Here is a 121,896-nt window from a genome sequence, read left to right on the forward strand (position 1 = left end):
AGTTCTTTGCAGTTCCCTACAATTTCCCATTCTGACAAAAAACCTTTGCCGATAGCACTCAATCTCTAAGCTCATGGCAGCTCTAGGTGTCAATAGCTGTTGAAAATCCCTCTATTCTTGCAGTGTCACTTGCTGTTTAGTTGACCTCAATTGAGTTGAGTCCAAGTCCATGTTATTAATCATTTGACTTTATTTGGATTGGAATTTTGACCCTTTATTAACTACATTTTATATTATTCAATTGAAGCTTTTTTTTTTTCCAAAATTTTTGAACACCTTTTGTGTTTTTTTTTTTTTTACATTTGGTCCCTTACAACACAGACGTCGCCAAAAAAAGGATAATTTTATCTCAACCAGGCCCACATCAGAAATTATAGATCAGTATTCTGAACTAGAAGAATTCCATGCTGAATGTAGAAGGATACCTAATGATCTTCAAAACGCAGTGTCTTTAAAAACCTTCCAGATTTTACCTATACGGGTCCATTTTTTTTTAGCATTTAACACTTTAGAGTTTAGACACAACCTTTTTCAACAAGTACGTACTTTCTATTTTCGCCCCGCTCACTCTGTGGCTTCAAGACTTGTGCCCCTTTGGAAGCACAAGGGGGCGCCATTAGACTTTGTTCCACAAATTACTCAGCCATGAAGTAGTATGCTACTTATAATAACAGAATAGATTTAGAGGATGCTGGAACACAGTGCGTAGATGTCTCCTACTTTCTGCTGACTCAGTAAGTGCAAACCTCCAAACTTCACGTGGCCTTTATATTAGCTCAAGAACACTGTGTAGAAAGCTTCACAGAATGGGTTTCCTTGACTGAACGGCTGCAACCAAGTGTTGCATCATCCAGTGCAATGCAAGCGTTGGATCATATTCTGTAAATTAAGTTGCCACTCCACTTCACATGGAGTGATGAATCATGCCTCTCTGGGAATCCAAAGCAGGAGTCTAGTTTGGCAGTTGTCTGACTTCATTGTGTCAAGTGTAAAATTTGGTGAAGAGGGGATTATAGTGTGCAGCTGTGTTCCAGTGAAAGGGGCTCCTAATGCTGTAGCATACTAAAACATTTGTTGTATCTGCAGACTAGTGTGGTGCTGGTTTGATTTCCGCTCTGTCTTCCTCTCCAGAATTCACCTTGCACAGATGCCTTCTTCTATCATCCCTAAAAGAAGGGAGTACCATCTTTTATGGGTGATATAAAAGATGGTACTGCCTTGTTTCAGTGCGACTCTACACAAAACAAGGTGACAGAGACAAGGAGTAATATGTTTGGTATGGAGCAACCTGAATGGCTTGGAATACAGACCTCGACCTGACAGAACATCTTTGGTACAAATTAGAGAAGACAAATCAATATTGGCATTCTAATCCAAAATCATTGTCTGACCTCACATATTACCTTCAGAATAGTTAACATTTTCTTATATTAATTCTCTTAAAGTTGTAGAAAGCCTTCTCGGAGGAGTTAAATTTGTGAGAGCTTCTAAGGATTGGCTGACATATAAAACACCAATGGATTAAGAACAGGATGCCATTTGTTTGAAGGTGGATTACGAAATGCCTTCAGCAACACAACGTATCTAAAGAGAGAAAATAGCTGGTCAAGTGCTCCTCTACTAATTCTTTAGCTTATTCTCTTCAGGACTCTTTCAGGATCACTCCAAGACCTTACCACAGGCCAAAACAAAATTGTTGGCAAAATATTACTTTAAATCTAGATCTGTCAGGGGTCTGAACAACAAAACTTATCAAATCTTTATTTAATAATTCAAGATATCCTAATCCGGCAAGACTATGCAGTATGTCTGATGAAAATGTCTCAGAGACAATCTGTCAGTCATTATGAGAGAAGAAGGCCTGTCTGGGTTTTTAATTCCTCCCCAGTCTCTCACGCTACATGACATGAAACACAAAGAGGAACCTGTTAGGAAAGTGAGAGCCTTACATGACACCCTAAACCGTGTCTTCTTTTCATGTGTTAACCTTTTCCACACTGCGAGCTCACCTGATGGAGCACATGACTGTTTCATCACCTCAGTGACTCACCGCTCAAATATTCCCCCTCTCTGCACCGGTTTCAGGCAGCTAGCTTCTGGCACCCAGATCTTGTAAGACAATAAATGACTTCTCAAAAAATATTTATGGAACAACTACTTGCACACTCTCATCACAGGTCAAACAGCAGTGTTACCTGATTGGGCTGCTGCTATTATTGCCATTATTTTGAACACATCAGACATTAGACAGACAGAAAGCATAACAAGGTGACATAAATATGTTCCTATCTCATCTTTTCAAAACTACTTTGCACATGAAACTGGCACAGTATGTCACTGAACTCAGACCAGTGTTGCATTAATGGTTTCTTGACTGTATGCTTTTAAAACTAAGAACATGAGGAAATAAAGCACATTTAGTTTAGCATAGATTCTTGTCACATGTCTGAAGTCTGTGTTGCTGGTGATGTATCCCTGATTAGTTAAACACATATATGTATACTGGGATGGAGGGTGTAGGGAGTGCTACTGGGTGAGAACAGAGTACATTACATTCTCTGTAAAACTTCAACATTTTTCTTCAGCAGTGGAGTCTTACACAGAAGTCATTGTGGGTGAGTGTATTACTCATTTCATTGGAAACACTGTAACTCTCTAAAGCTTTCTGTGTGTGCTTCCTGGCTCTTAGCCACTTATTGATTATTTGTTTTACTCTTCTGTGAGGTTTATGGTTAAATAAAGTCCATTCCACTGCCTTATTTTGACTCATAGCCACAACCATTGCCCTTGGCATGTTATACAATATTTAAACTTTTTTGTGAAGGGCTCTTTGCTTTTGCTAATCATACCACTGTGTATAGTTTGATGATGAGAAACTTTTCAGTTAATATCAAACCGGCTGAAATTGATTTATGCATAGCAGTACATAGATACTGACGGATTTCAGGTGGCTTCTTGGGTTTCTAAGTTAAGTTGCACATAATTTTATTCATGTGTTTAATACTTGTTCCCTGTCGCATTCTGTTTTTACTCGTAACTTTGTTTATGGAATAACTTGTTTTCATTTCATTTTAGGTTGATGACGTCTTGGTTAAATTTTATCAATGAGCTAACTAGAAATATTTAAACTGAGAAAAACATTGACACATCTACACATTTTACCCGCAATTTTATGTGATATAGATAATACCGTAGTGTTGTGATATTGTTGTGTTTTTCTCCACGAGCCATTCAAACCAGAAAATGTGGTAGAATTATGCTGACTTGAGGTTTGGTATAAAGATGCTAATAGAAAGGAAGTTTAACCACCAGGTTTGTGCTTGGAAATTTTTTTTTAACCAAGATAATATTTATGTTTTTCTAAACACTATGAAAAGAACTTCTGCAGTTATAAGCAGATTCTGGGAATTCTCTGAAGTACTGTAAATGAGGTCAATGATGACACGAGCCACGCAAAACAGAGGACACACCTCATTGTATTAAGTTTCACATATTTATGGATAACTATTGAGAGATGCTCCACTGCACCACTGAAGTCTGCATTTAGCAGCTTAGCAGATCTGTCTGTCACTGATAACACAAGAATGTTGTGGCCTAAAAGGTCAGACATGCTTTAGTTTGTATAAAACATATTTTCCATTTCATCTTTGAGGAGCATCATAAGTCAGCTGTGATGATGTAAGAAATGGTGCCAAGCGCCAAGGCTACGCTTTCAGATGTTGCTTAATAAAATGTTTGTGATTGAGGCTCTGCCTTTTTTCCTGATCTGTTATTTTCTCTTTGGGGTGAAAAGCTTTCAACTTTGTCTTGTATTTGTTTTTAATATTTGATGTCAGGCTCTTCAAACATGCGGCAGCTGCCTTGAACAACCTGAACCTGGTCCGTCAGGATTGAGGATTATATCAGCTCAGTCTGGCTGTGGGGCATCAGCGGCTGCGCCCTCTGGCCTAGCTGGCGGGGTTTTCATGTAAGCAGAAAAGTTTAACTTCACAGGGCTCTCCACAGGTTCACCTGTGTAACCTTGGGAACAATGGTGTAATTCCGAACTGACCCTGTCAGTGCCAGTGCCGGTCACATGGGAATCTGTTTGGGTGCTGTGATCAGATGATTCAGCAATATTTTCTCTCTCAGTGCCATCTCCACGGATTCCCACAAAGTTCTGACAAATTCTAAATTCATCAGTAATTCTACTGTAATTATCAAATGCATCAGAATTTAAATTAAATAAAAAAAAACAACCCAAAGAACTGTTAAATTCACTTAAGTAAAAAAAAAGAGAGAGGTAAATACATGTTACATAAAACCTGCAGAGCTACAGAAAATAAAATGTCTAAAACCTAAATAAAGAATTTATTCTTTAGGAACTATGTGATCAAAATGTAATTCAAATGAATTCCACATTTACAGATCTATCCTCATCCCACATAACTCAATCCTTCAAAATGTTGCCTCATTTCTGCATGTGGCCCACACTAAGCCATTCACAGACCGGCTTATTCAACTAGGGGTGTGGCATCACTGGAGCACTATAAATAATGCATGTGAAGAATCTTTTTCTCAGAACATGGACAAACCCATTCCACAGTGGTGGAGCACTTATAAATCAACCCTAGCCAGCAGACTCACCATGCTCACATCACACACTCCTGCTCTGCTCGCCTCTTACACCTTGCTGCTCCTGTTGGTCCCCACCTCAGGGGTACTCCAGCCTGACGCTGCGCGCCAAGGCTTGCTTGAGACCAGCAACGTCGATGACCGGGGGCCTCTAATCCTGGAGGCGGTGAAGAAGGGGATCCTTGGCTCTCTGGGTTTGGACAAAGAGCCAAAGCCTGCCATGAAGGCCTCACAGAGGGAGCTGAGGAAGATGTTCAAGCTCTACAGGGAAAAAATCAGCGAGATGAGGAGAAACTCCAGCCAGTCAGTGAGGGAGACCTGGCAGTCCAACACGTCCACTGTGCTCTTTCCAGGTATACACAAGACATTACAAATAAACTTTAACCTAACTCAGTCATAGTCATGCTTACAGGACTGATGTCAAAGGTGCTTGAGAGCAGCTTGAGCTAAATTAGAAAAGAAGTAGATGATTAATGGGTTTAGAAAAACTACAACGTCATTCAAGTAAAGCTGATTGTTTAAAGGTATGGGTTTTTGTCTCTAAGGTCAATGTTGGAGTTGGTCATTGCAGATTTCTGGATAAATAGAAAAATTTTGGTACTAACAAATATCTATGAAAGAAAGCAGACACATTCCTCCAAGCTTTTAAAAATCATGAGCATGAAAGGTTAACACGTTTCAACTGATGTCACTGATGTCTTTGAGTTTAATTTTAGAAATGTTTATGTTTTCTCTGTCAGAATGCCACCATTTTGTCATCTCATTAAACCCTTCTTCTGTTTTTGCCTTTTAGCCGAGCCGTTGCATGTTCTACGGAAGGATGATCAGCGACACATTGTTTGGTATCGAGCTGTTTTCCAAAAGAACCCAAAAATTCACTCTGAACTGACAATGGCACAAGCACAACTGAAAGTATCCGGTTCTGGCTTAGGTAACAATCCCAAAACTAGAAGATACATCAAAGTTAAAATTAATGGGATGAAGCCAAGAAACTCTGCTGCATGGACCTACAATGACAGCAATTCAATGATCCCAAGGGTGACCCTGGACATCAGCTCTGAGGCAAGCAGAGGGATGTGGATAGATGATCAAGTACTGGTCGTAGATGTAGGGATGGCTCCACTTAGCAGGAAAGCCTCTAAATTAAAGCCGACTGTGACTCTGGAACTGGGCCTAAAGGACTCTGTCCCCTCTCGGGGCGGAAGGTGGCGCCGCTCAAACAAGGAAGACCACTGTGATGAGCGAGGGTGGTGCTGCCGGAAGTCTGTGACCGTGTCCTTCAAAGATATCGGATGGACGGACTGGGTGGTGGCCCCAACCGAGTACACCATGCATTTCTGTGACGGCACCTGCCCCCACAACTACAAGCCGGCCAGCATGCACACACAGGTGAAGTCCCGCCTGCACCAGATCACCAAGGGAGAGATGCCCCGGCCCTGCTGCGTCCCGGCAGCGTACGAGCCCATGGTGCTGATGCACTACGACAGCAGGGGGAAGCTGAAGCTGACTCTGTTCAACGACTTCATCGTCACTAAATGTCACTGTGCCTGAGCAGAACATGCAACAGACTGTTTCAACGCCTTTAGACTCCATCCATCCACCCATCCATCCATCCATCCATTCACCCATCCATCCATAGATGCTCCTCCAGGGATTATGGCATTAAATTAAACAAGAAGAATATCTTGTGTGACGTAGGTTAGTTATTAAAAAGGTGGATTTCATAAATTAAATACTTGACTTGATTAAAAGTGCATTTATTCACTATAAATGGAAAAAAATCCCAGGTATTTATTTAATGTTTGTTTATTTATTATTTGTTTTATTATATCACTGTTGTGCTCCGTTACACCAGATGCATTGAGCTGCATTGTTTTATAGGACTTTGATATTCTGAGTGTTGTCTTATGCATTTCTATAATTGAAAATTAATAAAACTTCAATTTAAAAAAACATAACTGTTTTTCTTGAATTTATCACTGTGCAAATCTGATAGATTAAAACAAAAATCAACGTCCTGACATGTTTTGGGAAGAAAACAATAAACCTTTTCAGATTAGTAAAGTCAGGGAGGGGCTGGGAGTTTCCGACCAGATAAGGTCTTACTCACTCAGATGGCCTTGAAAGCGTTGCTAAGCATCGCCTTGATTCATTAATTTAAAAGAAAGCTGCCGGGCAATTTAGTCCAAACTGGCATATCAGGAGACAAACCTTTACAATATTTTTATGGCATATTATCAAATCTTCCTTTGGTCATTTCCTTTCCGTGCTGCCTAGGTAATGTTTGGCAACAACTGAAATCCCCACCAGAAATCTCAAAGGCACAATTCAAGGCCAGAGCTGTGTTACCGGAGAACAAAGATGAATGCAATAAAGAGGGCACCTTGATATGAGCCAGTCGCAGTAGCAGAAAGAAAAAGAAAAGTTTACAGTGTAATAACCCTACCTCTTTTAATGAGTAGTACAGGTGAGGGTCACCGACCTGCGACTGTTTTGATGAAGTCATTGCACTGAAGGATAAGTCTACCTAATAACCTTGAACAACTAAATAAACAGATAATCACGAGCAGGCACTAAATATATCAGACCTCAGTTTAATTTGCTCCTCTACCCAGTCATATACAGCTTTCTATTCTGTTGCCTTCTGTTGGAACGATAACTTCTTAGCATCCACACATTTTGGAAGAACAAAAAGATCTGCACCATCAGATCCTGAACTGCTTGGGTTGGTTATATCACCCAAATTACTCAAGTGGGTCAGGTCAGCAGTCTTTATCATGGTCGCCATAGTTAGGGTTCATTTCAGTCGTAGTCTCAACTTAAATCAGCGGGGTCAAAATTATTTTCATGTTGGGTCACATCAGGATGATGAATGTCCTCAAAGGGTAGGCTATAGCCGAATGTATAGCTAAAACTAATTACTAATAAAATCCTAGCCCTGTTCTCACGGTGATTACAGTAGTACTGCATTCAATTGAATTTAGAAATCAGAAATGTGTTAAGTTCCAGTTAAACTTAGAAAATTCTGTGCTCAATGTTGTTAGTAGGACAGATTCAGCCCCACCATTTTTAGCATAGTCTGATTTAAAGTCTTAAAAACGGTCAGAACAACAGCAAAAAGGTATGTAATAATTTAGAAACACCAGCTGACCTAATACAGGAACAGTACATTTCATCTTATTTTAGTGAGGATAAAAGGTTACATGTCACAACGTGCATGTAAGTAGCAGGTCTGATGCACACATTTTTTCTGCATATGAAGACGCAAAGCGAAAGCAAAAACAGAAACTCTCAGAGTCTGTTCTGTATTTTTATGTGCCTTACTGGTCAGTTCTTCTTTTTATTTATTTTTCATTAATTAAGCATTGTTGCATCTTATTTATTCAGAACTTCCTCTATATGCAGCATGAAAAGTCATCAGGCTCCTCCTGCTTCCTGGTATGACTGAAACTGAAATAGCACAAAGTAAAATTAAAACAGTAAAAATTCTCTTGCCCAGAGTTTCTGAAATTCTTTTTTAACACCATCTGAGTAAATGTTAAGGTTTCCAGGTGCCATTATGTTGATAGAGAGTAACACAGAGTTTGACTTCATCTATTGCTCCTACAATAAGCATCATGTTTATTTTGCATGACGCTAAATAAACTCCCTGTTATTAACTTTTAACTTTTCATTAACATTGAAAGCCCGTGTTAGTTGTGGCAGATGGATAGTTGCACTGAGCCAGGTTCTGGTTCTGCTGGAGGTTTCTTCCTGTTAAAGGGGACTTTTTTCTCTCCACTGTCACTACATGCACACTTGGTATGGGGGATTGCTGTAAAGTCAACAACACAATGCAAGCAATTGTCTGCTGTTGGGTCATGTTTGTCCAGGAGGAGTGAATCCTGCAGGTCAATAACTGGATGCAATCTGCTGGGTTTAATTAGACAAAAAATGTTCATACTACTTTGAATAAAGAATTGAGCTTGATGCACTGATTGATTGGAGTGTACAAGATCTGTCCCTGGTGAAGCTTGTGTCATTGCGTCTGACGTAAGATATGAACATGTAAGATATGGCATTGAACTTAATTGTTTCAAGTAACATCAAAGTGAAAAGTTCCTTTAGGTTAAAGACTTGTAACTTTTACGTTAATTCAACACAAAAGAGTAAGTTGCCATCACTAAACCCCCCAAAAAAGTGAGATTAATGTAAATAAGTCCATAAAATGAACTACACCCCAAACTTTACACTTTATAGAATGTAGGAAATAGGCAGAATATAAATCTAAAGGGATTAAGGCACAACTAAGTACAATGATAGTAATTTATTGGTTGATGCTACAAATGTAAGAGCATATAAGTTGCATTATAACTTTGTTTATTCTTTTATTACACTACGGCCAGTAAAGTCAAACCAAACCAACAGATCTATCCTAAATAAATCAACAACTAAGAATAGACAGATCCAAAGTAAAAGATACAGTTTGGGGTTGAGCACAATAGAACAAGAAAGCAGGTAATCAAACACATAGAAAAACCAAAATGACCCTGAATCCTGACACACATACCTCAAAATGATAATTATTGTTGTTTTAAAATATGCTTTAATGGGTGAGTTCACTCTAAGCACGTCTGCAAACAACATGGAGAGAAGAAAAATACACAAAAAATGCTGCCATGAAGTTAGAGCATTCGGAAGACCAACCATAAAATATATGTCAACACAAATAAAAGAATTTCAGAGTAAAGTACAGGCATCACTTGTTATCCTGCCCTCAGCTCTCTGAAGGTTAAATGAGGTGTAACATCAGTCATTATATCCACACACATTATGTTTAAGTTTCATCAGACCTCAGGATGTCAAGGTCTGCAAACTGCAATCTGGTGATTTTTGCTGCTTGTAGAGTAACAGCAAACAACCATGCACGCACACTCACAAGTAGGGAGAATTTAGAGACACCAATTTACCTGACAGTCATGTTTTTGAACTGTGGGAAACATGCAAACTCCATGTAGAAAGACCCTGGGCTGGGAATCATACCTAGGACCTTCTTGCTGCAAAGCAACAGTGCTATCAGCTGCTACACTGTGCAGCCCCCAGTTTGTACATTTCACACCAAATTATATTTATGTCTGAGACAGAGAATGTATGAAATGATATGATGGTTGGACATTTCTATGCTGTTTGCATTTGCCTTTAATTGTTTTTAATTGAATGAGGCACATTCAGAATGCACTAAAACAAATGTGTAAATTTCTTACATGAAATCAAATCAAGTTGGCCAAACTTACTTTATTACTTAAGATAAACAAGTAATATATTTACTGAGATAAACTGGATTCGATTACATGTAACACATTAACACACTTTTTTTCTTTTTAATTTGGAGCTCCATTCTTTTTCTTCAGTTTGGGCATGTGGTAAATAAAGATAACACTTTATTTTAAGGGGTGTGCATAAGACTGACATGACACTGCCATAAGCATGTCATATCAACAGTCATAAACATGAAGGAGTCTTCATGAATGTTTACAACTGTTGTCATAAAGTATCATTCGGTAAATAAAAGTCCATTAAAAGTGTAAACTTTGCATTATTCGGTTAATAATGACCCTTTTACACATAGTTCTATTAAAATTTGTATTAAAAGTCCATTAAAAGTATCAACTTTGCATTAAAGTGTCATTATTTACCAAATGACACTTCATTACAACAGTCATAAATATTCATAAAGACTCCATGCTTATGACAGTCAGTTTTATGCACAACCCTTCAAATAAAGTGTTACCACAATGAATCAGACTTGTGGAGAGCCACAATTTCTTTCTTGACATCTTGATAGACCATTCCTTTAATGCAGTGTATGTAAACTTCTGGTTCCTACTGCAACTATCAATTACATGTGGCAACAAAATGTATGGAAAGACCTCATAGACAAATTGTGGTTCACAAACTTTTCTATTTACAATCAGTCAACAAACGCAGCAACATAAGTACCCCATAATGCTGTATATATATAGTATTTCTTACACTGTCTTTGAAGCTCTTTCTGATTAGAATCTCAGTGTTTAAGACTATAGTGAAAAGAAATTCATCCATTCATTCATAAACGTCTCCAAATATGCAGCGCTTGACACAGAAGTCTTCCCTTCAGGAATCAGGCATGAGGTAGACGTCTTCATCGTGGGGCTCAGGCGGTTTGGGGTTAAACTCCTGGTCATTGCTGTATATTCCATCATCTATCTCTTCACACTGAATGTACACATCCTCTTCACTCTGAGCAGGTAACCTTTGGAGAAACAGAGTTGAACTAATGACAAAACGCGCAAGCACCATTACATCACAAACTGAGTGGATTTTCCTGTCTGTCATTTTAGGAAAAAACTCCAGGACTGACCAACCAGCTGCCACGGCTAAATAACTGAGAAGAGTTATCTTTGAAATGCATCAATCTAGGAGCAGATACTTGTGGGAAGGTAGGTAGTTTTCTGCATGTATTGCATAAAGATTGTGCAATCCAAAGTAAAGAAATAAACCCCAGGCCCCCACCTTCAAGCACATGCACACAGCCTCACACACATGCATACACGCCCACACACACACCCAGGCACAACCCCACATGCATACACTCACCCCCACGAGTGCACACACACTCATAGAGCATTACTTTATCTGCTTTCGTTCTGCTGGGAGTCTAGTCTGACAGTTTCAAAAGTCACACAATTGATTCACACGCACACTTCTCAGTATCTTTCAGTATGCACAACATAGTCTACCTGCTCGGTTCTGCAGCAGGCCTGTTGAACGGAGCCTTCTTATTTCCCAGGTTTTCATAGATTGGAGACTGAGGCTGGGGCTGGAGCTGTTCTCTGGTCATACTGGTGTACTGGTTATCATCACTTTGTGGGCTTTCAGCAGAAATCTCCTTCTCCTGGTCTCTTCTCTGTACGGACCCCAGCACAGTTCTGATTTTACTCCAGTATATGAACGCAAGCACTCCGATCACAATGGTAAGGAAGATAACGAAGAGTGAGAGGCCCACAGCTACACCTGTGGAGGAACTGGGATGCAAACAGGCATCAGTGCAGTTCTCCTGGAGCCGGGTTCTGTTCAATTCCATGATCTGGAATAATAAAAGTAACCACATGGTATTACATTGACAATAACTGCTATTTTTAAACAATTTCTTGCAAGAGCTAAAGGATGTTTAAATCTGATAGCTTTTTGGATGATGTCCAGATGCAGAAATTTGAAAGCAAGTTTGGTATAGAAAAAATATTTGGTCTTTTAAGTCCCTGTTGTTAAAAAAATGAGAAAGAAAAAAGTTCCATAATTCTGAGATGAATTTGAACGATCAGACTTTGCTTTCATTGATATGCAACATTTTCCTCAATTTACCTTTCCATGTAGATTGAGTTACTAGACCATTACTGAATAAATGTAAACATAACCAAAGAAAGCCTTAGTTTTAGGGTTCAGAAGACTTGTAAGAGTCACAACTTCCATGGAAACGTGAAAAACAAATCAGAATTTACAAATTTTATGTTAATCACTGAGAAAACCTATTTGCCCGTTGAAGATTTATTCTAATTTCCCTTTGTGTCACACTTAAATGTTTTAGATAAACAAACAAAGTTATACATCAGATATGACGACCACTATACTTACAAAAAGCTGGTTCCAGAAGATGATATTATTTATTAGGGCAAAAATTATCATCATTATTATTATTAATTAGTTATTCAAACAAAATTGATACCATGTGGAAAATATAATTGCCTATCATTATTACATCACAGATTAACTATAAAACAACATATTTTTGGTTCAAATCAGGTGTTTTGAACCAAAACTCCTGATTATCGCCCGTTCCATTAAACCAAGAACAGCCCGTAAACAGAACTTGTTTGATAACATTGAAGTGGGTTAAAAAATCCTAAAGCAGCGCATCATACCCTGGTTTAAACAAATTCAAAAACAACCAGGAGACAGAGTCTCTGATGTCTCTGAGTCTGGAAAGGGTTACAAAGCTATTCCTAAGGCTTTGGGACTCTAAAGGACCAAGGTGTGAATCATTATCCACACATGAAGGAAACATAGAACAGTGGAGAACCTTCCCAGGCAAAATTACTCCAAGAGTGAATCAACTCATCCATGAAGTCTAAAACATCTAAAGCACTGCAGGCCTCTCCTACCTCTGTTAAAGTTATGATTGGATAATAAGAAAGAGACTGGGCCAAAAATGTATCTAACACCCAAAAACACTGCTGACTGTAAAGAACACAAAAACCTTCCTCTCATCTACCAACAGACATCTCGATGACTACATGAAAAGGCAATTTTTATGAAGATGTGGGACATATGATGTAAAACTACCACAGTGTTTCCAAAGAGTATAAAAATGACTATAGTCAAACATGGTGGTTGTACCACAATGCATTTTATAGACCTAAACAACTTGTCACAATCGATGGAGACGTGAAGTCTGCTCATAAGCAAAAAAACAACAACAAAAAACCAGGAAAAAAGTCATGAAGGAAAGGCATTTTTGTGTGACATTAAACAGGCTTAAAAACCTTCCACTGTGGCTGAATTACAATTATGCAAAGAAAATTGGACCAAAGTTCTTCAACAGAGATGGAAAAGATTCATTGCTAGTTATCACTAATAATACCTGATTGCAGTTGTCTCTGTAGTTACTTTATCACACAACACCAAATTGGTTTGGATCATTTTTAGACTTATTTTATCTTTGTCTGATGTTAACATTTGTTTGACTGAAATATTTAAATGTGACAAAAAGGCTGCTATGGGCTGCACAGTGGCGCAGTTGGTAGCACTGTTCCCTTGCAGCAAGAAGGTCCTGGGTTCAATTCCCAGCCCGGGGTCTTTCTGCATGGAGTTTGCATGTTTTCCCTGCATGCGTGGGTTCTCTCCGGGTACTCCGGCTTCCTCCCACAGTCTAAAAACATAACTGTCAGGTTAATTGGTCTCTCTAAATTCTCCCTAGGTGTGAGTGTGCGTGTGCCTGGTTGGTTGTTCTGTCTGTCTCTGTGTTGCCAGGGTGTACCCCGCCTCTCGCTCAAAACCTTTGCTGGAGATAGGATCCAGCACCCCTCCTGACCCCACTAGGGACATGGGTGTAAAGAAAATGGATGGATGGATGGATGGAAAAAGGATGCTAATAGAAAAATAAATATGATTCACAACACTGTAAGTGTTTCTACATCTGGAGGAAGTTACTCTGAAAAAAGAGCAACAGAAACCCAGACTTCTGATAAATGTTAAAAGAGCATTCTAATATCTCATATCTTATTTTTTTCAAGTATACCTATGAAATGAAATAAATTAAATCTTTCTTCCAAAGAAATCTAAAATATCTTCTGTTAGATAAGTTTCAGTCTCTTGTTTGCCAAATAAAACCCCACAAAGTACAACTTTTCTTTCCAAGCAATGAAAATATGTCAGATAAGTGAAACACGTATCTGGCAAGCTTTAGATCATGAAAAAACTCTGACCTTAGAGGGACAAGTTCCAGCTTCACAGGTCGAGGTCCGTGTAGTAAGTGAAACTAGACTTTGAGCTTTTTTTTCTAAAAGACCTCAAAGTTGCGACATTAAAGTTCCCTTTTACTGAAATCATGGAAGTGGGTGAAACAGCTAAAACCAGATTTCCTGTTAAGGCTCCAGCTGAAAATAGACAGTTGCTGACAGGTGGTAAGTTTTTATTAGCAAACTGTGAATCAGATGATGAGTGAAATATTGGAAATTTTAGCCTTAATTAGCTTATGTGGCATTTCTTTTCTTATTTTGTTCTAATTTTTTTTAGAAACAGCAGTGTCATCTTTAAAAGTTCATCAAACATTTACTCTATCTACTATTTCAGTGTATCCAGATCCAGATGCTGGTTTCACCCAGTTTTAGGGTCACCTAAACATAAACACAAATGCCTGAGTTCACAGAAAGTGATTTCCAAAGTAACCAAACATAAGCATAACTGTGATCAGCGAATGGCTGAACACGACCTTTGCTTCACTCTCTGTGTTCCCTCATGCAGCATATTGAAATGCCCCCACACTTCACTGGCCACAAGTTCCTTTAAGAGTAAAAAAAGAAGAATGTGACAATTAGCAAATCAGTGAGGTCTTTCCTGTCAGTTATACTATTTTGTATTTTGGTCAGTGCTGGCTGAATCAAAGCATGGAGAGTGGTAAAATTTATTAAACAGTTGCCGTTCTGTTGAAAATGCTCTAACTATAATAATTTGCTGCAGATGTTAAAGACAGGGAACAATTTCTAATGACCGGACTGCTTGAGTTTGCATTAATAGCCAAAATAGGTCAAAATTGTCTCTTATTTTCTCTCAAGAAAAACGGCACAATTCCAAAGTAAAATTATGATTTGATTTTTCTTTTTTAATTGACATGTTAAACTCTGTGATCAAACTATAAGCAAAACAAACCCCAGATTGCCATTCCAAAAAACACAATCATCAGTAGTCACAGTTAAAGTGTGGAAACACTGGAGAATAAACAGAACCGAGGCAGCGCAACAACAGCTGGTGAGTTCACAAGGATCTTTGTCTCCCCCTGCAGTCAGCGTCAGAGCATTTCATCATAATGTGGGAGAGATACAGCAGCTCTCCACATTGACACTTTTCTTGTGGAAAAATATCTGAGAATGTATGTGGTCTCCAAAGACTCCATGACATAACATGATTTAGTTTGATAATGTAACCCAGGCTTTCCCTCTTTAACCCAGCAGCTGGTGGAAGACACCCATTATGCACTGCTTTACAATAATAATGCCACAACATGTACATATATGTTATTTTTCTGCAAAGAACAACTGATGAAGACATGTTTTTGTAGAAGATTTAAATTTATAGGGAATTTCCAGATAAGGTTCCTCCATGTATGGTGGCTCGGAAAGTGACAAGCTGCGCAGCAGAGCAGCAAACACATCCTGGGTTGAAAATGTCAGTCACAGCGTTTTTGCAAAAAATATTTTTGCATATTATTATTATTATTATTATTATTAGTTCATATATTCTCTACTGCTCTGCAGAGGTTCTCTCCATGTTCTTCGGCTTGTTCCTACAGTGCAGAAACATGTACGCTGGGCTAAAGACCACTCTAAATTATCCTTGTGTGCAAGTGTGTGTGTGTGTGTGTGTGCATTTGGGCTGTGCAATATCAGGTAAAGTAAGAATGTTGACAATGTTGCAATAATACTATAGCTTGCCAAAAAATGTTTTACTGAGTACTTTTGCTTTGCGATATTTGCAAACATATATACCATATAGTGAGTAATTAATCCTGCTAAGTGATGATAAAAAAAATTTAATCATTATTTTCATTGTGACAACAGTGATTTGTTACAAATGTTGCATCTGCCTGCATGGATGTTTTGGAAAGCCACCAACTTGGAAGCATGGTTTGTTACAACATTTACTGCAGTTCAAACAGTTCTTTGCAACATTGATTTTGTGTAGACATTGCAAGAAATGTTACATTTGGGAAATATTGTGAAGCCCTTATGTGAATGTTTGCATTTCCGGTGTGTTTCTGTGCTGAACTGGCATAACTGGATGTATGAATGCCTTAAATGTGACTGTATTATACTGTGGTATTTATTGCCGTTCATGATCTACCCGGTGTCAGTAGGGTAGCCCAGATCCTCAGCACTATGCCACCACCCTGACAGGTGTTTGAGCTGTCTGTGCTGCTGGTCCAGACATGGTGCTCTACTTTGGTCTCGTCTGACCTATAAATATTACCCCAAACGTCCAGTGGTTTCATCAGATGTAACATCAACTCTTCCATTGTCTTTGCCTGCTTGATGACTGCAGGTTTGAGTTTGGCCTTGTGCCTATCACCACTGCACTGAGACAGAGACAGGGAAGAGTCTTATTGAGAAGACTTAACGGGGCAGTGTCTGTTATGTGTTTTACAACCACATAGTGCCATTTCATAGCACAGCACATGTTACCTTCAGTTGTTATAGAAATGCTAAATATATGAAACATGACTTGAAAGAAATGTAACTTTGCAACTGGACCGCTGTCTCTTTAAAACCTCCTGCTCTTTCTGAAACTCCGCCTTCAGGAAATCATCCCAACGTGGCTCCTCTATTAGCCTTTTAAAAATCTTTTAAGTAGCTCCTATACTGAGCTCAGCTGACATGCAGTTCTACCTGGTGTTTGCTAATTGCTGCTGGCTAGTCTGAAGGAGAAGAGTGGGGTAGTTCTGGGGCAGGGATGCTCTGTGAGGCAGAAGCTTGGAAATTGCAGCTCTGAGGATTGTGTACAGCGTTCACTGCTGTCTTTCAATCACACTTCTGTTTTTCTGTCATTCTGTTGCATATTTGCTAAGTTGTTGGAGACCATTGTGCTCTTCATAATCCATTTAGGGTTTTAGCTTCTAACAGATGGCCTCTGATTTCATTCTAATATGTTGGTATGCAGAGCAGTTCTGGGACCACTCAAAGACTGCAAGATTTCGAACAGTTTGGATGTAAAATGCACCTGATTTATTTCCCCTTTTTGTGCCGTAGCATTTTCTTATCTTTCCCTCTTAGTCTTTAACTGGACCTCACTAGCATGCTCGGTTGTAACTATTTACCCCTTGAGGCTCGTTCATTGATGTAGCATTAGGAACACATACCCCTTCCTTGTTCCACCTCCTCTGAAATTGCTTCTATTGCTGTGTTACCATGGTAACTTTACAACCAAAGTGCACTCTTCTTATTGGCAGGTGAAACAGCTCCACTTTGCTTTTAGTGGCTGAAAAATACAACAATTAATTATAGGTTGTGAGGCAACAAAACACAAGCCAGAGGTGTTTTCTGTTTACTAATAGTCCAATAAAGCAGGGAGGATTTTTGAACACAACTTTCATAAAAAAAAAACAAAAAACAATAATAATAAAAAATACTCAGAGCCTTGTAAATATAGTAATTACGACCTATACATTTATATCCCATAAACTGATGAGTTGGGAAATTGCTGAGTACAGGAGAAAATCCTCCACCAATAATGATAATAATAATAATAATAATAATAATAATAATGGCAGCAGAACATCCAAAATGACCACATCAGGATTCCTGTCTGAAGTTTTTCCGCAGTCCAGATGTGCAGTGCGCCTCCACAACACCCCCGCGCAGCAACGTGAACACGCAGAGCCTCTGCAAGGAAAGATTTGTCAAGTCAGCCAGAACCAGAGAGGAAACCAGGCAGCCACAGCAGTCACAATAAAGGCCCTTCCTTTAGATTGATTTATTTAATAAACTTGTTAGTAATTAACCAAAAATATCTACCATTGTCTGTGTAAAGCAGGTCTATGTGGGGACCATGGTGGTTACGGAGGGAGGAGTTTCAGTGTCCCTGGGCAGACACTTCACCCGCCTTGCCTCGCCTTGCCTTGAATTGTCTTGCCTTGCTTGTCAGTCTGTTCCACGGTAGCTGTGGCTGCAGCTACAGTCCAGTAGCTTGTCAATGGGAGAGTGACTGAAAGTAGTGTGAAGCGCTTTGGGATCCTTTTGACTAGATAAAGTACTCTGCAAGAACTGCAGCTAAAATATTATAGTATTTTAATTATTTTTACACCATTCTAAACAATAGAATCCAAGAAATGGTACACCATGTATGTAGTACATTTTTCCATTAGATCATGTCAAAGTGTATACAACACTTTTTCAACACATTACAATAGACTGTACAATCCTATAGTAGTGATGTTATAGGATATAATTACATAGTATCATTTTTCATTATATCCTCTCAGTGTGCACAATATTTTTTTTTACTAATCTCGCCTCTGTGCCCTGTAGCCACAGGGTAGCCACAACTGCCTTGTGACTACAACTGAGTAGTAGCCACAGGGCAGCTGTGGCTACTATCCAGTAGCTTGCAGTGACGTGCGGTGAGGTTCATAGCTGGTGAGGCACTGACGTCATCAGAATCAGATTTGCAAATAGATGCATAGATTGACAGCAGTTTACAGGTTATGTTTCACTTCTGCATCCTTACACATACAAACTGTAGCTCACAAAACACACATTTCCTTAAAAAACAAAACAAAATAAATGTTATTACTGTCTTACCTTTACTTATAAATGAAGTCCATGCGTCGCTCCTTCTGCACAAAAACATCCGTCACTTTGCGATAGAAGTCCTCCTTATCTTCCTTCAGTTTTAAAAGTCTCTCTGTCTCAATGGAGATTACTGCCAGAGAAGAAAGCCTTCCTTGAATGTAGTCATCCATGTCGAAAGTCGGGATAAGCGAGAGGAAAAAAATCAATATCTCTATTGCTTCCCGAATCGTTTAGCCTAGCTCGCTGTCACTTACTCGGCAGTTGAGGAGTGAACAAGACGAACGTCTGGGATCTTGAGCGCCCCCTGCCATGAGGCAAGAGAACTGCCTGCCTCACCTCGAACCTGTTCTCTGCCGTTTATAATCGCTCATTACACGAAACACGTTACACAAACACAGTTGGTGACAAAAAGCACTGTACATTATATACATAAGCTAAATTATTGGAAATAAGTTCACATATTAAATTTGTTTAAACCATTTTATTGACGCCGTACAGCAACATGCTCTCTCCGCTTAGCAGCCAGCGCAGAGCCAGGGGTTGCGCAATCCAAGGTGAGGCAGAGCTCGCTGCTGCCTCACCGGCATCGCTTCCAAGCATTTCAATGGGAAAATAAGAAAATTCAGCGATTTTTAACAAATAAAAATCGAAATTGGTGAAGCTACATGAAAAATAAATATTTTTTAGTACAAACCACCGGATGAATATAACGATTTAAATTACTTTATGATTATATATTTTCTTTCTTTCCATGATGGCTGGTGAGGCACTGCCTCACCTGCCTCCCCTGACCGCACGTCACTGGTAGCTTGCTACCACCAGCGTGTGGGTGTGTGTGTGAATGGATGAATGACTGTAGTGTGAAGCGCTTTGGACTTGTCTTCTGGAAGTCTTCTGGACTTGATAAGGTGCTATACAAGTATAAAACAATTTACCATTTAATCTATAGTAAACAATGCTATCACAGTAATGGTGTAGTATATCATAATTACTACATATAGTATATTTTTTCATTATATCATCTCAAAGTGTGTCCAACTACTTTGCACTATACTGTGCTATGCTATATAATAGTAATGTCATAGCAAAGTGACATAATTTTCCATTATATCATCCCAGTGTGTGCAATGATTTCAGTATGGTATACCATACTGTACCATGCTGTACTATATACTTTACTATACCATACTATACTACACTATATCATACTATGCAATACAATACCATACTATACCATACTATACTTTACTATACCATACTATACCATGGTATACTATACCATACTGTGCCATGCAATACCATAAAATACTGCACTATGCTACTCTATACTGCACTATACTATACTACACTATGCTATACAAAACTAGATTAAACTGTGCTACGCTATACTATTCTGTATCACACCACGCTATGTTATACACTGCCTGGCCAAAAAAAAGTTGCCACCAAAAAATGGTCACACTCTCTAATATTGTATTTGATTACAGCCCGCATTCGTTGTGGCATTGTTTCAATAAGCTTCTGCAGTGTCACAAGATTTATTTCCATCCAGTGTTGCGAGAGAGTCTGACCACTGCGCAAAGCCTTCTCCAGCACATCCCAAAGATTCTCAATGGGGTTAAGGTCTGGACTCTGTGGTGGCCAAGATGTCTCATGCTCCCTGAACCACTCTTTCACAATGTGAGCCCGATGAATCCTGGCATTGTCATCTTGGAATATGCCCGTTCCATTTGGGAAGACAAAATCCATTGATGGAATAACCTGGTCATTCAGTATATTCAGGTAGTCAGCTGACCTCATTCTTTGGGCACACAATGTTGCTGAACCTAGACCTGACCAACTGCAGCAACCCCAGATCATAGCACTGCCCCCACAGGCTTGTACAGTAGGCACTAGGCATGATGGGTGCATCACTTCACCAGCCTCTCTTCTTACCCTGATGCGCCCATCACTCTGGAACAGGGTAAATCTGGACTCATCAGACCACATGACCCTCTTCCATTCCTCCAGAGTCCAATCTTTATGCTCCCTAGCAAACTGAAGCCTTTTTTTCTGGTTAGCCTTACTGATTAGAGGTTTTCTTACGGCTACACAGCTGTTCAATCCCAACCGCATTGTGCGTGTGGAAATGCTTTTGCATTCACAATTAAACATACTCCTGAGTTCTGCTGTTGTTTTTCTTCGATTTGATTTGACCAAACGTTTAAATAATCGCCGATCACGATCATTCAGGATTTTTTTCCGACCACATTTCTTCCTGGAAGACGATGGTTCCTCACCATCCTTCCAGTTTTTAATGATGCGTTGGACAGTTCTTAACCCAATTCTAGTAGTTTCTGCAATCTCCTTAGATGTTTTCTCTGCTTGATGCATGCCAATGATTTGACCCTTCTTAAACAGACTAACATCTTTTCCACGACCACAGGATGTGTCTTTTGCCATGGTTGTTTAAGAAATGAGGAGTTACTCATTGCATCAGCTGGGGTTAAATAACTTGTTGCCAGCTGAAAGATAATCGTCTATGCAGTACTTATCCAATAGGAGGCTTGTACCTATTTGCTTAGTTAAATCCAGGTGGCGACTTTTTTTTGGCCAGGCAGTGTACTATACTATGCTATAGACTTAGACTTAGACTAGACTTAGACTGACTTTATTGTCATTTTGCATGCACGGGGTGTAAACAGAACAAAATTTCGTTCCTTACGGCTCAGGACAATGTTTTGAGGTCCCAATGTTGTGAGGTTACTCCAGAATAAAATAAAATACAGTATAAAATATGAATATAAATATGAATATAAAATATAAAGTGCAGGACTGACAGTAAAATGAAAGTTACTTAGCTATGTACATGTGTAAGGTATGAAGTGGAGACCAGTTTTTGAGTGCAGTCCAGTTAAGAGTTCAGCAGTCTGATGGCAAGTGGGAAAAAGCTGTTTCGGAACCTGGTGGACCTGCACCGGATGCTGCGGAGCCTCTTTCCAGAGGGCAGCAAGGAGAACAGTCCATGGTGGGGGTGTGAGGGGTCACTGATGATGTTTCGGCCTCGGGACACGCAGCGCTGGGATGAAATGTCCTGAATGGAGGGAAGGGGGGCCCCGTTGATCCTCTCTGCTGTCCGCACCACTCTCCTCACGTTCTTCCAGTCGGAGGCGCTGCAGCCTCCACACCACACAGAGAGGCAGCTGGTCTGAATGCTCTCTATGGTGCTTCTGTAGAACGTCTTGAGGATGGGCGGGGGCAGGTGTGCTCTTCTCATCCTCCGCAGGAAATACAAGCGTTTCTGTGCCCTCTTGACCAGAGACGTGTTGTTCCCAGTCCAGGTGAGGTCGTTTGTGTTGTGCACCCCCAGGAATTTGGTGCTGCTGACCACCTCCCCAGCCGAGCTGTTGATGAGCAGTGGAGCGTGGCTGGGCCGGTTCTTCCTGAAGTCGACGATCATCTCCTTCTTCTTGTCAATGTTCAGGATCAGGCTGTTGTCTCTGCACCAGTCCACCAGCTGCTCCACCTCCTCTCTGTAGTCCAGGTCGTTGTCGTCTCTGATGAGGCCCACCACCATTGTGTCGTCCGCGAACTTCACGATGTGGTTGGTGGCGAACCTGGGGACGCAGTCGTGTGTCATCAGAGTGAACAGCAGAGGGCTCAGGATGCAGCCCTGAGGGGAGCCTGTGTTGAGGGTGAAGACATCGGAGGTGTGTTGTCCGATCCGGACTGACTGAGGTCTGTCGGTGAGGAAGTCTAGCAGCCAGTTGCGCAGGGGGGTGCTGAAGCCCAGGTGTCCCAGTTTTTCTGCCAGATGCTGTGGGATGATTGTGTTGAACGCTGAGCTGAAGTCCAGGAACAACATCCGCACATGAGTGTTCTTCTCCTCCAGGTGAGCCAGGCTCAGGTGTAGGGCGGAGGAGATAGCGTCCTCAGTGGAGCGGTTTCGGCGGTAGGCAAACTGGAACTGGTCGAATGTGGGGGGGAGTCTGGAGACGATGTGTTCTTTTACCAGCCTTTCAAAGCACTTCATCATGATGGGAGTCAGTGCCACAGGCCGGTAATCGTTGAAAGAGGTGACTTGAGGTTTCTTTGGCACCGGAATGATGGAGGCAGTTTTGAGACAGGCTGGCACTGTGGCTTGGTCCAGCGAGGTGTTAAAAATGTCTGTTAGGACACCAGCCAGCTGACCTGCGCATTCCCTGAACACCCGCCCAGGTATGTTGTCGGGGCCTGGGGCCTTCCGTGGGTTGACTCTTTTCAGAGTCTTCAACACATCGGCTGTGTCCAGGCAGAGTGCCTGGACACAGCGCTTTGCTAACCGATAGCACGGTTCAAGTTGGCTCTCACTGTCCTCAGTGCCTCCTTGTCGCCAGACTATACCATACTATACTATACTACACTATACCATGCTATGCTATGCTATACTATACTATACTATACTATACTATACTATACTATACCAGGCTATACTAAACTATACCGTATCATGCAACACCCATACTAGACTAGACTATGCCATACTACACAACACTGTGTCATTCAATACTATACTATGCCTTGTTATGCTATACTATACTATACCATACTATATTGTGCTTTGCTGCACTATACTATCCTAAACTATTCTATGCTGTACTACTACTATATTGACACTGCAGCCAAGTTTATTGGAGCAGGAGCGGCCACAGTTGGAGTTGCTGGATCTGGTACTAGAATTGGGACTGTGTTTGGTAGTCTCATTATTGGCTATGCCGGGAACCCATCTCTGAAGCAGCAGTTGTTCTGCTATGTTGCTTCAGTATAATAGAATGCTGCACTGTACTATACCACTGCACTGCACTATATATTATGTTATGCTATACTATATTATGCTATACTATACAATACTATACTATATCACGCCACACAACACCACACTACGCTATGCTATACTGTGCTTTACTATGCTACGCTATGTTATACCACACTATGCTATGCAATACTATACCAAGCTATACTAGACTGTACCATATTATACTATGTCAAACTATACCAGGCTAGACTATGCAATACTATACTACGCTGTGCCATACTATACTATACTATACTATACTATACTATACTATACTATACCATACCATATTACACTATGCTGCACTATACTGTAACAAACTATGCTATGCTATACTATACTATGTTGTGCTGTGCTACACTATACTATACTGTGCTATGCTATACTATACTATGTTATACTCTGCTGTACTATGCAGTGCTGTGCCATACACTGTTCAATAATGTACTATATTGTGCTATACTATACTACAGCATAATATATTATGACAGTATACTATAGTATGCTATGCTAAACTATTAAATACTATACTATGATATGATGTGCAATACTATAATATATGTTATGCTTTATACTATATTATGCTACACTACAATATACTATAGTATGCTAGTATGTTATATGCACTAAATTTTGTTATCTCTTCTAATATAAATTGACACACGGAAGTTTTTGTACTTCCACACTACGCTATACTATACCAAACTAAGTATGTCGGCATACTTAGCAGCTATGCCAACATGTATTGTGTTGTAGTCTAATTTATTTTACTTTACAATATTCTACTAAATAATATTATATACCTCAATCGTATTATCATTTAGTGTAATTGTGTACCTCATCAAACGGAATGTATAGATACTATGCCGTTGTATTATGTACAGCACATGTTATTATCTGTAAATATAAGGTAGTTTAGAACAGTGTAGTTCAGTATAGCTTAATCGAACTGAATAATGGTATTCTGTATCATTAATCGTTGTGTTCAAGTATACTATTTCATTAATATACTACAGTGTACCTGCATAGTGTAATTTCATAGTAAATTACAATATATGCTACACTGTAATTCTACACTATGGCACTACGTACGTTCTCAATATATTAAATGACTCCAATGATATTGGAGAAAGGGGGGTGGGGGAAAGTACAATAAAATAAGGCTGTGTTTGATTATTTTTTGGTTCGCTTAAAATCCCTGACCGGAAGCTGGACGTCAGCACTCCGTGTAACTTGACCACTGTAGAGAAAACGGAGCAGAAGAGCGAAACATGGCGACTTCGAACAATCCGCGGAAATTTAGCGAGAAAATCGCTTTACATAATCAGAAGCAGGCAGAGGAGACAGCAGCATTTGAAGAAGTGATGAAGGACCTGAGCATAACGCGGGCAGCCAGGGTGAGGACATCGCTTTCTGGCCTTTCTCCTTCCTCTGTCCGGTTTGTTTGTAGCGAGCTGTCAGATGTGGGTTGCAGAGCGCGGCGGCAGGCAGGCAGGCAGGCAGCAGGCAGGCAGGCAGGTAGGCAGCACACAGCCTGGCCAGCAATGGTAAACAATAACAAACGACATTCACTGCCAGCTGGAGCCCTGCTCTCCCTCAGCTCACTGCAGACGGAGCAGGCAGCAGATATCCGTCATGCAGGGATAATATGGACTGTACGGTCTCTAATATGAAAACAGTTATTGTAATATTTAGCTTTGCGGGAGTGCAAAGCGGAGGGGCGTGCATGCCTGTTTGACAGCGCGCGCCCAGGCGCTGCCGTGTCCTCCCCTCCTCGTATAGTGCTTTCTGAGGCTCTGATACATACGAACCAGAACCTACATGCACATGTTTGCTGAAGTCAATGATTTGCATTTATTTCCATCGCTTGCATGGGTGCCAGTGACACGGGCTGTGCACGTGCATGAACGCGGCTTAGGGAACTAGTCCCAGGCCCCTGTACACCGATGCATGAGTGGCATGTATGTCAAATATAAAAGCCGTGAGATTACGTGAAATTTAAGCCACACAGCACAAATCCAACGGAGAAAAGCTGGGCTACAGCTGCTGAGTGGAAGCTGGGTCCTGATTGCTGTTATAGTGGAAATGTCATGAGACTGCAGCCAGCCAGGTCAGGTTAAAGACCAGAGGAGACGCTGCTCATTACTACGTCTGTTAACAGGTGGATATTTTTCTATTTTATTGCTGGAGATAGAATGGCGTGTTAACAGAAATTTGATTTGATACGTTTAGCAATTAGATTTCATCCCAGGAGCAGTCCAAGGTTATGTGTGGCCCTAAGGAGAAATTAATTTGGGGGCCGACTTTCAGCAGATCTACTTACAAACAGAGTATGGATAAAAATGTGATTGTTGCTCAGTTGATATATGACACACTGTTAGCATAGCGTTCAATTTGTCAAACTTTATCTTAGTGTGTAAACAAACTAAGCATTTGTAGATCACTCTTAATCATAGTTTTTATCCATAAAAATAAATTATTTAGATGAGGAGTGATTTGCTTCTTTCAAATGGAAGACATGTTTTCCATGTAACAGAAAACAAAATGGACAGCTGCAAATGTTAAAGTAGGGCAAACATTTTGGTCTGTATTTAATTCAGCTCAAACAAATGTTCCCTTTGGTCTGTGCCATACAGACCTGCGGGCTCCTATTGAGGGTTTCTCACTTTGATTTTCCCTGTCATGTTATGGTTTTAGACTACATTTACATGAGACTGCCATCTGGAAGCTGCTGGTCTTTCCAGATGTGGATTGGGGAAAAGTTTCACCTTCAGGCGGAACTGCCTTAACACCTTGAATCCTCTGTAGTTGTCATGCCAGACCACTACATGGCACTGTGATTTTAGCATGTCACCACAATGCACATATGTTTTTGACCTGCAGCTGTGATTGCTGGAAATGTAGAAATGAGCTGCTGGATTGCAACAAAAAGGTTACAGTTTCACTGAAAATCGTCTTTATATAGACAGGGCCTTAAAGGGACAGTATTATGTATTTATCAGCCATGTTATAGCACAATCTAGTAACTATGTTAACTTCGGTTGTCATAAAAATGCTATATATGTAAAACATGACTTAAGAGAAATTTGACTTCATAACCTTGAAATTAGGCCTCTGTCTCTTTAAAAACTCCTGCTCTTTCTGAAACTCCACCTTCAGGAAGTCATCACAACATGGCTCCTCTGTTAACCCTTTACAATATTTTAATGAGCTCAGCAAATGCTCAGTCCCACCAGTTGTTTGCTAATTGCTGCTGGTTAGTCTGGAGTTGAGTGGGAGAGTCCTGGGGCAGGGCTGCTATGTAAGGAAAAAGCTCTGAAGCCCGGTGGGCTGACACACATTTATGGGCTAGCCTGGGGCTGTCATAATTTAATAAAAAAAAGGTTTTTGTAAGTAGTTTTTGTTTACATCGATGGACCATTGGTGAATTTTCTTGAAGGACATTGGGCCAATCCGATGAAATCTCTCAGCACTTCTGCCCGACCCTCCCGTCCCTTTTGACCAAAGTTATTAGATTAAATTTGAGCTGGCCGGACTTGGAGAAAAGTGCGCGGCACCACAAAAACAGAAAAAGCACAGACGAGATGTAGAAAAGCTGTAAGAAAAATGGTTTATTAAAAAAACAAGTTTATTAAAAAAGGTCTGCAAATGGATGCAGCAAAATGCGCAAAAATAACCCTGATGTTTGCTATTGCCACCACAAGCTGTACTGCAGCTTCAGGGGCACAGCCAGAGAAACAGGCAGAATTAGCAATTCAGGGGAACTTGTCATCAAAGGAGGATGAAGAGAGGGACCCAGGTCAGATCAGCTGCTGTAATCAAAATGTTATTATGCAGTCAGAAAAACATTGGAATAAACATATATTTCATGAAACAGTAAAACGACATCTCTAGCAGAGTTTCTTTCACATCCACTTTCACTTTAAGATGGCAACTGTGATCATCTCTCCCATCATGGGTCCAGTCCTGACCACCTATACATGTTCAAATACAGTGAAACTAACCCTGGGATCAGATGCTTATAAAAGTCCACTTGTGCTGCAGCTCTAGTAATTGTTCTTATTAGATTTTCTACCCTGCCAACAGTGAGCAATGGGTTTCTATGAGCTGTAAGTTAAAGGCATGTCCCTTCCCGTTCTGAGAGAAAGGAAAGAGACAGCTCTGCAGACAGAGCTGCAGGTGTACATTTTGCAACTGTACATCTAACCATCAACAGACTTGGAATGAAGGTATGGATGGAAGTACCTCTCAAAAGTATTCACACCCCTAGAACCTTTTCACTGCATGTCCTGTGACAACCAAAAATTCCATTGTACTTTGTAGGGATTTTATGTGACAGGCAATGCACTTGTAACCAACATAAATCAATATGTGGTAGAACCATCTGCAAGTCTTTTGGATACGTCTCTACCACCTTTGAACACCTGGAGGCTGAACTTTTGTTGGATAAATTGTATTTTTAGTATTATCAAATATTTGTTGTATTATGTAGCCTTGTAGTTACATTTAGATAATGTTTCTGTGTGTTCATTAATTCTGATTTCTTCCTAATCCCTCCTTGGAAGAGGGAGGTGACAGATATTCTCAGCAGGACTCCCTGTTTAATGGAAGTGTTAGTTGTTCCAAGCTGAGTTTTACAACCCTGGAGGAAACTCTGCTTTGTTCTTTGTGATACAAAGCCGTTGCTTTGAAGCTATACAACGTGTCCCATTCGACGCTGTGCTTGGAGGCTTTGAAGCTATACAACGTGTCCCATTCGACGCCGTGTCTGGAGCAGGAAGGATTTAGATTGTAGATAACATGTGTTTAGTTAGTGATTGTTATTTAGCACTGCAACTAAAATGCTTTGACCCCACCCTTTCAGAGTTGCAGTGCTCTCTGTGATAGGGTTCCTAAAATCAATAAAACAGAGGAGCGGGAGATGTGTTTTTCAGAGCGGTAGGAGATTTGTAACTGAAAGCACATCTCTGTCCGTTCTCCTCGCGAGAAACAAAGAATCTAACTCTCTTGTCTTTCCTGTGTTTGTTTAAAATTGTCTCTAATAGGTATTTAGACCTGACAACTTTAACCGAGCTTAATAGCTTAATGCTAAACGGCTAACTTTAGTTCTCAACAATACAAGTAAAATACAGCAAACGACTATAATACTCAACGGGACAAAGCACAACTACAGCTCTTAGACATTTACGAAACCAAACTAAATCAACAACAATATTACTTACATTCAATGGACGCACACAATAGAAAGAGGTTATGAACGGAGTCAGCCTTGAGAACCGTAACACTCTACTCAGATCCATAAACAAGCTGTAACAAAATTGAACATGAAGCCACCCAGTGGCAGAAATAAAATACTGCACCTAAAATACCTAAAGAAAGAAGAAAACCTAAACTAGAGGGCTGAAAACAAATAATTAACAGTCTTTTGTACAACCCCAGATAATGAGTAGTCTAAGAAGCTACTTTCAAAAATTGATTATTATTTTCTTCTCAACAACTACAGGCTTTATTTTATCTCTTTACCCTCTAAAACTTTTTATGCTGCATTAAACAACTGGGGTCACAAAATATTAAAAATAGTCTCAAACATGGTGTTTCTTCTTACACTCAATGGCTACATGCTTAACCCGTTTAATCCCACCAGCAACAATTGTTGCCAGACATTTTCTCTAACTTCTGGAAGCTCTAAAATAATTGTTTTGACTTTTGGCAGCTAATTTAAGTTTTAAAATAAAATAATAGTGTGTCTACTCAAAGCAGTATCAATTTCATGTATTTAGTGTGAAAGGTCACATGACCAGACCTCTTTACTTCCCGCCTGTGACCCTGGAGGTAAATGTCTGTTGCAAACTTGTACAAAAGGAAGTCAGTAAAATATTTAAATAAATAAAATATTTTGAACATATGTTCTTTCAAGTGTCTTCTACTGATATATAAAAAATTGTATCCCTTCATTCATCTTGTGATCATAAGAGTGAATGTAAGCATGGCAATAATTATTGCCGCTAGCATAATACATAGCGTAATTCAGTATATATGAGTCCATAGCTTTGCTGTTTATTCTGTCTTGCTGTTCCCACACAGCTTAAAACTATCAGATATTTTAGATCTTCTAGACCTGAAGGAACCTCAAAATGATGTCTTCTACATCACTGTCGTTCCCACAGCTGAACCCCTCCCCTATTTCACCCCCGAAACGGCCACAAAGTGTACTCTGTGCACTGAATGACCAATACAAGACTATGCCATGTCTGAAGCTACTTTAGGACAGAGCCAAGGTGTAGTTCTTGGTCTGGTAGAATAGGGAGAATTTCCTCCCAGATGCACATTTCCTCATACTAACATTTTCATCTGACTTTGCCTCATTGATGAAATAACTAAATGAGGTCAAAGGTCACTCGGCACATTGAGACAATGACATCTGCTGGATGTGGCATTGAATCTTTATGTATCTAAAATATTTCTGAACACTCTTGTAGCCATTCTTTGTCATAATAGGTTATGCATGTCATGAGTTTTCATATCTTTATATATGTGTAAATGGGCCATATTTGTGTAATATAGAGTATGCAGTTTCCCACCGGCAACAATTGTTGCCAAGTATAAACATAACCAACATCAAAAATTAATAATTCATAAATATCATGTGTTAGGGAGGTCCAAGGATTGAAATGCATGCACTTATTTTGCAGGAAAAAATTTGAGATTAAATGGGTTAATTATCCAACATTTATTGCATTCAAGATCTTCATATATGGCGTGAAGTGATTCTGTATTCAATAATAAGTGCAGAAAATACTAAGCTGGCAAATCTGGCCTTTGTGGAAAAGTGGCAAGATTACTAAATCCTTGAAAGAAAGCCATACGAAGTTAGCCACAAGCCTGTAGGGGACACAGCAAACTTGTGGAAAGAGGGAGGCGCTCCGGGCAAATGAAATTAAAACTGAACTTTATGCTCCACATGCAAAACGCTGTTCAGTTACTTCACTATTCTCCCCATATAACATGTATGTTATGTAGTTCTTCAGATGCAAAGCTGGATGGAGCTAAAGGTTGGATGGAGGGAGCTAGTGGCTGCAGCAGACTTTAGATGTGGCTGGATGTTCACCTTCAAGCGTGACAGCGAACCTTAGCATACAGCCAGAGATACAATACAATTTAGATCAGAGATATTTATGTATTAGTATGAAGACATTACACTCAGACTTAAGTAGAGTACCGGTGGCAGCTCTTAATAACTCCTGGTCACAAGCTCTGACTGAGTCAATACTAGTTCAAAAAGAGTTAGGGCTTTAATTAGTTGCAGCTGTTATTTGTGTTACCATTTGCAATTGAAATGCGTTATTTCTCTTGTATGTTTATCGTGTGACACTATTATTTGCAGGGTTTATTATTACTATTTATGTATAATTATTATTTACATTCTCATAGTCAGACATTAATACATTTATTCATTTGTGGAAATTAGGTTTATTGTGAAAGGGTTTACAGACAAATTCTCATAATTTGTATTTGTTTATCTTTATAGGAAACCACACACACACACACACGCCACACACACACAAGTGCCCTTATATGTATGGCTGAACCTCCCGAGCTAATTAAAACTAAGTAAAGCTCAATTCTGGACTTGGACATTCTCTTCTTTCACTAACTCACCTGAACATATATATCAGCTGTTCTAACCCGACACCCTGGAGTGATTGTTTATCCACAACTGAACCAGCTTCAGTCTTCATTACAATTTTGGTCCTTCGAGCCGGATTAAGCAACCACTACAGTCAATATGTCAAGGCCACATGAGAGACATTGGAGAGATGTAAACCGCCCACAAAGATCGAAGCATATACCATCATATCTCCAGAATTATGAGGTCAGCTATACACCAAGGCACCACATTACTGAGGAGGAGCAGCCATCTTCATCTGAAATGCTCAGATATCTTCAAAGCATGAGAGAGGAAAGCGACCAACTACGCAGAGAGGTCCAGCATCTTACAATCCAACAATCTCCTGGACAGGCATCAAAACCTCAGTCACAGTCCAAGCGTAGAGAAGAGGACACATCTACTACACCAGCACCTACTAGCAAGCCGACGCCATATAGTGGCCACACAGGCCCACGTCAGGCAGTAAGTGCCCCCTCGGTGATTAATGATGTTCCTCCAACTCCACAAAGCCACCGACGTGACCCCATTGAGGACCTGGATTGCTGTCTGCAGGAAGTGGGATTACTCAGCAAAGATGACATTTCTCCTGTAACATCTCGAAGCTCATCTCCCTTCTCCCAAGCCAAGCCTATGGATTTCAATACTGATGATCGCATGGAACCAGAGTCGTCACATCAAAGAGAGTGTAAATCACACCGTAAAGCTTGTGATAAATCATGTGATAGCAAAAGGCCACATTTTAAAGCAGCATCCAACTCTGATGTCAAGTATTATCCCAACTATGAGGATGATTACGACCGCTATAATGAGCCCTATCACCATGATGACAGATCTCACCACTATTATAGTGTCTCTCCATTCAAGTCAAGTCACCCAGACCACGGTGACGAATATGGCCCAATGAGGCCCAACCGACCAAGTAGTCCAAGTGCTCGCCATGATAGCCGCTACTATGGAGCAGAGAGGAGACAATCTTCTGATTACAGGGATCACCATGATGATTACCATGCAACACTTTATGAATGTGACAGAGAGAGAAGTCGGGGAGGCAGATACTCATCTGACCACCAACATTCCCCCCATCCAGATCCTTCCTTTGGTAAATCCTCAGCGCTAGAGTATTACCATGGTCCCAAACCGACTATCCCTTACTTCAAGTCCGAGGACCCTCGTGAGTTTGCCAGATTGAAACTAGCCCTCGACAACTTACTCCCATATGACGCTCCAGAGCATTTTAAGTTTCAAATACTGACAGATCATCTCAAATGTGAAGAGGCGCTACTTATAGCCGACTCATACAGTAACAGTCCACTCCCATTTACGGACACCATAAGAGCGCTCACTGAGATGTATGGTCAACCGCAGCAGCTGGCGCTGAAGAGGATTTCTGATTTAATGGATGGACCTAATATCAGACCTGGGGACATTAAAGCATTTAAGTCTTTTGCCCTTCAAGTTCGAGCCTTAGTAGGAATGCTGCAGCAACTTGGAAGCCAAGGATGGACAGAACTGAGATGTGCATCACATGTCTCTCGTCTCCTAGTGAAGTTGCCACATGACCTAAGAGCACACTTTCATAGATTTGTGAACCCTGTTCATACTCCAGTTCCAACCTTGCTTGATCTGGCCGACTGGCTTGAGTATGAAGTACGAGTTCAAGTTAGTGGTGATCAATACAGCAGTACCTCCAATAGAGAGACACAAGCTCCACCCAAGAGCCGACGTCCTGACTACAAGTCACAAAGATCTACAGCGATTCTACTTGGCAGTCAGTCTCCTCAGTCAAAGATGAAATCAGATAGGACTTCAGCTGTGAGAGAGATCTCTCAGGACAAACCAAAGAAATACTGTCCCTTCTGCGATACAGAGCTTCATTATTTGAACCAGTGCAGCAACTTCAAAATCCTGTCAGTAGAGCAGAGGACAGAGTGGATTAAAGCAAACAGACGATGCTGGCGCTGCGGTCGGGAACATCAGGCTGCCAGGTGCAATCTCAAAGCCAAGTGCAAACAATGTGAAAGGAAGCATTTGGATATCCTGCACGAGGTTAACACCAGCCAAATAAGCACAGCACCTGTCGAACCTCAACCACCTCAGCCGACCACATGCCTAGTGAGTTCTGTTTCAGAGACACTGTACGTTGATCGGCCAGTTAGAAGCAACCAAGTGTTACTCAAGTTGTGTCGTGTCATACTCCAGAGCGGTCCAAAGGTACTAGAGACCTACGCAATACTGGATGATGGATCAGAGCGCACAATACTCCTATATGATGCTGCTCTTAGCCTGGGCCTTCAAGGGAAGCCTGAAGATCTCACACTTCGTACCGTCCGGCAAGAAGTCTGCACCATCAACGGTGCCACTGTCTCCTTCTCAGTTGCTCCAGCTTCACAGCCTAGTAAGTCATACCAGGTCAACAAAGCTTTCACGGCCAAACAGCTAAACTTAGCCTGCCATACCTACCCAGTTGAAGTTCTGCAGGAAAAGTATCGCCATCTCAGAGACATTCCGCTGCCATCCATTAAAGGTGCCCAGCCATTGCTGCTGATAGGGTCAGATTACCCACATCTAGTTACACCAGTGGAACCAGTACGTCTCGGTCCACCAGGTGGACCTGCAGCAGTTCGTACGAGGTTAGGATGGACTTTACAAGACCCCACAAGTCTGTTATGCCATCAACTGTCTCCACAACAGTGCCTCTTCACTAAGTGCAATCCACCGGAAGCAGAGCTTCTAAGTCATGTGGAAAAGTTGTGGCTGCTAGATACGCTGCCATACAGGAGTGAACGGTTGACTACCAGGTCAAGAGAAGATTTGGAGGCAGTCCGCATACTGGAAGATAAGACCAAAAGAGTAATGGTCGATGGTGTGAACAGGTATGCGACACCATTGTTATGGAAACGGGACTTCCCACCACTCCTTTCACCTAAAGAAGCTGTCTTACCACAGCTGCGTGGGACAGAGAAACGGCTAGTAAAAGACCCGGAAAAAGCCACCATTTACTCTAGAGAAATCCACAAGCTCATTGATGCTGGTTACGTCAAAGCCATAACCCCAACTAAGGCAAAGGAGAGCAACTATTCATGGTTCATTCCACACCACATTGTTCAACACAATGGGAAGTACAGAATAGTCTTCAATTGCTCTTTCATCTTTAATGAGCAGAGCATCAATGATCACCTTCTTCCTGGGCCCACACTTGGAGCCAGTCTTCTGGGAGTCCTCCTTAGGTTCCGAGAGCACCCCGTGGCTATCAGCAGTGATGTGAAGGGAATGTTTCATCAGGTACGCCTGTTGGATGAGGATAAACCCTTCCTTCGTTTCCTGTGGAGAGATGTTAAAGTGGACCAGGAACCTACCATCTATGAGTGGCAAGTGCTCCCTTTCGGTACAACGTGCAGTCCATGTTGCGCCGTCTTTGCATTACAAAGTCATGTCCAAAAACACACAGCACCAGAGGAGGATGCCCGCCAATCAGTAGAACGTTGTTTCTATGTTGATAACTGTCTGCAGAGTCTTCAGTCAGAGAACCAGGCCAAGCAGCTGGTGAATCGACTGCACACAGTACTCATGGAAGGTGGATTTGAGCTCAGAGAATGGGCCAGCAATGTTCCTGCTGTCATCAAACACCTACCCAAAGAATTAAGGTCAGAGAGCAGCACACTTTGGTTCACACAACAAACAGCTAACCCTCAAGAACGTACACTTGGACTGTTGTGGCAGTGTAAGTCAGACACACTCTGCTATAAGCAGCACAACCGTGACTGTCTTGAACCAACTATGCGCAACATCTATCGTCTTCTTGCCCAACAATACGATCCTCTGGGATACATTATTCCATATACGACCAGAGCTAAGATCATTGTACAGCGACTTTGGGACAAGAAGAGAGGTTGGGATGATCCCAATCTCCCTGAAGATCTGCTCCAAGCTTGGAAGTCATGGGAGGAAGAGCTTCCCCAGTTGTCCCAGATCACTTTACCCAGATGCTACACTGACCACAACACAGATCGTAGTACCATCAGTCAGACCATCCATGTGTTTTGTGACGCATCTGAACGTGCTTATGGATCAGTGGCGTACCTGCGTAGTGATAACGGGGATGGAAAGATACAAGTTGCATTCTTAGCTGCCAGATCCAGAGTTGCCCCAAAGAAGCAACTATCGATACCTCGACTCGAGTTATGTGGTGCTCTAACTGGAGCACAGTTAGCTTCAGTGCTGCTGAAAGAACTCACCATCAAGATCCAAAAAGTGGTATACTGGACTGATTCCACCACCGTACTCAACTGGCTCAAATCCAATTCCTGCAGATATAAAGTGTTTGTAGGTACAAGGGTTGCAGAGATACAGGAATTATCAGATATCAAATCCTGGCATTACATTGATTCTGCCTCCAACCCAGCAGATGATATCACCAGAGGGAAAACATTAGCCCAACTGACTGAAAAAAGTCGTTGGACTCATGGACCATCCTTCCTCCTGCAGGCATCTGATCAGTGGCCTGAATCACCAACTGACCACTTTATCGAGGAAACAGAGGAGTTGAGGAGCCCAGTATTCTGTGGTCTAACTAGCTCACCCCAACCGACTCTTCCTGACATGCAGCAGTTTAACACCTTTCAAGAGCTACTAGAAGCAACTGCAAGAGTACTCGATGGGGCGGCCAGTGACAAGTCTCCCACTGCTGATGACTATCACAAGGCTGAGTTAGCCCTTTTCAGACAGGCTCAGATAGAGAACTTCCCAGAAGAAATGACGTTACTCAAATCGGGAAAAGCTCTTCCATCTACCAGTAGAGTGCTCACACTCGCCCCTGAATATGATCAGACCTCAGGTCTAATCCGTGTTGGAGGTAGGCTCCGCCGATGTGAAAGCCTAGGTCCGGATGTGCTCCATCCCATTCTACTGTCGTCCTCTCACCCTGTCTCCAAACTCCTGATCCAACATTATGACAAACAGCTGAACCACCCTGGAGCAGAGCGTGTTTTTGCTGAGCTGCGACGAAAATACTGGCTACTTAGAGGGAGAGAAGCCATCAGGAAGCACCAGCATAACTGTGTGGACTGCAGGAAATGGCGAGGCAGCCCTCAAGTCCCAAGGATGGCAGATCTTCCACCCTCCAGTTTGAGGCTTTTCAAACCGCCTTTCTCTTCCACAGGGGTGGACTGCTTTGGTCCGATGATGGTAAAGGTGGGACGACGCAACGAAAAGAGGTGGGGAATCCTGTATAAGTGTCTTACCACCCGAGCTGTCCATCTAGACATCCTCCCACATATGGACACAGATTCCTTCCTAATGTCACTCAGACGTTTTATATCTCGAAGAGGAAAGCCCCATGAGATCCTTTCAGACCAGGGAACTAATTTCAAAGGAGGAGATAAAGAACTTCAAGAAGCCTTCGGTGCCCTGGAACAAGCAGTGAAGGACCAACTTGCTGCTCAACAGATTCGCTTCCGCTTTAATCCCCCTAATGCTCCGCATTTTGGTGGGTCTTGGGAGCGAGAGATTAGATCAGTAAAGAACGCCCTCCGGATTGTTCTTGGAGTTCAGTCAGTGCCAGAGGAGGTGTTGAGAACAGTCCTTATTGAAATAGAGGGTATTCTCAACTCCAGGCCATTGGGCTATGTTTCATCTGATCTGGCCGATCCAGATCCAATCACACCCAACTGCTTGTTGATGGGGTGGCCGGACTCCTCCCTTCCACAAGTGGTCTATCCCGAGTCTGAACTTTTAAGTCGAAAAAGGTGGCGACATTCTCAGGGGTTAACAGATCACTTCAGGAAGCATTACATCCGCCACTTTCTTCCAACATTACAAGCCAGACAGAAATGGCAAACAGAAAAGGATGACATCACTCTAGGCACTATAGTGCTTATTGTTGACCAGCAGACACCAAGAGCCCTCTGGCAAGTAGGAACAGTGACAAGCGTCACACCTGGAGCAGATGGACGCGTGAGGACAGTTGTGGTTCAAGTCAAAGGCAGGACCTTCACTCGGCCAGTTGTTCGCCTCATAAAGCTGCCAGCTCTACCTCCAGATGATTAAGACACCTAGTGGTCAAATTTGAGTATCAAATTTGGGGGCGGCTGTACAAAAGACTGTTAATTATTTGTTTTCAGCCCTCTAGTTTAGGTTTTCTTCTTTCTTTAGGTATTTTAGGTGCAGTATTTTATTTCTGCCACTGGGTGGCTTCATGTTCAATTTTGTTACAGCTTGTTTATGGATCTGAGTAGAGTGTTACGGTTCTCAAGGCTGACTCCGTTCATAACCTCTTTCTATTGTGTGCGTCCATTGAATGTAAGTAATATTGTTGTTGATTTAGTTTGGTTTCGTAAATGTCTAAGAGCTGTAGTTGTGCTTTGTCCCGTTGAGTATTATAGTCGTTTGCTGTATTTTACTTGTATTGTTGAGAACTAAAGTTAGCCGTTTAGCATTAAGCTATTAAGCTCGGTTAATTAGTTGCAGCTGTTATTTGTGTTACCATTTGCAATTGAAATGCGTTATTTCTCTTGTATGTTTATCGTGTGACACTATTATTTGCAGGGTTTATTATTACTATTTATGTATAATTATTATTTACATTCTCATAGTCAGACATTAATACATTTATTCATTTGTGGAAATTAGGTTTATTGTGAAAGGGTTTACAGACAAATTCTCATAATTTGTATTTGTTTATCTTTATAGGAAACCACACACACACACACACGCCACACACACACAAGTGCCCTTATATGTATGGCTGAACCTCCCGAGCTAATTAAAACTAAGTAAAGCTCAATTCTGGACTTGGACATTCTCTTCTTTCACTAACTCACCTGAACATATATATCAGCTGTTCTAACCCGACACCCTGGAGTGATTGTTTATCCACAACTGAACCAGCTTCAGTCTTCATTACAGGGGTCTTTCTTTGCTGTGATCCCCAAGCAGAAAGACTTTACCAGTTTTTATTTAGTAGTAATAATCAATTTTATTTATAATGCCCTTTTTAAACAAGACATTGCCCAAAAACCTGCAGCTGGAAAAGGAGTTTTCAGAGACTGGAAACATGTTTTCTCTGTCAGAGAAGCTTTCTGAGTCTGAGCTGTTTGCTGCAGCTGCAATTGCAATGGAAGATGTCTCTATATAGTATGAGGAGATTAATACAAAAGCACTATAAGGGTTCAATATTTTCTTCTCAACAATACGTTTTTATTTAAAAAATAAGTTGTTTCTAACCAGTATTGACCGTTTTAGGAATAAAGTCTTTACTCTGGGGTACTTTATACAAAATCACATGAATGCGATGGATGTGTATGATGACTTTCTTACTGACCTGATGTTCTGTTTGCAGCTCCAGCTGCAGGACACAAAGTATTTGCAGATGGGATCGAGCCGTGGGCAGTACTACGGAGGGTCTTTGCCAAATGTGAATCAGGTTGGAAGCTGCACTGCTGATGTGTCTTTTCAGGTGAGACCTTACCAATATAGCTTCTCTTTTCAGCAGTTGGGTGAATTTGGGGCTCAAATGAATTTGTTCAGTTTGCCGGTCAAAATTAAATTACAAACATTGCCTCACAGACAATAACGTCCTCGCCTTTTATTTGCCACAGTCGGCCAGATGTAATAATTTAAAGAACGAGGTAATTCCCAACCCAACCATTGATGTACCTGGAGAATATGGAACAGAAAAGTACCACCTGTCCTCCGTCATCTGCCGTGGTTCTGACCAAACCCAGGGTTATATGTACATAATCCATGGACAGCAAATACTGAAGGCTGTTGATGAACATGTCTTCACTGCAGACAGCCGCTGCAGTGAAGACATATTCAGAAGGGGCTTCATTTACCTTTATGACAAGGAAAGGAAGAAGACAAAGACCGGGTAAAAAGATTTAATGCGACGGTTTCTCCTCTCGAAAGCAATTAAGGTACTTTCGGAGAGGAGCTAGAAATTTCTAATTTGGTTGAGGAAAATATCACTGATAAGAAAATAACCGAGCATTTTGAGGCTGGGGACGTTTCAGTAACTGGGACAGAACATGTGTTGATGAGTTCAGTTACTTAAACCTTCATGACAAGAGACACAAAATCTTCTGGGATCAAAGGGTAAAAAGATTAGACAAGTTTCCTGTTTGCAGGTTTCTCTCCGGGCGCTCCGGCTTCCTGCCACAGTCTGAAATCATGACTGTTTGGTTAATTGGCCTCTAAATTCTCCTTAGATGTTAATAAAACATTTATTTTTTTGAAGAAAACGGTTGGACAATGGCTCAGTTGGGAGCACTGTTGCCTTGCAGCAACAAAGACCTGGGTTTGTATCCCCTCTCTCATAACCCACTTTCCTGTCTACTACTATTAAATAAAGGCCACTAAACAAATAAAAGTATTTTTGTCATTTAATTACAAAATGTCAGAAATACATTTTGTAATTACATTTCATAAATAAAATAGCAAAAAGAAATTTGCAAGTTTCTCTCCGGGCGCTCCAGCTTCCTGCCACAGTTTAAAATCATGACTGTAAACAAATTATATATATTTATATATATATATATATATATATATATATATATATATATATATATACTGTATATATATACATTTTGGAGGGAGGAGAAATCGTCAGATAACGCGTCTGCATTTGGTGTTCCCGCTGAAGGCTTTTTTTTTTTTTTTTTTGCCCCGATTTTCCCTTTACGACAATCCTACAACGTCTTGCAGTGTGTGGTGTGTTACGTGGTGGTGTGTTGAATATGCCCGATCTAAAATCAGGCATATTTAACATTGTTTTGGCCCTTTTATCGCAGCCTGTGGGGTTTTCCCTGACTGGGAGCGAGGACGCAGCCTGTTGAATGTGACAGGTAGCCAATCAGAAAGCGCAGTGACGTAAGAACGGAGGGGAATCCTAAACAGTCATCAGTTATCAAACGCCTTTTCTTTTTGTCACATCTTTTAAAATGAGTCCAGCTTCTACATTATCATCCCTGTTTGATTATTCTAAATTCACGTATGGTATGTTGGGGGTTTTACTGGTTTTTCTTCTGGAACCGTGATGTTCGTGAGTGGAATCGGTTCATGTGTGGTGTGTTGCTCCTGCCGTGTGGCTGGACACACTAACCGATCGAACCTGTTGGACTTTTATTGGCTCTGTGGTCACAGAGGTTTGGAAAATCAGCCAACAATCCTTAAATCGTGTGAACCAGACCTAAAACTCACAAGCTCCACTTTTCTCATCTTGTCTCCACCACTGTCCTAACGCTCTCTGACTCTGGTCGCTATGGTAACGTTTACATATCCCTCCAAAATAAGATAGAGATACACCACAAAAAATTAATATTTTACTTTCATGAAAATTTTAACGACTAATGGGAGCCCTGAGCTTGTTTCTCTGCAACGAGACAGTTGCGTCTGGGAGTGATGAGAGACAATGACACCCGAAGTGTTGCTTATGTACAGGGTTCTTGGTCTCTACCTGGCAAAGCAGTTTGAAGGCTTCATTGCCTCATTAGCCAGCCGGTCACCTTTTCAAGCAGGGCTTGGAATGTGGGAATCACCTACTGGGATAAATCCATTCTCCTGTCTCTTCTCTGGGCCTTTTCCCCTTTGCAAAGAAACTTTCCAAGGACATTTGATCTGTTTCTTACTCATTTTGCTGCTTGTGGGCTCAATGTTGGCGCGCAAGAACCGAGAGAATCTGGTTAAAAGATTTTCACAATAACAGATCCTCCAGACTCAAATAATACATAAAACGGAAATATTTAATTATTTCTTGTGCAGCCCGGTACCAATTGGTCCACTGACCGGTACCGGTTCACGGCCCGGGGTTGGGTACCACTGGACTAAAAGATGGAGGTTAGAGGTTGTCAAAATCTCTTCCATCATTTTAGTTCAATGTGCAGAAGTTCTGGTTCTGGTTTTCCTGGATGTAATCCTCATTTATCCTGGTCATGACAAGCCAGGGGTGTCAAACTCCAGTCCTCAAGGGCTGCTGTCCTGCAGTTTTTAGATGTGCCATAGATACAAAACACTAGAATGAAATGGCTTAATTAACTCCTTCTTGTGTGGATAAGTTCTCCAGAGTCTTGCTAATGACCTAATTATTCTATTCAGGTGTGGTGCAGCAGTGGCCCTCCAGGACTGGGTTTGACACCTGTGCTCTAAGCTGTCTGTAAACAAAGAGAGGTTTTGTGTAGAATAAGCATGACTGTACCAAGTTACACTATAGAACCTCTCCCAGCAGGAAAACTGGGATTTTTGAACTGAGTTCACCCTTGTGTGATCAGTCCTTTCTCAGTGGAGATAAGGACACAGCTTTGTGGAAATGAGGTTAACAAAACACACTAGGAATCAATTTTAGTAGATTTAGAGATGAAATTGCTTTTTGCTAGCATTTGTATTTATGTGCATGTAGGAAAAAACAATCATACTACAACATTCTGAACAGTTTTGAAATGCACTTTATACACAATCATCATGGGTATGAATGTCATGTCAAATTTGTATTTTCGTTCATTTTTTGAATGGTTCCTTCAGGATGCAAAAATCATACATACAGTTGTAAATGAGTAGAAGTCTTTTGGTAAAGTGCAGCTGAATGATTGTCTATGCCTTTAAGACAGGTCAAGGTCTTTCACTTTGTTGTCAATGATCTGGGCTGACTACAGCTAGTATCTGGAACTAGAATTCATTTGACTGTACCATCTGGTCAAACTGCCACGTCTGTATGTGAACCTATTGTTTGATTGGTCAGAATTTAATCATGACCTACACAGCAGTGGTAAGGATTTCACTGGAGCTCAACTCGGTGTGACTTGTGGATCTTGAATGGGGTGTGTGAGAACAAACGTCTCGCAAACTTGTGACCTCGTATTGACTGTTCGACTTCGACCGCTGGACCCTCTAGACTGGCCAACACGTAGATCAATTGGAAAATCCAGAGAACTTAATGAAGACCTAATATGGACAGCTGTAGATTTGATAAAGTTGGGAGAGTCTTTTGAAGCCTTTTCCGAATAGTTGTAGACTATCAGTTCACACAGCTGGATGCTAGTATTAGGCCATGTGTCACCACTTTAACGAGGTCTAGAAGAAGGGCAAAACTGTCTGACTCAAATAAGAGCAAATTTATTAGTGATTGCTATGTGGAACAATGCAGCAATCACCAACTCTCAAGCCTGTTATGAACTGGAATCTTCTGCAATACTGGTGTCACCGTCCACAGCGAAGAGAAGTTTACGTCCCATGGACTGGGAAGGTGTTGATCAAGAAAGTCCCTTCTTCAGAACTGATACCTTTAAACTTGACTGACATGGAGAAGCCAAACACCTTCAAGAGAATGTTTTTTGGTCAGATAAGACATAAGCTCATGTCATAAGATATGAAAGTGCTGAGGTGACTTAACCTGCTGCTGTTTTACCTCTGAGTGACTCTGAACTATACAGACAGAAAAAAAGAGGCAAAGTTTTTTGATGTCACACACCTCTGCTATGTTTTACTCTTATGGTGATGTCCAACACATATTTTATACATCCCAGCCAGGTTCGTCTCCTTTAGTTTTTGCTTAGCCGGCTTCATTCATGAAAGCTCACATTTTTGGGGGGACATTCTGGACTCCATTGGAGACTTCTGGACAGCTAGCAGCACTTTACAGAGAGACAAAAGGGAAAGTGTCGCTTTAAATTTCAGAACAGTGTGCCGACTGTCAAAAAAGATAGTGGTAGCAACATGCTGTGAGATTGTTTCACTGCCACTACTGATGCTCTGGGCAAAATGAATGCAATAATCAAATCAATATCTTAAAGTTGAAAAGTTATTATCAAAAGGGGTTCCTGTGAGCCAATAATATCCAACACATATTACAGCTGATATGGAAACACAATGAAATAAGCTAAAATTTTGGCCCCACATACTCGGGGATATTGTGTTTATTCTGTGAGCTACATGGACTCCACGCACTGTCCACAGACGGCTGAGATTTCATGGTTAAGTGTACTGTTAGCATACATATCTTGGGACAAATTCTTTCATTTCCTGCAACTTGATAAGGGAAAAGATATTAGCAAGTTTGATGAGCTAGTGTCGTGATGTGAGCACTGTTTCCTGTGGAGCAGTTTACAGTGCGACACTCAGTCAAGTGACTGAGTATGCATAAAAGCCCCTAAAAACTTTCCTTTGTGTGGATGTTTACGATGGACAGTCGCTCTAAGTCTGCCTACAATGATAAGCACTATCCCCGGGGGGTTGAAGCACGCCCAAGTATGTAGGGCCTTCAGTTTGTGGAGAGACCTTTTCATAGCCATGCTCTGAAACATATTGGAAGCTTCTAGATGATTCTTAAGAAAAAGCAACAAAAAAAACAAATTGGCTCTACAAATTTTGCAAGTTGCAACTTGCTAAGAGAATTGCACCATATATTCAAGAGACTTCCTCCTAGTCTCTGTCGAGGTCTGTGTGCGACCCGCACTCTGGTGACCACGTTCAGTGTGTGTGCAGACAGTTACAAAAATACTCCCACTCACAAAGTGGCACCAAACACACACCAGTTAAAGAAAATATTACCAGTGACAATAAATTCTGCTTTTTTCCCTCCCATTGTGGATAATTTCTCTCTCAGGGAAAGATACAAAACCTGGTGGGAAATCCCTTTGTTCCTACTCTTCAGTTCGTCTCTTCCTCTTCTATCCTTGAGGGGACATTGGATTGTATTATCGGTTTAGTGACAACTTTGTGGAACAACTGAGTGGAACATGATGGTTCAGCTGGGTTAAAATAGCTGGAATAGTAGCAGGATTTTGTCAACAAGGTTCAAGTGGCTAGCATATAGATATGGAGACACATGTCAAGTTCTTTTCTTGGGATTTGTGTACATGTTATGTTCCTTCATTCTGGATTATAACAAATTAACTTTAAAATCAAACTTTTGCAAATCATAGTAGTCTTTTCATTAAATACTTACAGCTGCATGTTGTATAACAAATTCAAATCAGTCATTTAAAGCCTCAAATTAACATGATGTTCATGGCCATACTAAATGAACGTACACTTCTCATTAAAGCTGTAAGCTTGAAGAAAAACAGCAGACTAAATGAATGAAATAAAGAAGCAATCAAAGCTGCCAAGGTGATAGAAAAATTGGTTTGGGGAACTTTTAACACAGAACAGGATAATCGAATGCCTCTCTCTTTAGGAACGAAGGAAAAAACATGTCTTCTTCTCACCCTAATTTCTCAGGAAAAAAATTGCTCAATCAACATAAAAAAATTTTCTGTGGTAAATCTTTGAGTACATTTTTCTGTTTATTAGGATTAAACAAGTTAAAATAATAACTAGTACCGGTATTCTACTGATGCACCAAAACCTTTTGTTTTACGTTTTTTTAGGTTTAATTTGAATACTTCACTTTTGTGAAGTATTCAAAAATACTTCACAAAAGTATTAAATACTTTAATTTGAATACTTCACTTTTGTGAAGTATTCAAATTAAACTTCACTTTTGAAGTTTAACTTTGAATTTTTTAAGTTTAATTCCAGTGTTTATTTGTCATTTTGCCATGAGTCCCATTATTTGTTCTACAGCCGTTTTGTACTCAGATGCTTTCTTTATTTTCTGCTGGCAAAGGTGGGGAACATGGGCCAAACAAAGCCTACTTTAGCTAAAGCTGACTTCGAAGTTTAAGGAAAGATTTCCTTTATTTACACAGTAACTACTTACTTAATACACATAAATCTCTTTGGTGGGAAGGACAATTTTTTTCACAGTGAGTGATTCTGTTGTTTTGTTCATTAATATCTTTTCATCATCTCTCAGAATTCAGGTCTTGACACTAATAGATCTACGCGACACCACGGATTGGTGGACAGAGTCTACCGAGACCGGAACCGCATTACATCGCCCAATCGGAAACCGCTCTCTATAGACAAACATGGACGCCAGATATCCTTTACAGCTGTGTCAGTGCTGGAAGACTGGACGTTACAGTCAACATGTTCAGTAATCCCTTAACAGATGGAAATCTTAATAGATATGGTTGTAAAACATATTATGGTAATGCATTTTCAGTAATTTCCCTATTCGGGGAACAATCAAGTACAATTATTTTATGTTATTTTCTATTAATGGATATAAGAATCTTCTGCTTAGACAGTAAGATCACAGATGAACCAACAACTAGTGTTCTGTTGGTGCTTTAGGTCCATAATCACTGTACTGTAGAAATATTCACTCTAAGTTTTACCAGTTCAGTTTATATTTTGTCCTTTACCACCTTCAACTGAGAGAAGCTCAGTTTCAGTGGTAGCAACTGCATAGTGGCATTTTTTAACTAGTGTTAAAAAACACCAAATACTAAAAAAGAAATAGCCCTTATGTTAGTAGTTACAAGCTTGTAAATAAATAAGCAATGAGAATACTTGGTAAGTGCAATAATAATCGCAGACTCGGCACCAAAACCCTAAAAGACAGAAAAAGTCCATTTCAGGCACGATGGTATTTCCTGCTGTAGCATGCAGAAAGATCAATCTGCCCACATTCGTGCATAGAATATGAAACAGTATATAATTTAATGATTTATGACAGTAACTCGTGATTAGTCGTAAAGTTAGAACTATGCGTTATCATTAGGGTCAGGAGGAGAAAGAATTTATGAACTGGTGAATAACCCCCTAATGAAGTGCCACCCTGAGTAGAAAGCCATATTTCACCTTAAATACTGACACTGGGTTAACTGGCAACAAACAAGTGTGCCCAAAAGGTTAATCAGTACTGCTTTTATGTTAGACATCTAGACGAAATGATACTGTCTGTCCTGGCCTGGTGGACGGACATAAGCAATGATCCTAGAGGAGAGCTGCTGCTATCTGTCAGTTTACAAAGCCAAAGCAACATCAGCTCAGGAAGTAAGTACTTCACTCTGCACAGAACAAGCTTTTATTTTTACCTGTTCAAAGAGAGTGAGCAGTTTCCGGCGGCGTGCTTGTCTCAGCAAGTTGGCTCATGTCACACTAGGCAATAATCAGAGAAACTGCAAAATGAAAACCCTAAGAGCTTCATCTAACATGGCAATGTCGAGGCTCAGTTCAGACTAAGTCCAGTAAAAGCAACGGACAAAATCCAGAAAAATCCAGTAAAAAATCCAGTAAAATCAAGTATTATTAAAGACAAAGTTATCATTCCCCTGGGAGTTTTTGGTTTAAAATCATTTTTTAAGTTGAACTACATGTTTTTACTGACTAAAAGTAGTTTGGTCTAGCCAGAGTTTTGAGTTTAAATTGGTCCAAAAATCAAAAAGCTAGTCAACAAATATGAGAAGGGTTTGATTTCTATAATGCTTATAAAGATTGTTCCATTGGTAATTGATAACGGTACAAATGCTTTTCAACATGCCCTCTTTTGAAAGCTGTAATGGGAACATTTTTATTATTGATTCTACTTTTACGTCGTTTTTATCTCCTGAAAGAATGTCCAAAACATATTTACGGACTTGCTTATGTATGGTTTGGATCAATAATGTGACGTGCGTCAATGGGTGCTGTTTCTTATATGATACATAATTAGAATCAAGGCGGAAGAATGAGAAATAAAACAGGAATACTAAAAATAATAAATCCATATCTTGAATTGTGATTGGAGGCCAAACAAAACCATTCAGAGGGCCACAAATGGCCCCGGACCACACTTTTTACATCTACGTTTGCATCAATTACCTGTGCTGGATAGGCCAATTTTGTATCATTGTTGGGGGCCATATTTGGGGGCCACACAAAATCAGTCCAAGAGCTACAGATGGCCCCCACGCCACACTATGGTGGTTCTTTGTGGTATGTTGTTTTTCTGTGAACCGAATGAACAAATAGTAAAAAATTATGATCACATTCTTTCTTTTTCTATCCTGATAGCATTTGAAAGTGGGTGTACCTCCCATTTAAGGTTTATATTTTTTATAAATAGTTACAGTGTGTTGAGGAAGAAGTCTTGCAATTCGATGAACAAATCAGTAAACTGTAGGCAGATATCCATTTTTATTTTGTCTTGCATTTAACAAAAAAAGTCATAAAACTACATGGGATGATGATTTCTTGACCTGAAGCGTCACATTGACAGCTGTCCGTACGGCTCAGTGTACCTGTCGCCGCCTCCTGACACCAGCTGGAGAAGGTAAGAGCATTTGTTCAGTCTAACTCCGTGGCTCGGACACTTCCTCACACAGCCACACATGTAGCCTTCCACATGCTCTTACATCTCATGAAACAGTTCAATAAGGTTAATGTAGAACTGAGAGCATATAATCACACCTCCATACTGACTGTGAAAAACAACTGATTAGTCCTGCCTTAGTGTATTACCGCTGCATTTCAAAACTACTGGATATGCTTAAAATGTCCATCATAAAATGGTATTGTTGCTACATCGTTCACAAAAAGGTTAAAAGAAATTAAGCATCTTTAAAAACCGTAACTAATGCAGGTGGTGTTTGACTGTTTAATTAGAAACCCTTCCATACCAATTTTTGTGTCAAGTGTGTGGGTGAGAGCAGTGCTGATGCTCCATGACTTTAACAACATTTCGACCTTGGAGGACAGTGTGGTAGTTGTGGGTGTGTGCCTGCATTTCAAGGCTCAATTTGTTAGAACGGCGCATGTTTTAACATTCTTGTCATCAATATGCCCGAGCAGCAAAAGCGCTGTGAAGGCCTATTGTAATCATACTGTTTCTCATTATTATGATTCAGTCAAATGACTTGGCTTTATGGGGGCTTTATCATATTCAAAGAGTCACCAAACTTCACGGAAAATTGTCCAAATTTTTGGATTTCGGGGCCTCCTCCCAGTAGGACGTGCCCGGAACACCTCACCAGGGAGGCGTCCAGGAGGCATCCTGACCAGATGCCCGAGCCACCTCAACTGGCTCCTCTCGATGTGAAGGAGGATCTACTCTGAGTCCCTCCCAGATGACTGAGCTTCTCACCCTATCTCTAAGGGAGAGCCCAGCCACTCTACGGAGAAAACCCATTTCGGCCGCTTGTATCCGCGATCTTGTTCTTTCAGTCATGACCCAAAGCTCATGACCATAGATGAGGGTGGGAACGTAGATCGACCGGTAAATCGAGAGCTTCGCTTTTTGGCTCAGCTCTCTCTTCACCACGACGGACCGGTACAGCGCCCGCTTGACGGCAAACGCTGCGCCAATCCGCCTGTCGATCTCTCGCTCCCTTCTTCCCCCATTTGTGAACAAGATCCCGAGATACTTGAACTCCTCCACTTGGGGCAGGACACCCCCCCTGACCCGGAGAAGGCACTCTACCCTTTTCCGGCTCAAGACCTTGGCCTCGGATTTGGAGGCACTGATCCCCATCCCGGCCACTTCACACTCGGCTGCGAACCGCTCCAGCGAGAGCTGCAGATCACGACCCAATGAAGCCAAAAGGACCACATCGTCTGCAAAAAGCAGAGATGAGATCCTAAGGCCACCTAATCGGCTCCCCTCACCACCTTGGCTGCACCTAGAAATTCTGTCCATGAAAGTGATGAACAGAATCGGTGACAAAGGGCAGCCCTGGCGGAGTCCAACTCTCACCGGAAACGAGCCTGACTTACTGCCGGCAATGCGGGCCAGACTCTGACACCCGTCATACAGGGACCTGACAGCCCGTATCAAAGGGCCCGGTACCCCATACTCCCAGAGAACCCCCCACAGGGCTCCCCGAGGGACATGGTCGAACGCCTCCAAGTCCACAAAACACATGTAGACTGGTTGGGCGAACTCCCATGCACCCTCCAGGACCCTGCCGAGGGTGTAGAGCTGGTCCAGTGTTCCACGACCAGGACGAAAACCACACTGCTCTTCCTGAATCCGAGGTTCGACTATCCGGCGGACCCTCCTCTCTAGGGAGGCTTAAGAGTGTGACCCCTCTATAATTAGAGCACACCCTCCGGTCCCCCTTTTTGAACAGGGGGACCACCACCCCAGTCTGCCAATCCAGGGGAACTGCCCCCGATGTCCATGCAATATTGCAGAGTCGCGTCAGCCAAAACAACCCTACAACATCCAGAGCCTTAAGGAACTCCGGGCGGATCTCATCCACCCCCGGAGCCTTGACACCGAGGAACTTCTCAACCACCTCGGCGACCTCGTCCCCAGAGATTGGAGAGCCCAACCCAGAGTCCCCAGGCTCAGCTTCATCAATGGAAGGCATGTTGGTGGGATTGAGGAGGTCTTCGAAGTACTCTGTCCACTGGCCCACAATGTCCCGAGTAGAGGTCAGCAGCACACCATTCCCACTATAAACAGTGTTGGTGCTGTACTGCTTCCCCCCCCCGAGACGCCGGATGGTGGACCAGAATCCCCTCGAAGCCGTACAGAAGTCTTTCTCCATGGCCTCTCCAAACTCCTCCCATGCCAGAGTTTTTGCCTCAGCAACCACCCGAGCCGCATGCCGCTTCGCCTGCCGGTACCTATCAGCTGCTTCTGGAGTCCCACAGGCCAAAAAGGCCCAGTAGGACTCCTTCTTCAGCCTGACGGCATCCCTCACCAAAGGTGTCCACCAACGGGTTCGAGGGTTGCCGCCGCGACAGGCACCGACAACCTTGCGACCACAGCTCCGATCGGCCGCTTCGACAATAGAGGCACAGAACATGGTCCACTCAGACTCCATGTCCCCCGCCTCCCCCGGGACTTGTTCGAAGTTTTGCCGGAGATGGGAGTTAAAGCTCCGCCTCACAGGGGATTCCGCCAGACGTTCCCAGCAGTCCCTCACAACACCTTTGGGCCGGCCAGGCCTGACCGGCTTCCTCCCCCACCACCGGAGCCAACTCACCACCAGGTAGTGGTCAGTGGACAGCTCCGCACCTCTCTTCACCCGAGTGTCCAAGACATACGGCCGCAGATCCAATGAAACAATGACAAAGTCGATCATCGAACTGCGGCCTAGGGTGTCCTGGTGCCAAGTGCACGTATGGACACCCTTATGCTTGAACATGGTGTTTGTTATGGACAATCCATGACGAGCACAGAAGTCCAACAACAGAACACCGCTCGAGTTCAGATCGGGGGGGCCGTTCCTCCCAACCACGCCCCTCCAGGTCTCACTGTCATTGCCCACGTGAGCGTTGAAGTCCCCCAGCAGAACAAGGGAGTCCCCAGGAGGAGCACTCTCCAGTACCCCCTCTAAGGACTCCAAAAAGGGTGGGTTATCTGAACTGTCGTTCGGCCCGTAAGCACAAACTACAGTCAGGACCCGTCCCCCCACCTGTAGGCGGAGGGAAGCTACCCTCTCGTTCACCAGAGTAAACCCCAATTACAGGCGCCGAGATGGGGAGCAACAAGTATGCCCACTCCTGCCCGACGCCTCTCACCTTGGGCAACTCCAGAGTGGAAGTATGTCCAGCCCCTCTCAAGGAGGCTGGTTCCAGAACCAGAGCCATGCGTCGAGGTGAGACCGACTATTTCTAGCTGGAACCTCTCAACCTCACACACTAGCTCCGGCTCCTTCCCCACCAGAGAGGTGACATTCCACGTCCCAAGAGCCAGCTTCTGCAACCGAGGATCGGACCGCCAGGGTCCCCTCCCTCTGCCGCCACCCATCACACAATCCACCCGACCCCTTTGGCCCCTCTCACGGGTGGTGGGCCCATGGGAGGGGGGACCCATGTTTCCTCTTCGGGCTGAGCCCGGCCGGGCTCCATGGGTAAAAGCCCGGCCACCGGGCGCTCGCCATCGTGCCCCCCCTCCAGGCCTGGCTCCAGAGTTGGGCCCCGGTGACCCGCATCCGGGCGAGGGAACGCCAATGTTTTTTCTCATCATTGGCGTCTTCGTGTTAATTACGCCATTTGATATATCAAAAATAAATTTGCTTAATTGAGTTTGAAAAACTTGTTTTTAAATTAAAATTTGGCATCATGGGCTGCTGTGGTGGCATAGGGGCAAAGCATGACCCACGTATACTGGCCTTAGTCCTTGTGGCGATAGTCTCATTACTCTCTTTCCTGTCGACCTACCTTCTTATAAAGGCCACTAGAGCCACCAAAACCTTTTAAAAAAATTGGCATCACAAAAGTCACATGATCAATGAGTTAATGTTGACTGTGGTGCAAACCACAAAAAAGACGATGGCAGGAAGTAGTTTAAGGATGATGGTGCTGCATGTTTCTTAATGACCTAATGTATACAATCTTATTCACATGTGATTTTACTTATTTAAAAGAAATACATCCAGTATGGCCTGGTGTTTGTTTGTTTTTTACATCAGTGGAATATTGACCAACTTTTGCACACATTTGTAACAGAAATGCAACTACTTACTCCATACTACTACATAAATCAACATTTTGAGGCTTGATAATAAATATTTCAAACTTTTGCTGTGTTTTTCAGTAGCACCCAAGTTATGCATGAAGCCTGCAGAAGCATATTTCAGTCAAATCTAGTGTCTGCCTGACGTGTCTGCCGCTTGCAGACACGGCAGGTTGGGGCAGAGGGTTCTTACTTCTATCTTCTTCTCTCACCCACTTTTCCTCATGCAGGACAACTTTTACCTTTGAAAACTAAACTTTGTTCTTTCAAAGAGTAAACAAGCACAACATTATGGATGACATATTCACATGCTAATTTGCTTGTTATCTGGATCAGTGGTTCTCAAATGGGGGTACGTGTACCCCTGGGGGTACGTGGAGGTACTGCAGGGGGTACGTGAAGCTTTTCAAAATATCTTTAAAAAATCAGTAGGCTCCTCATAATAAGTCTTGGGAAAAATTATTTTGTAAAAAGTTCGATAAAATATAAATGTGTGTTCATGCACTGAATTTTATATTCAGTATTTAGTTTCAATATCCTTTAAAATAAAACGGTTTGACTGGTTTTATACCTTCCTGGTGGTCACCGTCTTCTGTTTTTCTTTTTTGTTTAACCATGCAATGTTTGCAATATGGATGTATTTGTCAGGTTCACTGATATAAGTTGTTTGGCTTTAATAAATCAGACAGTGATTTTACAGCACTGTACCTCTTTTTAATTCCAAAAATGTTTTGCCCGTGTCAGGGGGTACTTGACTAAAAATATATTTTTAAGGGGGTACATCACTGAAAAAAGTTTGAGAACCACTGATCTAGATTATTTCCTACATTTCACTGTATGCATTGTTTCCTGCAGGACAAATTCAGACTCAGCCCTGCATCAGAGCACTCTGACTCCTGCACAACACGCCTCCTTCACTGGAGGCTCTCAGGAACTTCAGCCAAAACGAGGTACAGGACATGGCAACACTAATCATACTTTTCTTTTGAGTTACCATGGGTAAAGGAACGTTTCGGTGTCCTAAACTGGTTTAAGTTGCTGTATGTAGCGCAAGTTGTTTGCTAGCTCTGCCTTTAATCAATTAGTTTGTGCTCCTAATGAGGCGTGTGCGTATGATCTGAAGTGGACGGCTGTTTTTTTTGTGATCTTGTTTCCCTGTGTGCTGTGTTGCTACTTTCTCTTGATGGTTCAGTCGAGTGCCCTCCAGTGCATGATGAAAGGGGCTGTATGTTGCTTTGAAGGCGTAGAAGGAAAATTGATTGGTGGGAACATGTGGCTAATGGCTTTTTTTTCATTTAGAAGCTTGGGATGAAACTGTATTCATTATCTTTTGTGATTATAACACATTCTGCTTCAGCTGTACTTTTGTTTACTTTTATTTTATGTCAGTGTCATGGAAGAAATTACTTTAACAAGAGTCTAGATGAGAAGAAATAAGAAATTTATTAAAACCTTGCAAGGTGAGAAAAGAAATACAGAGTCAAAGGAGTCTGTCAAGTCTGCTCTGACCAACAGTGTATCTGGCTTCCTTTTATAGGTTCTGGTGAGAGAAGAGAGACTTGATTGGGCTATAAGTGTGAATCCCCGATTGTGATGTACCAGGGATTCTGTGGAGCCCAACACAGATGGCCTTGCCATTTGTTAATTGTTAAGGATAGGGGATTGTTCTTTCATGCTAAAGAGGGCACATAAGTTCTACGTTGGGGAAGTAACAGATAGCCTCCAGGATGAAGGAGCTCTCCCCTGCTGTTATATGGTACTGCAGAGGTCTATCTGAGAGCAGATTGACCAATATCATGATAAGACTATGCAGATAACCTAAAGCAGAAGAGGGATGAAGAGCACCTTGTAAAATTTTCCATTACAGTCAGTGAGCTTTTCTTTTTTATCTAAATATAAGTGCATCACAATTAGCATGAGCTGATGTGCTCTAGCTCATTATGAGATGAAATAGAATTGATGTCTGTGCAGCAAAGAGACTGAAAGGACTGTTTTCTGTCTCCATCGGTCCAGTTCTCCTCCTCACTGTTCCAGGGTCTGGAGTCCTTAAGCAAGAGGTTGATGAAGACGGACAGAAGCAGAGCTGGGACTGTAAAAAGGTAGAGACTGGATGTGAGGATTTTTCAGATCTTTGTGGGATCCACTCACTACCTTTGCTGTCATTTTCTGTCCCTTCAGAATGTGTCGCAGAATGAACCCTGTCAAGTTCCTGGCATCCAGTGAGTATTTTTCTGCTTTTATAAAAAGAAAGGAGAAAAAATATATGGGGGATTGTTGCAGACGTTCTGTGTGTTGGACCATGTGTATACCAGCCAATCTCAGTGTGTGAACGGTTGGGAGTTGATACATTCGACTCCTGGAAACAATAGAGACTTACAGACCATACCCTTTTAAAATTATAGCTTCAGTGCCGTCACTGGGACAAACGAACAAAAGGTGATATATTTCACAGAAAAAGGAAAATGGAAGGTTAACTCAGATAAAATGCATGTGTTAACGCATTAACGTTAGTAGCTCTACTTCACACACATGTGGTAAACAAATATATTAAAAATACATTTCTATTTGAATTAAACCCATCTGACTTCAATTAAAACACATTTTATCAGCTTAACAGCCAGAAAGCCAATGAGCCAAAAGATGAGTGCGGTCCAGTCCAGCGTTCTTGGATTCACAGCATTGTCTGTTTCCTGCAGCATATTCCCGACCCCAGAGCAGCAGATGGCTACGTCTCTGAAACCAGGGGCCCACAACAGTGGCGGCTCTCTTCCTGACCTGACCAACATCCAGTTTCCTCCCCCTCTGCCCACCCCGCTGGACTCAGACGACACAGCAACCGTCTCGTTCGGCTCTGCCGGCAGCACTCAGACTCCAGGTATTCCTCACATGGAGCCATGGACTCATTCAAAACTTATTGCTGAGTTCTAATTCCTGATAATCTCAAACATATCTCTACAGGGCTTTTCATTTCAAACTTCTGTTAGTGCCAGTTTCATGTGCTTTTAAGAAGACTTCCCTTGTGCTGTTTTTTGTACTGGGTAGGAGGGGACACTTCTCAGCCAACAGTAACCATGGAAATGGAGCCTGGCCAGGAGAACATGGTTCCTCTCATCCTGAATGCAGGAGACTCACACCAGCAGCAGAACCTGCACCTCTCACAAACGTCTCCAGAACTCCCTCTATCCCAGGTATTCTCTGCTCCAACAAGGAACTGGGACAGAGAAATTCTTATTTTACTTTATTTTACAAGCATGGAGAAATCATCAAAGAAAAAGAGACTAAATCTACAAAAGAATCTGCAGGTTAAACCTGTCAGTGGTGGCATGAATAAAGCTATTTGCAGTTCATGTCGTTGGAAGCTTTCAATTGGACATGGACGGGAGAACAATTTATCTCAGCTGTTTAAATCAAGTTAATGATAAATAAAATACTTTTCAGCTTGCTATTTCATTAGTGTTAAATTCTATTTGCATAGTGATGTCTCCTTGAAGTTGCAGTTTGGGTTTAAAAGCAACATCCTTCTGTTTACTCAGGCATCACCAACTCACCAAGTGTAAGAAAAAAAACATTGTGTTGATTCCATCTTTTAATTGTTAAAAGTAAAGCAAAGTAACAGAAACAAAATTAAATCTTGTTTAGATGGATGTGGCTCAAATGTTGGAGATATTGGAAATGTTATGCAAAGACATCGCAGATGATGCCTCATGTATTTTGGAGGTACTGAGTTGGCAAGCCAACATCTCATGTTCCAAATGACAATCTTGTCATGTGAAGCAGTTTGCGTGGCAAAGTATAAATAAATAATAATAGCTTGTTGATAAATGGGTCTGTAACATTTCAGTGCGGTTCCAGTTAAAGTTTTGTTTAAAACTTACAGAAAATATCATCTGATGCTTCATGAATTCAGCTCTGTTTTCAAAAAGGTAAAATGTTCTGACTTTTGTTTCAGTTGCTCTCCGGTGAAATATCTGGTGATATCTTAGCCCAGCCCAGCATAGGTTAAATCAGCGGTCTCCAACCTTTTTAGTCGCACAGACCGGTCAGCCCTTCGCAATTTTGCTGCAGACCGGGGGGGTCTTCATTCTGCTGCAAGTTGGCTCAATTTTGACGCGCAAGACGTAACCGGTGAAATCTGGTTTAGGATTTTCAAAATAAAAGATCTGGAAGTAGTTCAATATTTCTTGCGCGGCCCGGTACCAATTGGTCCGCGGCCCGGTGGTTGGGGACCACTGGGTTAAATGACTCAGACACAGACCTGAAGCTGCAGCAGTGTCTATTTCATTAACAACATTGTCATGTTAAAGAGTTAAAAATGGCTAATTAGTTAAAACAAATCCAGATTTGTTACCCAGTAGACTCACACTATAGGCCTCTTCAAAGAATCTGTAGTGCTAGTGGACTTCATTCACAGTATTTTTTCAAGATGTGTGCGGAAAGAAAAGGGGCCAAGACAAACATCAGATGTCCTGAGGTTGGGAATTCAATCCTGGATGCATCCAGAAAATTGCATTTCTGTTAGCGTTTTAATATTTCAAGGGTCCATTAATGTCACCTCTGATTGTGTTTTTTTTGTGTGTCTATGTGTGTGTTCTCCCCAGACGGCCATCAGTGCTATGAATCTTGAACAACAGTTGTCTCAGTATTCTTTCATCAATCAGCAGTCAATACCCCAGACACACCAGAACCAGCAAGTGAGTTTCTGTCCAACGTCAGCTGTTATGCAAATTGTTCAACAGTTAACCTGATCCCACATTACACTCCCGATTAACATTCTGAGAGCAGGAAAAAAGTATTAGCATTTCTTGCTGCTGCATCATAACCAAATGCTTTAAATTGCCAAAAGAAGAAACAAGAGTAAACAACAAAAAATGCTGTTGAAAACTCTTTGATCAAAGGTTTAAGACCACAGATATCCTGCTCTGAGCCACGTCGGGCTCTGAGCAGATGGAAAATGACTTGGCTTTTTCCTCCTATAGCTCACAGGTTCTTTGAAATTACGGTCTTAAAATGTCCAACCTTATCAGTGATGGAGTGTGGTAAGAGGTTTTGTTTGTGCAGCTCAGCAGTCCTGCAAAAATCAAAGACAGGAAGGCTTTTTGCTTTTCTCCTCAGAGGAATATGACGGAGAATTATATGAAAGCAAGATTTATGCACAGATTTGGACTTCTGGAGAAAATCTCCTAAACCTTTGATCATCTGCTGAAGTGCATCCTTGAGTTCAAGTGCAATTTCTAATTTGTCTTCTCTGTTTGTTTTGTCTCTTGCTCATGTTTCTTTTTTTCCGTTATAAAATTCTGATACTACTCTACTACCTATGAGTCATTTTCTCCCCAGTCTTATCATTTTGATCAGGAGTGCATTTTTTATTTTATATATTTAGATGCTAGCGTAGTGGAAAGAAATCCCCTTTGGAATTTGCTAAGTCACATGACCATTCTTTCATATTTTGAACTTAACATAAAGTGAAAATGTCAGGATCTGTGTTTTTCTGTGTATTTATTTTGAGTTTTCTGTGTCTGAGTGTTGTCCTGTCTCCCTTTGATTGTTCCCAGGTGTGTCTCGTTCCCTGATTACCTCTTGTGTATTTAGTGTCACCTGTGTCTCTGCGTCTCGGTCGGGTCCTTGTCGTCTGATGTTATTCTCAGTCCGTCGTCTGTCCATGCGTTTAGCCTGTCGCTGCCTGAGTTGAGCCCAGGTCTTCCGCTCAGCAGTGCTGCCTGGCTTTTGGACATTTTGTACCGTTTATTTTTTATTAAATATCATTATCATCACTGCAACCTGGTTCCACCGCGTCTGCCTCACCACTACACCCGCACTTCATGACAGAAAATCCAGAAGCAATAAGTGTGATTCATTACTTTTCATCTTGCAGCAGAGCAGCAATAATCTGAAGTTATTGATCTTAATGCAACCTTATTAGTTACTGACATCATCGTAGAGAAATTCTCGCCACCCTTCTTCACAATGCTGTTTCACTTTCATTGACATTTGATGACTTTAGGTTCTGTACTTGTCTCTTTGTACCTGGTATCACAACATTTTACTCAGTTTGAGGTCTGGACTTTGACTCAGGCTTTGTAATATCTCAGTATTATAAGAGTAAGCACAATTGATTGTTGACACAGTAACGGCAAATAAAATTACAAATCATCGATCTTCCATCATTATTTAACAGAAAAGGAGCATCACAAAATATTTCTGGTGGTGTAACAAGACTATTTTTAAATTTATACGTGTCACAGACTGTTTCTCTATGGAATTAATGAAGATGTTTTACTCTAGGTTTAGTTTACTAGCTTATTTTGGATGGAGTTAAGCCCAAACAGATATCATTTATTGCTCAGTATTAGTGCCAAAATTAAGACTATTTCACACCTAGCTGTGGCTACTTCCTTGTTGTAGGAGGCTATATTCATTCTGAAGATGGCTACTGATCTCATTAATGACTGTCTAGTGCTGGTAACTGAAAAGCCGACGATGGCTAATGAGAAGAAGATTACTTAGTTGCGTTAGCTTTGCAGAGGCTAGTGACTAGCATGCCGAGGTGGGTCACCCACTGGAGTGCCTGCTTCCTCTGTTGTCCATTAGCAGAGATAATCTAGTTTCTGCCTTGAAAGGGCTAGCATTAGTCTTGAATAGACTAACAGCTAGCATGCTTAGGTTGGTCACACACAACTTGTACTTTTCTTTTTTGAAGAAAACGTTATCAAGGAAAACGGTTGACCTACAATATCTGTAAGCAACATATAATAGATTTATTGACATGTTCTTTTGTAACACATTAAGCATAAACATGCTGTATAATACGGAACTGAAGTTGACTTTCGATTGAGTCTTCTGATTATAGTATAGTAAATGGCAAATGGGCGATTCCCATTTACTACCTTGAACATCTTTAATTTGCTCTTGTAAAACTTCGATACTTAGATTCTTCAAGCATGGACTATATTTTTCTGCACTGAAAGCAGTATATCTAAAATTTAGTTTGTGATTTATGAAACCTTTACTGATGCCAGCATATCATTAATCATATCAGCAGATGTCTTCAAGGAAGAAGCCACCTGCTGACTATTGTGAACCACTGGGTTCACAATAGTCCTAATTTTGGCACTAATAATGCAGCATAATCACAAACTGTTTAGGTTAAGATTTGTCAAATGGAAGACACAATGTGTAAAAAAAAACAGGAAATACAGTTGCCTTGATCTACATGACACACCAAAGCCTGTCTTCTACCTTTAAAGAGGATTCTTCTCTCTGTAGTTGTATTATGAGACAATCTTATTTATTGTGATTCCACTGCTTCCTCTCCAGCAGACAAGTCTAGTCCAGCTGCCATCTTCTGTGAACTCCTGCTCTACGTCAGACAACCAGACATCTGCACAAACTAACATGACCATCGACATGAATGCGGTGAGCAGTGCACAGCCCATATGGCTTAACAGTATCTGTTTTGTTAGTGGAAACAAGGAATCCGTACTTTGGCTGGTTCCTGTACTTTCTCGGGAGTTAAGTCGGATGGTATGACTGGGTAGATTTCTGTCCCTGTGTGTCCGTGGTAAGCAGTTTTAAGTTTTTAGGGGTTTTAAGTGTAACTTGGTGCAAACCTATTCTCCTTATTTAAAATTCAATTAAAATCTACATGGTATTATGCTCATCTACAAAATTATTCAGCTGCCTGTTAGCATATTTAGTTTTGCCGTTGTATGAACGCTGAAGTTTGAAGGTGCATGAAAAAGTGGTTTACATCCAGTTTGTCCAGGGAATGAACGGAAAAAAAGGAATACATAAAACTTGAGGCTCAGAAATGTTGACTTTGAAGATCTACAGCAGCGGCCCTGCCAGACAATCTAAAATCTTTATCTGTTTATAAAGCTGCTTTTTAACAACTTCAACAACTCTATTACATTTAAAGTAGCAGGACAATAGGTCATTCATGTTTTGCTGTCTCTCTCTGAGCATGTTTGTGGACAACATTATGGGATAGCATATTCAGGTTTGCCTTCAGATTTTTCTTTATATTCTTTAATGGGGCTGCATACAGCCCTGAATGTACACAGTAAAATCAACGTTTTTGATTTGTTTTTGGAACAGTACTAAAAAGAGGCAAAATTATGCAGCTCAAAAGACAACAGATGGTCAGTCTGATCCCTTGTGCCTTGGTTTTATTTCTAGCAGTTTTTCTTGTTTTAAATCATTTCCTGCTGTTCTTCCTGTTTCTTCCTGCCAGCTTTGTTATGCAGTGAAGAGATGTGCAGTATTTCTTTTTTATTCCATTACCGTGTTTTGCAAAAAGGCAGCAACACACCTCTATGTATTTTATTGCGATACACCAACACAAAGTAATGCACAAAGGAGAAGTGCCAGCAGTATGGTTTTATATGTTTTCACACATTAATATCTAGATGGTAAATTGACATAGACATTATCATTCTTTTCTAGTCTCTCTGAACACTGAGAGCTGTGATTCCAGGAGCCACACTCACATTTCTACATCAGAGTATGCAGTGTTTAGAGGTTCATTTACAGCCTTTATGTGTTTTAACAGCTTTGTAAACTTTTGTTCGTTCTTTGCAAAATAGTTAAAGCTCAATCAAACTGAATGAAGAGTGTCTGTGAACATCAGTTGTGGAGTCTGTTAGGCCTGGATTTTGACTGGGCCATTCTAACTCATGAACACGCTTCAATATAAACCCACTCCATTATAGGTGTGAGTTTAGTCTTAGTCAGATTTTCTTCCAGGATTTTCTGGTGTTTATATCAATCTACCTTCCCTCCTGAAGAAATCATCCCTTCAGCATAATGCTGCCTCCACCATGGTTTCATTGATACCTTGTTCACTGTGATCCTCCCATGTAGAGCCCCCTCCAATAAAAATGGTCTCTTCTGACCAGAGAACCCTCTTCAACATGTTTGTTGTCTCCTACAAGGCCTCCAGCAAACTGCAAACTAGACTTCTCATGGCCTTCTTTTCAAAATGACTTTTTTCCTGGCATTCTTTCATAAAGACAAGATTTCTGAATTGCAGGACTCGTAGTTGTCATGTCAACAGGTTCTCCCGTCTAAAGCTGTGAGTCTCTGTTGTTCCTGCTTCTCTGATTAACTCTGTCTCTGTCCAGCCTATCAGTTTAGACCCTCTGGTCTAAACTGATAGGCTTATCAGTTTAGATAATCAGCTGGTGCTCCAGACCCGCAAGTGGCTCTTTGGGTCGTCCACAACAGCTCTTTATAAATTTGTCTAAAATAGTGAAGAACCAACTAATGTTTTTAAATATACTGTAGATATAATAACAAATCCCGGTTTCATCACATTCTCATGGAATAATTTCATTGGATTTTCACAACACAGTAACACTAAAACTGCCAGTAATATTTATCTTGTCTTTAGCTTGGAAATTTATGCATAATTAATAATTTTCTACAGATCAGCATCCTATAAAAAATGCATCCGTTCTTTTTCTTCCTTTTTTTTAAGCCTAAAAATACAAATAAAATGTTGGTTCTTTAACAGTGACAATACATTTCCCGCAGTAGAGATTTATCAAAAATTATAAGTTGTCTTCTGTCAAAATGTTATGCAACAGTAGCATCTCTAAATGAGTTTTGGAGCCAATGGATCTCACTGGGTTTTTATGGGCATTAAAGTAAAAGGAACAAAACAAAAGTACGTACATGCCACACTTTCCAAAGACTAATTTGTAGTGTAGAAACAATCAGGAAATCATAGCTTTGTGTTATTTTCCTCCATTTCATAATTACAAGGTCATTTGTGTTGATCCAGCGTGTAAAGTCCCAATAAAATACATTAACGTTTGTGGTTGTAACATGAGAAAACTTGGTTTAAGAGTAAATGTTGACGTATGAGAGGAACGGAACTGCACATGATTGGAGAAGGTGCTCCTGTCTGAATAACAGATGTATCCTCTCGTGTCAGGCTGCCTCCCTGCAGTACCGCCACAGGGTCGGGTCTTCAGCCAATCAGTCTCCAACCTCTCCCGTCTCCAATCAAGGCTTCTCACCCGGAGGCTCACCTCAAGTAAGGGCGTGTGAGCCGACAAGCCCAGGGCTCGCTCTGTGTTGACATCACCGTCTGTTCCATCGTGGTTCTGTGGTTGTTTTTGGCGCTTGGGGCTGCTGCCCAGCTCATCCCCCACCCCACATCTCCTCCTCCCTCAGAACTCGTTTCTGTTGGTACTGCAGATCTGGGCAACATATTTTCATTTCTATCCGGTCACACATAGTCAAAGTGCCCCTCTCTAACTCAAAGCTTGTCACATTTCAATGCATATCTATCCCTGCTTCTCATGAGTATATATGCAAATTTGTCACATCAGATTCCATATCCCGTGCAGAACTCCACCGAAGTTGAAGAGTCTCCTGATGTCATGGAGACCTTCACAGATGACTTGTTTTTACAGTGTAAATGCAGGAAATTCCTTCCCTCTTTTCTCAATCTGCACTATACCGTGAATTTTCACCCTTGGAAAAGATGAAGAAAGGCAAATCCTTTTCAAACTCTTTAGTATATCTTGCCCAGATTTAGCCTGCAGTGTTGTGAAGCCCTCCGTGTCCTCGTTGTGTAGTGTTATAGCTGTTTTCTGATGTGAGTCCACTCTCTGCACCTTTTGTGGTGCTTGCATTGCAACTCAATTTGTTGCTGCAGCCTGAAGTTGTTCTTGTTTGTCGGATGCTTGTCTGTTGTGGCTCTGCAACACAACAAAGTATGAATGAGCTGGGAGGTGGCTTTATTTGTCACACACTTCCTCAGTTTCTCTTTCCTTGTCACTCTTAATTCACAAGGCAAATTGACACTTGAATGCACAATATATTGAATCCATACGATAGCCATATCATTGCTTGTTGAAAGCTTGTGGAAAAAAGTAGTGGCTCACAGTCTGGGAATTACTGCAAACCTTTCAGTCAATTCCAATTTTTTCCAGTCGTAAGAATTGGGAGCTCGTCCCGGATTGTTACGACTGGCTCAAGGTCATAACAAAAACAGGAGATCATGCAGTGGTTAAAGTGCATAAAACGGAATATTTAATTAACAAAAATAACAATGGATCGGGGATGTAAGTATCAGTGGTGTAATGCAAATGCTGTGGTGTGGTGTGTGAGAGCATATGGAAGTGTTGAAGCGCAAAAACAAAGACAAACTCAAATGTGCAAAAAGGAGGGGAGCTGAGGCCTGGCACCAAAACACCACAAGCGTCAAATGGCAGAATGGACGCTGAAGGCGACCAAGAAGGCGGAGACAGCCAGGTTTAAACACAACCCAAGCGCTGTAACGCTTGGGTTGTGTTTAAGGGAGGAGAGGAGGCGGCAGATTCGTCAGGACGGTCAAAAACTCACAACCACACTGGTACTGGGAATTCCACAGTGTTGTCCTTTAATAAATACGCTCTTCACCAACCTTACAAAGCCCGGTTGAACGACTGCTATATTATCGGACATGAAAATTGAGCAGCGTCCAAACAACCCGTAACATTACTAAAAAGTTAGGGAGCTAACATGTCCGTCTAGCACGTTTCTCCCATGCTCTCTACAGAGAAGCCGTGGCGCATACTTCTGACATCATTAGCAATACTAGAGTATCTTAAGGAGACACTACACAATTACGGCTGTTACAGCGCCTGACTACGGCCAAATATGGTAATAGGCAATCAGAAAGGTTCGGCTGAGGAGACCGTGTGTGTGAATACGGCCCAGCCTCACCCAGACTCTACCTCCAGCGGCCCCCGAGTAAATTGAGTTTGAGACCCCTGCCATAGAATCCTTTTTTTTTCCTACACCTCTACTACTTTAAACTTTGCCTTGTAATCAGGGCCTTTAAATTAGCCAGGGGTATGTATAATTTTGGCATCAACTTGGGGTTTAAATGCACAAAAATAAATGAAAAAAAAAAACAATTGGTTGATTAGCACCAATCTGAGACTGGAGCATCTGAATTAACAACAAGGGAAGATGGAAAAAAACAGAACCCAAATCTTAATGTGTTGCTTCATGTTGAGCCAAACACACCCAAGCTGAACTCTGAAGAGGTTTATGAGTCACAGTTGAAAAAAAGGCCAGAAGACCTCAGGACAAAGAGCTCTGCAACTGCAATATAAATTAAAATTTGTTTGGACTGTATTAAAGCTGGGCTTTGTATACTTGAGATGAAAAAGAGATACAGAAACAACAGTGGCGAGGGACATGGGTGAGGTGAATTGCTCAGTGTGTGTGTGCATGTGTGTGGGTGTGTGTGTGTGTGTGTGTGTTAGTCCCGCTGAGTTTGTGCTGCAGGGGCTGAGCTATAATCCTGAGGTCATCCACTGCTGCCTAACAGTGGGCACCGCTGTCCTGCTCTGTCCTGTAGGAACATGTGCAGCACTCAGCCATGATGTGCTTTCAGACCAGCATGACTGAAGAGATGATCCAATTACTGAGGAGCTGATGTTCAAAACAGGGAGGCTATGCTGCTGAGTCTGTGAGGACATTCAAAAGAAAATTTCTGAGTGAACTGTCTTGAGTAGAGTGAGGGAGGAAAGCATAGAGTCATAAAGGGGACAACATTTTCAGTCATTCCCTTTATTCTGTGGGTTTTACGTCACCAGTGGGTTCGTGTTAATTAAAACATCAAGGCCAAAAAACAACAGGAGGAGAAAATGCCATAGGAATCTCCTCCCCTTTATCACAGCGAACTAAAGTTTCTTTTTGTCAAACAGTATTTCATCCACAGACCTCTACAAGAGAATATGGCATCTAGTATTAATTGATTGATTTCTGATGATTTTGTTGATACAGGCAGTTAATTTAATTAATCAGTTATGTATTTTATGTTTATTTCAGTTACCGTACAATCTGAAATGTTCTAGAGCAAGAGATCCAGGCTGAAAAGACTCTGGGTTGATTTCACTTTAACTGTGTGTCTGTGCATGGACCAGTTTATTATGGCATTGTCACAGCATAGCCATTAGCAAACATACCAGACTTAAGCTGGACAATATACAGTAGTTAGGCAAGAATTTCAAATTCCCAAAGTTTAGCTAAAATCTGCTGTTACCTGATTCCATGTTGATCATACTATCTTCATCAAACTGCTGTCATAGAACAAAATGTATTTATCCACATGTTTTGTGAACAATGGGTGTTTTTCTTTATTTTAAAACCTGAAAATAGAAATAAAATGGCAGTGCTTTAAAAATTAAAGCAAAATTTCCTGTAACAGATATTTATTTTTAAAAATTAGGTTATTTTTTTTTCAGAAGGTCATGGAACATTTGAGTTGTTTAACAGGACAGAGGGCAAAAAATGGCTCTGAGGACTGTAAAGGTTGTCTGTAGATGATGGTGATCCCACAGAATGGTTGTCGACCGTCATTAAAATGTTGGCTCACCACTAAATCTACTACCACTCAAGGTGTCCTTGGATGGTTTCACATCACTGATGTTGTTATAGAAGTGCAGCTTTTTGTCTGGAAGGTTCCTTTTTACTTTGAAAATATGTCCATTTCTGCGTTACTTTAGCATTTGTTGTAAAACGCAAAATCATTTTTATTTTTACAATCTTTTATGAACTCAAGAGAGGCTGAGATTGGTGACATTGATGTTGATGGTTGGATTTATTTTTTTAATTCTGCATCAGACATATGGTAAAAAAAAATATTTGGGGTTATATTTATTTTTGATAAGTTATTGTTTTTTCATTTTTTGAGTTAATTTGTGTATCTGTCTTGTTTTATTTATGTCACTTGGAGGGAGGGGGAAATTTTGCAATATAAAATTGTATAAATAAATAAATCTACTTGAAGCTAAAAATGCCAAATAGAGTTACAGAATACTTCTAACAGATGGATTGAAAACAAAAAGTAACTTCAAAAAGGCTGATATTTATTTTAATACATGAATGAAGTGGTTTGTGATGGTGTTTGACAAACATATACAACTTAATGAAGATAAGTATTTTGCATTATTGTAAGGCAGGGGTGTCCAAACTTTTTGTCAAGTAGGCCAAAACAGTTGAGTCAAAAAGGGTCACCAAAAAAAAAGTTAAAATAAATGAAAACAAAAATAACAAACAAAAAAATATTTTTTTTACTTATTCTACAATAAACTATTCTGCAATATTAAACGATTAACAGGATGTGTAAATAGAGGGTACCCGAGGCACACTTTGGAGACCCCTGTTGTGAGGTGACCTGAAACATTCGTATTGCTGTATTTTTTTCCATCCACCGTATTTCCACTGCTCCCTCCTCATTGTCACTCAGGAGTTTGGAAAGAAATAACAATCAGATCTTGTTTTTCTGCTGCAGCACAACTCCATCCTGGGCAGTGTGTTTGCTGACTTCTACGACCAGCAACTGCCGTCCATTCAGGCCAGCACTCTGTCACAACAGGTCCATGCTGTGTGTGTGCGTGCACTTGTGTGTGTTTTCACAAAAAGAATACACGCAGGTTGGAATGGAAAATGTTTTCTGTGATTTCCAGTTGGAGCAGTTCAACATGATGGAGACCCCCATCAGCTCTGACAGCCTGTACAGCCAGACCTCCACCCTCAACTACTCCCAGGCTCTTATGATGGGTTTGACCAGCCACTGCAACCTTCAGGACTCCCAGCAGCTGGGCTACAGTAGCCATGGCAACATCCCCAACATCATTCTGACAGGTGCCTCTTCAACATTTTGTCTAGACTTGCTCATGCAGAAATCTTCAGTTTCGTCTGAAACTGCAGAGTTCTGTCTGTGAGCCTCATGTTGTTACACTGTCTGAGTCCAGTCTGCACACCTGATCACTTCCCTAAACTTAAGTCAGGCCTTTCTGCTTGACTTAACATCAATACAGTGCTTGTGATTGATTTTGGATTAATCAATTAATAGCTGGACAGCAAAAGGAGCCTAATAGCAGATTTTTTTACAGTAATTTGAACAAAGTGAAGCTAAAATTTTAACATTTAAGGAGCTCTGGGTAGAGCAGATTTACAGACAAAGAGTTTTAGGTTTGGTTAGGTCAGGGGACTTTATTTACCCAAAGGTGGATTTGGTCTGGAGTGGTTGAAATCATACATATTCATACACACACACACACACACACCTACACACACACACACACACACACACACTGTAAAAAGTAAGAACACATCACATAACCTTTGACGGATAAAATGATCAAGGCTTCACGAGTCATATTCGAAGCAAAGTAAGACCCAGAAGAAGAGAGTATGTAATTGATATAAGTATTGTGTTGAAATAAGAATATTAGCATAAAACTGAGAGCATCGATGGAGCAGTGGGAACAAAGCTGTTTTTAAAGCGCCTTGTCCAACATTTAGGGACTAAAAACCTCTGACTGGAGGAAAGAAGCTGAAAGTTCCTGTTAAGGGGATGGAAAACAAAGAGGCTCTCTGCTGTAGCCAGCTAATATACAGGAATGCTCAGTTTCAGTTTAGACAGCAGCTTAACAAACTGCTGGTTGGAACTCTAGTTCTCTGCAAAATATATTTATTTTTGGTACAGTTTTGGCTTCATTATTCTGACTGGAGGGTTCTTTCAGCAAAAGACCTTTTTTAATGTCTGTATAATATTAATACTAGATTAGTTGATAATGCATCATAATTGAGATTAAGCCAGGGCGCTGTTTTGTCTTCCTTCACTTCATTTTTATTATATTTAGCTCTGGAAATTTTCCTTAGTGCACCAAAGACTTAATTAAAACCAATATTCACTGTGTTTTTTGTTTTTTTTACCGATCTAATATCCTGTTTTGCTTCAGTGAGTGGAGAGTCTCCTCCGAGCCTCCCCAAGGACCTGACCAGCTCACTGTCCACAGACATCGGCTTCGACATGGACTCCCAGTTCCCACTGGATGATTTAAAAATTGACCCTCTGACTCTGGATGGCCTGCACATGCTGAATGACCCAGACATGATCCTCGCCGACCCCGCCACAGAGGACGCATTTCGCCTCGACCGCCTCTAGTTCTTGTTCTTCGTCACTCACCGTAACTGAACCGGCCCGTCCAGCGTTTCTGCCTGAGCAGAACAAGCAATTCCACTCAATCGAACCCCTGACAAAACGAAAAAAATCCTATTTGGGAAATTGCATGGAGACATTCCTGAAGACTGCTTCTAGCTTCTGGCATAAAGTACGGGATGAATCTATTAGATGGCTCAGTCTCTACATTCACCATTCGGATCGCTTTTCAACACCAGGCTAACTGTTTGAGCAATCCGGCAGCAGAGACAGCCTGGTGACTAGCTACAGTTAAACAATCAGCATATTCCAGTCCAGCTGCCTGAGTATTTTATATTTTGATGATTTAGAGAAAATCCAGAAAAGGTAGACTCCTCTCAGACTCCTCTAGCTTGGGTTTGGGATTTCATCTTGATGGTTTGTGATATATGCCCCAAGAGGCGCTGAGTCATCACTTTATTTTTAGGCTATTTCTGAAAATAGATTTTATCAAAGGGAATAGGAGTCATCGTTTATGCATGAAATCATAAATCACTGTGGATACTTGTTTTGCCTTAAAAGCTTGACGTTTTGGTTTTCATTGCAAAAAGAACAAAAAAAAAAGCTAAGAAGTCATTTTTACAGAGTTGCAAAGTTGCTTGGCCTGCATAATTTACAGTTGTGTTGTCACTACTAACTCATAAGTCAGAACCTAACTGCGGATCCGCTCGGTCTTGGTGAAGAGAACGATGTTTACAGGCTTACAGGCTTATACCCTTACTTGTACAGAATGTGGTTGGATTTTTGCGTAATGATATCTATGCAAAACTACGGTGACTGGGAGGACTGGAATGTGGGAACTAGTTGAAGGCAGAGTCGGGGGTTCCTCTGGAACGCACGTGGATGTCTTTCAACAAACATTTTTCTTTCATTTTAAGGTCAAATATGGAATAAAATAGAGTAAGCATGGCAGTTGCTGGAGATTCCTGGATTTCTCCCAAAGACGGGACCTCAGTGGGTGAAACCTTTTTTTCCAGTCAGCCGAACTGCCAAACAGCACTGTTGATGCAATGAGAATGTACTTAGTTTACATCTGTGTGGTTGTGATGCTGTCATTTTGTTATCCTCATTCCCTTCTTTTCTATTTTTTTGCTACATGTAGAGCCAAACACCTTCCGCCTGTTACTTTAAGCACACCTCTGAGTTTGGTTGTTTTCCTGCCATGTTTGTCGTTTTTGTCTTTAATTCATCTTTCTGCTGTTAAGGTTTGTCTTGATGTTGTCTTTTAGGTGGGTGGTTTCTCTTCACTTTGTTCACAGATATGTTCCATATCTCATTTTTTGCACTTTATGCTTTCATTCGAAAACACAGATTCAAGTGTTTCTATATAGAGCACCCCATCCTGTGACTGTTAAGTGAACTGGACCTGTTTGATCTGTCTTTGTTCAAACTTGCCTTCTTGTACAGACAAAGAAGAAAAAAAGAGGAAAAACCCAAAAAGCTAAATTAAAATTATTTTTGAAAAACAGAATTATCAGGATAGTTTATACAAATGTGTTTTTTTCTGAACTAGGTTGTATTTTAGGATTCCTGTGTTTAAGCATTTGGTCACTGCAGCAGATTCTTTTGCTACTGTCAGAGGGTCTGGGATATAGAAAATAATAATCACACAGAAGATATGGAAATAAATATGTATCGTAAATACAACTAGGGATGCACAATATTTTATTATGTCGTCTCTAGGTCTGGCTTAAGCAAGAGATGCACCAATCAGTGTGTTCTGACTGGATACCAATCTCTGTTTTTGTGAAGCTTTGAGCTGCCTAAAGGATTTGAACCGTTTCTCATTTGTATTCAGGATCTATGGAGTACAGTATAATGCCATTATAGCTCCAATATCTGGACTGGTCAATTTCAGAGTTGGGAAATTGAGGTTGGAGTAACATTACTTAAACTTATTTTCAATCTGCAAAAGTGAAAACTAGCGACGTAAGTAAGAGTAATGCGGTATTTGGTAGAAAGTCCACTGAAGTACTGACAGTAACTGATCATCATCTGACTTAATGTATAAAAATGACGTCATCAGAAAATATTAAGGAATGTGCAAAACCAGGTATTTTAACAACTAGAGAGAAAAAAAATCAAAATAAATATCATCACAAAATAACCAATTCAAGCAGTAAAATCAATTAAAAATAAATGTTCTACATATAAGACTTATGAAACTTATGAAATATATCCAGAAATGTTACTCAGGCAAAAGTAGTGATATTTTATGATAGTATTATTCAAGTAAGAGTAAAGATTAAACTCCTAAAATTACTTTTATTTTTCCTCCTGGATGTTATTTGAGAAAATGGGACTAGCTAGCTTAAAACAGCTCTCTAGTTGATATTCAGGGTTCTACTGTCAAGATTTGCTATGCTAACATAATGTAACAAAATTAAAAATGTTAATCTTTCATTTCCTCCTTCTTGTGGTTGGTCTCTTCATGTTTTCAGCTCTCTGTGTAATGATAACTCTCACATTTGATAAGGGAGCATGTACCAAATTAACCTGCACAACGTCCAGATTCCACAAAAAAATTTGAAATATTTTTAATCTTCACTTTAGAGTCAGGGTTAAGACGTTTATACAAGCTAAATATTTTCTATGGTTTTAAGCTTTAAAATGTAATTTTCCAACACTTCTTTGTGCATCTCTAGTTTAAATCTACATCTTGACAATAGCTGAGGCTGCTTTTGACCATTTCAGAATAATTTGGTATATTAAAATAGGAAGTCTATAGGTTTGGTCTAAAATGTTGAAGTGCTAAGCTGAAAATGAAGCTCAATGTAGGTATCCAGGATCTGAGCCAGAAAATCAGTCCAGGTGAAATTTGTATGAGAATAAAAACATGCTCTTTTCTTGGTCACTATGTTGGATCACCTTTAACCAATGAAAAAAAAAAGTGCAGCTGCAATGATTCCTACTTAAATATGTTTTAAAGACTATTTTACTTCTCCTGTCACAGTCTGAAACAGAAACGTTGGTCTTTTATTTTCCTATTAAATGCATGAAACTTCAGACATGATTTCTCCTTTTGTTGGTGATTGTTTCCTCTGAATGTTGGAAAATATTTAATTCAAATATTTAAAGGTTTTTTTGTTTTTGTTTCTGTTTGCTAAAGATATGTTGTCATGTTATACTTGTGTCATGTGTGTTTAAGTGACGCCTAAAAATGTACAGTGATGAGCCTTTTATGCACATGTGGAAGCTATTGTTTTGGCACTGTGTTTAATCTGCAATATATAGTACGTGCTTATTTTCTGTGCAACACCTGCAGAATTTTATTATGTCAAAGTACCTGTAGGATAGTTGTGTATATTGCTGTACTGTAGGAACAATGTTTTTGTGCTTACTGTGAGATGATGTCAGAATGGGAAAATGCACTGAGAAATACTGCTGGATCTCTCTGCTGGATCTCCAGACTCTAAAGTGAGCCTGATGTTTTGCTGGCTCTGTTTTTTTTTTTTCTTTCACGTTTTCCGTTAAATTCCTTTAGCTAATGTGTTGTCTGTGTTTGTTACTTATCTGTACATCGGTGTTCAGGTATCCATTGGTGAAGCACCAGTGTTTACAGAGACAATGGTTTACAACAGGGCAACGTTTGTTTGCCAAAGCCTTCATCATAGTTTCCGCCCTGTATCTGGACTAATGAGCAACTGCACTATAGATTAGGAAAATGGTTCAGTTCCTTCGCTTCAATGCTGGGAGGATAATCTTTGTATTGGTGAAAAAATATAGATTTACTTCCGTGAGGTTAGTGATTAGAAGTTTCCTTTATGTTTCATCCTCATGCGTTTCATGACCACAAAGTACTGTTGTTTAGTTGAAATTTCCCATTCCTCTGTTCTTGCTATAAGCAAGTGCCATAACAAAGATTTCTAACACGTTTGCATCTGGGTAAATTTGAATATCATTGAAAAATTTATTTGTTTCAATAATTCAATTCAAAAAGCGAAACCTGTTCATGCTGCAGCTTTGGCTTTGCACAGGGAGATATTTCAAGCATTTATTTCTGTTCCTTTTATTCATTTCAAGGAGCAGTATTATGTAAAATTGACTTTTATGAGCTTTACTTCATGTTATAATGTTATTTTATAATCAAAAACATACCTGGAGTGTCGCCTTCATTCTTTCATGTATATTTGAGAAATTTTTTCATCTCCACAGTAACCATTCAGCTGTGCAAAACACCTAGGTGGACTTAGCCCCGCCTTTGAGGCACAGCTCCTCCTCTGAGCTGCAGTTTCTAAGCTTTCGCCTCACAGAGAAGCCGCCCCTGCGGCTCCCCTACTCAGCTCCTTCAGACTAGCCAGCAGCAGTTAGCAAACACCTGGTGGAACTGTGCATCTGCATTATTATGAGCTACTTCTCAGAGCAATGTTGGTAAAAACTTTGTTAAAGGGTTAATAGAGGAGCCATGTTGTAATGACTTCCTGATTGCAAGTTTCAGAAAAAGCAAGATTTTCTTAAAGAGACAGAGGCCCAATTTCAAGGCGTTTAATTATGAAGCAAAATTTACTTATATATAGCATTTTTATGACAACTGAAGGTAAAATAGTTTCTTGATCATATTATAAAATGACTCTGACAGCCACATATATTTAATAATATATAGTATCTATAATTACATATACAGTATTTTACATAAAACCAACAAAAAGAGATTTTAATACAGAAATTCACTTCTTTATCTCCAGCTGCAGATCACACTATGTGAATCTACACCAAACTCTTGGATGGACATTGCATCACAATTCTCTCAAGGCTGTGGTTATCCGTGTTCTGATCGCTCACCATTGTTTTCCACTAAACCTTTCACTAAAATTCAGACTGTGAACATCCAGCTTCTTTAGCAGAGAAATGGAATTTTGGGTTTCGATTTGCTGTAAGGCAGGGTCATCATCATGAACAGAAGTAAATGCTTGACATAGATCAGTGGGAGTGGTCTGAGTTTTACTTTTTGAATTAAATTATTAAGAGAAATATGTAAATTAATTACATTTTTAATTATATTCTCATGTATTGAGATGCACAAATACGTACTTAAAAATGATATTGTAGTAAACCTGCATGAACTTTAGTTCTGTTTCTTTTTTATTTAGATTTAAATCAACATTTTAACCAAAGTTCAAAACAGCCATAAGCTAGAGAGTATGGTAACATTCTGGCCGTCAAATGGTCGATTTTTGGGGGGTTTGAAAAATAGCACATAAACATTTCAGTTTTTGCATGAAGGTAATTTCAGGGTATGTCAACATGTTATATTTTATTTTGAATTCATTTTTCAATGTTAAAAAAAATGGTAGTGAAACAATATCTCATGAAAAAAAGTTTATCTTATTTAGATAGATTTACATTATAGTTAAAGATATAATAGGAAATACCAGAAACTGATGCTTTGAAAGGTGAAAGGGAGTCATACTTATGTTTGGTCACTCAGTGTGTAACTTGCAGTGACTGAATCCTTAATGTGCATTTAGAGGACAGCCCAATGCTGGTTTAAGCCTCATACAATGGCAGCTAAAGTCTTATATATACAGATATATATAGATATAGTGTTTTATTTTGGAGCACGGTGTTACTTTCCCAAACACTAAAATGCATTTTACTGCCGTAAAGAGATGCACTGTGCTCCAGTGGTGTTCTCACTTCAACAGCAAACGTTATGCTCATATAATATGCAAAATCTAGCATTCTGCAACACCGCTTGGCGAGTTGTTACTTTTCTCCAGCTGACCCTTTAAGAATGATTTGTTCACAGCTTTTCCCTAAAATTGTGTCTTTTCTATCTTAACTGTTAAATTGGACCAAAATAATGAAAGTTAGCTGTAAATGTGAGCTGTACTGAAGACGAAAAACACTTCTATACAAACAGGACGTGATTTTTGTGTGATGGCTTCTGTCTTCGTATCTATTTTATTTTTTGTAAATTTAATATAAATAAATATATCTGACAATACATCTTGGTCGTCTGTGCAGTGTCGTTTCAGATCAGAGAAATCACTTTCAGGTGCATCACTTACATGATTAAAACATGATTAAACTAATCAGCTCTTTGGGACAAAACAGTTGAAACTGTGATTCAACTGTGATTTTGGATTAGAAGAGCCCTCAAAAGAATTTGAAATCCACAACTTACACTATTAAACAACTCTGTGTCCAAGCACAACTCATGCTGAAAAAAACTAATCAATATAAATCAGAAAGAAAATGTGATCCCAGATTTTTTTTTCTAGGACTGTAAATAGTCTAAGGATTAGTTTTTAAATCAAAATAGCTTCTTTAGAGAAAAAAGTGGGATGCACCCCAACTGTTTATTGTAATATGTCATCAGGATTAGAAATAAATTTATGCTAATTTTAGAATCAACCCTAACTAAGTAGTTGAAAAAGTTTTTGGTGGTGATTTCCCCTGCTTGGATTTTAAATAATTAAATAATAGACAGTTATCACAATATTTTTAATGTACATGAAATAAAACTAAAAAAAATTCTCTAAAACTTAATCTAAACCTATATATGTTTTCATAACACACAGGACACAGTATTCTGTGCAGTAACAAATGAAAAGCAGTGCTCTCCTTCAGCAACAAATTGAAGTTTAAAAACTCCAGGTCTCCATCTGCTGGTAGAAAGCTGTCAAGCATCGAGCTTTCATAGATAATTATTCCTTTGACGCCATAAGACGTTTATTTTATTCGTCACCACAGTATATGAACTGGTCAAATCAAACCAGACCATTTGAAAGACTGATAAGTGGGTCTTTAAGACTGCAAAACCCTTGATTTGTTCCTCTTTTGTGTATTTTGCTTCCAATACTTTTCTGGTATCACTAAAGGGAGTTTGAACAACATTTCTTCATATTTTCTGAAGTTATGAAGGTACGGCAATAGTTCGCATTGGGCATTGGTTGCTTTGTCACTCAACTATAGTTCAGTTGTTAAACCTGGCTATCTTGAATAGGTTTAATTTGTGAAATCATACAACTTATATAGACATTGCTAAATCATTTAATGATCATTATGCTAAAAAAAAAAAAAAAGCATAACTGAAGATTTAGCTGATTTTACGTCCAAGATTCCCATATTGGATGTTGAGCTCATGACTGGGAAGAACTGTTTGTCTTTTCCAACTGGAATTTCTAAATGAAGGAACCATTTGATATTAATTCAGCTTAAAAGTTGGAAATCTCTGAGAAAAAAATCGAAAGCAAGATTTAATCTTTCAATAATGCTATACAAGTTGATATGATTTTTAAAAAAATATTTTCTTTGGTTTATGGCATAAACCATCAAAATAACAAAACTCAGTCTTTTTATTTTTACAGTCTTTTTTTAAATGTGTTGAATATGGTGGTACTGGAAAACACAGAAGTATTAGTATGCAGCCAATATGTGGGTCACATATGAATTTTGCTCAATTTGTCTTGGACTCACATTGGGTTTCTTGTATGGGATATGATTAGGTTGACTAAATAAAAACCATATCAGTAATGTCATTTGGCTGCAGGTCTTAGGCAGATTGATTATGTATATATATAAAAGCTCTTAATATTATCTAATACATCTAAAACTCATAAATGTTTCAATTTCACTAAAAGTTGTTTTCACATCCCCAACTCCAGCGTTTTTAAAAGTTTAAAACCATATGGTCAGACAGATTCTAAGAAGAGAACATCCATCCATTTTCTGTTCACCTAATGGGGTCGGTATGCTGGTGCCTATCTCCAGCTACGTTCCGGGCGAGAGGCGGGGTTAGGGAGAATTTAGAGAGAGAGAGACCAATTAACCTGACAGTCATGTTTTTGGTTCTCTCCTGTGGGAGTACCCGGAGAGAACCCACGCATGCACAGGGAGAACATGCAAACTCCATGCAGAAAGACCCCAGCCAGGAATCGAACCCAGAACCTTCTTGCTGCAAGGCAACAGTGCTACAAACTGCGCCACTGTGCAGCCCTCTAAGAAGAGCAGTAAAAGCAAATGAGTTGAGTAAGCAGAGTTTGCCAACAACTGTTGGTGTCATCCATGACTTGTTACTGTACATTTTAACTTGTGCCATTTAACTGTTTTACATGAAAAATAGTCCTCATACAACAATATACTTTGGTCAGAGGCTTCTTCAGATTTGATGAAAGAATGACCACTACAGGGGATCCTTTCTGCTAGTGTGAACAGTGACTATTTGAAAGATACTTAGATGAGTTACGACAACATTTAATTTCCCTCTGGGATAATTAAAATATTTTTTCATTGATTTGAATTGAATTTCAAGCCCATTTTACAACTTATTTCATACCCATGTGGACCCAAAAAATAAAAGCTGGATAGTAGTGGGTCTTCAGTCATAGAAATTGCTACAAATTATAACACTATGACAGGTTAGTAATGATAATGTCTCAAAAGACAGTCACACTTAGTTTTTGAAATCTATTTGAACTGTTAGGAAAAGGTAGACATTTATACTTTCTAATTCAGTTTAGCACTTTTGCTTAATTAAGTAGTAAATCTCGTAGCAACTACAATATATTAAAAGCTAATCTCATTTATACTGAATATTGTAGATTATGTTTTAGTTTATTATTCATTTTATAGGGGCTCAATCACTGCTGATGGCTCTGTGGACGTTTACTTGACTACGTAAACACGTCACGGCGCAGACTTCGTATCCCAGCATGCAGCAGGAGGCCGTTGAGAGATCCAGCAGCTGGTAGTTGGAAGAGCGCCGAAGCAGGCAGGAGGCAACGGCCAGCAGAGCCTACACATTTCCTCCTCCATGTGAGATAAACTGAGCCGTTTACCTCGCAGGCTACAGAAAATATGCTGTTCGGGCGCCTGATGTGTTCCAGAAGCGAATTTTGAGTCTTCATAGTCATCCGGCTTTCATTTTGGAGGATTCCTCCCTCCATCCTCCGGATCGCAGCGAACAGGCAATGACAACGGTCTCAGCAACCCCGCAGCAGATGAAGGACCGGCTGCTGCAGGCCATTGACAGTCAGAGCAATGTGAGGAATGCTAAAGCTAACCTTAGCTTGTTTATCTAGATTGTGGCTAACGCGACATAGCAGTTTACATCGTAGACGAATGATTTGTTTTTAAAAGAAAAGGCTCGGCAGTGTAGCCGATACCGACGTATCGAGTGTTTCAGACACAGGGCGACACAGGGGCGTCTGAGTTGACAGCTAGCTTTCAAGCTAATTTAGCTGCAGCGCTCCCTTGATTAGACATCTCCAGTTACATACCGTTAGCATGCTAACTCTTAGCCTAGCCTTAATGCCACAGCAGCTTTAGAACATACAGCGATATGAAGCAATACAATCGACTAATTGTATCAATATGTGCCAATTTCACCCAAACGTTAGTTAGAAGTTATGCTATATATCCGGTACATCGTTTAAGCTGTCAATTCTTCACTAAAGGAGGTCGAAACTAAAAACTAGCTCAAAATGCTAAAGCCTGGTTTTAGGAAATAGTCGGGTCCTTCCTTCTCAACTAAGTTGAATGCTAGCCATAGCCTTTTCCCCTAATATAGGTTTGTCCACCAACGCTGTTTGACGTTAGTGAATACATATTAAATTATTTTAACGGTTATTAATATGTTCCTCCTGTAATGGCTCAAATATTATACTTTATTGTAGTATTATGGAGGTTTTGAAAAACGTCAGGATTTGGAGCTGTCACTTAGCCATACTTGCTTTGCAACGTCGTTCTGTCTCTGAAGCATACAGTTTAGCTCATTTTGCCTCAGTCTAGCTGGTGCAGATACACACGACTCTAAGAGATTTAGGTTTGTCCAAACATTGAGGGCTTTTTACTATTGACATTCTTACATTACTGGGCCTAGTATTGGGATTAATAATACTGTTGACTCCGTCTTCTCCAAGTGTTACAGCTTTTATTTAGCGGCACAACATTTTCTTAGAGATACATTAAAAAGACATTTGTTGCTAATTATTGATATCTGTAAACCTGACTTGATATTAATAAAAAAGAAGACCATTCATAACTATTTCTTAGCTTTTCTGCAGTGAGCTGTCACTTATTTCTACTTGGAGCAGAGGTGGACAAATGATTTTGGAGTTCACATTTTGATTGTCTTCATCAACTTACACTGACATGATTAGTAATGTATTATTAATAACTGTAAACATCTGAAATAAAGTGAATATGTTCAGGTTTTCCCTCAACTTTGAGATATCTGAAAGACATTGAATATGTCGGATTTCCAAATCCGACATATTCAATAACAAACAAGGCTGAGAAGAAAAAAATAAAACAGAGCAGCCATACATTATAATTCAGAGCTCAAGGCGCTTAGTTGCTAATTTGACTAAATTTCCCCTCAGGTGTGTATGAATTGGCATCTTTGTACCCGTAAATCTCATGTAAAAACAAGTGGGAAGGAGCAAAATGTGGGAAAGTGGGAACCAGCGGACATGTAAAAAAATCTTTTTTTTCTCTTTTTAAATTATTTTTTAAAAGCCTTTGCGCTTAATGTGACTGAATCACTTAAAGTGTGGAAGTTGCCTGAAAGTGCTAGCTAGTGCTTAGTTTTACGTTTGGTACGTTTACCGATCTGAAAAGTATTCGATTTTTGAGTCGAAAGTTAAGTTGGGGCTGATCACACTGAAAGTGGACAGATACCTGTTACAGCCCATTTTGTGTCCCATCTTGATCTTTTATCTGTTAATTTTATTTCCTCCTTTTTCCCTTCATTTTAATTAAATGCACTGTTAAATGTTCTCAATGCAGATACGCGATATGGCGGTTGTATTGGAAGTAATTGCTTGTCTTGAGAAGTATCCAATTACCAAAGAAGCTCTTGAGGTAAGACTTCATATTTTATCAACAAGCTATTCATGTAGTCACATCGCAGTTTAATGTATGTGGTTTTGTGTTTTGCAGGAAACTCGACTTGGAAAGTTAATCAACGATGTGAGGAAGAAAGCCAGTAATGAAGACCTTGCAAAACGAGCCAAGAAACTGTTAAGAAACTGGCAAAAACTGATTGAACCCGGGCCGACTGGGCCTGCCAGCGTCCCCGGATCCACCAACGGCAGTTCTCACCCCTGCCGGACGGAGTCCTCTCCGGCAGACCTTTCTGTCTCTGGGAAAGGCGTCCCTGAGGTGAAAACCAGAAACGATGTCCACAACACGTACTCGCCGAAAGCTGAGAAATCAAGCAGCCGTAAGCGGCGGGCAGAACAGAGAGACAGTGGGGTGTACTTGCCTGAGAAAATCTCTAGGATGTCATCGTACGACAATTCAGTTTCACCGCCCACCAATGGAATCGCAGGCAGCCCAGAGACCCTACTTGACCAGGAGGTCGTCACGTCTCCTGATAGATCCCGGATAGACAATCTTGAAAATGACAAAGTTAACAGGATTCCAATAAATGCTGTCAAGCCTCGGCCCAGCTCTCCTGGAGCGGCGAAACCACTTAGTACTTCCTCTCTGATAAAAGTTGCTGTGATGCAGCAACAGGCTCGATTGGACGAAGGAGGAGGAGGAGGTTACCAAGCCAGAAGTCCCCGCAGCGTCACTTCCAGTCCGAGGAGTGCTAAGCAAGACTCTGTATCTAAGCGCTCTTCAGCATTCGCAGCTAAAGGAACGCCAATCCCAAGCCCATCTTCCAGAGACTCTCCCTTGCCTTTTTCTCACTCTGTGTCCTCCCCAGGACCAATGTCTTATGCAGATAAGGTGACGCATTCTTTTCACAGGTCTTCAGTGCCGCCGGCTGCTTCATCAGATATTCCGTCTCATTGCCCAACCCAAGACTTTTCTGCAGCGCTGGAATCCCCGTCGGTCTCCCCCTCCCCACTTCTTCCTCAGCTGAACTCTGACCCACACAGATCAACGTTCGAGGGAACCACAGCCGTGTCCGACGATGCGGACGGGACAGCGGTACAGAACTCTGAACATAAAAGGAGAAAGTACAGGCCAAGAGACTTCTCTGTGAACTTGGACGGTCAGAAAGTAGAGGACTCAACGAAGCCTGTGAGATTAAAAGAACGCAGAATAACGTTTGACCCGGTCACAGGCCAGATCAAACCCTTGGTGCATAAAGAACCTTCTCAATCAGAGGACGTCCCCACTCCAGACCCCGCAGAGTCCCGGCAGAGAGCCCAGAGCGTTGTCCCACAGTCCACTGCCACCACCTCGGCCCCCGGCCCTAGTCCGGCCACCGGTGCCGGCCCAAACCCCTTCCACCAGACCAACTGGAAGGAACTGTCTCGGAACGAAATCATCCAGTCCTACTTGAACCTTCAGAGCAACGTGCTCACCTCCTCAGGGGTCCAGGCCCCCAGCGCACACTTTTTCATGTCTGAGTATCTGAAAAGGGAAGAGCAGGAGAGCAAGGAGTCGAGGACGAGCCACGTCTTACAGACGGATCGCCTGACAGGGGACTTACCAGGCGTAAGTCGAGACATCACAGAGGACGACTTGGACAGGATACACAAACAGAACTGGCCCGGTGTGAATGGTTGCTACGACACCAAGGGCGCCTGGTATGATTGGACAGAGTGCATATCACTGGACCCTCATAGGGATGAAAGCAAATTGAACATCCTGCCATACGTTTGCCTAGACTGAGAGCGTTTGGGAAGGCTGCTGTTTCTTTTCCACTCCTTTTTTCGTCTCGCCACAGAGACCAGATAGTTTGATCTTTATTTTATTGTTTTTAAATTTTGGTTTTGTTTGTCCACTGTGAGTTTGGTGAGAACCAGACCTACTAAACCCCCCTCCCCAAGACTCATTCTGTGAAAATCACTTGAGACTTTGGTATTAAAAAGCATAATAATTGAAAGAAAAGTTAAGTTTGTAATATCAAGGGCTGTTTCTGTTTTGTTTTTTTTAAACTGAAAGAGACAAGGTCTGTATTGCAGAGTGCTGCTGCTATAACAATGAAGGGAGGAAAGAGAGGGCAGCATTATTTCTCCCAACCTGAAATGTCACTTCTGTTGGTGTGTCAGTCGTCGGTAATGTTTTTCAGGCTGAAATAATGCTCCTGCTTTGGTTTTCTCTCTCCTCGTTCCTGATGGAGGATTTGCAGGATCCGGGGTTTGAACGAGGATGGGAAGGTTTGGGTTTGGTCCAAACCAAGATGCTGGTAGAGTTCATTTAGCACAGTCAGCGCTGAACGTGTCCAGAATATCCAAATACTGGAACATATTTAGCAGTTACAAAAGGCTTTATGTGAAATATAGAAAGTAAATTATAAATTTCTTATGTATACATCTATTTATTTTTGACCATTTCATTTATGGGATGTTCTAAACACCTTTTCAAAAAAAAAAAAAAAAATCTAGATTTTTTTTTTTTCGGTTTAAATTACAATGTTGTCATCATGAATCTCACCAACTTTTTTTCTTTTTTTTCTGTATTTGAGATTGGCTAAATATTTTGGTTAGTGACATTCCAAATCAACTATCCAGCAACTTTAACTCTTTCTGTCTTGTAAGAGTCCGTTCAGTGTCAGGGCACACATTTCAAATGGTTCCAAAAGTGCTGATTACTCATTTGAAACAGGTCAATGGGGGGGGCAAAACCAATCTGGAAGGATGTGTTCAAATGCTCAAACCCATTTACTTACCTCTGAAGACATTTGCCTTCTGAAGTTCTGTCTCATTATTTGAGTGAACCAACCCAGGTGAAGGTATAGGTCCCCATGTGACGTTCCTAAAGGTCACCTAGATATCTGCAGGTAGGATTCCTTTTGCATTCAAGTCAGTGGAAAAGGCATCAGGATCAAACATTCTTGGAATTTTTCATCCGATGAGCAGCAGTATTTGATTTGAGTCCATCTTAAAAGCACCACTCACTCCCTCACTCACATGATTTCAATCAAGATCAGCCTCTGTGTTGCCTCTCTGTTCATTCATTCATTCTTTAGTTTTTTGTTTTTTTTTTCTCTTCCCTACCAATGTGCCTTGGTAAAATGGTAAATCTGGATTTGCTTCCGCATTAAACATGCCTGTCGGTACTTTAATGCGCCAGAATTCAAAGTCCCATGATTGAAGCCCCCCCCCCCATGGTACGTGCAGTGATTTCTGTTACTTTTGTACACAGTGATCTGGGGAAAGATGAAGCTTTCACCAAGCTGCAGGCGATGGTTAAAAAAAACAACAAAAAACTGCACAACACAGCTGGCAATAAGGACAAATGCTACCACAGGTTAAGAATATGTTTCTGAAGTTCTGGCTGGGGCGTCTTTATTTGTTCAGTGTTTAACATCTCTAAATTGTTTGAAAAATAAATGATCTAAATTCTCAATTTCCTTACCTGGTTTGTGACTCTTTTCCAGGGCGGGTCTGGGTCATGGAGCTTAATGTTAGAGTGACACGTTTAAAAGTCTAGTTTTCAAGTGGATTGGTGACCATAGGTTTTGAGAGTGAAAATTTGTTTCTTAAACCTTTTCAGTGCTGTTGGATCTTTTTTTTTTCTTTGTCATGTTGCTATGGTAACTGAACTTTAATATTAAACCTTTAAAGAAGGACCAGGGTTTTACTGAGAAATCACACAAATAAAAACTGTTTACAGGTTCTCAATGTGATTAAAGTATGGGGAGTTTCTTAACAATGGATCCAAAATGTCAATGCCTTCAGGCCTACCAGTTTGTATTTGAATTTTAAAAAGAGAAGCTTGTATTCATTACACAATGATCTGTTTCAGGTGTTTATTATGGTGATCTGTTGCAGCTAATAGAATTGAAAAACTAATAAAACTGTACTGGTGAGTTTATGCAGTAAATATTTTAAGTTAGTATTTTTATATGAATGATTGTCAGTGCAGTGGTCAGCCTGTGGATCTGAGGCCCAGCAGGTTTCTGTCAGCTGGTGTTTTTCTCCAGCCTCTGTTCTCTGGAGAACTGTGTGTCGCGGATATACTGCTTGCCATTATCCCTATTGCTTTAGAACCTTTTTCTAAGATGTTTTCCTTCCACTCAACCTTCAATTGATATTTTTACATGTGGCACTTTATATGTGCCACAAGCTATGTAAATAGCTTTTTCAGCAATAGCCACAAATATATATATATTTGACTTGGTCTAATATAGTTTTTTTGGGATTTTTTAAAGTTATAGTTATAAGTCATAATAATATTAAAAAGAAATGTGAAATATTTCACTGTGTAATGAATATGAGTTCTGAATAATTGAAGTAATTTCAAGGCTGCTCAGCGGTGCACTTATTAGCACTGGTGCCTTTTAGCAAGAAGGTCCTGGGTTCAAATCCTGAACCTGGGTCTTTATTGAGTCTGCATGTTCTTGTGCATGTGTGGGTTCTCTTTTGGTTCTCTCTGGGTACTCTGACTCCATTCCAAAGTCCAAGAACACGACTGCTAGGTTAATTGATCACTCTAACTTGTCCTGTGTTGCCCTGGCGACCTGTGATATTCTAATGAACTCAGATGAACCTCATCATTTCTTCCTTCTGGTAATTTTAGTTTTGAATATCAGTCGTAAACAGAATTAGATCTGGAGCCCAGGTGGACCCTGCAGTCTTTTTATCTGAACTCTGCGTTCAATTAGGGACCAACAATGACTTCTCTGAAAAGATGTGAACCCAGCTGAGACACAAGAACCAACAACTTATAAATCTTCTAACATGTTTATTAAATGCTTTTCAATCATTTACAAAATACTGGTGTAAACATAAAAATGATCTCATTTGATTGTCTGCAAACAAGAAACGAGATGAAAACAATTCAGGAAGTGAACTGTGTTTGAATTATTAAATGCTCCTTAGCTGCTTAGTTCACTTTTGCCTTTGGCCCGCTGTGCTTATCAGCCCAAATACCAGAGCAGATCCCTGTGTAAGATTATTAAAATGGCACATTTAGCAACCAAGTCAATTTTCATACATTTTTAAGAACTTTACCACTAATTCTGCAAAGCTACATTTCTGTTAGAACCCAGAGTGCAGAGGTTGTTCTTTTGTCATGCATTATTATGGACATCTACCCAGTATGTCCAGAAGGGTGTGCAAAAAGTCCAGTTTGTGTCAAAAATATGTTATGTAAGCGGTTATTGCTCAGTGCAATATGAATTTAGTTGGAAGAACTAATCTGAAAGGTCACACAATGTATCAAGACCCCAGATGTAATATTTTTTAAAAATCCTAAACAGCCATTAAAAATGAGCTCTGTGTCTGACCTTTTTATGACCACTGCTTGCCCTTTGAGACTCAGTTTGGTTGCTTAATCATGTCACACATTTAAACTCTTTATATACTATCTGGATGTGTAATGATTCTCCCTTCCTGTGACAGAGTCAACTCTGAGCACACCTGGATGACATCATCAGGAACACAGCTGTGGCCTGATCATGACCACACAGACACAGAGAATCTCCACCTGCTGTGAGGTCAGAAACCAGACCAGATGCCGTCGCAGCAGACACAGTCTGTGAGAGGTGCAAGTTGTTTATTATTATTATTATTATCTGAGTTTACAAGTGAGTAAAGTCCTCTGAAATTAAGTTTGAGATTACTCCCTGATAAAGCTATGTGCTATTATCTTTTGTTGGGGTCAGTCTAAGATCATCCATCTTTTCCACGGAGTGAAGAAGAAGCTGTGATGTGATTTATATTTGTTATATTCATCTAGTTTAAATTTACATGTTTTTATTCCCAGATTAAGAAACTGGTAAGTCTGAAAAATGTAAATACTAACAGCACATCAGCACTTTTGACCTCAAAAGTGCTGATGTGTTTACGGACATCAGTATCCTGGTAAGCCATCTGAAGCTAGACGTGATGAACCCTTCGGCATTACGTCATGCCAGCAGCTTGCTATCTTCACTGCTTTAAAAAAACTTTTTTTCCCCTGTGACTCAGAAAAGTGCGACAATCCGTCTCGTCCGCTGCACGTCTGGTATGCAGGGTGGGTCCTATGGATCACTCCCCCATTCAGGAATTTGGGAAGTTTCCTTCCATATAAGGACTTTTCGATATAAATCGCGACTAGAGGAAGAGAAGGGGGAGGTGGAGCCAAGGATCGATTAACAAAGTTAAACCAAAGAGTACACAAAGCAGCAAGAGAAATCCTTTCTTAATATTTGTGTGGAAACTTTTCCAACGACCCCTTGATACTTCCCACAGAAACATGTCTTAAGCTAATCTCGGGATTTGTCAACCAACTCTGACCTTCGCAGTGGAAATTACGACTCTCTTGGGTATTTTTAAAAATGTATTTTCTCTTTAGGAAGGTGGAAAATCCACGTGCACCATGACTAGTAGAGTTACGTCTAATGCTAAAGTCAAACGTTGCTAGCAAATTGACAGGTGTGGTTGTTATGGAAAAGGTTTACGCCATCTTATTAAAATAGATTAAAAACCCTACTTACTATCTCACTCATATGTCTCTCCTTAAATAATATTATTTATCATATAAGTTTCGAAGCACCCTTATTATTCCACAGGTACTACATACATGCATACGTACATAAAAGCCCTTGAACTTTTTCGTATTTTGTCACATAACAACCACAAGCATAAATATATTTCATTGGAGCTTCTTGTGAAAGACCAACGCAAAGTGGTATACAATTCTGATGAAGAAAAAAAAATCATACATGATTCAAAACATTTTTTACAAATGTTTCCTGACTACAAGACAGGAATCTTGCTTAAACAGCCTTATCAAATTATATAATCTAGTGCTCATGACGTATTTAATGTAAATGATAGCTTTCTATAAAAGGAAGAAATAACCAACTTTGTTCAGGCTCCACCCAATAAAAATCCACCTCCATGCGGTGGTTCAAATTGCCCCGGTAAACCACACGCAGAAGCAGGCGGACTGAGAGCAGGGAACTATCTCTATATTTCTCTTTGACTGTTAAACCGTGGGAGCGCTCTAATTGGCGGCCGTAAAACGAGAGGAAGTAGTTTGTTCTCTTCAGGGTCTCATTGGCAGAGACAGTCGAAGATAATTAAGTGCATTTTTGTGTTCAGACGTCGGTGTGCTCCTTTTAATTTATTTGAGAAAAGAAGTGACAACAGTTTAACAATGGCTTCCTTCAACAAAGGCCCTGCCTATGGGTTATCTGCAGAGGTGAAAAATAAGGTAAGTGCGTTGTGTGTAATAATTGAAAACTAACTCGTAACAAAACGTGTAAATAACTTCCGTTATTTACACGTGTAGTTTTCATGGAACGCGAGTCGCGAAGTCACCTGGCTTCCATTTTGCCACCCGCGGTCAGGTTTAAAGGTGGAGGTGAAAAGGAGACAAAAGCCTGGCTTAAAAGTTAATTTTGTCTTTTTCACTTCTTGTCGTCAAGAAACTAAACTTTTTAAACAACTTGAAATAATTTGTAGCATTAAGATATTGAAGTTAAATTTCCTTGTTTCTCGTGTTTACGAAAGTAAGTCTTAAAACCCATGGGCGTTGCCCATCGTGACAACCAAGTTTTGTCGTTGTGGCAAAAAGTTATCCCGCTTCCAACACTTTTTCCCCCGCGTGCAGCCAGCCGCCCTGCATTGTGATCCGCATTAGCAGATAATGTAATTCACCTATTAGTCCCTGTTATGAGTGTCCGTCATAACCCTATGTAAAGTCTGTCTCTTTTTCTGAGGTTGTTTCTTACTGCTCCCCTCCATTCAGTGCGTTTCCGCACTGTTGGTCGTCATTTAACTTCTTTGCGGTTATATTTCTAACCCCTGACTCCCTCTGTAAAAAAAAGGTCCCGGTGTTTGTGAAACGCTTAACAAAATGAACCCACTAATGTGTAACTTCAGCGGCCTTCATGAGGGAAGCACCTTGTTTATACAAGGCAGCCTGCATACCTCTTCATCAGGAAGTCTGAATTTGGCTTCACTTCGGCGAAGTTCTGTTTTTGACTGCTTTTAAGGAATCCGGACCATCAGATCCGGACTCTGGACGATCAGACTTGGGCGGGATTATTTTTTTGCACTAGAGACAAAGGCCATTATCAGTGCAATTTTTTTGACATGATGGTCCTGCTTTAAAACTGTAGTTGTTTCAAATCTGGGTTGAATTAATCAAGTAAGCTTGGTATCATCTGAAAACCTATCACACTATATTTCTCTTGTTTTGGTTTGAATACCTGTACTCTTATTAAATGTTACCTATCTAATCCAACCAGAATAATTCTTATGGGAATCCTACATTTATTAACAATATGCCAAGCATAATATAAAATGTATGTTAAATTGCTTTAAATAAAAGTGTGGGTGATGGTCAACATAGATGACACTAGCAGAAAATCCCCCCCAACACCATGAGGCCAACCCGGTACCAACTTCATGGAGGTTATCCTAGGAATGCATTGTTGTACACTAAGTATACTCTCTAGAGTAGGGGAGGGTGACATGGACATAGAATTTTATTGCAATATTTAGTGGTACTTTTGTAATAATGGTAAAAATTATTAAAACAATTTTTTGGTAGCTGTATGGTTGTGACTGCATGACACAGCATATAGCACCACAAACTACTCTTGGAAAAAAAAATTCTCATTTGAAAAAAATCTTCTGCAGGACACTTGAAGAAGTGTTTTCTATCATTAAGCTGCACAAAGTTCAAATTCTTTTAAAGGTAATTTTTTCCCCTTCCCGAACTGCAAATGATGACCTGTAACTCTGGTTGTTGGTTCTGAGGACTGATCTGATACAAAGTGGTTTAGATTGTGACAACACTATTGAAATTTAAGAAGATTGAAACAAAGTAAAGTAATCTAGTCTCTACTTGGTGATGTTTTTAGATTTGAACTATAAATTAAAAATCTAATTCTTCTCATCTTAATTCCATAGAAGCAGTCAGTGTGAATTCATTCAGTCAGATGCCGACTTCAGTGTCGCTATCAGCTGATGCTGGAGATTTGGTATGCTTTTCATCATGCAAGGCAGTACGCCATGATGAATTTAACACATGATGTGTAATTATTTCATCCCTGGTTGTCCACATCTTTTGTTTTAATGACTGAACCAGGCCGTATAAGTTGCACTTCTTGTTGTGAAGACCTTTCAGTTTTTTGGTTTTTCCTGTCTCTTTCCGAAGACTATAACATACCTCCACATCCCTCACATATTTTTTTCCATCTGCATTCTTTGGATGTGGCCTTGTTTGGGAGAAGGGGTCAAAGCCCCCCTCCCTATCCTTCCCTCTTGTCTTCAGCAGAAACTATGTGGATTTCCCTCTGTCTCCTGCTGCCTCTCTCCTTGCTCATTGCAGTGGCATTTCCTTTCATAACTCAGAAATTCGAGGCATTTAAAAGATGCCGTTTTTCACAAGTTCACACATTAAGGTAATTGACAACGTGTTTTTTTTTGGAGGGGCGGGGGGTTAAAATAAAACCTGAAGTGTAAAACTTGAGCTTGGTGATGATGTTACCGTGGGCTACATTTAAAGGAAGACTACCTGATGGCTTATTTGGGATTAAAGGAATCGCACCAAAGTGGGAATCTAATTTCTCTTTGTTTGGTGTTGGAGGCAGAATGAGTTTGTGGTTCTTAAAAGACAATTTTCTCCATCTCCATGGAACAGCAGATGAAAATGGGATATGAATGAGAAGTTTAGACCTTTTCCCTTTGAAACGTCCTTAAACATACAGATGACTTGTTCTGTGAGTAGTTTAGTTTGTCAGCTACAGTAACCTTTTTGCTTGTTGGTGCAGAACGTGTTCTCTCCCTGGATCAGCACGCCTAGTCCTTCTTCTTGTTGCCTCATTGAGCTTTTTTTTTTTTTTTTTTTACTCTAGCGCTGTGGGCTAAATTCCTAGTGCTCAGCTTGTCACTGTAAATTACATCTTCCAGATTCTTTGTGGGCAATCCAGCTTGCCACTGTTGTCTTTAATAGGTGGCTATCTGAAGGAAGGGAGTTTAATTAGAAAGTAGCTGTTCCTTAGAGTGCAGCCAGCTGTGAGCTCTTCTGTGGTGTTGTTGGGCCTGGAGAGTCTGTGCGCGCACACACACACACATACACACACACACACACACCATTCAACACCTTCACTGGGGGAACAGAGGTGTTGATCTGTTTCACTCTGGGTCTCCCCCTGTTCCTGTCACTGCAGACCCAACCACTGTTTATGTGACCACAGTTGTCTTCCTGCAGGCCAAACACTGGCTGCTGTTCTCCTGCTTACTGTCTCAGTGACAAATGAAAATCTTAGAAATCAGTAACCACTCACACTCCCGCCCCATTTTTAGCAACTTGGCTCTCTGTGGTTCTCAGGAAAACGGAGCAGCTTAGCAAACAGGAAGTCAGTGTGTGTTGCATTTTCCTTTTATTTATGTGACAAACCCCTCTATGACCACTGCTGTGAGCAATGAGGCAGACGTCTAAAAGAGACAGTATAATGTAAAATCCACTTTTTTGAGCTTTACATTGTGTTATATTGTTGTCTCATCAAAAATCCACCTGGAGTGTTGCTTTGATTCTTTCATGCATGTTTGAGAAATGCTTTAATCTCCATGGCAGCTGGGCAAAAACGCCTGGTTGGACCTGGCCCCGCCTTCAAGGTGCAGCTTCTCCTCGGAGCAGCCGAGATCCCAAACCCTCTGGATGAAGCAAAGTGTAGAACAAGGAGCTGGTTTTTACAGCTACTTACCTGTACAAAACTGGTACAAATGTTATTAAAGGGTTAACAGAGGAGCCATGTTGTGGCTCCTCTGTTTTTGTTTTAGAGAAAAGTTTTTAAAGAGACAGTGGCCCAACTGCAAGGCTATAAATTACAATATAATTTTTTTTCATTTCATATATACAGCATTTTATAACTGAAGTTAACATAGTTACTTTGCCATAAAATGATGCTGTAATTCCCTCAAAGTACATTCAGACACAAGTGGGTTCCTCCAACTGATGAATTTATTAAAAATTCAGCACATGAAAACTGAATAAAACAAAACACAATAGCAATTTTCTCTTGAGAAAATAATACAAATCTTGAACCCCTGCAGACTTATTAAATACACATTAGCATCTAATGAGTGAATCCATCAAGCCAGGAGGAGATCATGGTGGAAATTAGGGGTGCATTCATAAACTTGGCCTGATTTTCTTCATTTTGAGAGATCGATCAATATTTACAAGAAAAACTAATCGTATCTAGTCTGAAAATCAGCCACTGTCATCTTTTGTGAGAGAGGGCTGAATGAGGTTCGATCTGCACATTTGCGGTTAACAATCACCTCATTGTTGCCAAGTTGGTGATCTTTTTGCTGTTTCAGTGACTTTTTAAAGAAAATCGATAAATCGTCAGTTTTTTGTTATTTTTTTAAGATTAGTGATTGGCCAGAAAACTGCAATCGATGTATCATTGGGCTGCGTTCACACTGCAGCCTGAACTGACCCAATTCCGATGTTGTTTTTTTTTTTTGATGTAATGCGACCTGTATCCGATCTTTTCATGACAGTCGGAATAACACAGGTCACATTCTTTTTGAATGCGACTCATATCAGATACGTACCCGATTCAAATGTGACCTACCGTTCTGGTCACATTCAGCCGAATTTGAACGTCACTGATGCTCAATAAATCTCACTATTCTGCGTCCTGATACGCGCAAGCGGGAAGAAAACCAACAACCATGATGGACTATAATGAGGATTAAGTTGTTAATATGCTGCGCCGGTCAAACAACTCTTCAAATGTGTAAAGCCCAGTTCACACTACACGATTTTAAAATTTTCAGAACCTGAGACCACACACTAGCTGACAAAAATCGTAAGTATAACGGGTTTGATCATGCAGTGTGTGGTGTCCAGCCAAACGGCAAGAGCACACGAGCTGATTTCTCTCACCGACATTCAGATTCCAGACAAAATCCCACCAATATCATACGTGATTTTAGAGTAAACAAACACGGCTGACAACATAGAAGCAATAGCGATAGTATGTGCCCTTATTTTAAGCATAAAAGATGTAACAAATGGAAAAGGCCTCTTGGAGGCGATGCTAGGGAGGCGAGTTATGTTTTTACCATTTGTGTGTTTAAATTGTTTTCCGTTAGATCGTTTAAGCTTCATCGGTTAATTAGTTATTGCTGTTTTAATGTTTACAGTTACTTTGAGAACAATGGGCACAAAATAATGGCTACAAGTCTAATTAAGTAATTTTAAAGCCAGGCATTAATCAATGTTTTACTAGTGACAAGTACAATCTACCTGTAATGCATGTGGCTAGCATTAGGTAAAGTCCTGACTGAATGAATAACCTTATCATTACAACCTATCTATGTCACGTTAACAATGAACAGCTGAAAAGTTACCAGGTTTATCAACTGCAGTGGCAACTTCGCTCCAACTCCTCTCCTTGTCATTTCTGTGGATATTCTTTGCACAAAATGTTGTCATGTTATTTCCACGCATCATCTCCGATGTCAACTGCGCCATGTCAGCTGTTGGGGAGGGGAATCTGTGCTTTCTGATTGGCTACCTGTCACATTCAGCAGGCTGCGTTCTTGCTCCCACACGAGAAAACTACACACTACTTTGGCAAACACTGAGCACTTCTTCTTTTTATGGTGGTTGGCAGAACACTGAGAACACTAACACTATTGCGCCCTCTACTGCGCATGCGGGACATTTTCAGGTGGTTGCCTGTTCACACTGCATAACACATACAGGTTGCATATGTTTGGCAGTGTGAACAGCCCCGGCAAAAAAATCCGATTTGACAAAAAATCGGAATTGGGTCACTTCAGGGCAGTGTGAACGCAGCCTAGTGGAAATGAATGCTTTTAATCTGCTTACAAATACAAAACTGGAAATTAATGCATTTACTGTTTGAAAATCTGAAACTATGTGAAACACATATTTGACCTCTGACCTTTGCCTGGCCAGATTGCACAGAAGTATGACCCTCAGAAAGAAGAGGAGCTCAGGATCTGGATCGAGGACATCACCGGCTGCCCCATCGGACCAGACTTCCAAAAAGGCCTGAAAAATGGAGTCATCTTGTGCGAGTAAGTGGTGCTCCCAGGAGTCCACCATGCTGAGCCTCAGGAGTCTTGATTGTGTGTTTTTTAACTTTTTAACTTGAAATTATCTTCTTCTTTTCTCCAGCCTCATCAACAAACTGCAGCCAGGCTCTGTGAAAAAGATCAACCAATCAGCTCTGAACTGGCATCAGGTGAGTTAGCTGGCCATTAATCTGTTTTTCTTCTGAACCACTGCAAGGAGTGGCTCCTTCACAGAACAGAAGGCTGTTTGTTACACAGCTACAGACATGACCATTAACAGCACTCCAAGTCATGCCTTGTCATGATGGCTTCCTGCTGATTAGTTGCAGAACTGGCTTTCTGTCTGAGCTTTTTATTAAAGTAAAGAACTCATGCAAACAGTGTAAATCTTGAATAAACATTGGATTTGGTGTGGTCTTAGCTGGAGAACCTGACCAACTTCATCAAAGCCATCACAAAATACGGCCTGAAGCCTCATGATATCTTTGAAGCCAACGACCTGTTTGAGAATGGCAACATGACGCAGGTCCAGACGACGCTGCTCGCCCTCGCCAGCATGGTGAGTCCTCAACTAACCTTGACAGACATCTTCTACACCCATTATGTCTTACAGGTGGTCCTGTTTAGTTTCAGTCCATGCTTTAGTTTAGTGCTGGATCTAAAGGTTAACATGTAGGCATCTAAATTTCAAGTCTATAAAAAGACTCGTATGTCCAGATTTAAATTTTTTGCTTCTTTTAAATTTTGAGTTTGTGTTCCTTTAATTTTTCAGTTCTAGCCAGGGAATTGCTGTGCCAAAAGTAAAAGATGGTGGAGCAAACCCACCTGTTGGAGCTGCTTTATTGCCCAACATTCAGCCTTTTCTACAAACCAGTGAAAGGAAAAAAAGTCTCATAAAACTTTCTTTGGCTTAGGGAATTAAAATGAATACATTGTTACTTGAGCCATCAGCTCATTAAGAAGAGCCTTTATTTAAACAGATTAAGGACAATGACATGATTAAGGAAATGGTTGGCTTAATCCTGTTGTTAGTAACCAATATGATGCTGACTGTACAGACACATTGCAATGTGATGTCATATGGCAAGCTCCCCCCCTCAGTTATGCTAGCTTGACTTTGACAACCTTAACATGTAGCTGTACTGCAGAATTCAGTGTGTTTTGTTTCAAGGAAAAAAAAGGCAACCCACAGACTAACTGACAGATCATGAGCAGAGCGGGTGTTTAAATTAGTTAACAAGTTGCCGCTGTCTTCAGATAATCACTTATTAATAATTGGTAAATAAACATCAAGCCTGAAAACACAATACTGCAACAGACTGAATGTTCTGCTCTTTGTGTGGGAAGTGTTTCACAACAATGCAATTAATGTATTGGGATTAATTGCAAAGAAATATGCAGTCAATTACTATGGCAACAAGTCTGCGTGGCACAGCTGACACCGAAAGCAAGAAAAGAGTGCAAATGGCTTTGAGTTAGTCTTCAATGCTTTTTGTGTTATTTTTCCCATCCCTGTGGTGCTATGGTAACCATGGCAGCACGTAAAGTTGCAGTGGCCCCCGGCTCTCTATTTCAGTGCTATTCTTTTTTTTTTTCTTGTAAATTTTCTTTAAAAAATACGGAAATCTGTTTGTTTGGGGGGTTTTTTGCGTGACTCTTTGTGATCGCAGAATTGCAAAAAGCTGGACATATTGCACAGGCTAATTTGTAGAAGATTCATATTCATTGCAAAAGCAATTGACTCTCATGCTAAATCAAATAAAACACCAACACATATATTTAACATAAGTTACTAAATGAGTACATATTGGTTTTTGTAATTCATGAAAGTCTAAAATCTATATCATAATGATGTTAAATGAAACCTGCTGGAATCCCATTAGTGGTAATCAACTTGGGTAAACATAAGTACAGGATAAACCATTTTACAGTAAAGTAGAATTATTTTCAGCTTTAAAGACGTTTTTATAATGGATGTTGGAGTTCAGATGTCAGCATTGTAGTAATCAGAGAATATGTCAGTAGTTTTGGGTTTCTGTGTTCTGGCTTTAATGTGTCTCATTTGGTGTTTTTTGTTTTTTCCTCTGCTTTAGTATGAGTGTAAGAACTCCTTGAACAGTTTTTTGTCCTCTGCCAGGCTAAGACCAAGGGCTGCCAGTCCCGGGTGGACATCGGCATTAAGTATGCAGACAAACAGGAGCGGATGTTTGATGAGGAAAAGCTGAAGGCTGGACAGTGTGTCATCGGCTTACAGGTGTGTATTAGTTAGTAGCTCCTCCCCATATTTAGAGTTACTGTTTCCCATGACTGAATGCATATTGGTATGCAGTGACTGTTACTGTCTTTGGGAAAACAACCTGCATCTGGGTCTAGATTTTTTCTTCAGATTTTTGTAGAAAATGTTTGAGCTAACATGCCCTCTTCTCTTGGTGCACAGTGTGAAACTAGATTAGCTGCTGACTTCATAAACAGCCTGTTTCAGTATCTGCTTTGCTCATTGTTCTGGTAATGCTTTTGTTTATTGCCTTGTTGCTAAGGAACTTGTCACTTGGACATAAGTGCTACCTCAGTACTGCAAAAACTTGATCTACAACTTACTGTTTTCAGCATGCTTAGGTGCGGTGTTGCAACAACAGCTGACTGAAACTTTGAATCATGCATTAATGGATCAGTGGATAAACAAGCCTCACATTTCTCCACACTTCAAATACTGCCATAATCCAGCCCATCCTGTCTGCTTTAGCTCCTGTCTTTTGCCCTTCCCTTCTGCAGATGGGGACCAACAAGTGTGCCAGCCAGGCTGGGATGAATGCGTATGGCACCAGGAGGCATTTATATGACCCCAAGGTTCAGATACAGCCCCCCATGGACAACACCACCATCAGCCTGCAGATGGGAACCAACAAGGGAGCGAGTCAGGTGCTGCATCACTGCCTCATTATGCCACTGCTTTTGGGCTACAGGGGAAGTGAGCATAGAGAAGAGGGGGTGGTATTACTTAAAAATATTATATATGGTCATATTCCACATTTTCTGCTTTTTTTTCTAATTGGACTTGGCCAAACAAACATGTAACTTCAAAACATTTTTTTTTCCATTTTTCTTAAACAGCCACCAGAATGAAAAATATATTTGTATATAAACAGTGATGTCAGTAACGCGTTACGTCGGACCACTTTTTTCAGTAACGAGTAATGTAACGCGTTGCTATTTGAAATCCAGTAGTCAGACTACAGTTACTTATCGAAATCACTTTGCGTTACTGTGTGTTACTATCTTCTTTTGTTATTTAATCGTATTTCCTCTACGCGTCTTGTCGAGTGACCGACGTCTCTATGCGACAGAAATGTAAACAATGGAGGGAGATGCGCATTTTGTTGGTGGAAAAACTGGAACTATTTTGTGTTTCTGTCGCCAAGTCCGATTATTATAAGCGGCTTTCGGCTTTTTTTTTTTTTTTTTTTTAATCGCTTGCAAATTTAACGAGTGGCAGGTTGCGCCTTTTTGGGCTCGTTTTTGAACGTGAAGTTACTCATTTGGGCTTGGAAATAAGCAGAGACTCATAAATCCCAGAATTTGTCCGTCATTAAGGTAGTTTTAGTCAGGCTCTATCTGTCCATCATTTCCCGGATGATCCGTCCCGCTGTGTCTTTGTTAATGTCAAGTTAATATATTACCTCTGAATGACGTCGAGCTTCGCGTTGCGCTCCAGAAAACTGCAAACATCGAGACCAATTTGAACAGCGCAATAAACGTGAAAACAGCCACGAATAAACGCGTCCGTAGTTGCCAATAATTATAATGGCAACTTAATGCCATTATATTTATTAATATTAAGATAAGTGTCACAAATATGTGCAGCCACCTGAGTTGTGGAGCTGCAGGAGGAGCTCTGTGCTTTGACACCAAACGCAGGGCCGTAACGCAGAACCTGGAGGCTAGGGGGATATATGGGGGCTTAAAATCCTTCTTAGAGTGTTCCAGTTTTCTTAGAGTTTTCCAGTGGACTACGGAAGAGGATTGGGGGCACCGGAAAAAAAAAAAAATTCTGAGATTAAAGTCAGAATTCTGAGATTAAAGTCAGAATTCTGAGTTTAATCTCAGAATTCTTTTTTTTTTTTTTTCGATGGCCCTAATCCTCTTCCGTAGTGGACCACACAAATTACTCACGTTTTGTTTTTTTTTGTACTGTTGTAACCATTAAACAATCTCCTCTTCAGTTCAACCTTGTAAGTGGAGACACATTGTTGATGTTACCATTATAAAATAGCTTACAATTAAGTATTGGCAAAGCTCAATGTAATTTTCACAGGAGGCGGAGCGTTGTTGTTGGCAGCTGCTGAAAGTAACAGTTATTTTTAATGTAACTTAGTTACTTTCCAAATCAAGTAGTCAGTAATCTAACTAAATTACTTTTTCAAGGAATAATCAGTAATCCGATTAAAGTTACTTTTTTAAAGTAACTATGTACGTATATAAATATATACAAAATCACACAATATGTTGTCACAGAAAACATAAAATTCATAACAATATAAATATAAACTAATTTTGCCCAACATAAAAACTGTGTAAATAAAATACTTAAGGACTCAAATGAAACCAACTGCTTGTGTACTGTATTCAACTTTAGTTTTACGAGATGTTCTTGTTGCCCCCTCAAAACTAAGTCTTGTTTTCAGCATTAAAGGAAATCTTCCTCTTAAAAATGCTCAGCACCAATATGTCGCATAAAAACCTGCAAGAAGTAAAAGCTTATGCTCACTTCCTATTGGTTAGGCACTTCAGTCACTTTCATTGCTTTGTCTGTTTTACATCTCCATTGAAGCAGCAACTGTCAGTGTTCTGGGTTTTATATTGCTGCAGCCTGGCTGGAAAATGATTGTCATGTCTTTCCTCCAGGCTGGGATGACCGCTCCTGGGACCAGGCGGGCCATCTATGACCAGAAACTGGGCACAGACAAGTGCGACAACAGCACCATGTCCCTGCAGATGGGGTACAGCCAGGGAGCCAATCAGAGCGGCCAGAACTTTGGTCTGGGACGGCAGATCTACGACTCCAAGTACTGCCCCAAAGCTGGAGAAGTCCCTGATGATCAGAACGGCGCCGGCAGCGGAAGAGAATACTTCCCCGACTACCATGACGAAGGTTACCAGGGCTACCAGGAAGAGGAGCGGGTGTACCATGACGACGGGACAGATTATTAAAAGGAGGGAGGTGATGTTAGACAGCTTGGAGGCAGGCAGACGGGGTTTTTTAATATCCACAGGATGTTGAGCTGCCTTTTCAGGTCCCATCCTTTTTTAGCATTGTATGAATTTGTCGTTAGGTCTAATTGATACACATATCATGATGAACTGTATTTTTGTGATTCGTCTTTTTTTATACTTAAAAATATGTAGTGATTCCACCTGAAACCAATGGTTTGACTTGGTTTATTGTTTAGCACCAGAACGTTTTGTGCCAAAGTTACAAAGTTGGAATTTGTTGTCCCAAAAGCTGATTTTTGTTTTGTTTTCTTTTTGTTGTTTTTGTTACATGAAGGGAGAACCCCTGGCGTTCTACATGAAACTAACTGGGTAGTTTTTGAGAATCCTATAATATGTAATTTGTGGGGAAAATCCCTCTTATATCTGTAGTTTCTATAATGGCTGCATCATCATCCATTCCTGTGAATACGACTGTACATTTCTGTGTTATACTGTCAGTATGTTTAGTCCAGTATTGGTAATTGACCTTAGTGAAATCACTTTTTCAGATGAGGGATAAAATACAGATCTTGTTGGAGCAGTTTTTTTTTCGTCCTATTCTTACAAACGTCTTCCTTTCTTATCTTTAGTGCAGGAAATTGTTGCTTTGCTTGTATAACCAGTCCAACTGGACAAATGTTTGTTTTTTCTTTGGACCAGAGGCTGCAGGAGTTTCCAACATTCCAAGCGAGAATACTGGATTTATTGTTTTTCGGTGACTGTTTAAGTGAATATTTCATGAACAATGGTTGACATGCGAACAATCTTAACATTATGTTTTATCATTTATGATGCTATTTATGCTGAGTCTGAACAATGTTTGCAATATTGTTGCCCATAGAGGAGAACTAAACATGTGAAAGTGGTTTAATAAAATGTATACATTAGTTGTGGTATTTTTTTCTTCTTAATTTCTGACCTCAGGTTTTTACCCAACAGCAGGAAAAACTGGAATGTCCTGTTGCAGCACAGCCTCCTAACCCTGCACTTGAAGATGCTTCAGTTATTTATTTTGGCATGTCTTATGTTGAGTATTTCTCTAGTAGCTAGTGAAACATTTTCATACCAGAGTGATCTATCAGTTCAGTTCCTCTAACACTTACTGCAGGATAGCTGAACAAAAAGGTACATGTCTGTGAAAAAGCATCCTCTCCTTAATTTGTCACTCTGGGCTGTTTCAGATTGCTACATTTTAGATAACTGGAGTAAATGCCAGGGGTGAAGCAATTGATGGTTGAAATAATTTAGTAATTTGAGTATATGGACTCAATAAAAGGTTCTCTGAAAGAACACACTGAGCTGTAATTAAACCAAAGCAAATGTTTGAGTGTCTGCGTGGGGATAGATGAAATAATTTCCTGATTTAAGAAATTCAACATATAACACAGTAATTAATGTTCTGGGATATCCATTTCTGAGGCTATGAGTCTCCATTGATCTAGAGTATGTCATAAAAAAATGGAAAAAACATGGAGCAGAAGGTGAACCAGGCTACAAGTATTGGCTTAAAAGCATATAAACTCATCCAAGAGATCACCAAACACATCTACAATTCTACAGGCCTTACTTGACTTGGTCAAGGTCAAGACCTTTGGACTACAGCATTTTGATAAGATCCATGAATTGGGTAGGACGCAAACACTGAAACATCCTGACAGCTTCTGATCTAAGGGACCGAGCTTCCTCACTGTTCTCTCCCAGAGCTCAGCTGCTAGCCAAATGCTCCTCAGCAACAACTTCCCCAACTGTCCAACCACAACCTGCTGGTCATCTGGGATTTTTCAGCAGGATGGAGTGCTGCATCACAGAGTTATGTTAAGGTTATTTGTACAGAACATTTCAGCAACAAGGCAGTTTGAAATTCTTTACATCATAAAAACATCATACAGTCACACTTTTTCTCAAATGTCATCAAAATTATCACATAAATTTCAAATAAGTTGCTCAATGTTCCAGTTACTATGATTGAAAAGCAACTCCAAACAGATGGGTTTTTAGCCTTGATATAAAGGAACTCAGGGTTTCAGCTGTTTTGCAGTTTTCTGGAAGTTCGTTCCAGACATGTCCTATGTAGAAGCTGAATGCTGCTTCTCTATGTCTGGTCTGCTCTGCATCCCCAGAACCAGAACCAGAAGATGTAAGAGGTCTGGAAGGTTGATACAACATCAGCAGATCTTTAAAGTTTTGTGTTGCTAAGTTGTTCAGTGATTTATAAACTACCAACAGTATTTTAAAGTTCACTCTCTCAGTGAAAGACTTCAAAACTGGGTAATTTGCTCTATCTTCCTGGTTTTAGTCAGAACAACAGCAGCAGCGTTTTGGATCAGCTGAGGCTGGAGGATGGATTTTTTTTTAGAACAGACCTGTAAAGACACTGCTGCAATAATCAATGCAACTAAAGATAAACTAAAGAGTGATAAAATGGCTCATAGATCAGATTACCACATTTTGAACCCATGACATTATACTTCTCACTAAGAATCTGTAGTCAGTTCTTATGAAGAGGGGCCACCATAAGTCAGAATTTGGCCAAAAACGTAATATGTGAAGTGAATTGAAGAAGAAGTTATGAAAAAAAATATTTAAATTAAAAAAGAAATCTTCAAAAATCAAAATACAAACCATATATATACTAGCAAAACCTTCAGCCATAACCAGACTAATCTTTCCTGTTAATGCCAGCCTCTGAAACTGCAGAGTCATCTCAGGACTTCTGCAAATTACAGGTCTGTAACTACAGTGGACATCTGAAGTAATACAAGAGGCAGACAACTGACATAGGTGGACAACTGAAAATACAGTCGGCCTTCAGTTCTGCTCTGCTGTATGCCCCACTTCCCCTTCCTGTGGTGACCTATGTCTCGCTTTTAATGGCACTTCATATCCCACCACACTTACATCTCTCATGTCAACAAAGAGAGTAGCATTTCAAGGCCATGCCCTAAACAGTTTAGTTTAACTATCTGTTGGAATATTTGGTCTGCTTAGATCTGTGACTATATATTTAAACAAACCTGTATGATGATAGAAAAAAATAATGTGTTCACTCTTTGAGGACAGTGAGCTGCGGGAAAATCTTATACAGGAATAAGGAAGTTGAATTTAAATGAAACCTAGGAAAGCATCTAAGTCCACCCTCTTCTTTCTGGTTTCATTTAAGCAGATACCTAAAATTTCAACATGGAGTTTCCTTATTGCATTGCAATGAACATCATAATCAATTCATTAATATCTATCTATCTATTCAATTCAGTTTATTTCTATCTATCTATCTATCTATCTATCTATCTATCTATCTATCTATCTATCTATCTATCTATCTATCTATCTATCTATCTATCTATCTATCTATCTATCTATCTATCTATCTATCTATCTATCTCTCTGTCTGTCTGTCTGTCTGTCCGTAAGAAAAAAAAATAACTGTTGCTCGATGGCTCAGTTTTTTCTTTTCAGATTAGTAGAAGTGAATTTTGCATTTCATTAGGAATTCCAGGGACTGGGAGAAGAGAAGACAGGCACAGAATTCAACTTGCTTGATGTGTTTCCACAGTCACTGATGATTTGTGGAGAAACGTCATCCGCTTCTGTTGGTCCACTCTTTCTTATCAAATCCAAAGTCAGCACCACTGTCTGCTGACAAGCTTTATGGAGATGCTGATATTAATTTTCCTGTCACCTGGGCACATCTTGATATTATTTTTATGTGCAACCACCACTGATAATATGTCTGCAGTTCAATCAGGGGTAAGACTCTACCAGATTTCAACATCTACAGACTAAATTTGTTGTTCAGTCTTCTTTGCAAAAACAACTCAGGCTCAAGCTTCAGATAGAAAGTATCTTTTAGCACCAGTTTTCAAGTTTTGCCACTGATTCTCAAATGGATTTATTTCTGGACTTTGACTTGGATGTTCCATTGCATCTCTTGCTTAATGTTTGAGCTCTTTGTCCATGGTGAACATGAAGTCCCAGCCTCGTACTTGAAGAGAAACAGTGTCTGTATTCAGAATGCTGTCAATCGGTACCAGTTTATGTCAAAGAAAAGAGGGGCAAAAACTGGTAAAACCTTCATAGTGGAAATAGTTGTTTTTTTATGGTCGAAATGCTCCATCTGCTGGTCACAGAGGACAAAATCACCGGAAAACGTCTTACATTAAATCCCGCGATATCACACCTAACGAGACTTGTGGACGTTCTTTTCCCTTGGATCATTGGGCAAGATGGTAGGTATCAGTTCTAGAGCAGTGCTTGTTAAACTGAAATCCTTTCCCATCTGAGCTTTTACGTTGATGGTTGGGGAACCTGGTTGCACCGTCTAACCTGAGAAGAGTTTTGTTCAAGTTGTAGTTGAAAATTGTTTCTTAAAATGTCAGATAAAGTTGCATATAAGGGCTTTGTTTTAGCCTTAGCCTAGCCCGACTTTGCTCGCCTAAGCCGGTAGACAAACGCACTTTGTGGATGTAATTTAAAGTAAATTGTGTTGTAAATTGTCTAAGCGGATTTTGAAGTTGACCATTTAGTGTTTCATGATGAATAATGATATATTTGTAAGATATTAATCCCCGTCCAGTGGTGAATGCTAATCTGTTTAGCCACACTCGCTGGAGTAATGCTCGTCTGTTTCAGGCGGACACAGAGATCAAGAAGAAGCGTACCTTCAGGAAGTTCACCTACAGAGGTGTGGACCTTGACCAACTGCTGGACATGTCTTAGTAAGTGACACTGTGCTGGCGGGCCTGCCATAGTCTTTACTGTTTTAACAAACACCACATGTCAAAAGTGTTCCGTGAAGAGTTGATTTTAAAGTGTCTTTTTGCTGTAATCACATTTGGTTTCATTTACATCTATACAATATATATGTATCTATTCTCCAACAAAATGTTTTGCACGTAATTCCACATTCATGTCCTGTTATTGTTTTATGTGTTCCTGGACCTATGGAACCCACCTGCAGTCAGGCTTGTTCATGTGAATTTAAGCAGAAAGGTGTCTAGAAGTTGCAGGACGCTGCCCCCCTGAGGTCAGGAGGCTGTGACCCCAGCCCTACAAAATCTAGATCCTAAAAAAAAGCTAACAACATTCCCAAGTCCAGCACATTCCATAACAGGTTGAAAGATCAATAAGAAAATATTCTATTTTTGCAGCACCAACCTCAGCCTTCCTGTTATCTCTCCATCTTCCAGGTTCAATGAACCAGACATGTAGAATCCAATCTCCTTCTTATGGCTTTCTGCGTCTCTGTGCTTCATCTGATTCACTTTAAACTTTAAACACCAATATGTTGTGACCACACCGATATGTTGTCAGCATGACCTTCAGTATGTCATCAGTACTTTGAGTTTCTAACAAACTGGTCTCTACGTTGGACCGATTAATAGGTTGACGTCAGATTTTGCTGGGACGGGGAAATAATGGTCGCTTATTACACCGATCGCTTTGAGCTGTGATGTTTCAACTGGGGAAATTGGAGCTTTCTTTTGTAAAAGCTATTTTCTTGATCATCTTATTGAAATATTTGAAAAAAATGTATAGCTACATTCCAGAGTCAGGAATCGAAGGCCCGACTAAGGATGTACGATCCACTCTTTTCACTTGTGATACCATTATCTGAGATTTAGTATCGGCTGATACCGATTCAATGCAGAAAATTATTGCTGACTGACTTAAAACTTCTTTTTTTTTTTTAGACAAAAGTATTGAACTACAAATGTATATAATTCTGCACCAGTACAGCACACTTTCATACATCAACTGGTTCACACGCTCGGTCAAACATGTAAAAACACCTTTAATTTCCACAGTCAGTGCAATTAGGAGTAGAACAGCCAATGTAAAATAAATATGTCACTCAGAGCACAAAGCATAGAATTGGACTAAATGGCTCTTCCCTTATGGATCAGGCACATTGTTACTGATACAGATATTAATATTGTGTGGGAGCATTTCTGCATATGAGCGCCCTGAATAACCGTGTACCGACATACCTGTGTTTCAGTGTGTACTTGCTGAAGTGTCTCACTCCAGCTGTGTGTGTTGTTTGTACAGCGAGCAGCTGATGCAGCTGTACTGCGCCCGCCAGAGGAGGAGGCTGAACCGGGGCCTGCGCCGCAAGCACCAGTCCCTCCTCAAGCGCCTGCGCAAGGCTAAGAAGGAGGCTCCTCCGATGGAGAAACCGGAGGTGGTGAAGACCCACTTGAGGGACATGGTGATCCTGCCTGAGATGGTGGGCTCCATGGTGGGGGTGTACAATGGCAAGACCTTCAACCAGGTGGAGATCAAGGTGAGGGAGACGGACTCCATGAGTCGGGGGGATACACTCGGTTCTATTGATTATTCATTGACAGTCGGGTGAAAAAAGGTTCAGATTTTATTCCGTTCCACCACTTATTATTGTTTTGTATATTTGAAATATGTCTGAAAATGCAAATAATGAAATTCTTTTTAAATAAGAAACATACAAGTTTTTGTCTAAAATACAATAAGAGCATTCCTTTATCTGCAACTAATAAAATATGTTTAACTTCAGTAATATGGGAAAAGCTTGGCTTATTACTACGTAGGGCTGATGTAGTAATTTTAATTAATTAATTAATACTTGGATAACAAAGGAGCTTAAAAGATTTCATTTTCACAGAATTTGAATGAGGTGATGTTAAAACCAGTTCTGCATATTTTCAGACATCTATATGTAAAATGCATATGTTCCTGTACAAATCTGGCCAAATTACTGCTGCTGTTTGTAACAGCCGTAATTGTGTAGTGTCTCTTTAAGATACTTTAGTATTGCTAATGACGTCACAAGTAGACTTAGACTTGTACTTTATTGATCCCTTGGGAAGACTCCCTCAGGAAATTGAAGTTACCAGCAGCTCCCAGGCAAAAAACAAAGATAACACACAGTAAGCAAAAAAGAATACAAAAATACAAATTAAATACTAAGGTACACACTAAATGTGAGTAACCAAAACCTTAAATTATGCAAGAAGTATGCGCCACAGCTTCTCTGCAGAGAGCGTGGGAGAAACGTGCTAGACTGACATGTTAGCTCCCTAACTCAGTTAAGCACTGAGGGTTTCAGTAGGTATGATGGCTGATAGTTGAGCATATCATATTTACTATCTTTGAATGTTCACTGAAGAGTGAAACTGCTCCTCTTTCCTGTGATTGAATCCGTTGTGTGCTTTAATGTGAAAGCTTCCAGTCTGACTGGACTTCCTGTCTCTCCACAGCCTGAGATGTGCGGCCATTACCTAGGAGAATTCTCCATCACCTACAAGCCGGTCAAGCATGGTCGCCCTGGAATTGGAGCCACACATTCTTCTCGTTTCATCCCTCTGAAGTAGAATGGCTGTATTGTTTGTATAAATAAAACCAAAAATGAGCTGGGCTTCTCCACACAACTGTAGTGTCTGGTTGTATTTTTTCATTTTTTCTGGGTTTTTGTAGGCTCTTACCAAGTGTCAGGCCTTAAATCCTTAAATAAGGCCACATTTTCCTCTTGAGTTTTTGAGTGGCCTCTTATGTCATATTTCATTAATTGCTCCTTTATTTGACTATATTTAGGACAATTTTGGTGCCATTCACTGGCTGACAAAACTGCTAAGCTCTGTTTAAAGGAATTTAAACACAAAAACCAAACAGCCATTATGAAATCAACGGCAAAGATATTGGAGTTATAAGGTTAAACACATTCCATGGAATACGTTTACTTCATTTTGCTTTAATTCTTCACCAGGGAAAATACGTTATTATTGTTATTGTTTAGGATTGACATAGGTCTAAAATTAATTTTGGAATGGTGTTTGAAAGGGCTTCCTACTGGATTGCGCAGAGATGGAGCGGCCGAAGCTCCCAAGTCTTCGACGCAGTCGTCCGGGGTTCGATTATCGATTCTGGTACACTTAGTGCATTTCTTCTCTACATATTTCCAGTCTGATCAGCTTCAAATAAAGACCATTACTATCAGAAAGCTTTAAAACGGAAGGAGCTGTAAGGAAACGGGCCGATAATGGAACCATTCAGAGGATTCAATGCTGAATCCTGTGAATACGATACATTTAGAATCATAGACATGATGAAGCCTATTCTAAGATTAGAGTAGCCAATGTATCTCAACATATGTTCAAGAAGTTATAGTTATTTAAATGTATTGCCTAATGTTTTTGTATACATTCAATTGGTAATCTGGATTGATTTGAACATGTAAAGAAAAAAAACATACTTTAATGCCGGAAGAGAGATCAGAATTGTTTCCAGCAGCTTTCTACAGAAGAAAAGGACAGTTTCACTGTGTTACCGACATCCCGTAGTGTTTATGGGCTAATCTCTGTGTAAAACAAGGGGTTGATGAAGATTTACGCTCAAATTTATTTCAGGTGTCAGCATTCCTCAGATTAGAACGTTAAATAGAGTTTCATCTAACTGAACACTTACAACGGGGTTCAACTTGAGCGGTGCGCCTGGGAAAAAGTACCGATGTGTACTCTACCGGGAGCAACGTTCCTCCTTCCCGATCTGTGAGCCAGCTGCATCTTGTGTGGCTGTTTCGGCCATGGATTCAACCTTTAGCAGTCGCGAAACCAGTTTGACACTGAGCTAATAGCGTGTAATAACCGCTTTAAGGAGCTGTAGCCAAACTGGTAAGTGCTGGGGTAAATCTGAGCCTGCACCCAAATGAAGCTTGACTGGAATGGGTTTTCTCCGAAAGCGCTGCCGCTACTTAGCGGCTACCAGCTCTGGTAGCTAGCTAGTTAGCTTGAGAACGAAAGTGACAGAGGAGGAGAGTCCTGTCAAAACGGAGCGAAGGAGGAAAACTGATTAATTCCTGTTTCTCACAACTATGGCTGTCAGTGGTTACTGTGAAATGTAATATTGGTTCTGTTAAAAAAAAATCCGAACAGCCAACTATGTGTTCCCGGTGTTTTTCAAGATTTGCAATCTGAGAACAAAGCTCCATTGTAGGCTAGCTAACCAACAGACCCCGGTGTGGTTCTGTTCCAGCCGGGGTTTGCTGTACATTGATCCCAGATGTTGGCACATGTAAGACGGAGTGATCTCTGATATGTATAAATGTTTCGTTTTAAAAATGCATTTTTTTTAAATTATTTTTTGAAAAATCAACGTTAGAGACGCACTGCCTCCCATAAGGCTACACAATTAAGAGTTCTTAAAAACTATTTATGTTCTTTCTGTCAAATCTGGAGTCAAATATGTGAAGTCAGAAGAGTTGTTGTAGACCAGACTGACTGGTGACATCGGTGCAGATTGTCTCCACTGTGAATCAGTGTTTCTTGAGGAAGGGAACACTTCATAGCAGTCAGTCAACTGTAATTACCAACAGCAAGGTAAAACAGGAGCATTAGTGGGTCGGAGCCTCAGTTTTTCCCTACAGTTTGTGCGTCAGGCTGGTCTTACTCACATCTGAGTGAACTAGCTGATTTCAACTTACGAATGCAGTGCTTTATCTCCGTACATCAGCTGGATTTATCATGCATTATAATGTTCTGTTAACAGGTTACATTTTTGGGATCTGAAGTGCTGATCGGTGAATGCATAGAGGAAAGAAGGTAAAGCGTTGTGACAAGAAAGAGGGCATCTGGAAAAGGTAGAATATTTGTGAATCTCCTCGGGATTCAGTGAACATTGAGTTTGTTTACCCAATGCTCACTGGTTCTTGGTATTGTTGCTGCAGTTGTTGGACTGTGAGCATGATGGCTGTTGACGGCCTGTGGGACAGCACAGAGGTGGTGGAGATGGGCGACGTGCCGTCTCAGTTCTTTGTGGAGAAACACTCTTGGGAGGGCCTGCGTGACATCATCCACTGTAGCAGAAAATACTCGGGAATGATCGCCAACAAGGCCCCCCATGACTTCCAGTTTGTGCAGAAGACGGATGACAACGGCCCCCACTCCCACCGGCTGTACTACCTTGGTAAGTCTACCAACCCGGGATCAGCTTTGAGTTTGTGTTTTTTAAAATTTCTGTTTATGTGTTTTTTCTCTTTATTGAATTTTTTTGTTTTTCTGGTCGCAATGTAATGTGGAAAAACAGTCATTCTGTTGTGTTTCATATTTTGACTTCAGTAGAGGAATTGCATTGAGGCTTTTCTTCTACTTGTTTCCAGGAATGCCTTACGGAAGCAGAGAGAACTCGTTACTCTACTCAGAAATCCCCAAGAAGGTCCGGAAGGAGGCGCTCTTAGTGTTGTCATGGAAACAGATGCTGGATCACTTCCAGGTGACTTTTCCATAAGGTTGAACAGTCTGCTCATAAAGTCTTAATTTTGCATTATATTTGATTTTCAGAGGAACTGTGCTAATACCATCAATAAAACAATTACAGTAAGAATACATGTACATTACATTACTGCCTACATATTCATGTCATCAACCTTGCAACCTCCAAATTCATATAATAAAAACTCTATATTAAAATATAAATGATTTATAAATCCAAATGCAGTAGAAATACAAATCCTTTCCTCCCTACATATTCATAAACAGCCAATTTTACATAAATGTCCTTGCTTATCCTCAGTACCTTCACATCCTCACACATTCAGCCAACACACTAAAAATTGCAGATATAATAGTAATTCACTAACACATACACTCCCACACAAACATTCTCATCCTTTAAATCTGAGCGTTAAGAATGATCACATCTTTGATTTTCCTTTAGCCAAGATTTAATCATGCGAACAAACTTTTTAAGTTCAGGTGTAGCGTTGTATGAAAAAGTGTTCTGACCAAACGAGGTTCTACAGTTCTGTTCTGACCTTTCTCTAGTGACTCTGTAACTGTTTTGCCTTTGTATAAATGAGCGTAATGGATCATTAGCTAACTTTAAGAAAACATAAATTAGAAAAGCTTTCAAAAGTTTTGAAAGACCTCAGTGAAAACTGGAAATGTTGGAATAAACCAGTAAAAACCTGGGGCCTCATGCAGAAAAGAGTGCGCAGTTTTCACACTAAAATTTTGCGTACAGAAAAATTTAGAAAAGTGCGGCGCACAAAAAATATGTGTAAAACTGTGCTCATACACGTGGCTGTGCACCTTTCCTTTATAAATCAAAATTTGCAGGAAGTAGAGCGCAGCTGCTGGTCCACCCTGTTGCCTCCATAAATACATATGTAAATCAGTATAAATACCCGAAAGTCTGCCACCATGTGAAGCAATAACCATGGCAATGTCCTTGTTTGTAGCAGTATAAGTATTTATAATAATAATAATAATAATTATATATATTATTTAAAAGGTGCTTTCAGGGAACATAAGGTAACCTCACAAAAATAAAAGTAATAAATTTTAAAGAAAGGAAAAAAAAATCCAAATAATAATATAAAGGAAATAAAGAGATCGCGCAAATGCCTGTTTGAACAGCAGAGCCTTCAGCCGGGATTTAAAGACAGACAGAGAGTCATTTGAGTGGGTAAAATGGACGTTTATTACAAATAGTGGAATCATATGCATAAGTTGTACATTTACAGAATAGAGATGCTTTCTGTCCACAAAGGCGCATTCACAAAGCTGGCGGCTCCACTGAAGGATGACTGCAGCTGGACTGGTACCGGTACTGCACGGCTCCTTCTATAAGTTCTGCTCAGAGCTCCAGGATAATCAGTCTGGATTAATCTAAACACTAATAAACCATCATCAACTTTTCCCAGCAGATCAATATGATCAATCGCTCCCTCTGGATCCTTCCGTTGGCGATGTTTTCCATCAGAGCATAAGCGCTCCACACTTGGCGACTCACCTTTATGCAGCTACTTAAACGCGTGTGATTGTCTACACACCTCCATCACCTTAAAAATAATCAAACCTGTTTGGAGTTAATCTGCTGATCCAACCATGTTTTATTTTTATTTTTTTGCGAGAATGAAAGCAAACTACGTATGAAGCAAACTTTCAAAGAAACAATTCAGTAGCGAACTGAAAAGGAGCTTACTTTTAGCTTCCTCCTGCGTCTCCTAGGCAACTCCGCACCAAGGGGCTTACTCTCGAGAGGAGGAGCTGCTGAGAGAGCGGAAGCGTTTGGGAGCGTTTGGGATCACGTCGTATGACTACCACGATAAGATGGGCCTGTTCCTGTTCCAGGCCAGCAACAGTCTCTTCTACTGTCAAGATGGAGGCAACAACGGCTTCATCGTGAGTACATCGCTTCCATTTAACTCAAAGAACAATTATTACATCTGCATCATGCAGCCACAAACTTTCGTCTTTTTTTTTAGTTTTAAGCGATGGACCAACACAAAGCAGCACACAGCTCAGGGAAATGATACATGGTTTTCAAAATCCAGTAGAAATGAAAATCTAAAAACCTCCTAAATAGAATGCAGATTACCTTCAAGTCTTAATAATAAACACAAATAACAAGAGAAAATAAAGAATGCAGTTCATTTGACAACTGTCAAATGATGACTTAGTTTATTAAAAAGCAATCCAGACCAGCCTGCACATTTGTAATGTGTAATGCACCTGTGCCCAACAACTGGTTGTTCTACTGTGTGCAGTGACAGAAAAGGTTTTCCAACAGCTGCGTCTCTTAAATCAGTGTTTTTCAAGGTGGAGGCCACCAGAGGGCGCTATGGGGGCGCTATACTTTCTGAACGTTAGAGACGCTCAGAAAGTTGGAGGGAAGATGAGAAAAAAGCTGGAATCCAATACATTTGGTAATATGTTGTGACATCAACATCAGATTAATAAAGTCATAATATATTACCTGATGAAAAAATTTCCACCACAGAAAACCTCATCAATGTCATGATGACTTCCTGAAGGCAAATCTAACGCCTTATCTTTCTTTTAGAAAGATAAAGCATTGTTAAAGACAGAGGCCCAATTTCAAGGTGTTAAATTATGAAGTCAAATTTCTCTTAAGTCATGTTTGACATATATAGTATTTTTATAACAACTGAAGTTAACATAGCATCTAGCTTGTGCTATAACATGGTACTATGTGTCTGGTAAATACATAATACTGTCCCTTTAAGGCCCATCCATATATTGCGGCATCCATTATTACTTTTCCAGCATCCCTCTTTGTGATACATGCGTTCTTCTGCAGGTCACTTTGGGTTGGGTTTTGACATCATTCAGTAGTTTGAATGACCTTGCAAAAAAAAAAAAGTCAGTAAAACCTTGGACTTGAGTATCAGGACTGTGAACGCAGTCTAGATTCTCTGTGTCTGCAGCGTGGTTCTGACCAGTGAGTCATCAGTACTACAAAAGGAATTACCAACAGTTTGTAAATACTGTTGGTAATTATATTAAGTTTTGCTAAGTCATCCACTGTGAACAGGCCTTTTGGCTCAGACTGCTTATCTGTTTCAGCAGTCTGCCCCAGTAAAACCAGTGGAGATAAAGAGCCAGTGCTCAGGCACCCGCATGGACCCCAAGATCTGCCCCGGACACCCAGATTTTATAGCCTTCATTAACAACAATGACCTGTGGATAGCCAACATCAAGACGGGAGAGGAGCGCAGGCTGACATACTGCCACAAAGGTTTGGGACTTTTCTGTCTGATCGTTGGTTTCATGTGCTTCAAGTGACAATCACAAAGACGACAGACGACATGCACCTGCTGTTCTCTCTGTTTATTTGTTTGTAAGGAAGAAAAATTGACAGTTTTTAACTCAGATTGTGCCAAAGAAAGAAACAATAGCATGATGAAATGGAGATTATCTTAGCTAATTCTTTTAGAATTAAAAGTTACTTTTCAACAGAACAATTTCTACTGAACTGAATGCGCTCCCCTTTGTAATCCCTGCGTCATCTCCCAGGTTTGGACAACGTCAAAGAGGACCCCAGATCTGCAGGTGTAGCAACGTTTGTCATCCAGGAGGAGTTTGACCGTTTCACTGGTTACTGGTGGAGTCCATTTGCAGCAGCAGGTCAGCGCTGAACTCTCAGCCAGTCTGCGAAGCTGTGTCAGGTTCTTTTCACAATGGCTTCTGCCTTGTTTGTTCCTGTAGATCCTGATGGAGGGAAAACGTTGCACCTTCTGTATGAGGAGGTGGATGAGACCGAAGTAGAAATTATTCACGTTCCGTCTCCGGCTCTGGAGGAGAGGAAAGCAGATGCGTACCGATATCCTCGCACAGGTCAATCCCAGCCTTTGTGTGTGTGTGTGTGTTGTTTTTTTTACTTTTATTTTTTATTTGAAGTCATTTAATGTTCTAATATTAAACGTGTGTCTATCCATGTGCATAGGTAGTAAAAATCCCCAGGCTACTCTAAAACTGGCAGAGATCAGGATGGACCATCAAGGAAAAGTGGGTTACTTTTCATCTGTTCATGTTGGAATTCATCTGATTGAATATTTAATTTTACAAATATGTGTCTGGGTGTGTGTGTGTGTGTGGGCGTGCGTGTATGTGGGGTATGCGTGCGTGTGGGTGGATGGGTGTGCTTCAGATTATTAGCACACAAGATAAAGAGCTGGTCGTCCCATTTAGCACCTTGTTTCCTGGAACAGAATACATTGCCAGAGCAGGATGGACGATAGACGGAAAATAGTAAGTGGAATTGAAAAGGTTTTGGTGTGTTGTTATTTATATGATGCCAAGAAAGAAAGTAAAGTGTTTGTGTGTGATGAGTCCTATTCCAATATACCATACTTTGCAAAACCATTTACAGTTGGCGCTCTCTACAGCAGAGCTAACGGAAACTGTGGCTGATTTTCAGATCTTTGTGTGGGTAGTTCAGATTGGTGGGTAATATCGGTTTCACATGTATCAGTCCATCACCAGTAATCCAAAATTAAGGAAATTAGGGCTGATTTATTGGTGCACCCCTAGTGAGGAATTTACTTTATATTGATATTAGCTGTGTTTTAAGATGTTTTCTTTAAAGCTGCAATATGTAACTTTTTTTTTATCCATCCGTCCATCCATTTTCTTACACCCTTATCCTATTGGGAGTGCTGGTGTCTATCTCCAGCTGTCAACTGTCACTATGACTATACAGATTATTTACAATTGTGTACTATACCGTGACGACTTAGTGACAGTTTCAACAAATATATATTAAAAAAATTTCTAAAAGTTACATCTTGCAGCCTTAAGAGTTTCTCCCAGCATAAAAACTTTGCTGTGTTTGGTGCCAGCGGTTGGGCAGTGCTGCTGGACCGCAGCCAGAGGAAGCTGCAGCTTGTTCTGCTGCCTCCAGCGCTCTTCATCCCCATCACAGAAGACTCCACCCTGAGGCAGGACAGTCTGGAGGCTGTGCCCAGCTGCACTCAGCCATACATCATTTATGAAGAGGCCACTGACGTCTGGATAAATGTGAAAACATTTTTCTACGCTGCTTGATTGACATGTGATTGGAGTCGTTTTATAGTTTTACACAGTTTTGTCTTTAATTTTGCAGGTTCATGATATATTCTATCCTTTTATTCAAACAACAACAGAAGATGAGTTTACTTTCATTTGGGTAAATGAGTCTAAAACAGGCTTCAGCCACCTCTATAAAATCACCTCACTGTTACAGCCAGGCTACCACCACTGGACAGAGGAATACCATCATGTGGAGGGTGAGAAAAAATGTTTCTGCATTACTCAAAAATAGATCAGCAAAAAGTAGTCAGTGTTTGCTCTTCAATTATGTCAACAGATTCTTCTTTTTTTTTTACAGGAAATTTTAAATGTGCAATCAAGGAGGAGGTTACGTTGACCAGTGGAGAATGGGAAGTTCTGTCCAGACATGGTTCAAAGGTAAACGCTTCAGGGAAAGCTGTGTAAATGCTTCTGGGAGTCTGACTTCCTGATTTTGACATATAAATAGAAACAGTAGCGCTTTATTTGAAGGGGTCTGCATAAGACTGACATGACACTGTCATAAACATGACATAACAGTCATGAACATGAAGGAGTCTTTATGAATGAATGTCATTTACCAAATGGCCTTATGACTGAAGGCCATTTTTTAAATGACACTTTTAATGCAAAGTTCCATTAAAAGTCCATTAAAAGTGTAAACTTTGCATTAAAAGTCTCATTATTTACTGAATGACCTTCATGACAACAGACGTAAACATTCATAAAGACTTCTTGTTCATAACAGGTGTTATGTTATATTTATGACAGTGTCATATCAGTCTTATATGTTAAAATCAGGAAGTCGGACCAAAAAACATTCGGTCCTCAGCACATGTTATACACTGCCTGGCCAAAAAAGAAGTCGTCACCAAAAAATGGTCACACTCGCTAATATTTTGTTGGACCGCCTTTAGCTTTGATTACAGTCCGCATTCGCTGTGGCATTGTTTCAATAAGCTTCTTCAGTGTCACAAGATTTATTTCCATCCAGTGTTGCATTAATCTTTCACCAAGATCTTGTATTGATGATGGGAGAGTCTGACCACTGCGCAAAGCCTTCTCCAGATTCTCCAAAGATTCTCAATGGGGTTAAGGTCTGGACTCTGTTGTGACCAATCCATGTGTGAAAAAGATGTCTCATGCTCCCTGAACCACTCTTTCACAATGTGAGCCCGATGAATCCTGGCATTGTCATCTTGGAATATGCCCGTTCCATTTGGGAAGACAAAATCCATTGATGGAATAACCTGGTCATTCAGTATATTCAGGTAGTCAGCTGACCTCATTCTTTGGGCACACAATGTTGCTGAACCTAGACCTGACCAACTGCAGCAACCCCAGATCATAGCACTGCCCCCATAGGCTTGTACAGTAGGCACTAGGCATGATGGGTACATCACTTCACCAGCCTCTCTTCTTACCCTGATGCGCCCATCACTCTGGAACAGGGTAAATCTGGACTCATCAGACCACATGACCCTCTTCCATTCCTCCAGAGTCCAATCTTTATACTCCCTAGCAAACTGAAGCCTTTTTTTCTGGTTAGCCTTACTGATTAGAGGTTTTCTTACGGCTACACAGCTGTTCAATCCCAACCCCTTCCACTCGCCATTGTGCGTGTGGAAATGCTTTTGCATTCACAATTAAACATACTCCTGAGTTCTGCTGTTGTTTTTCTTCGATTTGATTTGACCAAATGTTTAAATAATCGCCGATCACGGATCATTCAGGATTTTTTTCCGACCACATTTCTTCCTGGAAGACGATGGTTCCCCACCATCCTTCCAGTTTTTAATGATGCGTTGGACAGTTCTTAACCCAATTCTAGTAGTTTCTGCAATCTCCTTAGATGTTTTCTCTGCTTGATGCATGCCAATGATTTGACCCTTCTTAAACAGACTAACGTCTTTTCCATGACCACAGGATGTGTCTTTTGCCATGGTTGTTTAAGAAATGAGGAGTTACTCATTGCATCAGCTGGGGTTAAATAACTTGTTGCCAGCTGAAAGATAATCGTCTATGCAGTACTTATCCAATAGGAGGCTTGAACCTATTTGCTTAGTTAAATCCAGGTGGCAATTTTTTTTTTGGCCAGGCAGTGTATTAGTAAATCAAACCTCAAATAAACAACAACACATGCGCCATGCCATTGTGGTGCATAAAATGCCAAGTCCAGTCAAGTTCATTTGTATTGTACATTTTAGTAACAAGGCAGTTCAAAGTGCTTTACATCAGAAAAACACAAAAATCAACAATTGAAACATTATACATTTCAAAGTGCTGTCATTACATGTCAAAATGTTAGTTAGTGTTTCATTTATTATGGTACAAAAGTAACTCTAAACATGTGAGTTTAGAGATAAGAACCTAATATTTGTGGGGTTCTTCTAGATGATTATATGTTTCATAAGTGCTTCCCATTGGCTGTCTCATCATTCCCTTTACTCTTTCTAGCTTCCTGCTTTTTCCTGCTGCTGTAAGCTTTCTCTCCCTGTTCTCTTATTAGATTTGGGTGAATGAAGGAACCAAGCTGGTATATTTCCAGGGCACCAGGGACACGCCTTTGGAGCACCACCTGTATGTGGTCAGCTATGAGTCTCCGGGCGACGTGGTCAGACTAACCAAGCCTGGATTCTCTCACTGCTGCTCTGTTAGTCAGGTACTCTTTCACTTGTGTCTTTACTTGCACTCTGAGATATTTGCTCATGCCACTACTCTGGCTTCCACTCCATACCAGCCTTCTCATTACTAATGTCGCTTCCTCTCTGACGTTTCTCTCTCCCCTTTCAGAACTTTGATTTTTTTGTGAGCCACTACAGTAACGTGAGCACACCTCCATGTGTTCACTTGTACAAGCTGACCAGCTTAGAAGATGAGCCCCTGCGAGTGGTTCCAGAGTTCTGGGCCAGCTTGATGGAACCACCAGGTACAGAACAGCAGCATAGCTAAAGCAAACCAGATCCGTTCACCAGCTTCCAAGCATTCATTGTTGCAGAAGAAATGAGCCAATGAGCAAAGAATGTATAAACTTCAAAATTATGTCACTAGGTTAGATTTTGATATCAGCATGGGTTACTAGTTACCCAAACTTCAGTGAGATTTTCATGTTAAAAGAAATGCCGCTGTTATTAGGAATGTCCTAATTGGGATGCTCCTTCTCTGCTTTGCGTTGATCATGGTCTTCCAGGTTGCCCTGGAGATTACAACCCACCGGAGATTTTTGACTTTCCGGGGAAGTCGGGCTTCCAGCTGTATGGGATGGTGTACAAACCTCACAACCTGCAGCCTGGCAGGAAACACCCAACTGTTCTGTTTGTGTACGGTGGCCCTCAGGTTTGTAGGCACGATCACTTTAAGACAACTAAGAAAATGGGGAATTCATTTCCAGAATGTCTGTGATTGGGTGTGTTCAGGTGCAGCTGGTTAACAACTCTTTCAAGGGGATGAAGTACCTCCGTCTCAACACGCTGGCTTCTCTCGGCTATGCTGTGGTCGTCATTGATGGAAGGGGTTCCTGTCAGAGGGGCCTGGAATTTGAAGGAGCTCTGAAAAACAAAATGGTAGACTGAGATACTGACACCAAGCTTGAATATAAATGCAACTGTTTGAACTGAAAACAAAGCTGCAATAAACAACTCAACTTGAACTGTCCAGGGTCAGGTGGAGATAGAGGACCAGGTGGAGGGTCTGCAGTACGTGGCTGAGAAGTTTAATTTTGTGGACCTGAGTCGTGTTGCCATTCATGGCTGGTCGTATGGCGGTTTCCTCTCTCTGATGGGCCTCATCCAGCGACCCAACATCTTCAAGGTTAGCAAGTCTTGTTCCTGAAAGAGTTTCTGTTTTGATGTTAGCACTGTTACTTCTGTCTCTTAGTGCTAATTGTTGAAACCACATTTTAGTTTTCATACCCACAGCAATTTTTAACATTTTGCCATGTTACGACCACAAACTTCAATGTATTTATTGTGATTTTATATTATATTCTATATACACTACGGCTGCAACAGATAATTATCTTAGTAATTAAGTATTCTATCAATTATTATAACAGCCAGATAAAATCTTGGCTCTTTCTGCTGATTATTTTTAACTTTTTTTATTTAGCCATTTAAACCTATTTCATACAATATTAGTAATGGATAGATAATTCAATTCCTTTTCTTAAAGGGACAGTAGTATGTGTTTTCCAGCCGTATAGTATATTTTTTTAGCACAATCAAGTAATTATGTCATGTCAAGCATGACTTAAAAGAAATTAGATTTTGTACTTGGGGCGCTGCGGTGGCGCTCAACCCACATACGGAGGTCTCAGTCCCGACATGGGTTTGAGTCCCAGCCCCAACTCCATGACCTTTGTTGCATGTCTTCCCCCTCTCCATCAACCCGATTCCTGTCTGACCACTATCAAATAAAAAATAAAGGCCATTTCAGCTGATAAAATCTTTAAAAAATAATAATCAGACTTTGCAATTTAATGCCTTGAATTGGGCTTCTTTCTCTTTAAGAAGCTCCTGCTCTGTCCGATACCTGCCTTTAGGAAGTCATCACACCAACATTCCTCTATTAAGCGTTTTCAAATGTTCAGTGAAGCACTAGACTGAGAAATAGTTAATATAATAAACTCAACAGATGCACAGTTCCACCTGGTGTTTGCTAATTGTTGATTCAAAGAAGAAAAAAAGATTGATCTAAAATGTAAATGTTTTTTTTTATACATTTTTGACTTTCAGTTCTGAGTGTGTTTTTTCTGCAAATGGGCTGTTTTGAGTCTGGATTTAAAACTGGATTTATCATGTTTTGTGTGTTATTTTGATTGTTGTTTTGGATTTGAACTTGTATCTAGCCATGAGTTTCATGAATGTTCACACTATTACACTATTACCAACATACTCCAGGTAATGTTGACTTTGTTACTAAATTAGCTGATTATTAACTTCCATGTTGGTATTGAAGCTGCTCTCTCCAACCACATGGTGTCAGTGTTGAGCAGTAAATGATCATCAGCTTGATTTAGAGAATTGCCAATAGTTCTTTTCTAAGCTTGTTATTTTCAAAGCTGGAAGGTGAGTTTGTAAATGTGGATTTAAAGCTATGAACCCAGTTTCTCTTTCTAAAGATCTTGCTCTGTTAACACACACAGCTGATTTCGAGAAATTTTCCTAACTAAGCAAGCGTTTGATGCTAGATTCCTTTCCGTTTTGCTGCAGTTGGCTATCGCTGGCGCCCCGGTGACCGTGTGGATGGCCTACGACACAGGCTACACGGAGCGCTACATGGATGTGCCTGAGAACAACCAGCAGGGCTATGAGGAGGGCTCAGTGGCTCTGCATGTGGACAAGCTGCCTAGCGAGTCAGTACACAGCACACACCGTCTGCCTGCCCCGACTTAGCACAGTGATGTTCTTCATGATTGTTCCTGACTGCAGGATGCTTGTTTTGAAATGTGATTTATGCTTTTAAAGTGCATGCAGAAAAGACAGTTTGAACATTTACCTTCTCCTAGATCTCTGTCTGCACTCCAGATTATTTTAGAGTTAAAAGAGCTGAAAATATCTAACGAAGCTATTAGCAGCTTGAAGTGCAGGATTTTGAAATTATTTTTATTGAATTATTTCACCAGTTAGCTACAGTAGAAATCTGTCATATTAGAGACAAACCAGGATAGAACAGGATTTTTTTTACTTGGAGCTTGAAGGAGTGTGATCTGACAGACAACATGTTAGAGCACCGCTCTCGGATTCTAAAGTCAGAGTGAAGTATTTGAACTATTTTGAAACGTCTCTGTGAGTCCGTTAGGACCCAACATCCAGCGCGCCCTGTGGAACTTGCTCATCTTAACCTGCTCTTCCTCACAGGCCCAACCGTTTGCTGATCCTCCACGGCTTTTTAGATGAGAATGTGCACTTTTTCCACACCAACTTCCTGGTGTCCCAGATAATCCGAGCTGGGAAGCCCTACCAGCTTCAGGTCAGTGTCATGTGTTGATTTAGCTCACTGTGGCTTACAGCAAATGAAAATCCAGATTTGCTTGTCAAAATTTACAACCTCAGTTGACCAAATTCTTCACAACATCACATGTAGATAAATGAAAAAGCAAAAACTAAAATTAAGTTTGGTAAAAATAATTTAAAAAATATATAAAATTGGCAGAAAATCCCAAAAACCAATAATATGAACATAAAACAAGTTGTTTTGTTGCAATACAAAAAGAGAGATTTTTCTTATTTGAAACAACTTTAGATCATGCCTCATTGGCTGATTTCTAAACTCGTCCTGCTTTTCCACATGATTGGTATTAGAGGTCAGAGGTCATCTCTTTGTTATGTCTTGTCTTCATTCCTTAACAAAATGATCACTGCATGAGACTGATGAGAGAGGATTTCAAAAGTCCACTATTATGCTTCCTTAAACAAGCAAGGATACGTCTGTGGCCTATACAAAACATGTTCATTACATTTAATACATAAAATCATTGTCAGATATTGAGATTTCACCCAATTAGTTCTGCCTGTGTTGAACCCATTAAGGAATGCGATGTCTTAGTGCTACATCACCTTATGCAAATGAGCTGCTGCTGGCCATGCCCTAATAACTGTGCAGGCCACCAAACTGTAAATGTTGTGGGTCAGAAATCCTTTTTTTCTGTTTATGTCATATTTAGGGCTGTAAATGCAAACACGTGATTTATCTGAATATTTGAACATGTTAATATTACATAATACAGATTAATCAAACTACCTATTATGACCTAAAAGCCTCTCTCCCACTGAGGGTTACCTCGTTCACAGCAATGCATTATGGGACAGACGCACTGTGAGCGACAAACAGCAGCAAAGTTTTCTGTGACAACAGTCAGCAACAAAAGTTGAACATTTTTCAACTTTCTTGTGTTGTGTCACCAGCCTGCATGTTCATATGTAGTAGCTCTACATTTCTCATGCAGGAGTTATGGTGGTCACTCAGCTGGATGAGAACCAGAGACTGTCGCCTCGTCACACAAGTTCCATAGAGAATGATTGGAGAGGAATGTTTCTAAATGAACATTTAAAACAACATGACTTCCTTTAAACATTCGTGCATATAAAAACCTGGAAAACAGAATATTCAGACATGTTTTGGTTTGAGATGATAAAACATTTCAAAAAATGTTTTATCATCTCAAAAAATGAGATATGTTTAAAGCAGTGTTTCCCAACCCTGGTCCTCAAGGCACACTGCCCTGCATGTTTTAGGTATTTCCTTGCTTCAGTCCAGCTGATTTCAATTGATGACTGATTAACAGGCGTTTGTTGAACTGCAATCAGTTGAATCAGGCACATTAAAGCAGGGAAACCTCTAAAACATGTAGGACAGTGTGCCTTGAGGACCAGGGTTGGGAAACACTGGTTTAAAGGAATATGGCTTCCAATATGACTTCATATTCCTGACTTCCTTTATGCTTAAAGGAAGTCAGGAATATGACAGTCTAAGTCATATTCCTGACTTCTTTAAAAGGAAGTCATATTCTTCTTTCAAAGGAAGTCATATTCCTGATTTCCTTTATGCTTAAAGGAAGTCAGGAATATGACTGAAAATCCCCCAAAACAATAATATAACATTCCATTATTTAAACATTCCATGAATGTTTAAAGGAAGTCTTATTCCTGACTTCCTTTAAACATTGATGAATATAAAAACCTGGGAAACTGAGAATCTTCAGACATGTTTTGGCTTGAAATGATAAAACATTTTTTGAAAATGTGCATACAGCAGCAATTTGATGTGGGCTTTAGGGGCAATTGCCCAGGGTGCCATCAGGAAGTGGTGGAGCACCCAGGAACTAGAGATAAAATATATCTTATCTGTCAGTCTGAACATGTTTTCTACTGCTTGTATCCATGTGTGGTGAAGTAAGTTTCCATTAGTTGCTGTTGAATACTGACAGACCACATTGCCTTCTTTCTACTACAAAAAGGAAATCAGATAATGTCTTGCATTTTAATTGGTTGGAGAGCCTGCCGCTCTCCAACCAATTAAAGGAGGAGGAGGAGCTTACCCAGGACACCATTCCTGTCAGAAGCACAACTGTGTGCATGTTTATATTTCAGGCTTATAAAGTTAAATATAGTGATTTGTTGTGATTAATCACAGTGCCAGAGTGCGATTAATCTGATTATATTTTTTAAATACTAGTAATATTCAAACTTTTTGATCAACTAAACTTGGGCTTTACTGTATTTATTTCTTGTATTTGTTTAACAAATGCAGCTATGCTTTGCTGCATCTGTGTTGCTGAGATGAAATTCTCTCTGATGTGTTCTTGTCGCTCTGCTTCATTATTGCAGGTTTACCCCAACGAGCGGCACAGCATTCGCTGCCCTGAGTCTGGGGAGCACTACGAGATCATGCTGCTGCACTTTCTACAACAATACCTCTAAAGCCAGACTGTGGGCCTCCAGATCACCCCGTCTTTATTCTCTGTGTCCTCCTGTTGCCAGTTTGTCACCCAGGAGCAGCAGCCATGTTTCTCATGTCGTTTCACTCTGCAGCTCTACTGTTTTTCTCCCCCGTCCTCCTGTGCCAGTAGGACTGAGCGTCTAGTCCAACCTGGAAGCAGAACAACAATCAGCAGTTTGTGTCACACTAAGTCACGTTTCCCAGCCCAATGTGGTTTTCTTTTTCCGCCCTCCAAACTGCTCAGCAGTAGGAAGTGGGACGCAAATGGAATCTTTACACGTATTTACTGGTATGAACTCTCACACTGCACATACACACATCCCACTTCCTTTTCCACATACACACACATTTTGACTTAGGAACATGCAGTCTGAATAACACCAGAGAAAGGAAGAAGATCGATGCTCTTCCTGTATCCACCTGTTTTAACTATTTGTTGTTTAGAATAAAATATTTTTATGAATTTTTATTCCTTTTTTTTTTTCTAACTGCCGACTGATGGAAGCTACTCGTTGATACCTTTGTCTCCTCTCGCATTATGTTGCTAAAGATGTCTGCTTGCCTTCTCTCTATATAATTTATATTTGCCAAAAGTACCTCTTGACTCTTGATCATGCTGGTATTTCTTTTCTTTTTCTTTTTTTTTTTTTTTACTGCAATAAAGACAACAGGAGGGGGAGCAGCAAAGTCTTACAGCCGCTTTGTACCACCTGAAATCCAGTTTGTACATGACGATGAATAAATGAATGAATGGGTCACATGCTTTTTGGTTGTGTGGTCTAGTTCAGCCTGGTTCAGGCAGCAGCTGGGAAGGACGTGACCTGCAAGTTCTATGGAAACCAGTTGCTGGGTTTTACCGTGTGTATCAGCACATAGGAAAAATCATCTAAACTACCAGATACTACAGTTATTTAAAATCTAATGGTGAGATTGTACAACGTCATGATTTAGCATAGATTAAAAGAAACAGGACAAATAAGTTCACCCATGTTTTAGTGGTTTTTAGAACAACCTTTAGGAGTGTTTAGAGCTACACTTGTCTCTGAGATGATGAGGAGAAATGTTTACACATTTCATTTTGCAACATTGCATCTGCTCAGTGAGCTTTGAGGTCCCACTGCAGAAATGATCTGAGATCTGGAGTTTGGATCATTTAGGGACTGATGTGTTTTTTTTTTTAGCCATTTTGCTTTAAGTTTCTTAGTGTGACTGGGATCCTGCTAAGGATGACAATTAACAAATGTTATTGAAAAGACGATTTATTTCAGAAACTTTCACTAAGTCAAATACATTATATAAACTAACTACACAGCCGGCTCTTTAAAATACAGTTTTAAATTTTTTTCATTTTTATAAAATTTTTTATAAAATTTTGTATTTTCAGTACAAATCTTTACAGTTACAATTTTACAAAAAATCATACAATTTCTGTACAAACTACAAAAAAAGACCACCCTTATTAAATTGTAAATTCCCAGCATTGAACCAAATATTTGAAATGAATTAACTTTCCCAATCTGCTCTGAGGAATTATTACTGCCAGACCT

General features: G+C 40.4%; 6 protein-coding genes across 11 annotated transcripts; all 6 read left to right on the plus strand.

Annotated features, from left to right (window-relative positions):
* The first annotated feature begins 4,380 nt into the window (after window positions 1–4,380).
* Window positions 4,381–6,569, plus strand: gdf15 (Growth differentiation factor-15). The gene is made up of 2 exons (XM_028019675.1): window positions 4,381–4,967; window positions 5,408–6,569. Exons 1-2 carry the CDS (start codon window positions 4,565–4,567, stop codon window positions 6,163–6,165), a joined length of 1,161 nt encoding a protein of 386 aa, XP_027875476.1. The 5' UTR covers window positions 4,381–4,564; the 3' UTR covers window positions 6,166–6,569.
* Window positions 6,570–24,572: 18,003 nt separating this feature from the next.
* crtc1a (CREB regulated transcription coactivator 1a) lies at window positions 24,573–73,380 on the plus strand. 3 transcript variants are annotated; one of them, XM_028021750.1, is made up of 15 exons: window positions 24,573–24,902; window positions 38,511–38,627; window positions 44,961–45,086; window positions 47,245–47,306; window positions 52,296–52,390; window positions 53,454–53,539; window positions 53,619–53,659; window positions 54,137–54,315; window positions 54,483–54,628; window positions 56,039–56,131; window positions 58,758–58,853; window positions 61,375–61,476; window positions 65,737–65,820; window positions 65,912–66,089; window positions 67,193–73,380. In XM_028021750.1, the coding sequence occupies exons 1-15, from the start codon at window positions 24,777–24,779 to the stop codon at window positions 67,396–67,398; spliced, it is 1,737 nt and encodes a 578-aa protein (XP_027877551.1). In that variant the 5' UTR covers window positions 24,573–24,776; the 3' UTR covers window positions 67,399–73,380. The 3 variants fall into 3 exon arrangements, with proteins under 3 accessions (XP_027877551.1, XP_027877550.1, XP_027877552.1); XM_028021749.1 differs by having other exon boundaries at window positions 24,576–24,902; window positions 58,755–58,853; XM_028021751.1 differs by lacking the exon at window positions 61,375–61,476 and having other exon boundaries at window positions 24,576–24,902; window positions 58,755–58,853.
* A 2,698-nt stretch (window positions 73,381–76,078) lies between these two features.
* Window positions 76,079–81,690, plus strand: crsp7 (cofactor required for Sp1 transcriptional activation, subunit 7). Its single transcript, XM_028021748.1, has 3 exons — window positions 76,079–76,418; window positions 78,166–78,240; window positions 78,319–81,690. Exons 1-3 carry the CDS (start codon window positions 76,347–76,349, stop codon window positions 80,005–80,007), a joined length of 1,836 nt encoding a protein of 611 aa, XP_027877549.1. The 5' UTR covers window positions 76,079–76,346; the 3' UTR covers window positions 80,008–81,690.
* Window positions 81,691–85,215: 3,525 nt separating this feature from the next.
* On the plus strand, window positions 85,216–97,477 carry cnn2 (calponin 2). The gene is made up of 7 exons (XM_028021752.1): window positions 85,216–85,482; window positions 91,222–91,343; window positions 91,444–91,510; window positions 91,762–91,899; window positions 93,478–93,594; window positions 94,113–94,259; window positions 96,243–97,477. The coding sequence occupies exons 1-7, from the start codon at window positions 85,426–85,428 to the stop codon at window positions 96,546–96,548; spliced, it is 954 nt and encodes a 317-aa protein (XP_027877553.1). The 5' UTR covers window positions 85,216–85,425; the 3' UTR covers window positions 96,549–97,477.
* A 3,243-nt stretch (window positions 97,478–100,720) lies between these two features.
* rps15 (ribosomal protein S15) lies at window positions 100,721–103,993 on the plus strand. The gene is made up of 4 exons (XM_028021746.1): window positions 100,721–100,816; window positions 101,220–101,305; window positions 102,639–102,873; window positions 103,823–103,993. Exons 1-4 carry the CDS (start codon window positions 100,814–100,816, stop codon window positions 103,934–103,936), a joined length of 438 nt encoding a protein of 145 aa, XP_027877547.1. The 5' UTR covers window positions 100,721–100,813; the 3' UTR covers window positions 103,937–103,993.
* A 1,056-nt stretch (window positions 103,994–105,049) lies between these two features.
* LOC114146492 (dipeptidyl-peptidase 9) lies at window positions 105,050–121,107 on the plus strand. 4 transcript variants are annotated; one of them, XM_028020591.1, is made up of 21 exons: window positions 105,050–105,232; window positions 106,107–106,197; window positions 106,285–106,523; window positions 106,717–106,829; window positions 108,569–108,742; window positions 109,928–110,099; window positions 110,378–110,488; window positions 110,570–110,698; window positions 110,808–110,869; window positions 111,012–111,112; window positions 111,703–111,880; window positions 111,966–112,128; window positions 112,209–112,309; window positions 114,420–114,572; window positions 114,704–114,839; window positions 115,101–115,246; window positions 115,327–115,473; window positions 115,568–115,720; window positions 117,121–117,263; window positions 117,769–117,880; window positions 120,238–121,107. In XM_028020591.1, the coding sequence occupies exons 2-21, from the start codon at window positions 106,142–106,144 to the stop codon at window positions 120,328–120,330; spliced, it is 2,682 nt and encodes an 893-aa protein (XP_027876392.1). In that variant the 5' UTR covers window positions 105,050–105,232; window positions 106,107–106,141; the 3' UTR covers window positions 120,331–121,107. The 4 variants fall into 4 exon arrangements, with proteins under 4 accessions (XP_027876392.1, XP_027876393.1, XP_027876394.1 ...); XM_028020592.1 differs by having other exon boundaries at window positions 109,931–110,099; XM_028020593.1 differs by having other exon boundaries at window positions 105,051–105,232; window positions 112,230–112,309.
* Window positions 121,108–121,896: the final 789 nt, after the last annotated feature.

This window comes from Xiphophorus couchianus, chromosome 6 (genome assembly GCF_001444195.1).
Source record: "Xiphophorus couchianus chromosome 6, X_couchianus-1.0, whole genome shotgun sequence".
In the NCBI taxonomy this organism is placed as follows: domain Eukaryota; kingdom Metazoa; phylum Chordata; class Actinopteri; order Cyprinodontiformes; family Poeciliidae; genus Xiphophorus; species Xiphophorus couchianus.

Coding starts and splice junctions, on each gene's coding strand:
- gdf15 (XM_028019675.1), top strand. CDS start 4,565: ATGGACAAACCCATTCCACAGTGGTGGAGCACTTATAAATCAACCCTA. Junction 4,968..5,407: donor GTCCACTGTGCTCTTTCCAG/GTATACACAAGA, acceptor TTTGCCTTTTAG/CCGAGCCGTTGCATGTTCTA.
- cnn2 (XM_028021752.1), top strand. CDS start 85,426: ATGGCTTCCTTCAACAAAGGCCCTGCCTATGGGTTATCTGCAGAGGTG. Junction 91,511..91,761: donor CAGCTCTGAACTGGCATCAG/GTGAGTTAGCTG, acceptor GTGTGGTCTTAG/CTGGAGAACCTGACCAACTT. Junction 93,595..94,112: donor AGTGTGTCATCGGCTTACAG/GTGTGTATTAGT, acceptor TCCCTTCTGCAG/ATGGGGACCAACAAGTGTGC.
- crtc1a (XM_028021749.1), top strand. CDS start 24,777: ATGGCGACTTCGAACAATCCGCGGAAATTTAGCGAGAAAATCGCTTTA. Junction 47,307..52,295: donor CCTGACACCAGCTGGAGAAG/GTAAGAGCATTT, acceptor TGTTTCCTGCAG/GACAAATTCAGACTCAGCCC. Junction 66,090..67,192: donor CCCCAACATCATTCTGACAG/GTGCCTCTTCAA, acceptor GTTTTGCTTCAG/TGAGTGGAGAGTCTCCTCCG.
- LOC114146492 (XM_028020591.1), top strand. CDS start 106,142: ATGCATAGAGGAAAGAAGGTAAAGCGTTGTGACAAGAAAGAGGGCATC. Junction 106,198..106,284: donor AAAGAGGGCATCTGGAAAAG/GTAGAATATTTG, acceptor TTGTTGCTGCAG/TTGTTGGACTGTGAGCATGA. Junction 114,573..114,703: donor ACTGCTGCTCTGTTAGTCAG/GTACTCTTTCAC, acceptor CTCCCCTTTCAG/AACTTTGATTTTTTTGTGAG.
- rps15 (XM_028021746.1), top strand. Junction 101,306..102,638: donor CAACTGCTGGACATGTCTTA/GTAAGTGACACT, acceptor TTGTTTGTACAG/CGAGCAGCTGATGCAGCTGT. Junction 102,874..103,822: donor TCAACCAGGTGGAGATCAAG/GTGAGGGAGACG, acceptor GTCTCTCCACAG/CCTGAGATGTGCGGCCATTA.
- crsp7 (XM_028021748.1), top strand. CDS start 76,347: ATGACAACGGTCTCAGCAACCCCGCAGCAGATGAAGGACCGGCTGCTG. Junction 76,419..78,165: donor CCATTGACAGTCAGAGCAAT/GTGAGGAATGCT, acceptor TTCTCAATGCAG/ATACGCGATATGGCGGTTGT. Junction 78,241..78,318: donor TTACCAAAGAAGCTCTTGAG/GTAAGACTTCAT, acceptor TGTGTTTTGCAG/GAAACTCGACTTGGAAAGTT.